This window comes from Osmerus mordax, chromosome 17 (genome assembly GCF_038355195.1).
Source record: "Osmerus mordax isolate fOsmMor3 chromosome 17, fOsmMor3.pri, whole genome shotgun sequence".
Lineage (NCBI taxonomy): Eukaryota > Metazoa > Chordata > Actinopteri > Osmeriformes > Osmeridae > Osmerus > Osmerus mordax.
The window spans coordinates 8,059,550-8,196,811 of record NC_090066.1 but is presented as its reverse complement, the minus strand read 5'-3'; the positions used below and the strand labels follow the sequence as shown (position 1 = coordinate 8,196,811).

General features: G+C 46.0%; 15 protein-coding genes, 1 non-coding gene and 1 pseudogene across 26 annotated transcripts; 7 read left to right on the top strand and 10 right to left on the bottom strand.

Annotated features, from left to right (window-relative positions):
* Positions 1-17,882: 17,882 nt before the first annotated feature.
* Positions 17,883-32,491, bottom strand: msrb3 (methionine sulfoxide reductase B3). 4 transcript variants are annotated; one of them, XM_067254408.1, is made up of 7 exons: positions 32,369-32,491; positions 28,041-28,269; positions 25,451-25,559; positions 24,401-24,478; positions 23,625-23,653; positions 19,072-19,169; positions 17,883-18,949 (listed from the first exon to the last, which is right to left on the bottom strand). In XM_067254408.1, exons 2-7 carry the CDS (start codon positions 28,114-28,116, stop codon positions 18,761-18,763), a joined length of 579 nt encoding a protein of 192 aa, XP_067110509.1. In that variant the 5' UTR covers positions 28,117-28,269; positions 32,369-32,491; the 3' UTR covers positions 17,883-18,760. The 4 variants fall into 4 exon arrangements, with proteins under 4 accessions (XP_067110509.1, XP_067110510.1, XP_067110508.1 ...); XM_067254409.1 differs by lacking the exon at positions 32,369-32,491 and adding an exon at positions 28,438-28,573; XM_067254407.1 differs by lacking the exon at positions 28,041-28,269 and having other exon boundaries at positions 32,369-32,490.
* Positions 32,492-32,901: 410 nt separating this feature from the next.
* On the bottom strand, positions 32,902-42,560 carry lemd3 (LEM domain containing 3). Its single transcript, XM_067254659.1, has 13 exons — positions 41,095-42,560; positions 39,086-39,126; positions 38,756-38,825; positions 38,428-38,504; positions 38,128-38,207; positions 37,864-38,009; positions 37,528-37,629; positions 37,304-37,406; positions 36,830-37,002; positions 36,570-36,651; positions 36,350-36,455; positions 35,928-36,006; positions 32,902-35,687 (listed from the first exon to the last, which is right to left on the bottom strand). Exons 1-13 carry the CDS (start codon positions 42,557-42,559, stop codon positions 35,530-35,532), a joined length of 2,682 nt encoding a protein of 893 aa, XP_067110760.1. The 5' UTR covers position 42,560; the 3' UTR covers positions 32,902-35,529.
* Positions 42,561-43,915: 1,355 nt separating this feature from the next.
* On the top strand, positions 43,916-53,496 carry wif1 (wnt inhibitory factor 1). Its single transcript, XM_067254802.1, has 10 exons — positions 43,916-44,061; positions 44,246-44,385; positions 46,751-46,859; positions 46,993-47,133; positions 49,319-49,414; positions 50,293-50,388; positions 50,674-50,769; positions 52,175-52,270; positions 52,489-52,584; positions 53,356-53,496. The coding sequence occupies exons 1-10, from the start codon at positions 43,920-43,922 to the stop codon at positions 53,484-53,486; spliced, it is 1,143 nt and encodes a 380-aa protein (XP_067110903.1). The 5' UTR covers positions 43,916-43,919; the 3' UTR covers positions 53,487-53,496.
* Positions 53,497-61,713: 8,217 nt separating this feature from the next.
* tmbim4 (transmembrane BAX inhibitor motif containing 4) lies at positions 61,714-64,329 on the bottom strand. Its single transcript, XM_067254564.1, has 7 exons — positions 64,130-64,329; positions 63,716-63,824; positions 63,492-63,597; positions 63,335-63,368; positions 63,043-63,160; positions 62,842-62,887; positions 61,714-62,677 (listed from the first exon to the last, which is right to left on the bottom strand). The coding sequence occupies exons 1-7, from the start codon at positions 64,218-64,220 to the stop codon at positions 62,471-62,473; spliced, it is 711 nt and encodes a 236-aa protein (XP_067110665.1). The 5' UTR covers positions 64,221-64,329; the 3' UTR covers positions 61,714-62,470.
* An 807-nt stretch (positions 64,330-65,136) lies between these two features.
* Positions 65,137-67,051, top strand: LOC136959973 (beta-2-microglobulin-like). Its single transcript, XM_067254222.1, has 4 exons — positions 65,137-65,296; positions 65,944-66,216; positions 66,447-66,490; positions 66,597-67,051. The coding sequence occupies exons 1-3, from the start codon at positions 65,233-65,235 to the stop codon at positions 66,458-66,460; spliced, it is 351 nt and encodes a 116-aa protein (XP_067110323.1). The 5' UTR covers positions 65,137-65,232; the 3' UTR covers positions 66,461-66,490; positions 66,597-67,051.
* Positions 67,052-67,865: 814 nt separating this feature from the next.
* On the top strand, positions 67,866-68,524 carry LOC136960495 (beta-2-microglobulin-like; annotated as a pseudogene).
* An 866-nt stretch (positions 68,525-69,390) lies between these two features.
* On the bottom strand, positions 69,391-70,255 carry LOC136960494 (serine protease FAM111A-like). The gene is made up of 2 exons (XM_067255005.1): positions 69,521-70,255; positions 69,391-69,414 (listed from the first exon to the last, which is right to left on the bottom strand). The coding sequence occupies exons 1-2, from the start codon at positions 70,253-70,255 to the stop codon at positions 69,391-69,393; spliced, it is 759 nt and encodes a 252-aa protein (XP_067111106.1).
* A 1,142-nt stretch (positions 70,256-71,397) lies between these two features.
* irak3 (interleukin-1 receptor-associated kinase 3) lies at positions 71,398-74,989 on the top strand. Of its 2 annotated transcripts, none has more exons than XM_067254749.1 (12): positions 71,398-71,563; positions 71,707-71,886; positions 72,141-72,211; positions 72,344-72,398; positions 72,767-72,912; positions 73,023-73,087; positions 73,194-73,308; positions 73,454-73,572; positions 73,761-73,959; positions 74,050-74,112; positions 74,237-74,404; positions 74,509-74,989. In XM_067254749.1, exons 1-12 carry the CDS (start codon positions 71,446-71,448, stop codon positions 74,947-74,949), a joined length of 1,740 nt encoding a protein of 579 aa, XP_067110850.1. In that variant the 5' UTR covers positions 71,398-71,445; the 3' UTR covers positions 74,950-74,989. The 2 variants fall into 2 exon arrangements, with proteins under 2 accessions (XP_067110850.1, XP_067110849.1); XM_067254748.1 differs by having other exon boundaries at positions 71,412-71,563; positions 72,761-72,912.
* Positions 74,990-76,518: 1,529 nt separating this feature from the next.
* Positions 76,519-83,230, top strand: helb (helicase (DNA) B). Its single transcript, XM_067254373.1, has 13 exons — positions 76,519-76,866; positions 76,997-77,356; positions 77,574-77,842; positions 77,991-79,010; positions 79,150-79,327; positions 79,516-79,657; positions 80,491-80,624; positions 80,748-80,832; positions 80,973-81,032; positions 81,124-81,343; positions 81,496-81,651; positions 81,802-82,428; positions 82,545-83,230. The coding sequence occupies exons 1-13, from the start codon at positions 76,659-76,661 to the stop codon at positions 82,644-82,646; spliced, it is 3,561 nt and encodes a 1,186-aa protein (XP_067110474.1). The 5' UTR covers positions 76,519-76,658; the 3' UTR covers positions 82,647-83,230.
* Positions 83,231-83,328: 98 nt separating this feature from the next.
* On the bottom strand, positions 83,329-84,887 carry asb13a.1 (ankyrin repeat and SOCS box containing 13a, tandem duplicate 1). Of its 3 annotated transcripts, none has more exons than XM_067254376.1 (6): positions 84,767-84,887; positions 84,421-84,608; positions 84,183-84,339; positions 83,952-84,086; positions 83,689-83,880; positions 83,329-83,572 (listed from the first exon to the last, which is right to left on the bottom strand). In XM_067254376.1, exons 1-6 carry the CDS (start codon positions 84,810-84,812, stop codon positions 83,424-83,426), a joined length of 867 nt encoding a protein of 288 aa, XP_067110477.1. In that variant the 5' UTR covers positions 84,813-84,887; the 3' UTR covers positions 83,329-83,423. The 3 variants fall into 3 exon arrangements, with proteins under 3 accessions (XP_067110477.1, XP_067110478.1, XP_067110476.1); XM_067254377.1 differs by having other exon boundaries at positions 83,329-83,547; XM_067254375.1 differs by having other exon boundaries at positions 83,329-83,547; positions 83,952-84,339.
* A 1,244-nt stretch (positions 84,888-86,131) lies between these two features.
* Positions 86,132-93,067, bottom strand: gdi2 (GDP dissociation inhibitor 2). The gene is made up of 11 exons (XM_067254670.1): positions 92,939-93,067; positions 88,970-89,077; positions 88,599-88,698; positions 88,176-88,310; positions 87,814-88,012; positions 87,528-87,659; positions 87,299-87,398; positions 87,021-87,192; positions 86,757-86,901; positions 86,594-86,648; positions 86,132-86,446 (listed from the first exon to the last, which is right to left on the bottom strand). The coding sequence occupies exons 1-11, from the start codon at positions 92,981-92,983 to the stop codon at positions 86,291-86,293; spliced, it is 1,347 nt and encodes a 448-aa protein (XP_067110771.1). The 5' UTR covers positions 92,984-93,067; the 3' UTR covers positions 86,132-86,290.
* A 432-nt stretch (positions 93,068-93,499) lies between these two features.
* Positions 93,500-95,662, bottom strand: ankrd16 (ankyrin repeat domain 16). Its single transcript, XM_067254638.1, has 7 exons — positions 95,233-95,662; positions 94,686-94,906; positions 94,522-94,564; positions 94,295-94,403; positions 93,985-94,146; positions 93,805-93,883; positions 93,500-93,718 (listed from the first exon to the last, which is right to left on the bottom strand). Exons 1-7 carry the CDS (start codon positions 95,568-95,570, stop codon positions 93,570-93,572), a joined length of 1,101 nt encoding a protein of 366 aa, XP_067110739.1. The 5' UTR covers positions 95,571-95,662; the 3' UTR covers positions 93,500-93,569.
* Positions 95,040-95,127, bottom strand: trnay-gua (transfer RNA tyrosine (anticodon GUA)). Its single transcript is given in 2 exon segments — positions 95,040-95,075; positions 95,091-95,127. It is a non-coding gene; the product is annotated as a tRNA-Tyr (tRNA).
* Positions 95,663-96,825: 1,163 nt separating the features above from the next.
* glt8d2 (glycosyltransferase 8 domain containing 2) lies at positions 96,826-102,023 on the top strand. Of its 4 annotated transcripts, none has more exons than XM_067254495.1 (10): positions 96,826-96,954; positions 98,248-98,290; positions 99,485-99,577; positions 99,804-100,008; positions 100,155-100,272; positions 100,457-100,541; positions 100,673-100,785; positions 101,001-101,167; positions 101,254-101,366; positions 101,488-102,023. In XM_067254495.1, exons 2-10 carry the CDS (start codon positions 98,272-98,274, stop codon positions 101,655-101,657), a joined length of 1,083 nt encoding a protein of 360 aa, XP_067110596.1. In that variant the 5' UTR covers positions 96,826-96,954; positions 98,248-98,271; the 3' UTR covers positions 101,658-102,023. The 4 variants fall into 4 exon arrangements, with proteins under 4 accessions (XP_067110596.1, XP_067110595.1, XP_067110597.1 ...); XM_067254494.1 differs by having other exon boundaries at positions 100,989-101,167; XM_067254496.1 differs by lacking the exons at positions 96,826-96,954; positions 98,248-98,290 and adding an exon at positions 98,596-98,647 and having other exon boundaries at positions 100,989-101,167.
* A 413-nt stretch (positions 102,024-102,436) lies between these two features.
* hsp90b1 (heat shock protein 90, beta (grp94), member 1) lies at positions 102,437-108,807 on the bottom strand. Its single transcript, XM_067254033.1, has 18 exons — positions 108,686-108,807; positions 107,741-107,843; positions 107,175-107,316; positions 106,819-106,935; positions 106,185-106,516; positions 105,751-105,862; positions 105,512-105,625; positions 105,303-105,419; positions 105,055-105,192; positions 104,855-104,932; positions 104,702-104,767; positions 104,242-104,511; positions 103,790-104,035; positions 103,407-103,543; positions 103,240-103,318; positions 102,976-103,131; positions 102,575-102,679; positions 102,437-102,483 (listed from the first exon to the last, which is right to left on the bottom strand). The coding sequence occupies exons 1-18, from the start codon at positions 108,732-108,734 to the stop codon at positions 102,457-102,459; spliced, it is 2,388 nt and encodes a 795-aa protein (XP_067110134.1). The 5' UTR covers positions 108,735-108,807; the 3' UTR covers positions 102,437-102,456.
* An 842-nt stretch (positions 108,808-109,649) lies between these two features.
* On the top strand, positions 109,650-115,706 carry ttc41 (tetratricopeptide repeat domain 41). The gene is given in 16 exon segments (XM_067255004.1): positions 109,650-110,644; positions 110,740-110,957; positions 111,168-111,331; positions 111,505-111,976; positions 112,138-112,368; positions 112,519-112,708; positions 112,840-113,033; positions 113,117-113,188; positions 113,302-113,432; positions 113,656-113,839; positions 114,023-114,173; positions 114,341-114,493; positions 114,619-114,758; positions 114,891-115,017; positions 115,117-115,603; positions 115,605-115,706. Coding segments are annotated over 16 exon segments (4,011 nt in total).
* Positions 115,707-120,893: 5,187 nt separating this feature from the next.
* adm2a (adrenomedullin 2a) lies at positions 120,894-131,945 on the bottom strand. Of its 2 annotated transcripts, none has more exons than XM_067255012.1 (3): positions 131,851-131,945; positions 131,278-131,419; positions 120,894-124,347 (listed from the first exon to the last, which is right to left on the bottom strand). In XM_067255012.1, the coding sequence occupies exons 2-3, from the start codon at positions 131,367-131,369 to the stop codon at positions 123,909-123,911; spliced, it is 531 nt and encodes a 176-aa protein (XP_067111113.1). In that variant the 5' UTR covers positions 131,370-131,419; positions 131,851-131,945; the 3' UTR covers positions 120,894-123,908. The 2 variants fall into 2 exon arrangements, with proteins under 2 accessions (XP_067111113.1, XP_067111112.1); XM_067255011.1 differs by having other exon boundaries at positions 131,278-131,500; positions 131,851-131,931.
* Between the last annotated feature and the right edge of the window lie 5,317 nt (positions 131,946-137,262).

Genomic DNA, 137,262 nt, shown 5'->3' with positions numbered 1-137,262 from the left:
GTTACTTGTACCAAAATGTAATCTCCTGCACCTTCTAGTATAGATCACAGTCTGGGTCTTGCACACCGGACGTCCTGGTGCGGATCACGAGAGGGGGGATCCTCTGTTGTAATGCAAGGATCGGCTTTTCTCAAAGTAAATTGAGGAAATTAGTGATGCTCAGAAATGAAAAGGGGGGAAAAAAGGAAGAAACGGTGATGTTTGACTGTAGGCTATTAAGAGATGCACTGTTGTCCTCTTTAGTTTTGGTTCAGAAAAATGCCTCCTCTGTCGAAGTGGGTGGGGGTGGCTTTAGTGGTCAAATAAGCCAGTGATCAATTGGAAATTCGGTGTTGTCGGTACAAATGAGCAGGACACCATTGAAGAGAACAGTGACAGTGCACTGTCAAATCCACGCGCCGCGATTGACTGACAAATCGCAAGGACTACGTTTCCCGATTAAGCTATACCCGGGCACGATTTTTTCACGGCTAAAACACGGTGTGCATTATAAATGCATCTCTACAGCCCACACGAAACCAGTCTACTCTGAATGAGGATGAGGTAAAAAAAAAAAAAATCACCTCTCCCGTGGGTGGATAACACAAGGGTGGGGGGTGGGGGGGGGGAGCAAGACAGAAAAAAACTGGACCGCCGCCAGAGAAAACATGAGAAATTCTGCGGCGCTAAGAGGAGAGACCACATTGAGACAAACTCACGTGTCCAGCACCATTCATGTTACTGGCTACAATCCAGTGACTTTAAAGAGACAGAGTGGAAAGCGCGCATTTCATAATAGACTGCAGGAGAATGCGCCCACAATTGTGATTTGAGCTCGTAATTTATTGAGTTTATGAACTATAATAATATTTTGGTAGGATTTTGCACTGCAGGGTTTGATTTATCTAATTATGTAATGATGGCAAGTTAGAATGTTTTGGAATTCATATGCAGAATCATACAATTATAATTGTATAACCTATATATATAATAGGCCTATAATTTCTTATATATATATAACAAATTCTACTATTCGAGGCTATCACATAGCCTTCACAGGTTATACTTTTAGACCGAGATAGTAGATATATTATGGGAAGATATAGCCTAACAAAATACTTTTCGAGATTTATTTTATCAAAGCATAATCAAGTTATATAGGCTAACATATGCAATGCATTCTTTTTTTTCAGTAGAGTAGGCCCTAACCCTATCTTTCAAAACGCATATAGACTACACATTATGCGTTTTGTATGTAACAGTAAGAAATCCACCTAAAGTGTTGTCTCATGCAGTTGGTTTTCTCTCCCCCACGAGAAGAGCCGGGTTTACTGTGGCTGTGCCTATGTGTGTGCTCGCAGACCGACCTCCAACAGCCGCGCGTCTTTGAAGTATTCCGCCCATCGACGTGGAGTGAGATCAATTACACAAGAACAACAGTGACAAAGAATAAACTGCTTTACGTGGAGGCCCTTTCCCACGATCTGGCCAAGCCCGCTCAACAACAGGGAATGACAAGTCCTCCCCTACCCTCTCTCCTGAATACAATTGTGCTGAGCTTTTAAAAGCAGAGAGCGGTAGATGGAGCATCTTAACCCACACTTTTAAAATTGGACTTGAAGTGACATTTTTGCATCATTATTTACGGTATTCTTTTAATGAATCAAACATCCTATTTATTAGCTTAACGACTGACAGCAAAAACGGTAGATTATACTATATTTTTCAACTTGGTTCGAAGTTCTGCGCTTTTTTTTGTGAAAGAAAGTGATTAATTTGTCGTTGGTATTCAGTTCATTCATAAAAAACAGTCTTCAGACCCCCAAAGAAGGTGGACCAGAAAGGAATTTCGCCGTTTTCTTCCCTAGACCACTCCCCCGTAGACAGAGTGGCGTCAGGACCGCAAGCGTATGAAACGAATACAATCAATAGCCACAGCCACAAATTACAGCAGAAAGTATTAAACCAAGATCGATTACGTAAAAAGCACAATTTTGAAATGAAGTGCACATATCGACATTTGAAAATATTTTATTGGTGCACACTACACAATAGATCTGGGCAAATTAACTTTTATTACCTTTACTAAAAGCATGAAGCTATTTTGTGTGTGTGCCTGCGTGTGTGTTTTGGGGGGGGGGGGGGTTGGAAACCGTGGCTTGTCTCTTTAAGCGTGGATGTCTACAGGTAGCAGCTTTACCCGTGTTAGTTTATTTTTGTATGTTATGAATAGTTGGGGTATGCAGCGCAGCCGTAGTTCTCGCAGGATTCTATCTAAATCCATGGAGATGTAAAGAATGGAGGAAACCATGCGCTCATTGGTTTCTAATACATGCATTTCTAAAGACATTCTTCGGTTGAAAGCAGATTAGCTTTTTGTATTGTAAGAGGCATCGCTTTGGGCGAAACTAGTGGGAGAACTTGTCAATTGCGGCACACTCGAAGATTTGAAACCAGCCGCAGCCCCTTGCCACCCGATGTCAATTTTAACCGTTTCACCCCCAGCAATCGTGCCTCCTGGGCTGAGTCAAAGCAGCAGCACATATGTGATGCATTTATGGTGGAGGGCGGTGAGGGGCCTACTGCCACACTTTAGACTGTTCAAGAATGTCCAACTCGAGTCTCTCAACTCTGTGGGGTAATGATCCATAGGCTCTTACTCTGGTCACATGCAATAGAGACGTCTCACAAAGCATAAGCCTGTTTACGTATATGGCAACGTTACAAAACGTCTTCACTTCTTTGCACCCAGTCAGTTGATCCCTCTCCCACGCAAACACACACCCACACCCACCATTCGATCCAGGTCACAGCTCTGCGGCTAGGCAAGGTTACTGCACTGCTTTCTCTCAAGCGCCGAGCCTGTGCACTGTAGCTAGCTCATCCCATTCCTCCGAGAGGAAATGAACAAATTAAATATAGAAGCAGGGAGGGGAAGAAAAAAAAGAATTCATCCAGATGTCAGGCCGCCCAGTGCCATGTGATGCGAGGGGGCCGCAAGAGGCTGTGTGGCCCACACACTAGGCCAACGTCTAGGGTCCGATGACTCAAGGCTTATGGGGGGCCATGCAGAGGTCATGAGGAGTGAGTGGGGATCAGAGGTGACTCTGGCAGACGGACGGTCCTCCGCTGACGCCTCCTTCTCCTCTCTGTCACTTTGCAGGTGGATATTTGGGTGGTCTGAGTTCGAGTTCACAGGGATAAACATACGCACACACACACACACACAGTCGTGGATATGATACAGTGCACACGCACACGTACGCGACATGTGACGCAAATGCACACACATACAGTACATTCCCCTCCGCACATATTCACGCACACACGGTACATGCACTCACACAAACACACACACCCACCCCAAGGGTGAATATGACTCCTGTGAACCACAGGGTCCTCTGGTCTATTAATAGCCTCCCAGGTCTCGTATTGCAGAAGGAGCTGTGAAAGCGAGGTGGCTGCTCCAACTGTGAAGGGGACCTGTTGAGTTCGCTCGGTAACTCTGGACGCGGTCAGAAAGGGTCAGCGACTGCAGTATGTGTCACCTCACGTTGGCCTACCACCGTGGAGTCATTCCAAGGTGTTACTCGGGGAGATCAGGTTGTCCAACTCACCTACTCTTGAGGTCAGCCGGGAAGAATCTGGCCAGGCCCCCGTCCAGCCCTGCTGATACCTCAGTGGAGAAGCAGGACTCAAAGGAGTTCGTGGAAGTGACATGTGTTATCCGAAACCCCCCCCCTCCCCTTCAACATTCATGAGCCAGCATATCTAATAGCCATAAAACTGCGAGCAATTGACAGGGATAAGCTCCGGAGATAACTCAATCATGAGCAAACCCTCTTTCCCTGTCTCACCAAGGGGTGGGGGGGGGGGCTGCTCTAATGTAGAAGATATATTTCTCAGTCACCCCCCCCCCCCCCCCCCCCCTCCACACACATACAGGCCTCCTCACCCAAACAGGTGAAGGCAGCTCCTATTCCCAGGACCCTGATGACCTGGCCCTGGCCAGCTTGAGTCTTCTCTGGGCTCTGTTTGTCCACAAACACAGGCCCCCAAAGTGCCGTCTGGGCCGACTGTGTGGTCTAGCCAGCCTGGGCAGCCTTGTGTAAGCTCACCTACCTCCTGGCAGGTAAAGGTGATCTGCTATCACTGCCAAGAAGCAACCATCAATCTAGTCTGTCCTCTGTTCCCCCATCTGTTTGTGTGTTTGTGTGTGTGTGTGTGTGTGATTCTGTGGTCGCCCTGTGTGTGTGTGAATATGTGTGTGTTTGTGTGTGTTCAGAGGCTTCTATCCGCCTTCTCGTGCTGTTGGTTTATGGTTTGTTACACTGATCCTATCATCATTCCTACAAACAGAGCACTGAGCCTCACTTACACGTTGAATAACTCCTCTTAAGGAACATCTTTCTGCCATTCTATTTCCATGTGGTCTCCCATTAGAATTAATTTACCCTCCGCCCTAGTCCCCTTCATTGCTCCCATGTTAGTCTAATTTGGCTTCATAAAAACAGTCTGTTGTCTGATGGCGGTGACCTGACCCTGGCTAATAGATCTCTAACCTCTGACCCCCTAAAGGAAAGGTCATTTGTGAAGCTTTGTTTGGTAAAGAGCTCCGTAGGACTCATAAGTCATGTTAGGTAAAGGAACAGAGGGTCATTTGTTTATCTGTCTGTTGTACAAAACGAACAGTTGGATTTGAACACATTCAGGCACGTTCAATGCATGTCGCTCTCGTGTCTGGGATGGAAACATGCTTCGAACTGTTTTGTGGTTGTTCCGTTTCTTTTCTTAAAGCCCCCGAAAATGTAAAGATCAGCCTGGTGGTTCCCTCCTTCAGCCGGTGTTGGGAGCGTGCACGAGGAGTATGGCTGTCATATCTCAGTGTGTTTACTTCCTGTGGGTGAGGTATTCAGGAAACCACTAGCAGAAAAAACCCACTGACCTTTGAACTCCCGCAGTTGCCGAGCCCCGATGGGGCCGCGGCGGAATTCGGTCGCCACACCCTGCAGGGTCAAGGGGTCGCAGAACAACATGGAAGCTTCTCACACCGGGTCCGCGCTACTCGCCCATAGTGACTCTGTCTTTAATCTCTCGTTAAATAGCATGCAAATGTGTTGTTACGGACATCCCTGAAATGGTGTTCGAGTTTTGGAGAAATATCGAAATATCGGGAATTTTGATTTTTTTTGTCGTGGTTTCATATTCCGCACGGAAGCCATTTTGAGATGCTTCTACGCAACATTAAAAACCGAAACAGAGAAAACCGAACTCAAAGCCTGAACACGAAAACCTGCTAAAGACGTGTGAAAGTTCAGGTCTTTTTTTTTCTGAATGCCACCCCTCATCAAGAGGGCCGAACGCAGCCAGGCTGCTGGCAGGGAGAAGGCTCCACCTGCTGGTGCTCTGAAGTGTCTGGCCCTGCTGTCCTCCTCACCCCCCCCCCACCCCCCCCACCCCACCCCACCACCCCCCCCTGCCCAGAGCTCCTCACAGCACACCACGGATGGAGCTTCGGAGATGGAACCGTTTGGTCAACAAGGACCCCCCTCTTCCATGAAGGCTTTCGGTCCTGGGTGTATAGGACTTGATAGGTGCTAGGAGCCATTTATGAAGCAGATTATCGGTGGTATTTTGGAAAGGTGTTGGGTGGCTTGTACAGGGTGAAGAGTTAAACTGTCCAGGATAAACAAGTCTATATAAAGCAGTGCTGTATTTTCGAGAGGCATACAGATCCCTTGTCTGATACTTTGCTGTCACATTCCGCTCTTCTGGACAAGTTTTTTTCTTCCCCTTTTCTCCCAGGGAATAGAATTTACCACCATGCAAACCAGGAACAGCTGGTGTTTTTGGACCTCGTTTTTTTCTTCCTCCCCCCACCCGGTTTGTTTTGTTCAAAGTCTACATCCTAGAAACCTCTCGAGGAAACTTTTAAGGAGCACCTCCCTGCTTCTCCTGTCTCCTTTTTTTTCTTTTTTCTCTTCTTTTTTTTCTTTCTCTCAGGCGGAAAAAGGGGGTCTCGGAACCATCCGGAGGTTCTGCTTACTCTGAGGGGGAGAGCCGAGAGGGGACCTGACAGCAGCAGCTGCTGTCAGGCCGGCTTGTGCGGCGTTCACTTCAAAGCCGACAGCCTAGGTGTCTTTCTCTCACATGGCCCGGGCCTGTCTCCACGAGCGGATGTTTAAATTTGCGCTAATCCGCATTAAGAGCGCCCGGGTCAGTGGTATCACTCTGGTACCGTTTTCCTTTTTTTTTTCTTCTTTCTTTTTTTTGGACTGCACCCTACAAGCTTCCATGTTGACCATGCAGCGCAACCACCGAGCAGTAGCAGTCGAATGGCTCTGTTTTGTTTGTGAAATTCAACAGTGACAATTCACAGCAAAGTAAAGTGTTTATTAATGGTGTGTCTGTGTGACAATCATTTGCGGACGGTTTCAATGAATCAATCATGTTGAAAAAGGATAATTGTCAAGATAGTCTGTTTATTTCTGCTGCCATCTATAGATTTAAAGTGGTCTTCCGTTTTCCGACACTCAATGCCACAGAAACACATAAAGTTAGTGAATAGACTGAGTTATGGAGAGTACAAAATGGCTGGTCTTGTTTTGGCTGGGTCCAGAGTGGCAGGGTGCAATAAACCGCACGTTTGTGAGTTTTTCCTCGAAGGCGAATGTTTTTCCAAGAGAGGAAACCTTTCCCGGGCTGAGACGTTGAGATGCACACAAGCACTCACTATTTCTCACTTGCTCACACATGCACACACTCACACGCGTGTGTGTACTCCCACACGTCTCACGTAGTTTGTCTGTACATGCATGCGCTCGGTTGCTCTCTCACAGACACACATGCCTACAGCTCTCTCTCTGTCTCTCTCTCTCTCCCTCACACACACCGCCTCAGTTTTCCCACAGAGAGGTCCGCTCTGTTCTTCAATTAACTCTTGCTCATTGACAAACTTATGGAACCTCTGCCTCTCAGACAGGAAGTCTTCAAAAGAGACTGAACGACTCACTGCACATTCCTGACCACCCTAAAAACATCCAGCCTGCTGCTGGCTGTGAGAGGCTGATCTGTGCTCCAACAGAGTCCACCCTGACCTGGCTCGCTGACAGAGAGAAGTGCACCTCCTCCCAGCCAAACATTCCCCCTTCTCAAAACAGACTGTTTATTTATGCTAGCCTAAATGATGAATTTCCTATTTTGCTGGAGGTGTCAATTTGTTAAACACGTTATTTACGGCGTTGGGTCTCAGACGTTGGCTCGGAAAAAAATAACATTTTCATTGTAGTTTTGTAGCATAAAAACCATAGAGGTTATCCGTGGCAATCCAGTATATCACATTAAGTTCAACATCAATAAACACTCTTATGAATCAAAAATAGAAAGGAAAGCATCTCTATTAATAGTAATGTAACATCTAGTATGTTATAATAGATTTGAACCCAGACGTTAAATCATCAGTAGACAGGTAGCTTACTGGGATGAACTCCCCTGTATCCGGTGAACTCTGAATCATTAGTCAGGAGGAGGTCAGAATTGTTCATCGGAGATGACCTCTGCCAGAGGCAGTATGGGAAGACGAGCCACCTGTCCCCTCACCGAGCCGCTCGCCTCTCCCCGTCTCTATCAGCGCCTCTCCCAAGCGTCGCCTGTTTACCCCAGGACAACACCCCCTGATTGGCTCGCTAACTAAGAAATCAATAAAGCTTTGATGCTGCTGTTTGTCCAGCCTGACAGCCTAATGGAGAGAGGTGCGCTCAGCTGTGTGTGGAGCTGATAACGCTTCCTGGTTGTCCTTCAGCCCCGGGGGCCGGCGCCGCGGGTGGCGGGACTGTGTGTGGTGGGGCGCCTGTTGTTGCCAAGGTTCCCGGGCTATCCGAGGAGCTTGGCCGGTTTCACAGGGGATTAACCTGAGCGCTGGGGTCAAGGGGCTGACCCCGAACACACACTTCTGAGGGGGATGAAGCATATGGTGTTTCCGTTTCTCCAAGAGGATTTTATTTGATTATGGCTGCAGTCTGTGACATCACCTCCGGCCAGGTTGTCACTGCACATAGACATGGAATAGTTAAATAAGCAGTAAATAAACAAGAAGTCACAATACCATTAAGATATTTACTCATGATGGAGAGTAATGGGGGACTGCTTTTACTGTATATTAAGTTGTGGAAGGCCCTACTGCTGTGGGCCTCTGTTTGGTAAAAGGTGCGGATGGGGTTGGGAGGAGGTGAGTCATTATGCAATGTGTGTGTGTGTGTGTGTGGTGGGGGCAGGGGGCGTAGGTAGGGGGGTCGACAGGGGGGGAGGGAATGTGTGGAATGTAGGAGGGGGAAGACTAGAGGAGGGTCTCGTTTGTTTCAACGGGGTCACTACCTGTCCTGCATCATCACTCACTCCCGACCCCAGAGCCTAGACAATCCATGACCTCCTCTCCTTGTTTACCTCACCCCCTTCCTCCCTCAACCCCCCTCCCACCCTCCCCCCCTCCCAACCTCCTCGCACTTGAAGCTATCTCTCAGCACCGAAGACATGACTGATAGACCCTGCGTTCAGAGGAGACACGACTTCAAAAATGAATGGCTTCACGTCTGTTCTGTTGTGTTCCGTCTTCAGGAAAAATAGACAGGAGCGACGTTGTGACAGGTGATTGGTCAGTGATGGTTGTTTAGTCCATGAATGACAATTTCCGTGCTTAACCCTTTGCTGATTGTCACTGAAACCCATATCTCAGCACTTACGTGGCCTGTGTTTGAGGCACCCTCGCATGGCAACACTTTACATCCAGGTGCTTGTAATTATTAATAACTTAATGGGTTAATACTTAATAGGTTGATAGGTTAAAAGGCCTTAGTACATTTGTAAGTAACTAAAATTAACTAGCATCTTATAAAGGCCTAAATACCTTAACATTTATCTCATCTTACGACTTTAAAATTACTTTACCCACCAGTAGACCTGATACACCTGCACACCAGTACATCAACACGCCACCCTCTGTTCAGAAACCCCCCCCCCCACACAGGGGGTTTCAGGCCATCATTGGCTGTCTCTAAGCAACTGCCCACGCCACGCAACATTTGGGCACGTTGGACGTCCGGTCTATTTGCATATCCACTTCATCGCTGGGAAGGGAGGCGGATGGAGAAGGAGGGGGGGAGCGGGGTTGGCTCTTTATTTGTGGGGGATCAAATAGAAACAGCTGCCTAATCTCCCAGCCCAAACGTCCAATCGTGGGCGTTCGCCAGCTGTCCGTTCGCCACCGGCCCGCGCGCAAACAGAGGTGGTAAAACAATGCCAAGGGCTGACAGCAGCACCTGCGGAGGGGGGGGGGGGAAGGAAAAGGGCGTGTGTGTGTGTGATAGTTGCGTTATCTTAACTAATAGGGCACCCCCCCTCCTCCCTGGTGCTTTGTGTGGAGAGAAGGTGGAAGGGGGTAGTGGGGATGGTATCCTCCCAGCCCTCTCTTGATCCTCTGGGCTGATTGGAGAAGCTGGCTGGAGGATCCGAGAGGTTTAGCACCAGGGAAAACCCTTAAGATGGGAATGCTTGAGCAGGTGAACAAACACAGGAACGTGGGACTGGGACCTTAAACCCACACTGCAGCAGTAATTATTCGTCGGAGGTCACCGTTCCATAAGCCGTATGAGCGCGGCGTTCGTAACTGTCTCTGACTTCAGCCGCTTTAGTTGCCAGGATGTAGGCTATACGCTCCAGTTCTGGCATCATGTCTCGCGTTCGCGAAAGACTCACACACAAGCAAACCCCACATGAATTCAACAAAGGTCAATGGGGAATAGGAGGTTTTTGGTTTAGCTGGGTTTGGGTTTTCCCCTTCTTCCCCCCCCCCCCCCACTCCCCCCCCCCCCCCCCCCCCCCCCCCCCAAAAAAAAGTGTCTCAGGTCTTTTCCCCCACACGGTGACTCCCCCCTTTTTATATTTTGAGTCTCCGCCGCGCGTTCGACGGATGCATCCCCCCATATATATTTATTTTAACATGGGATATATATTATATCATCCCGTGTCGCCGCATCGGCACCCCTGGCAGCGAGCGGTTGTTTACAACGCGGCACTCAGGGACCCCTGGAAGAATGCGCTTTCTGTGGCCGCGCCGGGATTTGTTTTGAGGGGAAGCCGGGGGGGGGGGGGGGGAGTCTGGAGGACTAAAGTGGAAGCAGGAGAGTAGCAGCGACATCCTAAAGACTTGGCACTCCCTCGGCCCAGCATCACCACCCATGGAGCCTGGCTGCAACGGAGGGGCGAGGGTGTGGGGGGGGAGGGGGGGAGGGTGGTAATAGGGGAGAGAGGGGGGTTGTGGGGGGGGGGGTGAAGGATGGAGGCAGAGAAAGGAAGTAGATCACTGTTTACCCAAGCTCTCCATGGCAACTCTGTTACACAACTGCCCTCCCGCCCCCTCCCCCGCTCGTGTCCCCGACACAACCGACCGCGGTCGGGAGCCATTTTTCAGCCGTAACGTGTGTTTTCGTGTCTGGCCCTCCGCCCTCCCCCCTCTCCCTCCGCCACCCCCCCCCCCCCCTCCTCCCCTCTGCGTCCGTTAGATCCCTTTGTGTTCTGTTCCTCGTAGTGTCGTTTGATTCTTATGTAAGCGTAATGAATCGGCCCAGGCGCGCGGCCCCGGGGCTGTTGCTGGCTTGGCGTGCGTGTTGGGGCCCGGCGCCAGATCACACACGTCGCCTCTGTAAACCGCGCCTCCCAAACGGCGAGGTGTGGTCCCTGTGGATCCTCGTCATGACAATGTCCTCGTGGTGAAGTAGGGGCTGAAGATGAGGAAAAAAACATGGACGTGTGTGTTCATGCTCCCCTACGGTTAGACATGATAATGACTTGTATGAACACGTCCCTTCTGGGGTATTCACGGTAAGGCGTGATCGGCTGTTTGAGGGCGCACGTGGCCCTCATCCCTGCTTCACTGAGCGTGTTGTTTGGTGAGTCCTCAACGCACTAGCTATACCTCTCCAGACACCTAACAGCCAGTGCTTCGCAGCCAGTTCAATGTTCTCTTCCACGCACCTGACCAGACCGACAAAGTCCCTTGACCAACGCGCCGTAGAGGTGTTTACAGCACAGCCTAAATGTTATTGTATCGAAGCCCTTCCAGACTCGATCACTCCCGAGAGACCGCGCGTTACTTCCAGGAGATACCGGTCCGCACGTGGGGGGGGGGTCTCCCTTGCACCTTTGAACCGTGTGTCTGTCATCCCCCCAGGTTCCCCCTCAGTCAGAACAGAAACCTCGGCTCCTCGGTGGGCTGTTATGCAAATGGCCAGGCCACTGCTTTCGCCGCTGGTTCTATAAATAACTCGCTGATATCTCCTTTTCCTCCGAGGGCCTGGAAAGGGAAGGGGCCCACTCATAACCTTGATCTAGTCTTTTCCTCCAGATGTGAGTCCTGGAGGCCAGACTACAAAGGCATAGACTGGGTCTGTCTTTGTGGGTTTCGTTTTTTCTTTTTTTTTCTTCTTTTTCTACAGCCCCGCTTTGCGGACGTGTCCTCGTCGAAACGGATCGTCGTTCCGTCGGCCTGTTCTCAGAACGCGGCGTGTCGGGGTGCAAACATGAGTCGCCTGGGAGGGCTCTCTCGCTCCCTTTCTCCTCTCGTCCTCCCTCCCCCTCTCTCTCTCTCTCTCTCCGTTTCTCTCTCTGTCTCCGTCTCGCTCCTTCTCGCTCTCGGTCTCTCCCTCTCTCTGTCTCTCTATCCCGAGACATAATTGATCCCAGAGCATCTTTAGCCCCCCCACCCCGCCCCACCCGAAGCCACTCAATTAATCAGGGGTAACATGGCTAGGTAACGCGTTCCATACATCCTCCGCTTTTAGGGAGAGAAAAAAAAAAAAAGTGCCTCTCACTTTTCTTCCCCCAATGTGTTTCCACTCAGCCCCCCGCCCCCCGCCCGGTGTGTCCACTGTTCCCAGTCCCGGGCTGCCGAGGAGGGACCCTGACTGCTGTTCGCCCCCGTCCTGTCCCGTCCCCCTCCCAGAATCCCCTTCTGTTTTAATGACTGCTCCTCTACAGGTGCTCTTTAGCACACCACAGCCCCTTTTTTGCAACTTGCACATGGCTGTCCATAAAACACAGTGCTTCCGTGCGACCAGCGTTTGTTGCCCATTAAAGCCCCCCCCCCCCCCCCCTCCCCCCCATCCCCTCCCTTCCTCCTTTACTCGGGTCTGTCAGGGTCAGGCACGGGTCACAGTCACCGGGCTCATTGTAGCTCTTTTTTTTCTTTCTTTATTTCCTTTTTTTGCGCCGCTCTCTGGAAACACAGACAGTCAAAACAACTGTCGAGCTCCCAAACAAACAGGCAGGAGAGGACTTTCTCCTGCGCTGGAGAGAGAGAGGTGCGAAAGACGCCCAGGCGCGTTCGATTCACGGCGCGCGCGCACGAGTCAACGCGCATCTAAACGCACGCAAATGCACATTCACACACACACGGTGGAAAGTTGATCCAACCTACGTCGCTTGCATTACCTCAAAACAAGGAACCGTTTTTTTGTACGTTTTTTTTTTTAATGTCATGGCTCTGGGAAAGAATGCCTTGTTGAGTCAACAAGCAACCAGTGTGAGGCATGGATCGCCTTCTCTCCACTTCCTGATAATAATGTGTAGAAAAACAGGCCCAGCTGTAACCTGTGGGGTTTATTTGACTTCTGCATGCCGTCGGCCAGGCGCTGATTACCTGCCAGTTGTCCAGAGCTGCCATGTATCACTGGCAAAGCCTTTTGGGTAATTCACCAACTTCCAATTAAAAAACACAACATTGGAGTAATGTGAGACAGTTTGCTTAGAAAGTGAGCAGCTTAGACAAATTGCACCTTACAGTGGAAGCTTGGTGGGGAAAAAAGCCAGGACTAGCAACTGACTTGATTAAAAATCCTAGGGAACTGGAGAGGACCGTAGGAAGGGTCGCGGGCTGTGTAATGTAACACACGTCCTCTGCCCCACATGCTTGTGTTTACCTACTGTAGGTCACCCACTGTCTCGCTCCTCACACCGCATGGGCTGCGCTCCCAAAATGGCCACCGTGTCAGCGACATGGACGTGAATATCTCTCCTTGGTAGAGGAGAGAGCGGTGATTGCTCGGATGGAGGGCTCTGTCTGTCTGGCAGATTAAAGACAGGGTTGCTGTGGATGCCGACGTCTCTCAGAAGGTTCCCATTTGGAAGTAATCAGCCAGGAGTGGGAGGAAAGAGCCTTGGTCCTGGGTGGGTGTGTGTGTGGGGGGTGGGGTGGGGGGGGGGTGGGACTGGATTTAGAATGAGGACTAGACCTGGTTCATGGACTGGGACTGGAGGCAATTGGGACTGTGGCCAGGGCCGAGGCTAGGGTTGAGGCTGGGGCCGAGGCTAGGGTTGAGGCTGGGGTCGAGGCTAGGGTTGAGGCTGGAGCTGCTTGTGTGCTGTGCCGGCCTCCTGTCCCATGCTCCCCAGCGCTGCAGGCCTCTCGCCGTGATACACAGCTCCGCTCAGCCCCCTTCATGTGGTTTCTGTCAAATTGCATCATTTGGAGTGGGGCCACAGGCGAGCTTTGTCCACCTCCCCACCCCTCTCCCTCCCTCCCCAGCCCTCTCCCTCCCCACCCCTCTCCCTCCCCACCTCCCTTTTCACTCTCTCTCCCGCTCGCCAAAAAAAAGAAAATACTTGGCAAAAGTTTACAGACCGAAATGAGATCACCGCCTTCCCTTCCAGCGGAGGAGTCCAATCGCATCCGTCATCCCAGGCCGGGACGCAGCACTGGGCCGGCCTGGTCTGGAAGCCTCCCAGGCTGCAAAGAATCTGGGGTATCCTAACAAGAATGGCCAGGGCGTCTCGATGTTGATAGCTCTTTGAAGCTGGAACAAAAGATGGATGTTTTTTCGAAAATGACGCGAAACATGAAGTCGGAATAAAAACAACTCCTTTAGCGAATAAGAGAAGACCTCTGTGAGGAGGAAGAGGAGGAGATCAGTTGGCCTAGGCAGTAGGACGGCGGTGTGCGACGGGCACAGACTAGCCTTGTTAATGGGCTGGGACGAGCACGGCGATGGAAGCTGTGCCCCGCAGCCTGCCCCTCCGACACGAAACAAACCGTCCTCTGTGCCACCACTGTCGACAGTATGTTTGTCTGCCCAACACCCCAGCAAGAAGTTGTGTACTGTACAGTACAGAAGAGGATAGACCTCTAGCCTGTCACAGCTAGCAAGCCAAGACTGGAGAGCCCCATTGTCTGAGTCGAAGGTTTTCTTGTCACTAAATCCATGCACTCATTAACTAGCTTAAGGCACTGTGCCACCATTCCGACTCATTAGAGACACTCTCTGTAGTTAATGTTAAACCACAGAGAGGAGGTGCTGGCAGACCTGAACACACAAGACACACACACATATGCCACACAAACACAAACACGCACACACAGACACACCCCATGCACACATACAGGAACCCGCAAACACACTCGCAAACAATCCCACAAACACAAGCTCTCTCTCTGGCACGCACGGTCGCACGTGAGGATAGGTGAAAGAGAGTGCAGTGCTACGAGGGGCTGCGGCGCCGGGCCCCGGGGCTGTTAGGAAGGTGTTTATGTGTAGGGGGCAGCAGGCCTGGGCGGAGCAAGGGAGGGGGGGGACTTCCCAGGGCTGGGGGCTCTGGATGGTCTCGCTGCTCCTGCTGCTGGGTTCTGGTTCTGCGGCTTTGTTTGCCTTTGCGCTTCCTCTGCGCAGGGACTAATGGAGCCCGCTGTCTTAACATGTGAGCGGGAGACAGCACAGCAGAGGCAACCCCCCCCCCCATACCGCCTCCCACCTCCCCGGAGAGAGGAACGAGGTGGGCTTCTCGGAGTGGCAGGGAATGGGCTCTGAATCCGTCGGCCGAGTTGACCAACGAGGCCAAAGGCACGGCACCGTTTTTGTTCGAGTTAAGAGTGCACGGTTCCCCGCGCGCGAGCACTCTTCGTTCTAATAATAGCCCCGTGTTTGTATCGCCGAGGACAACGGTGGAGCGAAAGGAAAAGGGACTCCGAGGCAGGAGGGCCTGAACTCCTTTTTGGAATGAACGCATCGTTTCCTTTGACTGATGCCATGCAACGGGGGTTTGTTTGACCCGGGTGTGGGGGGTTTGGGGGGTGGGGGGGTGGTTACATACTGTTCTAAGTTTGGGATTGAGAAACTCCAGCTGCCCTCCGCCCCTCTCCCTTCGCCTCTCCCTCCATCCCTACATCCTCCTCTTTCCCCCTCACCCTTCTATCCTCCGTTCCTCCCTCCCTCCCTTCGCCTGCTCTCTAAGACTGTCCCACAGTCTAAACACACCTGACTTGTAAATATTCTTTATTGCATCCGTAACGTAAACGCTCCCAGCGCGGGACGACTTTTCCCACACTCTGCCCCAGGCCCCAGGCTCCAGCCCTGCGACTCTAAACAAGCCGGGGGTCCTGCGAGACACAGGCATCTGACTGACGTCACCCTGGGTGGAGGGTGGGTGGAGGGGTGGGGTGGGGGGGTGGGAGGGAGGGAGGGAGGGCGGGTGGAGGGGTGGGGTGGGGGGGTGGGTGGGAGGGAGGGAGGGCGGGTGGGGGTCTTACACAGGACTCAAAGGGCCCACCGCCACCCACACACCAGAAGCCCGGTCCTCGACACCATGGTCCCTGGTCTAAATCGGGGGTATCATGACATCATGGGTCCAATCGTAGGCCTGTGTTGCCTGGCCAGACAAAACACTCCCTCCACTACAGGACTGTAAATGCCCCTTAGGAGCTTGTGGGTTCAGAGGACCCAGATGGGCTGGTGGAAGGGGGGGGGCCAGCGCACGGGGAGATGTGCTGTGGGGGCGGGGGGCATGTGAAGAGGTCATGCAGCCCTGGTTAGTTTGATAACGAAGGACCACCTGCGGTTGTCTCATTAGGCTGTTTGAGAACAGTGTACTGTATATTGTGTCAAATTCAGAGATGGGGTTCAAGTTGCAAAGTTGTTTGTTTTCAGTCTTGCTGTTGTTGGGTCAGTGGTCTCTGACTGTTGTGACCTCAGAGCAGTAAGTTATTATATCCTAAGTCTTTTTTTGTGCTTAGGTTTCTTTGTTTGAGAGAGTGTCTTCAAGGAGCAGCTATCCTTCTGACCTCAGATAACCTGTTATCTTCTCCCAGCATTCGATAACATTTGCCTGACACATTTCAAGTGACCCCAAAACAAACATTGACTTTTCATTCATGAAATGGAAACCCTTCACTCACTTCAAAAGGAAAGTGGGTCAACAGATAAATATTGTCTCAGTGCTCTGCTTGGCTGCACTTGGACGAAGGCCACATTCAGGCCTTGGTCAATCAACAATCAAATTAGACCACATTCCACTTCAGGGGCACCTCACACAGCTGAGCTGGCGTGAGAGCCTGCCGAACACACTTTCCTGACACTGACGACAAAAAGAGTACAAGAAATATGATCGATCGAAAATAAATAATTCAGGAGGAGAGACCGTTCTGGAAGGCTCACATATCTTGTCACAGTTTCTCTTTTGTGGACCTCTTTTTGACAGACTTGTGTTGTAGTGACAGACTTGTGTTGTAGTCACACGGTTTGCGGTTGAGAGACCACAAACCGTGTGTTCCGTAACGGACAGACATAATGTAAAGTCGTAACTAACTGTCGACGCAGTTCAACGTCAACCAACGCTGGTTGGTTACGTCACGTAAAAATCGCTGTTTGTTTTGCCTCCAAAATTGTGTGAAGGGGATTTATCAAACCAGACTTAGTTGGAACAAAGCAGCATTCCGAGACTGTTTCCCTGGGGATCCTGTTCAACGCAACCCCCCCACCCCACAACCACAACCACTGGCTCCACAACCAGGTCCCAAGTTCTCGCTGCAGCGCCTCCTGGGTTGGAAGATAGCAGGCCGCATTCCTCCCCAGAGCAAGCGGCTCAGCCCAGGCGCATGCTCCACATTCGCCTGCTGTGGAAAACCTAAACACATAAACACCATTTGAGGTGAGAGTTACTCGTCCCCACGCACGCAGTGTCCTCAGGTCGTGGCCATGGAGAGGGGAGGCACTTTCCCAGGGTTTGTGTGTGTGTGTGTGTGTGTGTGCGTGTGTGTTGTGTGTGCTCTGCTATGCCTGGCTTCACAACAGGGACTGGAGGAAAGACACGACAGGGCATTAAATGCCTGCAGTTAAAACAAACTATCATCAACACGGCTCCCAGGTGCTCAAATCACTGCCTGAAACAATTCATCTCCTCCATTTAATCACCACCTCCCATTTCTCAACTCACAGACAAGGCACCCCTATACCGCCACCAGCAGTCACTCTCGCAATCGAGCTCCATCTCGATTTAGGCTGGTTCTCAGGCATGTCACATGACAAATCGCCTCCTTCTGGTTTGGAATCTGCGCAGGGTTGGCATGTGTATTTTCTCACCCTGGAGCAGGGCTCTGACACCGTGCCACCATTCCTTTTGGCATGCCAAGTCTTCGCCCAGTCAGAGTGAGTGTGTGGCGAGGTCATCCTCAAGCCGGTGGGGGGGGGGGGGGGGGGGGGGGGAGTAGGTTGTTGAGGAACACTGTGTCCTGTGCTGGGTACGCGTCACAGCAATCTCCATGAGATGGTCTGTGGACTGTAGCCTCAGAGCTTGTCAGCTGACCTCGGTGTGATTTGGTTCTAAAGACGCTGGATCTTTAGAGCGGTGCAGTAGTTTAGGGGGTACCAGAGATGTACAGTGTGTGGCACTTACCTTTGTTAATCCAACAAAATGGAGGACATGTGGTCCAGCTGGTTAATTGACCCCCCCCCCCCCAGAAATCACAGTGTGCGGGAACAAACCAGCCCCAAACGATTTCTGACTAGAAATCGGACGAGAACAGGGTGCATGTCGTTTTAAATCACTATCACGCCTCGAAAAGAAAACCCCAAACGAAAAAAAGGTGTTTTCACGTTTTTATTCAACAAATCTCCGACATCCCTTGTCAACGCATTCGGTGAAGGAAAACCCCGAGAAAATACTCAACTCAACGCAGTGAACACCGAAAGGTACAGAGTGGGAAACGCACCCTTAAAAGCCAGGCTACGTTTTGTGTTCAGACTAAACATTTGTCATCTGTTCCGTTTTATGTGAAAGAATGCTTTGTTCTCCGCTTGATGCTTATTTTACAACTCACAGGAGCACTTGCATAGCGCTTTGCCTTAAACCCTCCACCTCTCCGGATCAAATATCACTTCAAAAATAACACATTGCTCACAGAAAGTACACGTGTATAATTCACTTCCAAGTAAAGGGCTTTCGGTACACTCGGAGGCAAAAAATAAGACAGCACATGGACGTGTATTATCAAAACCTTTCTTCTACGTTTCTAGGACAATGTGAGCTATGTGAGGCCAAGTTTTTAGACCTCAGACTAGAGTTCAAACCTGGGGAATTAAGGCAGGCGGTTGTTTCTTGGTGTCTGGGCAGCTTTTGGCTATGGTAACACAATGGGTCCTTGAGTGGACGATTTGAGCCTGTGTTATTTCAGATTGTGGAGTTCTCTGACTGATATATTATGGTTGGGAAGTATTTGGTCTGTGTCTGGGGTGGAGTAGAGTCTAGGGTCCTGCTCCTGTGACTTCTTTAAAGGGGCCCCTCCCATTCTCAAGTTGAACACAGATCTGACATCATTTGATAGGTGAAAGTACAGTAGCGAATTTGTTGGTTTCAACTATTACTCTTTCTGGCAAATCACAATTTTTTTCGATTTGAAGTCCTGAGTTTCGATATGGAGTGGCCGTGTTTGGGTTCCTGGTGTCTGTCCAAGCTCCCGCCTGTCTCAAAGCTCTGGTTTCCCCCCCGTGGGAGGGCCCCCAGCAGCCCCGGCCCCCTCCCCATCAGCGGGGGGGCTGGAGGCGCTGACAGCGTCCTTCTTGGACTGGAAGGCCAGCGAGGCGGAGTTGATGCAGTAGCGTTTCCCCGTCGGCCGGGGGCCGTCGTCAAACAGGTGTCCCAGGTGCGCGCCGCACTGCGACACAAAAGGAGGGTTAACCCCAACTGGCAACCCAGGTCCAAGCCTTACACCCATTCGGCATTGCCTTTGGGGCTTCAGTGGGTGAGAGGAGTGAGAAGGGAGGAAATACAGCTCACCTGGCTGCAGGTGGTCTCCACCCTGTGCATCCCATAAGAGAAGTCATCCGTCACGGCGACAGACTCCTCTTTGATCAGGTCGAAGAAGGAAGGCCAACCTGGAAGGTTGAGAAGACACTGGATAAAATACCGGTATTTACATTACCTTTAGTACTCTAATACTAGTTAGCCCTGGTGTCAAAACAGGTAAAAAGGGGGTGGGGCTGTGTGGAGGGGAGGAGCCTGTGTTCAAAGAGGTGGACAGGGTCGACGTAGTCTGCTGTGCTGCATGTCTCCAACTTGGGATGCTCGGCCTATCCAGCTGGACGCCTGTGCTGCTCTGAGGAAATGTGTGTTCGGTCTATTTTTAGAGCGTCTGCTGTGACTGATTATATCTTTGTATTGCACGATCCGATGGCGCTCGACTTGTATGCATTTCAGTTGGAATGCTGAAAGTCTTTGTCTGTATGAGATTGGGTGGGCGTGGCGCGTGCGCGTGTATGAGTGAGAAGGAGAGAGAGAGAGAAAGAGAGAGACAGAGGGAGGAGAAGAGAGAGAGGCCAGAGAGAAAGAGAGGATTCCCCCACCATTCCTTGGCTTCATCCCCAATTCCTCAGCAGCCGCCAGTCTGCGGGACAAGTTTCTCTTTATCTCAGGCTGCCAAGCCTGGCCCGAGCGTTTATTTTTATAGTTCCTTCCAGCTAGACGCTCAGTTTCACCCCCCTCAGACTTCCCTTTCATTTCTTAAGGAGACCCCAGCCTACCTCATAATTGAGGAGTGGTGTAGAACAGGCAGACTATTAAACAGAAAACACAGTTCAATGAGCTGGGAATCTGAGGATGTTTAGTAAGCTGTGTTTGTCGGGTCGAGAGGAGAGTGCCCCCTGTTGAATTTGAATATCGATGGCCTTTCATACTGAGTCTTAAAAGGTATTTGAATTGACATTTATAGTTCAGTGGTAAAGCATTTGACTGCTGATCAAGAGATCACAGGTTTGAAATCCCCCTGTATATCGCTTTGGATAAAAGTGATACTTTACTCATACTATTATATTATATAGACTATTATCCTTATGTATTGTGACGCACAGCAACATTACAACACAGCAAAATAGCAACATTGTTAATGTTATTTCAGATAGACTAAGAAAAAGAGAATGCATCCTGTCGAGACGGAATGGTACAGGATGTCGTTTGCAAACTGCAAAAGCAGAATATAAAATAAATACTTGGAAATGTAAAATGTAATCTATTGGATTAGCTATATTACTATCACTCGCTGTTTCGGTCTCTGTCTCGGTCTCTCTCTCTCTCTCTCTCTCTCTCTCTCTCTCTCTCTCTCTCTCTCTCTCTCCCTCTCTCCCTCTCTCACCCTCTCTCTCTCCCCCTTGCTCCCCCTCTCTCTCCCCCCCTCTCTCTTTCTCCTTCTCCCCCTCTCTTTCTCTCTCCCTCTCTCACCCTCTCTCTCTCCCCTCTCTCTCTCACTCTCACTCCCTCTCTCACCCTCTCTCTCTATCTCTCTCCCTCTCCCCCCTTGCTCCCCCTCTCTCTCCCCCCCTCTCTCTCTCTCCCCCCCCTCTCTCTCTCTCCCCCCCTCTCTCTCTCTCCCTCTATCTGCTTTTCCATGAGCTGTTCATGTGGAGGCTTTCTGTCCCATAAAAGCGCTGAGGCCCCGCTGTCCCTCCATGGGTGGTCCTGTGAAGGGCTCCCTAGGTAGGTCGGGGGCCTGTCTCGCTCTGTCACAGGAAAAGAGGTATCACTCTGCCCGCAGCCAACCACTGGCCGAGGCTCCCGCTCTCCTTTCCACTGCAGACGGCCTTTAAAAGGAGCCATCACGTGCAGACAGCCCCCCAGCCCCCAGGCCCCCCCAGCCCCCAGGCCCCCCAGCCCCAAGGCCCCCCAGCCCCCAGGCCCCCCAGCCCCTCCATTATTGAGTTATTGAAGACAGAAAAAGTCCACAGTACGAAAGGCTCTCGATTCCGTCCTGTGGCACATGGATAGACAACACTAGTGCGAGGCACAAGGCGACAAATGTAACATACATTATATTCTCGGCCGTCGAAAAGGCTTAGAGCCTTACGCTCATCTTAACCCGAGACAGAGAGGTTCAACTGAGCGCAAGACGAACCCGAAAAGACACCCCCTCCTCCGATGCTTCTCTCTGCTAGCTTCATTTGAAACCCAAGCGATACGTCCAATGATTTGTAAATCAGACGGGGGAGGAGGAGGAGGAGGGGGAGGGGATAAACAACCACACAGACAGTTTACACCCCTTTCTTTCATCCTGAACGTTTACCCAGAGTTCAATAACCACCAGCACGTTACCGGTTCATTGCTAAATAACACCATACTAGCAACTCTAGGGGCGTCAGGTGGCTGAGCGGTGAGGGAAGCGGGCTAGTAATCTGAAGGTTGCCAGTTCGATTCCCGGCCGTGTCAAATGACGTTGTGTCCTTGGGCAAGGCACTTCACCCTACTTTCCTCGGGGGAATGTCCCTGTACTGTAAGTCGCTCTGGATAAGAGCGTCTGCTAAAAAAAATGACTAAAAATGACCTAAACTCCTTTTCCCCTCCACAACACAGACATGAGACCCGGATGGACCATGTGTAGAATATCAACTCAGGCACAAAGGCTGCATATGAAGATGCTATCGGATGATAGCATCTTCAGATAGTGGATGAGGGCCAGATCAGGGGAGAGGGGGAAGTTATGTAGCAGGTCTGGGCTGAGGAAGGCCCACTGTGGGGAGATCCTATCTGTGGTCAAACAGAAGCTCTGGAGGCTGGACCTCCAGTCCCCTGTGGTAGACCAAGCATAACACAGCTCCCCCCCTCCCCCTTCCCCACCTCAACCTCCCCCCTCCCTCCCTCTCTTCCTCCACCTCCCCCTCCCAAACATACCCCCAAACTCCCCCTTACCAAACCTACCTCCACCCCTCCCGACCCCCACCTTTCCCCTCCAAACCCACCTCCCCCCTCCCAACCCACTCCCCACCAACAACAAAAAAACTCTGATTGCTCCCTCTCTGGCCCTCCATCCCAGCTTGGAAGAGGACGGTTGGCTTCAACTACAAAGCCCTGAGAATCCACTCAAACACAGGAAACTCTCTCGGGGGAATAGAAGAATCCTATGACTCAGACCAGGAGAATCCCAGTGGATGGTTACCACAGTGATCTGATGGTGCTTTATCGCCAGGCCAGTGCCCCTGTGAGCACAGCAGTGTTGGGGGAGATCTAACAAAACAGGAAGTTGAGTATATATGAGCCCTGGTTGTGGCGTGAGGCAGCAGGCAGCAAACTGGACTGGACTTCCCAGCCTCCATCTGGTGCCTGGACCTGACTGGAGTTGGAGGGTGAGGACAAAAGTGCTGTCTGACAACAGTCAGATCAAGGTCCAGATGTTCTGATTGGGTTTGTAAAAAATAACAATAAAAAAAGATTTGAGGCTGCAAATACTCTTCTGTTCTTGATGACTACTTTTATCGATGGGAGATGAACACATCTCTAAAAATACAATTACCATGAAAAAAAATGGGCCGTGGCGTCAGGGTTGAGTCAACGTGCCTCCCCCCTCTAGTCTTCCTCATGACCTTCCTCACTGGACACACTCCCATGTCACACTGGACACACTCCCATGTCACACTGCACACACTCCCATGTCACACTGTACACACTCCCATGTCACACTGCACACACTCCCATGTCACACTGCACACACTCCCATGTCACACTGCACACACTCCCATGTCACACTGGACACACTCCCATGTCACACTGGACACACTCCCATGTCACACTGCACACACTCCCATGTCACACTGGACAGTGAAAGACAAGTGTAGAGAGCTGAGGAGGATCACTGAGACCAGATCAGTTTTACCTTGAATACAGTATGCTCACTTTTTTATGGAACCACCCTGACCATAAAGTTTACATTCATCATATTTCTCCAGTGACATCATCGTCCAACGTTACATTAAAGTATGCCCTAATTGCCCCAAAAGACAAGTAGTGTCCAAACCCCCTTGCAATTAAAAAGAAACTGAATTCCTAAGGATTAGACGTGACAGAACCCACATGTTTACTGGCAATAAATTCATCACAGAATCCCAGATAGCGTTCATTAAAACGACTTTGAGGAAATATTTTAATCTCCTTAAGTCGTCCAGTTATTTTACATGGGGGGGGGGGGGGGTGTAATTCACTAAGATGAATGGCCCCAAAGCCCTCTCTGGACCTGTTTCTTAGAAGCTATTAGACAGATGATGGTGAGCACACTCATGGAGGTGTAGGTCAAGCTCTGGATTCCTTGGTGTGAGAGAGAACAGATAAAGAAGCTTGCAAGAACTCTGCTCTCTAATTTTCAGCTCATGTTGATGTCTGACCTTGCTTGGGAGCTTCGCACTGCACCGTGTGGCGTTGTGCGGAACAGGCAGTGTTGCCTTTATAGGAGCGTTATGGGTGTGTGTTGAACGGTCAGGCTCAAAGCGCTGTGTTGCCTTGACGTTGGACGTTCTGCGGTTCTCAATGTGTGTGAGATGATCTCACTGTGTAAAAATCTTTTTTAAACATACCTGACCCGGAGTCAAATTTCTTGTCTGACCTGCAAAAGAGAGAAAAGATATGATTTGCTGAAAAATGTAATCGTTATCATGCGTTTTTTGTATTTTATTTTAAAGGTTTGTAAAAAGCAGGCTGTATCAGTGAGTGTTACAAGTCTCCTCTCACAAGTCTTTAAAACACCCGCTTTACAGCAAGAGCCCCCCCCTCCCACCCACGCTTTCTCTACCAGTACACAATAAGCAGGCACTCTGTGTCCTCTGAGAGCGTAATAAGGGGGGCTTCCCCCCCTCGCTTGTGGGAACATTGTGCCTGAGATACCGACTAACTCTCGGCTGTAAATTCAGCCTCCTTTGAAGCTCTCCACCGAGCTGTGGGAAAATGGCGACCTGGTAATCGCTGCCAAGACGAGTCTGACGTGCTGTCAGGTAGCATTAAACTTAGCGGGTGTCTGTCAGGCGGGCCGCGGTCGGGCCGGGCCGCGCCGCGTGGAGACCTCTCTTGAACCAATTAGAGAGAGAGAGAGAGAGGGGGGGGGACAGTGGCTCGGACTGAACAAGCTGGGGCTACTCTGGTAGCCATGTGCATGTCTGCATACACACACACACACACTCTCACATACACACACGTTTGCACACACACACTCACATACACACGCACACTCACATACACACACTCACACACAGGTAGGCAGGTGGGGTGGAGGGATACTTGGTTGCGTACGTGCGCGTGATTAGTGACGACGTCGCCCCGAAGCGCAGCCGCACAAGCACGGCGGATCTGAACTTACGTGAACAGAGGTGCGCCGCACACGACGCAGGCGTAGGTGCCCTCCTCCTTGTTGTCGGTCAGCTCTCCTCTGAAGGCGCTGGGGAGAGAGAGGGCCGGACAGTTTACCTCTCGCCTCCGAACCACAGGTCACAACCACCTGGAGATTCATGACGCATGTGTTCGTGAGACAGCTGCTCACGGTTGCGTCACAGCGACGAGAGGAAGTACGGAACTGCATCGGTTACAGACAGGTACGCCTGGAGCTTTGCATAGGTTGTGTGTCTAAAAGTACAGTTTGGCCGCCGGGGATGAATATGGGCCGCTTTTAGCTTCTGGGCAAAACAGTCAGGGTTGAGGCCGAGGCCGAGCCTGGAGCCACAGTGCCTTGTGCTGGCCAGAGAAGGGAACACCTTGGGCTCCTCAGCTTCACTACTCCCTCTCTGAGGGCCTTGTGGCTGAGCCTGAACCACGACACAGGGATGGTTTTGCGGGGCATTTTTAACATTCCTCTCGCAAATGAGACGATAAATACTTTCCCCACGTGTGTCCCGCCGAGGAGGAGACGAAGGAGACGGAAGAGACGGAGGAGACGAAGGAGACGGAGGTGACGGAGGGATCGACAAAGTCAAGGACTTCCTTCCTATTTTCGGCAAATTCTTTTCTTTGTGGGGGGGTGGGGGGAGAGGGGGTGATTGTGCGGACACTGGCTGCCCCACGGCCATGACCAGGCCTCGAGAATAGGTCATGCTGGCTTTATGATCAGTCTGACAGTGGAATGTGTGCGTCAAGAAAAAAGAATTTAGCCTCGCACATGGAGCAGACTCAGAGGCCAGCTAGCACGGTGCACTGGGGAGGAACAAGGAAGAACGTCTCAACTTCCAAATAATGTCCAATCGAGAAATCCTCCAAAAGTCACAGCTATTCAGCTACACACACATGATGTAACGGGCTGTTTACAATTTTTTATTCTATGCCAGTTGCCATGTGTGAAAAAACTTTATTTAACTTGTTTTTTCAATCTTCATCTAAGGGGACACCCATGTGTGTGTGTGTGTCCTGCTGCCTCTACCTCTCAGTGCCTTTCTCCTGAGTGACGTGGAACTGCACAGGCGTCAGGCGTTTCCTCAGGTCCTCCTGAGAGAACGACACTGGCCAGGTCTTCTTGGTACGGCATGTTCCTGCAGGAGAGGGAGGGAGGGAGGGGGGGAAGGAGGAGGGCAATTCAGTGTTTCAGCCCCACTGCTCTGACTGGGAGCAGGAGGGGGTGGTAGGGGGGGGGGGAAGGGGGTAGAGAGGAGGGGCGCATGGTTTCCCCCTCCTGTCCCACCAACACCCACCCCTGTAACGGGGAGTTTACCCCACACAGCAAAAGCCAGTCACCCACTCAGGCTCATCAGCAACAAGCACTCGGCTAGTACATGTGGATGGGCTTGACTACATCTGGTGTCTCTGTGTATGCAGGGAGGTCGATTTGTGCTACAGCCAAAGCATGTCACTGGGCAGACTACAAATCACCTTCCTATAGGATATCTGTGTAATAACATACCAACCACGATTCAAGTTCCTATAGGCTTTTTGTGTAACGACATACTCTCCACGGTATTTTTAACCCCTTTCCTAACCAGGTAGCCTGCTTAAAAGGAGTTCTTGTGGGATGGTTATGTACAGGGATGGTTATGGCAAATACTAAATAAGTAACAGAACAAATATTTGTAAATGTCAGTGTTCGATGTTTTAAAATGTTTTCCCGCACGTCGCTTTCCACAGTTCCATAGTTTGATTGATTTTCTCTTCCAGAGACTAACAGACCTAATAAAGGATACCCATCAATGTCATAGACAGTAAGGTCTTCATTAAAATGACTAACCTAGCTCCTTATAGACATGTAGGCCTATTAAAGGATATCTACACGCCAGGTGGAAGTATTTTTGTTCCTAATATAGAATATACAGACATAGTACGGCAGCCAATTGTGAAGGCAGCATGGGGGGGGGGGGGGGGGGGGCTGGATTGGGCCAATTCCATCTGTATGCCATTTACCTAAGGGGACACGACTGCAGGCTTAAATTACAGGGAATTGGATTGCAATTTCCTAGCATTGTACACTTTCGCCTTCACTTTCCCTCTCTGCTGTCCTCCATTGATCGCTCAGGCTTTCTTCATCAAGGAAATCACGGATGAGACAATATTTCGGTACTGACTCTGCGGCCATATTGTTTTTTTTTTTTGTGTTTTTTTCACAGGACGGGACTTTCCCCAGCGCGGACCCTGCCGTTGAGGTCGTTGGCTGGGTTTAGGGTAAGACGGGGGTGGGGGCTCTCTCTTCTCATGTCGACTATGTGGAGAATTCTACCCCCCTCCCTCCCGAAAAAGATTGAAACCATGTGAATGGAGTAAATAATGGGAACTTTAAAGGGCTCACCGGTGAATGGACTCCATTGATGCCCTAGCTCTGTCCCCTGGGTAGAACGTTACTTTTGACACACGAGGGTCTGGAATGGGAGGGGTAGGGGGGAGTTGACTTGTTCAAGACATGTGTGTGTGTGTGTGTGTTGGGGGGGGGGGGTCAATGGAATGAAGCTGGGTTACAGACCTAGCTTCATGTTCAACTGGCCTGATACACTCTCAGATTCTCTTAATTCTCTTACATTTCAGAAGAGAGCGCCGAAATAAACTTCCCCTTTGACTTTGGAGAACTCCTGAAGCAGTGTTTCGCAGAGATGCTTCTGGAATGTGCCCTGTGCCGTACTCTGCAAATGATGTGGCTTTGGTGCACTCAGGGGTCACCCTCCAAATTAACACCATTTTTTTCCGACATCCTGGATTTTCAACCTCAAGTGTAAATATTGTTTCCTAATTGTAAGCAAGGTTTGTTCTTCGCTACCCCCTTTTGCTTATTTGAACTTGTCAAACGTATGGATTTCCTTCCTTGACCCTGGCTTTCTCCTCCCCCTTGCTTTAAAGCCGTTCTCCCGCCCCAATCAGCTATTCTTCAGAGACATACCGAGTCGAGGCATTTCATCGATGACTGCGAACATAACATAAAGCGTTAAAGCACATCAAGCTCATTAAAAGAACCGACTGAGAATGGCAGGGAACGGATTCATCCAAATGAGCCTCTGAAAGGTCCGCTGTTTCTATGCCAGAGGGCCGTAACCACTACACATGACCGTTAGCAGCAGTGAAGCAGTGACTGGGGATGTGTAGCTTTCTGGACATCTATGTCTCGGGATCCAAACTCTTCTCGTTAAGAGTGAACAGTTCGATTAAATCAGTGTTAAGGAACACACACGGTGCATGCAAGCTTGAAGAGAGGCAGGCAGTGAGCTACTGGTTAATTTCATGAGCAACTGAAAGAGCAGTCCAGGCTGGAAACACAGAGAAAGCACAGTAGAATAGGTGAGACGGCTTCCCCTCCACAGAAAAACACACTTTACACCCAACACATTTCTCATCTTTCACGTTTTTGTTTTTTGTTTTTTGTCACCTCAGACCACTCAGTTGTGAGTGTGTTTTTCTGCCATAGACAACATCACACGCACAACTCCCTTCGTGAACCAACACACAGACACACACGCGGCGGCAGCAGTGTGTTAGGAAGAGGCAGAAGAGGGGCTCAGAGCAAGGGGCACAGCAGGCACACACAGCACCCAGTCCACCTGAGGGGAGGCCGCAGGGCCGCAGAGCCACAGGCTGGCTCTTGGATATCAGGTGCAGCAGGTTAAACCCAGACATGGCTGCTGACGCTGTCACCGGTGACGATGAGGACGATGAGGACGACGGCGATGCTGGAGAGGGAAGGAGAGAGAGGGGGACAGAGGACAGAGAAGTGCGCCCCGGGACGGCCCCCGCTACAACACTTCCAGGGAGGGGCTACGCTGGCTCAGACTGAAAGGGGGGGGGGGGGGCAGGTCGAGGAAGAGAAACAACCACAACATGGATCAAACATGTTACAAGGTTAGAAGACACAGACACACACAGTACAGGTGACACCTCTGGCCCGGGGTCTGAAACCGGTCTGTTATGCAGGGACAGTGTTGACGATGGTTATCTTACAAGAGGAGAAAATCGACGGGCCAAAAAAACGTCGAGTCACGAAGGACAGGAGAGGAGACTTGACTTGTAACCTTGTTCCAGAATGTGAAGGAAAGCTATATTTTGTTTTTCAGACAACGATCAGGAGAGACACTGAAAAGGGACGAGGGAAAGGTTAACTCTGCGTTTGGATTTCGGAGACAAATATTCCAAGATGATTCCAAGAAGTGCAGTGTTTTGCGCGTGGCTGTCTTTGTACCGTGTGCACGTCGCAGCCAATCACAGCCAACCTGAGGTGAGTGAACGATACCGCGATTGAAACATCCAGACATGATCCAGCCAGCCATGGTCATGACTTGACCCAAGCTGAAAGGCTTTGGCGTAAGACCGACACTACTGGCCCCTTTTTCACAACAGTGGCTGTAGCACAGATACCTGGGTGCGATAGGAGCTACACTACCCCAACTACCCCCCTCCCACCCCTGCCCTGCCCTCCCTCGCCCCCGGATGAAACCCATCAGTCTAGGGAGGTCTGAGGGAGGGTTAGCTTAGCTTAAAAGTGATTCACTTACACATTGGCTCCCAGAATCTCCTCAACGTTATTAGGTTATGTCAGTCTGATATAAATCAATACACCCAAACATCAACAGACCTCCTTAATCTGACCTCCGCTCCTGGAACGGCGTCTCAGAGGCTACTGAAAGCATCGCTATACTAGAATGATGCCCCCCCCCCTCCCCCCCCTACCACTAGTCCTGCTGGGTGGGTCTGGCAGTGGGAGGTGGTGGTTACTCTACCTAGCAGCGTGGCGGGCAGAGTGAGGCGCGGGGCCGCAGCCATGGGGGGGCTCCTGCCCTGCCTGAGGGCCAGGCGAAGAGCCGCGCAGCCCGCACGTCTGAGCAGGACAGCCATGGCACACACTCACTCAGGCACAGAGAGAGAGAGACAGAGAGAGAGAGAGACAGAGAGACAGAGAGACAGAGAGAGAGAGAGAGAGAGAGAGAGAGAGAGAGAGAGAGAGAGAGAGAGAGAGACAGAGAGACAGAGAGACAGAGAGAGAGAGAGAGAGAGAGAGAGAGAGAGAGAGAGAGAGAGAGAGAGAGAGAGAGAGAGAGAGAGAGAGAGAGAGATAGAGAGATAGATAGATAGATAGATAGATAGGGAAGGATTGGGCTAGGAGAGACAGAGAGTGGAGGAAGGGAGCATCAGTCTGTGGTGTGTGTGTGTGTGTGTGTGTGTGGATGCTAGTGCAAGCTGCACGTGTGAGACAACTGGTGAGAAACGGAGCAAGTGTGTGTGAGAAAGTGTGAGTGTTTTGGTGTGGATTTGAGGTCACTGTGGATTTAGGACGGCTACAGAGCGGTCTGTGCTGACAGAAGGAAGTTGAGAGTATGGTGTGAGCCCCATCTAGAGGGGAATCTGGTGATATCGGCAAGTCGTGTTTCAGGGCTGTGAAAGAGAGAGAGGGGGGGGGGAGAAAGAAAGAAAAGGAGAAACTAAGACAGAAAGAGACAGTGAAAACAGAAAGAAAGAAAGAAAGAAAGAAAGAGAAAGAAAAGGAGGGAGGAATAGAACTGCAGAGAGGTTAGTACAAGTAGCCATGAAATATTTTGGATTAAAAAAAATATTAATGCCTGTTGTATTATTATTTTATTATTTTGCAATAGAACTCGAAATTGTAATTATGCACTATGCTGTTCTTGCTGCCCTCATTATATATAATATAATCCAAATACATTATCTAAGCGATCCATTAGTGTAGCTAACCTCACATTGCTCTCCTGAATTAGCCAATTCAACTGTATGAACGTTAAGCAGATTGCAGTTCCAAAACCAAACACAGGGTGGCACACCAAAGGGATCTAATTTCAGACTCCAACCAGCGAGGAGAAGAATCCATGTTAAGGGCCACTGGGTCAAAAAAGAAAATGAGCGAATAGTATAGTCATGTCACAATAACCAAAAAGGGTTCTGACTATTTTTTTAAATAAATGAACAAAAAAGGACTCCTCATTTTTATACTATATACAGTATGTATCTCAAAGTTGATGCTTCCCCTAGTTGGTCTGGTTGGATTAGACCAACCAGACCAGGCCAGAACAGCTTCTACTAAGTAATACTGCAACCTCCAGGCTTCCAGACCAGCCCTATCAATCTATGCAGTTGATCCAGCCAGTTGGGTCACATTCTTTGCTCATTGACCTATGGGGGTAATATTAATATGTATGCTGCAGATAAGGCTCGGCCAATATTTACTCTTCTGGGTCTGAGGACACACAATTTATCAGCTCACACAGGGAACATAATACATAGCACATAATACCGCAAGAGAGGGTGAGCAATATTGGTCTTTCAGGGTAAAACACATGAATGCACTATCAACCCTGTTAGGTATATTGGGATTTGTCGTTTTTAAAGCCACAATAGTGTGCATGAAGTTGCATATAGCCCATATTTCTCACTAGAATTCAAACTACACTTATTGATGAAATGAGTGCTCTTTTTTTAGCCTGCTGGGAAAAGTATGCTTTGTCTATGTAAGTGAATGTGTGATCAACAAGTTTAGCATGCTGACTGCTTCAGACCTTATATAGTCATGATCCTGACTGCTCTAAAGTGGCTCTGACTAAGAATAAACGGAAGAAAAAAAAACTATAGACAGATACCCAAGCAAAACGTCTAGTTTTTCTCATTCAATACATACTAGAATTCTACTATACTACCAGATACTGATGATAGGGGTTCTGGTAATAGAAATTCTAGAATGAGTTGATTGATAGCAAGCCTTTCCAAAAAGAGATCAAACTCAAATGTATATGGATGAGCTGCAGTTAAGCATGCCACAAGCTATTTAGCATGGCAAAGGACTTAAGTATTTTGATGCAGTGTCAGCATTTGAGCTTGGCACAGCAGGCAGTGCCTATTGTGCAAAGTTGCCTTTGTCAAAGACACAATGAACAATAACTGCTCTAAGAGTGGCTAACCAGAAGCCTCTTAACGGTCACTATAGGATGAGCTGTCACTCAATGGCTGAGACTAATAACCACCATAGCCTGCCACACTTCAGTATGTGTGCATGTGTCCGTGGGTGTGTGTGTGTGTGTGTGTGTGTGTGTGTGTGTGTGTGTGTGTGTGTGTGTGTGTGTGTGTGTGTGTGTGTGTGTGTGTGTGTGTGTGTGTGTGTGCGTGTGTGTGCATGCAACTAAATGTCATGGGTGCAATATGATAATATTTTACAATCCAAGAACACTTCATTAGTAAAGTTAACAGTTGATGGTTTAGAGTGGTTAGTGGATATGGGGTTAAAAGTGAACAGCTGAAAGGAGTGGTTGCTCAAGTTAAATTTTCTCTCTTGGGTTGTGGTATGTAGCTATTAATCATATTTGTATTAATGTTGCACATTTTAAAGTTATGTACACTATTGGCCCTATCGTTTTTTTCAAGGTAGCGTATAAAAAGCTTGGTCATGGTCTGATGCATTGACATGTATATTGTATTCCTGATTGTATTTATGATAATGATATTACCAAATTTGAGACAAAACAATACATATATAACGTCCAAGCTATGTAGCACAGCACTTCACTATAGGCCGTGATGGTACTGGCTTTATTGTCTCTGGTGACACAGACGTGTAAGTTGCAACAGTGTATCAAATGACAGGATACCGCTTCCAGTGACAATATTCGACAGTAACCCACCTAGCGGTCTCAAAGACAGTCAGTAACAGTAACACATTGAATTGGCTATAAGGAACGCATGTCATTGAATACCATTGACTGAAACCATTTATCGCACATGACAATGACATGTTTGTTTGCCATTGATGGTGGTTGTTGAACACCCTCGGACTGCTACGGAAAGCCCTGGCAACATCACCGTTCACCATTTTCTATCCTAAACAGATATCCTTATAGCAAAAATTTGTATAAATTGCGCTCTATTGGCCTACCTGTAAAAAGCAGCAGCGGTATGGTAACGTAGATAAAAAAATTACAAACGGACAGGCAGTCAGTCCCGTGTCGGCGCATTTACTGACAACACAAGCGAGCTCAGCGCTGAACTGTGTGTGTACTTCTTAGGTAATGACGAGTGCATTATGGGAGATTCCGCTGCCCAAACAATCTCCAAATATGAGCAAGATGCGAGTCGGGTTTCTGTCTCATTCTGTCGGACCATGCCGCCAACTAATCTTTAAAACTGGCCACTATTTACACGTGCATATGCATTTTATAATGTTGCAGATGTGAATATTATAGCAAATGTAGACCTGTCTGTCATGCGACTGAGCCTACTGGCAGTGTATTTAATCGTGCGTCACTTGGAACGAGTCCAAAGTTAGCCTACTCACGGACAAACGGACATTTGTAAATAATTTCCTGTCATCTCGTTCTTTTTTTGTTAACCGATTTAATTACATATTATGCTCGGGATATTTCTTATTGTCGACGCATGTACGGCATAAATGGACAAGACACGATTAAAAACCCCTAATAAACCTTTAATTAGAGCCGTTCTTACAAGACAATGTGACAAATTACATTAAAACATCTGGACTTTTTAAATGTCTGGATTATTGTACACCTTCCCCTCTGGCTTGCAGGTAAGGGATATTGGTCAATCGAAACAATACAATGCAATGGAAATTAAGCTGCATATAATAGTACATGTTACAGTTATAAATGTACAGTGTTTACATAAAATACACCAGAAAAAAAGAAAACATCAAGGATGCAGCTGAAGTTCAAGCGCCACCTTGGAGAAGTGCCACCACACCAAACTAACATTTACATTCACCCTCTTTACAGTCATCATAAGAAAAAAAAACCTGCAGGTGCACCAACATCAGGCTGTAAACATACAAAAATAGAAAGATTACCATGATGCACTCAAGTTACAGCAAAAACAACTGGCTTAATTCGCAAAGTGTTCTCTTTATTTTTTCATTTTTATTTATATATATTTTTTCCATATCAGCTCTGTGCAGTGGGTACAATCGTTTAAAGTGAAAATGAGGTTGCTCATAGATAGGGAGGAAAACACTTGTCTTTAATGTAAACACATAGAATATCTATAAACGATAATAACCAAGTCCAACAACAATTATCGTAAAACGTCAGGGAGGAACATTTGAGAGGACAAAGAGAAAATTCATGTCTGGAACAATTTCTTGGACAGGCCTTCCTAGACCTTTAAACGATTGTACCTGTTCAAACACTTTTATAAACCCCTTACATTCTTCAGTAATGCAGTGCCAGTCATTAAAAAGCACAAAGTTAAGGCACAATTAGGTTATCCGCTGCAGAGTATGCACCAGGTTAATAACGTTTTAAATGTGCATCAATTGTACAACCTCTTGCTGCAAATACTGCAACCCACAATCCACTACACTGCATTAAAAAAGGAAAAATATATAACTAAATGGTGGCAATCCTTTGATCTTTAAAATTTTATGAATACATACGGCCTACCACAAACAGCTAACTCACAAGCAATCACACAGGGGGTTGGAATACTCGGGAGTTAAACAATAAAAATATGCAAATCAGATTATTCATTCTAACACCATTCCCCGTTACATCTAAAACAATTGGCTGCGTTCTGTCTATCAATCAATCTGGGGAAAACAATAACATTACAATAGGTCTAGAATGATAAACATGGCTGAATACACAATCAAGAACCGGTATTAACAAATTCAATTTTGAAGCATGGCAGGAACATGTCTGTCTCAAGTGAAATAATCATGGAATTTGAGCAGGACAAAAGAAAAGCAGAACTGTATGGGATCCTATGGAACTTCTGATCATGTGCTCTACTGACAAAGACAACTGTAGGGTAATGCACTGAGAAAGTCCCTCACCCTCTCCCATGTATCTGCAAGGCCCATGAGCCACTGTGATCCAATAAACCTTCTGGAATTTTCTGTATTAGTTTAAGTGTGTCAGAAAGTCCCAACAAAAGGTCTGTGTAGCTGGAAGAGAATGAACCGGTATAATGATCAGCCTATAATCCAAAACGTTGTTGGAAACGGTAAGAAAAATACATGGCGATACATTTGGAATATCATTTGAAGGGATAGATTCAAATTATTGTTGAGTTGGGAGGGGAAGGTATATTAGGTGGAATAAAATGAAGAAGCAAGCCAAGGATAATACGTCTGACTGCACACCTACGATATTGACCCCTACTATGTGAAGCATTAACTTTGAAACACAGCCCTGGGAAGCCTGACAATGCCCAAAAGTCAAGGGTGTAAAACTACCACTGTGTATCCAAAGACGTCATCCATATTTTACCGATGTTTTTAACCTAAGTTCTGAGTATTGGCAGGAAAACAAGAGCTTATGATTTACTTTTAATACAGATAATTCAATGAAGCCACCGCCACCATTCACATAATATTTACAGCACCCCATCTACGCGTTTGTGCCTTCCTTCCTTGCTTGACAAAAAAAATATATACTACAAAAAAAAAAAAAACATTGGGATCGCCTCAAACATCTTCAGGAAATAAACATCCACGTTATATGTTATAATTCAAAGCTTGAATAGAGGCTGTTGAAACAGCACATGCATTTATTCCATGTCTACCCCAACTAAACTCCTCACATGGGACCAGTTTTGTAAAAAGAGGATGGGAAGGAGAGAGAAAAAAAAGGGTCTCTTTCATGTACATCTTTTTAAATATGCCATCAGGAATCGTCTGGTTTCATCCTTAACATTTGTAATACAAAAATAGAAAGAAATAATAAGTGTCCACTGCAGCACCCACGGGGAAAAAGCCGTCTTTCTCATGCAAAAGCTCCGTCTAGCTCCGTTCTTGCAAGTTCACCATTTTCAAACCCCTCTTTACAAAAAAAACTCCAATGCCGCCCCCCCCCCCCTCCTTGTGGACGCACATGGGAGTGAAAGGCTCAAAGTCAGTCAGTCGCCTTGTATGGGACCTTTCGCCCCCAGTCATCTCCAGCTTAGCAGTTTGGTCAAGAGTCCTGCACTGCGAGGTTCCTAGTGTCACGATGGAGGGGAGGGGGAGGGGGTGTGAGGACAGGGAGCAGAGGTTAGGGGCTTGGAGGTGGCGCAGGAGGGGGAGAGGTGCGGGGCGGGTCGCTCTCAGGAGAAGCCCAGGGCTGAGCCGGTACGGTGACGCAGGCGGGACATGGTGTTCATGTGTGTGCTGGAGGGCTTCAGAGGCGTGTTGCAGCCCTGGGCCTGGGGGAAACGCTGGTGGTAGCGGTCCAGGCGGAGGTACTTCACCGTCACTAGTTTACCTGAGAGAGAGAGAGAGATGATACCTATGAACGAATACTAACATATCAAACGGATAGCATCAACTTAAATCAATTCTTTTACAAATACATATTTTCTTGGTGCAAAGGCAATGTTTTATTTCCCGCTGAAATGAAAGTCAATACTTAAACAACAGTGTAAGGACAAATACAAAAGCTGCCTTGGTCAGATGGTGCACGGCATCGCCGTGTGATTGAAAGTCTAATTGAAGTCTAATTTACCGTCAAACCACGAGCCGTGCAGCGCCTTGAAGGCCTTCCCTGAGTGCTCTGCCGAGAGACACTTGACGTAGACGCAGCCCTGTGAGGAGCAGAGGAAAGGTTAGAATGGAGCCTTGATGCAACCTTGATGCCTTACCGCTGGGGGCGAATCTCTTGGTGTGATGTTCAAGCCACATCAGAGACGCGTGGTGGAAGTGTTGTTGGCAGAGAGACATTGAAAGGCTTTGAGAAACCTGCTAAAACCTGACTTCCAAAAGTAGTTCCATCCTAGTTGCGCAAGACGTCCTTGATGCAAGTTTTGGATTGTAAATCAACCGTCATAAGAGAAAACCAGTTGAAAAGAAAATCACCGGCTTTACAGAAGTCAAACATGGGAGGTTTTTATGGGGTGAGAAACCGAGAGACTTATATGTGACACCCACCTCGCGCGAGTTTTTGTCGACAGCGATGTGGACGATGCCATCGTTGTCACTGCACTTCTCCAGGATGGCTTCGTGGATGGCCAGATGCCAGTTTTCTCCAACCTCCCTAGACACACACACACACACAGGTCATGGGTTGGGTCTTTGTGATGGAGTCATTGAGAATGTCCTTATTCACGCAAACAAACCCCCCCCCCCCCCGCTCAGGAGCAATACTCACATGACTGGATCGAACATGTTTCTGATCTTCAGACACGGTGTTAGGCTGTTGGGTGGAGAGTTCCCTTTGTCAAGCGGAAAGGCTGAAGGAGTGGAAAGGGATCGATTAGGAATGATAGATACTGGCACAATGTCGTTTCTTATTCTTAAAGTATAAAGTGAATCCTCCAATTCAATAATCCACTTCCACAAATCAAAGCTTCAAGGCAAGAAAATGGGGGTACTTTATGTGATCGCGCGTTCACACAGGGTGAAGGGTACCTTTGCCTTGCCACACTTTGTGGTGCACAAGAGACTTGTCCAAGCTCGAGGGCTGGATCCACCGCCACACCAGGAAGTCCGCTCCCCCGATCCTCTGGGACTCTGTCCGGATCCGCGATTCGTTGGCGGAAATAAACTTCACGGCCTTGTCCCAAACCCTCTTCATTCTCATCCTGTGACGTCACAGAAAAAAACGACGTGTACTTTTGTCATGTCTGTAGTTTCCGTCGTGAAAAGGGACTGTACGTCGCAGCGTTACTGCACATTTACATTTATTCATTTAGCAGACGCTCTTATCCAGAGCGACTTCCAGTACGTACAGGGACATTCCCCCGAGGCAAGTAGGGTGAAGTGCCTTGCCCAAGGAAACAACATCATTTTGCACGGCGGGGAATTGAACCGGCAACCTTCTGATTACTAACCCGATTCCCTCACCGCTCAGCCACCTGACTCTGCACAGATCCACCTACTGACCTTTCTGGGGGCGGCACCAGGGAGTCTCGGACGTGAGGGATGGGAAGGTAGGGCTGCAGGTCTTTGTTCTCCTGGCACGCCTCGTTGTGGCTACTCAACACATCTACGCATGCAGACAAGCGAAAACGCAACAATGAGATAACGGGCCCGGGCACAAATTGTGTGCTCCTTCGTGTAGATATTCTGAGAGAAAAAGTGAAGTGGTAGACAGGGAGGCTCTGTACCGATGATTCTGTCCACGAGGCCGTGCATCTGTCTGGTCTCCTCCTCCTCTCGCCTCCAGCGGTATTTCATGTAGTACACCAGACCCCACACGAGCCCAATTACTAGACAGACAGAGAGGCAAGAAAGACCAGAAGCAGAGGGGGGAGGGGGGGGGGGGGGTTGAGGGTTAACTAGGTAGACAAGCTATTTGCTTTCAGTTGTGTTTCACCAGCTAAGGCACAATCACTCGAAACATGTCTTCCAAGAGACTTTCAAAACTCATTTCAAAACTCATTTGACACCGACGTGCTTCTTTTACAGGAGGGAGAGCGGGGGGGGGGGGCAAGGTCTCTGACCTGCTAGGACAAAGAGGACCCGGTAGATGACGGTGAAGAACGCCCGTCGGAAACGGCAGAGGAAGGACATCTTGGGGTGGGTGGACTCCAGGCTGGAGATCTCAGACACGTCGGTCACAGCCTCCTCTGGACTCGCCCCAATCAGCCTGATGTTAGGACACAAAACATAGAAAAGGTGCGTCACGTGGGTTTGTAGAAGGTATAACGAATGGCTTTGGCTAGGAGGTAAATGTAGACGAAATGCAGTCAGAAAATCCTAAATACCGTATCCCGACATCCTCCTTTGTTCGGATAATCCATTCAAGCGAACTGAGGACCATGTTTTTGTAGTCCTCTTTTTGAGCCTGAAATCGAAAGGGAAGATGAACACCCGTACGGAAATGCAAACTTTGGGTTCCAACAAGGGGGGCTGTGACCTAACCCATGCTTCGTTCACATGAGAAAGCTTCTGTGGTGCGTTTCAATTATTTAAACTGTAGTTTTGGTTGACAGCACCAGAACAAGGGTTGCGTGAGTGAAGCACTGATTTAGTTGGAAATGTACAAATAAAATAAATAAACGCACCCAAAGATATTTGGACGCCTCGTCTATCGTCAGGCTCCGGTTGGTCTGGTCTTCTGGGTCTCTACAATCATGTTCACCTGTGGGAATCAGACCATCGTGTCAAATCAAATTCAAAGTCGGAGAAAAATCTCAAATGCGCTCCGTGACAATTCACAACCGAACAACATTTTCAATCCTACATCACCGAATGCTCGGGGAATTACTTCCCTGGGAAAGACCTCCTGAATGTGATGATTAAAAACACATGCATCGTTTCCCTACAATCCATCACAACTCAGTCAAAGCGCACGCGCGCTGGAGCAAAATGGCCTCTAGGTAGCACTCGTACCTGCGATGTGGGCCAGGTGGTCATGGAGGGTGAGCAGGAGCTCTAGAATGAGGTCCTTCTCCGTCTCGGTCTGTTAGGAGAAATCAGTTGTTGAAGTTAGCACACTGACAAACAGCGATACGTGATACTAAATGTCCGCGGCCATGCTGCGGCAGAGTCGTGACTGAGTTCTTTTACACAGCAGGTGAACTTGCTATACATCACAAAAGCGTTGCACTGGAATGTTATTTTCCAGATGATAGTAGCCTTAAGCAAACAGGCTACTATAACGAGGTCATCTAGCCACAAAAAAGGCAAGAAAATGGCTATAGAAAAGCATAGTATACTTACATAAGAACTGTCAAAGAAACTGCCAAATGGGTGGTTCTTAACTGCAAAGGAAGACACAGAATATAGCAATTTGAGACAATGGCACATTTAAATAGTCAAAAACATAAGTCAAATGGAGGGCTTTCACAACACTGTCTAGTCTGAAGGTGGGTGTGTGTGTGTGTGTGTGTGTGTTTGTGTGTGAAAGGGGAGGAAGGGGCAGACTACAGCGCATCGAGTATCGCCTCACACTTGAGTCACTGTCTGAACATGGAGCAGCCCTCTCCACATCTGGAAGGCTGCCCAGGATTAGCCTGAGCTGTGGTGGGGAGCGTGACCCGTTACAGCCACATCATGGAGGTGGCTGGATGCATTCGTGTAACAAACAACAGAATGTGACATTTGTTTCATGCATGAGCAGAAAGCGAAATGCATCATCACTTCTCGTGAACCGGGCCCAGAGCTACACATTTCTAATTGGGATCTACACACCAAAGGTTCAATGTGTTGCAGTACCATTTGCATTGTTTTGCATTAATTTGCACAGCAGTGGCTTTTGATGATGATTTGCATTGCTTAAAATACACTTATCAGCAGACTATCACCAGCCAGCATAAGTGAAGAGCTTCTATTTATTTGCCTTTGGGATAGGCATAAGATGCTCTGACCCAGTGTCTGTGGGCAACGCTCAGACTCTAGTCAGTGTGTGTGTGTGTGTGTGTGTGTGTGTGTGTGTGTGTGTGTGTGTGTGTGTGTGTGTGTGTTTGTGTGTGTGTGTGTGTGTGTGTGTGTGTGTGGTTGCCAGTCATGCAGACAGCCACGGGTATGGCTGGCTGGTCAGTCCAGGCGGCTCCGCGTGTCCCCAGAACACCAAACAATTAGGACGGTTTAGCTTGTCTGTGACCTAGATGTCTGCCACGCGCTCTTTAGTCCAGGCTCTTTTCCTGGGAATGTCAGGCACGCCATTGATAGTCATTTCATTATTCGGAGTTTCCCCTCTCAACATTGTCTTGCTATGTATTTCTTCCCTACTTGCAGCTTTAGTGTGTGCCCTACATCTGGACCCCATGTTAGCCTAGCACGCAGACTCCCCACCCCATCCACTCTCGCTCTCCTTCACAACAGTGTCAAAAAAAAAAAGGGATTCTTAAATATTTCATGTTTCATGAGAATTCCACAGCACCGGTGAAATCATGGGGTTTGACAACGCTTGTGTGTGTGTGTGTGGGGGGGGGGGGCTAACAGAAACCATTAACAAGGTGCCACCTGCACATGCCCCAGTTAAAGGACCTTTAACTGGGCTTCAACTGATCCGAGGTTGGTAGGCCATACGTCGAGGGACTCATGAGAACTCAGCTTCACCTTTAATACCTGCTAATTTGTCTGACACGCTAGTTTTCATGCTTACAAAGAGTGCAAATCTCATTAGTAAGGCATGGCTTAATGATGTAGTACTAGGAGCCTGGGGTGATGGGGGAATCACACCATAGGAAGTGAGCCCAGCAGTGTTGATGAGTGCTAGGGCTTTGGGGGGTACTCCTTATTTTGACATGCAAATACAGCTATCTGCTTCTTGCTACCAAGTGTCACATTGGTTAAAGTGAAGAGCAACTTCCTGGACACCCTTGAAGGGTGTGAACTTTGAGAGTGACACCTCACTAGGTTAGGGTAAGCTTAGGCTGTATAAAAAAAAGTCTTGTTCGATCGGCATAGTGGGGATGATATATAAACTGGAATGGGACGTAGGTCCACAAACCATTGTTTTCTGTAACCCTGCTGATATCTCCACAAATAGCATAGACTTAAATGTAGCCAGATGGAAGCAATAGACGACCCACTCTCTTAGTAACAGACAGACTGGCCTAGTTTCAAAACATTTTACCATGAAAACCAAGTTCCAAAATCAAACTCCATTGTACTACCCCTTCTCATGCAACCCCAAACAGTAATCCCCACATCCCAACACTGGTCATTTTAGAAAATATGGATTTGACAAAAAGACAAACATAGAGAATATCTAATGTACTTACTAACAACATCGACGTCGGATGCTCCAGAACCTCGCATTCTCAAGTACATGAGGCCCAGCAGTAAGAAGAACAGGCAGGCCGCCGTCAACAGGAACATGGACAGGTAGTGTGCGCTGAACCCACCGGTGGAGGACACCTCTTCCCTTTTAAACTGCTGTAGAAGCTCGTCTTCTGGAACCGTAAGCTTCTGCTTAAGCATGGCATGGCTGTAGCCATGGTTGGTTCCTGTGTGGTTCGAATGGTTGGGCCGGTAGGTCGCAGACAGGGTGTTACTTGGAAACCTTGGTCTCAGTCCAATGCTGAATCGGCTGCTACTTGTGGCGCCGTCCCCGCTGTCGACGTGGTTTTTGTTGTACGCCGAGGGGCTGTTGTTGCCGCTTTCTCCCATGACAGCCGACACGTAGATGGACCTCCTGGGGTAACTGCGACTCAGCAGGCCGCCACTGAGAGCCGATTCGCCGGGGCCTCTCTTCTTTCCGTCTTCTTCTTCCTCCTCCCCCCGGTCTCCCACCATGTCTAGACTCCTAGCGCCAGGCGTGTCATTTACTCTGATTGCGCCTCCCGTCTTTTCCTGGCCGCTCTCCGACCCCCTGGCACTTCTAAAGGGAGACGAGGCCGATTTTGAGAGACTCCGTCTGGAGTTCAGACGGCGTTCGCGTTGACGGTCAAACGCTGATATGCCCTCTTCTTCCTCCTCCTCGTCCGAATCAGAGTAATCCCCGACTAGCTTACTAGTATTCAAGTAGGACGCCCTGCTACCATTGAGAGACCGAGAGTCCCTCTCATTCTTCCCCTCATAATCGTCCTCCTCCTCCGGCTCCTCGTAACCACTCCCCTCCGCCTTTGCTGAACGCGAAACCTCGAGGCTCGATTTTCCTCTTTCTACCCACCCAACAGTCCCAGACCCGCTCCTTCTACTCTCCGGTGGTCCAGGAAAAGAATGGTTGCTGTTACTCACGTACACTCTTTGACTCTTTTGAGCGGTGATGGGTGTTCCTGTAGGCCTGATCTGCGGTTGTTGTTGATACCCGGAGCCACGGTCTCTCCTGCCGCTGTGGTTCAGGCCTCTTTTTTTCGGTGGTAGCTCAGCATCCGATTCGTCCGAGCTAAAGCCCAGAACGAACTTCCCTGTTCCACCGGCACGCTTCTCGTTCAGGGCCGGACGACCGCCGGGGCTCTTGCTAGGGCTCAGGTGCGTGACGTCATTGCTGGCTGGCCTGGCTCCGAATCCCGAAGCTCCCGCCGCTGTGTTACTGCTGTTGCCTCCGCCACTACTGTTGTTGTTGATGCTACCGCTGTTGCGCGTTTTTCCCGATCGAGATCCTCGCTGTTGCTGCTCTTCGCGCAGTTTCTTCAATTTCTTTAAATATACGGGGCGTGTGTTTTCGGTAACCGGGCCTGGGGTGAATCCAAAGCGCTTTAACTCAGAGAAAAGCTCCTCATCCGTTAGCTGTGCTGCCGCCATCTTTGCTCGAAACTCTCACAGAAAGCTGTGACGGAAGTGATGTAAAAGTAGCAGACAGACTGCAAACTAGTAAAAAAAAAAGAAAAGCTTGTCTGCTGATGAAGCGAACAGTCTGTAGGGGGCAGACTGTATTTACCTGCCTTCAATGGTTATCAATCTACGTCCAAAAGCCGTATCCACATAATACACGAATATGTTTATAGTGTAAAATTTCTGTTGCCATTCATAAATGTTTTGGAATGTTTACTTTTGAATTCTAAACATGGTTTGGAGAATGGAGTCATTATATTCTTGTATTTCATTGTTTTTCATTCTATTGCCCTATTTGTTTACCGAATCAAATATTTCCCAAGTAAATCGAGGTAATTGTGGAGCTAAATCTCATTAAATAAAGTCTCAAATATCAAAATCTAACATTCGGGCTCACGTTTAAACAATTGTATGGTATTAAACATTTTGATACTATTTCACTTCATTTTCGTTTTATCATGTATTGAGCTTTTTGTTTGCATTGTAGGCCTATCTGTATATTGCATTCTTATTCAAAAAATAATTCTTAATCCATTTAATCTTCTCTGAGAAATTAGATGAAAATGAATGCATATTCTCTAGTTTCCCCATAGGCTACCAGTGGACTCTACAGACATCGTTTTCAAATGGTCTGCCACATAATAGTAATACACCTTTCAACCGCACATGTGACTTCCAGCAAAGTTTATCTTTGAAAGCCTATGAACCTTATGAGACAGACCCATTGACAGCAGACCACACAGGAGGATGATTCGTCTTTCCTTCCCCCAGGCCCCAGCCGACCCCATCCCCCTCTCCACTCATCCCGTCTCCTCTCCCCTTCACATTCTACCGTTTTGAATTGAACAATTGCATTAGATGGTCTCTATTGTTTCGATAGGGAGGCTTCAGATTTGTCTGATAGTCGCTATGTAATTAGGACGTGTTTTTCATCACGTTTTCCTCTTTGATAAAGCCTAAAGTGATATTTACCTGGTTTCCATAAGGGTAACATTTCACCAAAGTGACTGTGTTGCAGTTTTAGTGCACAGTAGACTACTAACTAGTTAATATAAGCTTTTGCTTGTTTGATAAATCAAACTTTTTTTTTACCATGAGACAATGAGTGGTGTAGACTTGTCAAGATCGTGTTTCTTTCTCACTCTGCCACCCAGTGGTCATAACCCCTCCCTGCACTGCCGGTGTGTACAAGTACCTTGTGACGAGGCACAGGCTCTTCAGTCTATCAATTAAGAAGGCTGCTGAGTACAGTGCACACCACAGAACTTCATAGGCTACGAAGGAGCGAGGGACACTCTTCTTTTCGATATTGGTTGTGAAGCTGCTCAGAATGGTGACTGTGACACCTGCTTTTCTCTCCCCCATCAAAACCTGTTTTGTTTTACTTTTGGGTGGTTTGATTGCCAAAGCTGCACAAGATCAAGGAAGTTTGTACATGTGGATTGATGCCAACCAAGCCAGGATCCTAATTGGTAAATAGTGTACTTTTGCAATTAACAAATATAAGAGAATATCAGTGCCAGAAATTGCATATAAGTTACTTTTCATTTGCGCACTCATAAAAGTGGGCGATAACTTTAGATTTGACTAAGTTTGAAGCATTGTGCAATACAATCATATTCGTCTAAGATCGTTTAGAAACACATTTTTTCACAGGGTTTGAAGAAGATATTTTGATCGTGTCCGAGGGGAAAATGGCCCCATTCACACACGACTTCAGAAAGGCACAGCAACGAATGCCCGCAATACCTGTCAATATCCACCACGTGAACTTCACCTGGCAAGCTACGGAGCAGGTAGGATAGTCTGGTAGCTTGTAATATTTCGATGTGTGCTAGACTATTTTGTAACGTAAAATAGCAACTCAAGTGGTAGCCTATATCGGGGCACTGTTCTTACGAAAACGACGAATTTGTTGTTTATTATGTATATTATGTTAATTAACCTACTTATAACAATATGTATTGAAATATTGAATGAAATGTCTGACTGAGACTGTAGGCTATACTGCATGAGCTAATAAATATATTTCGTAAGGTATTTAGGGTTCCATATTACTTCACCCAGAATGTGGAACATTTATTGATTAAAAATTGCTCACTTTTGCTTGAAAGTGATCATAATCAAGTTTAAAGCTATTGTTTTGGTCATGATACGCGAACAGTAGTAGAACAGACTTTTTTTTTAGACGACCAGAAGTATCCTTCTTAATATTCAAATTCCCATTGCGGTATTTTACATCTTGGTGTCGTAGACCTGCCCCCACGGATCAAAGCGCAAAGCTGCCGCAAGGCCGCCTCTTCAGGCATGTGCCAAACATCTGGCCCATCTGCGCATTGAAAACATTGGTCAAATTCTCAGACGCGTGCCAGAACGCGCGCTTTATTGGAGGGGGAAAGTTCCATTTGCGATAGCTGTCTGTATGGTGTTATTGCTTGTTCAAAATAATCGTTATGAGTAACAGGTCTGACATTCACAGTAGCAAAAAGATCTGAAACTCACATCATGCAGACATCACATTTCCAGATTTCTCAGGCTGAATAACTGGAAAGTAGCCTAACTCATTGACGCAACCCTTATCACCTGCCAAACTAAAAATTACAACTTGCTAAAATGGCAAGACATAATAAAAGGTTTGGATAAATTCAGTACAGCACATGATATTACAGAAGAAAATTTTGAGATATGCAAATCATTAGCTTAACCTTGCACTTCTAGAGATGCATTTAAGGAAAGTATTTGCAAATGGTACACAGGGGACATGTATACCTTCCTCCATGCTCCTCTGCCACATGAGGGGGCTCTTTATGGAATCCCAGGGGCCACGTGCAACATTGTAAACAGGTCAGAGATGCATGACCTCACATCTCACTGGGAGGTCATGCAGCCCCTTTCACTCATTATCAAAATGGCTTCTTCTCCACAGCTTGACAAACAGACACACACACACCATGTATCGGCATGCGAGGAACAGTGATATTTGATGGTGATGAGGATATAGTGGAGGTAAATTGAGGTCCTGTAAGAAGTAGAATAATCTAGCATGACGTTAAAAGGACAAGGAAAGCCCTTATGCGGAGACTTTAGGAAAGTAGGCATTCATTGACGTGCTTAAATTTATTTCCAGGCACTTTAATGAGTTGTTTCCCATGAGATCATCTCAGGGTGTCACTGCCACAAATTACAGATGAGATTGCATTTGACAAATTACAGATGAGGCAACATATTTGTATCCCATTTCCTGATGCTTCGAAGCTGGGACTAACTAATGGTCTGTCCACACACACACACACACACACATACTGAGATCAGAATCCGCAAATGGCATGTCGGGCGGCGAATGAGAGACAGAGAGAGAGAGAGAGAGAGAGAGGGCCCTTCTCTTTCCTGGGCTCTGTTACCCCCACACTTCAAAGGCAGCCGCCAAGGCTTAAGAACAAAGGCCGGTGGCATAAAAGGCTGGCCGCGAGAGTTATCTGTGTTGGTTATTACCATTCAGCTGCAGGATTAGGTGGGTTCTCCACACGGCTTGTGTACTTTTCCCTTCATCAAACGGCCATGCTCTTACATTGGGAAATAATGCGCAGAGAGGAAAATCGCTGCCTCTCCTTTTTTTGGGGGCGCTTTCATCTCTTTCTCAGGCCTTTTTGTTTGTGTTGTGCCATGCTGCCTCTATCATCTGACAAGTGTGTAACTTTCAAAGGGGAAAGACATTATTGAAGGTGAGGAGCCACATGACTGTGAAGGGGAACACACTTGTTCTGTCACACCGCTGGGCCTACCGACACACATACCCACACTCAGAAACACCTCGCACCAACGCTAGCCCTCCTGTCCATTCACTTGGGCTGGATTGTTGTTGTGATTTAAGTAGCATGACCAAATTTACAGCCTTACCTCCAGTGTTTTTGGCCCATGATAAAGGCCCACAGTGGAAGTTTGGCCCACAACCACAGCTTCAGGAAGATCAGTAGATTTTATGCAGTGTTTTATGGTTGGGGTTTTTCCTAGGGTTGAGTTGTGATGCCCAGCAGTGCTGGGTTCACTGGATCGGGGCCATAGACGTTTTGAAAAGCGTCTCAACGGCCATTCTTTGAGATCGGTTCTTGGAAGGTTCTGTTCTGACACCTGTGACATCTCCTCTCCTGGGGCGCGTTGCAGGCCGAGTACTTCTACGAGTTCCAGACCCTGCGCTCCTTGGACAAAGACATCATGGACAACCCCACCGTCAACGTTCCTCTGCTGGGCTCGGTGCCACGGAAGCCCTCAGGTGAGCAGTGGACAGTGTCTGTTCAGACACAGCGGGGATCCTTACTTTAGGTCCAGTGGCTTTCCCTGCACGGATGAACTACAGAGTAGAATATGATGTGACACTGCATTTTGTGTGTGTGTGTATCTTCCAGTGGTGCAGGTTGGTTTCCCCTGCCTTGGCGACCAGGACGGCGTAGCAGCCTTCGAGGTGACCATCCTGGTCATGGACGCGGGCGGGAACACCATCCTGAGAACACCGCACAACGCCATATTCTTCAAAACCTGCCAAAGAGGTAAGAGACAGGAAAGAAAACGGAAAGAAAGAGAAGTGAGCAACACCGAAACGACCATCACCAGCACATGCACCCATGTGTTCATACGATCTCCTCTGGCTAAGAAGCTCACTTCTATGATACCTGCTATGAGAGGGAATCCCACAATGCAGCATTCAATGAAAACCAGTCTTCGCCTGCGTCCATTTAGCCGTGGTGGCGGGAGCAGAGGAGCAGGATGTATGTCACAGATACATGGATGGGAGAGCACATGTGCCCAGACTACGAGGTCAGGCCCCCATCACTGGAGGGAAGAGTAATTGGATCTGATCCGGAGGTCCATCTGTGCCTCGCTGCTGCTGCTGTTGCTGGTGATGGAATGTACCAGCGGAGCAGGCCCCGCGGGCTCTGCTCCTGGTCAAAGCGGGGCTAATCTCCACTGAAAACGGGGGCAGGGCTAATCTCCATTGAAGACGGGGGGCGGGGCTAATCTCCACCGAAGCCGAGGGCGGGGCTAATATCCATTGAAGACGGGGGGCGGGGCTAATCTCCACTGAAGCCGGGGGGGCGGGGCTAATCTCCATTGAAGGGGGCACTGGGGCTGCTTTGTGACCGAGGGGAGAGAGTGACGCGACCTGCCAATCAGTGACCAGCACAAAGGCCATAGTTGGGCTGTGATGTCATGCAAATGCAACCAGCTGCAGCCATGGGAAGAGCTGGACTCTGCATGAACCTTGCCTGGTTACACACAGGCTCACACACACACACACACAGACACACTCGCACATTTACCACAACTATTTACTGTATGTAAATAGATAGCTGGATCTCTACAGAGAGAGAGAGACGTATGCACTGTGTGTAGTGCACACAAACCCTTTTCCACCTCTCTCTCTCTCACACACACACACACGTACACACACACACACACACACACAAAGCCTGACCCCGGCATGTGCGCATCAGAGACCCACGGATGCTTCCGGCCCCCAATGCTTTCAACACAGGAAGCAGGTTCTCAGGCACAGCATATCTCAGTGACAGCTGTCCAACGCCTCACAAACTCTGACTTGAGGGCAGCAACAGTAGCAGGGAATAATACTAGCTAGGGGGGCACTCGATATCGGTTACAGGAAGCACAGTAACGACCAGACTTCCGAGAGTGGCAGTAAAGCTACATGATCTTCTCCATAGAATGTGGTGTCGCTTTACGAAACCTGAACGTTTAGCGATTGTATACCAAACAAAAGTCGCAATGCGTTCTTTATCTTGCGTGCACCTTTATGGTAATGAGGGAATGGACCATAAGACAGGATCATGATTTGATCATTTTTTTAAGTTAGGTGAACAATTGTCAAGCTTGCCTGCTTAGAGGTAATGGTATCACAATGTCCAACGTAATCCTGAGCAAACTCAAACCAGAACCCCTCTCCAGACATTGGTTGTCTCATAAGCAAACAAGACAGGCGCTTTGCCTGATAACACATTTTATTTCCTTTATGGAAACGCCAAAGGCAACTGGTCATCTCTTGCAAATCCGTTGGACAGCACTCTTGTTGGTCGACGCAGAGGAAATTGCCGGAAAAACAAAGTCTGTAGCCGTCTTCGACGTTGTCTCCGAACAGGAGTAAGGCTTTTATTGTGACTATAAGCCACATGGCCTTTGGAGACAGTATTTAGAAGAAAGGATTCCTCACACGGTGATGGGTCTTCGATCCAGAAAGGCTGCAAAGTGTTTGACAGGGCTGTTGACATTATGTGCCCACCTCAAAGACTTCCCTCAAAATTGTTTGTGAAAAGCTGGTATTCACTGCCTTGAACCTACCCTGTTATGGCTCTCAGTGCCATTTTATTGGAATGTCTGTGTGCACATGAAGTGGTCTTTGGAAACAGCAGGCTATGGATGGTGTAAAGAGGGAGGGAGCATGGAAGACTTTATACATGCCTGATTTTTCTTTCTCTCTCTCTCCCTCTTTCTCTCTGTCTCTCTCTCTCTCTCCCTCTCTCTCTCTGTCTCTCTCTGTCTCTCTCTCTCTCCCTCTTTCTCTCTGTCTCTCTCTCCCTCTCTCTCTCTGTCTCTCTCTGTCTCTCTCTCTCCCTCTTTCTCTCTGTCTCTCCCTCTCTCTCTCTGTCTCTCTCTCTCCCTCTTTCTCTCTGTCTCTCTCTCTCTCTCCCTCTCTCTCTCTGTCTCTTTCTCTCTCCAAAGCTAAGTGTCCCGGGGGGTGTCGCAATGGAGGCTTCTGCAACGAGAGGCAGGTGTGTGAGTGCCAGGATGGTTTCTACGGCCCACACTGTGAGAAAGGTACTATCATACCAAAATAATACCAGACAAAACCCGCATGAAATGTTGGTTACCAAAGCCATGGTGTGTGAATACCCAAAAGTCTGTTCTTACTTAGTCTTTAAAGAGCACCCCCACATCGACCGTACATTGATTGTTTCAACAAAAAGAAAAGTATCATTTTAAAGCGGTGTATAGTATGACACGAGACCTTAAACAATGCAATACCCACAATGCATTTGAAAGTATTAGTGGATGTGCAAAGGTTATGCTGTTATGGTTTCACTTTGCCTTAAGGCAGCGGGTAAAAAAAAAAAAAAAAAAAAAGATGATGATGAAAATTACATAGCACTGTGAGTCTGGTACATGTAGACTACTTAAATAAAGGGCAAATGTATTTTAGAGGTTTTCTTTTTTCCAGACTGAAAAAAGAATAATGACCGACCAGGTTGGGTGGCACAAGCATATGTTTTTAATCTATTTGCAGCGTTAAAGAACGGGTTTCGACAGCTATCCAGGCAGAGCTGGAAAAACACTTTGGGCTGTCTCATACCTCTGTACTGCAGTATGCGAGACACCTAGATCAGAACGCCACTGGTTGGGTTCCCTTCTTTGTAGTCGTGTGTGACATTGTGTGTGTGTGACGAGCTCTGCATGGCAGCAAGGGTTGGCGTACAGTCACTCGGGTGTGATCACAACGCCATGAAGTTCAGCACCTGGAGTTGTACGTGCTCATTCTCACAAGCACAGTTCAAATGGACAACATCGAAACGAAGCTTTAGTTGTTTACACAGTTTAGGGGGGGAAATGCTTCAGTGTTTAACCTTTCGATGACTTGTCTGCTTGCTTTTGACTTCCTTTTCCTTTCTTGCCTTCCATCTCTCTCTCTCTCCCCCCAGCTCTGTGCTCCCCAAGGTGTCTGAACGGTGGCCTGTGTATGAGTCCGGGGGTGTGTATCTGCCCCCCTGGTTACTACGGAGACAGCTGTGACAAAGGTACAGTCTCACCTGGGCTAGTAATCCGAAGGTTGCTGGTTTGATTCCCGGCTGTGCCAAATGACGTTGTGTCCTTGGGAAAGGCACTTCACCCTACTTGCCTCGGGGGAAATGTCCCTGTACTTACTGCAAGTCGCTCTGGATAAGAGCGTCTGCTAAATGACTACATGTAAATGATCAGACCAATCGAATTCACTCTCTCTCTCTCTCTCTCTGCAACATACATGACACGATGAAGGTACGTCATGCAGATAAAACGGTTTGTACCCCTTGACCCCTTCACAGCCAACTGCAGCACCACGTGTTTAAACGGAGGGACCTGCTTCCACCCAGGGAAATGCATCTGCCCCGCCGGCTACGAGGGAACGCGCTGTGAGCTCAGTGAGTGCCTCCTTTCGCCTTTTCTCCCCATCCCTCCATCGCTCCCTCTCGGTGTCCCCTCTTCTGTACAGTCTGAGAGAAGCGCTCCTCTCATATTGCCACCTAGATGTGATGGTGACATCACCTCCTCCCCCCCCTCCCCCCCCCCCCCCCAAAAAAAAAAAAACACACATCCCAAATGAAGCCTGAAGTGTGCTGTCACTCTGATGGCAACTGAGGGGGAGCCCTGTGCAGGGTAAACAAGTGATGTCATGAGATTCTAACGCCGCTGTGGGCAGAGGAAGAAGCTGCCTCACCCAGCACCAACTGCTGTTTACGCAAAGTAACGGTTAACAACACACTCCCATGCCAGTGTCACCGACAGGGCTCCACGTGTTCTGTTTTGGGGTCGTGCTTGACGTTAATGGCTTTCGTTTTTAGACCATTCTGGTTACGTGGTTATGATGTCACTACGGGGATGTGAGTTATGACCTTGTACGTGTATGCAAGTGAGTCAGTAACCAACCCAGTCTATTCATTAAGTTCCTTCCAGCTTGTATCCTGGTGTGTCATAAAGTGCCACAGCTCAAAGGGGATCTAAACGGCATCTCTTTTTTTTCTGTCTCTCTTGTGATGCATCGCTTGTTCAAAGTTGCACCCCACAATGTAAAGCTCCACATCTGATATTTGATCATACAGCCATATCAAAAAAGCGCTTTTCAAAAATAAAGCCCGGACGTAAGTGATATCGCATGAAGCCTCTGTGAAGTTGAAACGTGCTTTGAAAGGGGAAAAAAGAGGAGCAGTTATGGGCTTTGTGAAGTTGCTCTTTTTGTGAAGTAGCTTTCCTCCATTGTCCCTTTCCACGGATATGAATTTCATTGATACGTCGGAGAACAAAAGCCCTGTTGAAATTCAGTAGGGTGTTGATCAAATATGCAGGTAGAACACAATCTCTTAGATCAATCCACTCACGCCAGGCCTCTGCTTTTGAAAGGTGTCGAATTTCCTTTTTACACCTCCGCTGTCATTTCCTTAGTCCGTTTTTTAAATCCGTTGTCTGGGGCCCCCTGGAGACCCTGGAGTCGACGGTGATGTAATTGCTAGTTTGACGCAACGACCCACAAAGTGCTCCAAAAGACACCCCCGTTCGACATGTCAACCGTCTCATGCCTTCCACACCCAAGATAATGGATTTCTGCCACTTGACAGTCACGGCGTCACGTTGGGATCGGTGTTGTATTGAAATGGGATCCCTCTCTTGGTATCTTGGAAGGGGAACAGTCGGGAGTGGTTTTTAAGGACGGCGTTGGTGCAGAAGGGTCAGTTGGGACCTGGAGCCTGGAAGTGAACAGGTCTGCTGGGACCTTTTTGGAACAGGTCAAGTTAGTCCAAAAATCCTTGCGTCCTGTCGCCATGTCTCCAGGTAAATGTCGCCAATCCTGCAGAAACGGAGGGAAGTGCACCGGGAGAAACAAATGCAAATGCAGCAAGGGCTTCCATGGCGATCTGTGCTCCAAGGGTAAGCCTGCCACGGCCTGTTGGTTATCACTACGTCAGTAGGGTGGGGCTCTTATACAGTACATTTACAGTAGTCGTATGTCATGGAGGCATGTTGGAAGTGCACACAGTTTAGGCAATTGGAGAATACTAATTTCATTGTGCGTGTTTGTGTGGCATGCATGTGCTACTCTGTGTGTGTGTTTATATGGATTTGCGTGTGTGTGTGTGTTGGTGCAGCTGTGTGCGAGCCCAGCTGCGGTACACACGGGACCTGTGTGGAGCCCAACAAGTGTCAGTGCAAGGATGGCTGGCACGGACGCCACTGCAACAAGAGTGAGTTTGAAACACGATCGCACCACAAAGCCCCCCTCCGATACCCTCCACCCCCTCAGCCCCTTTACACACACACACACACACACACACACACACACACACACACACACACACACACCAAGCCCCACCCGCACTAAACCACCAAAGCCTTTTCCCAAGCCTGGCCTGTTAGCTGCCACCTGTAAGTTGATGAGCACATGTAATCCACTGTAACACAACACCCCCAGAAAGCTGGTTCCGGCTTCTGGAGACACCAATGAATAGATGCCAGCATGGTTAGCTTCACATCCTCCCTGCTCTGCGCTTCGGGCCTTATTCTGTGGAAAACATCAAACCGCACAATTAGGAAATGACTGACTGGGCTAGAGTGGGATGTATTTGAGGGAAACGAATAGCCCACTTATTCACCGTTTGTTTGGTTTTCATGTCATTAGCGGTCATTAGTGTTTCATTTGCGTTCAAAGCACAACAGGGTATTGTAAACAAGGGTAGGGAAAACAGGACTGGGATTGAGTCCTTGCCTCAGTCCTCTCAGTGTAGGACAACATTTTAAAAGATTTTGAATTTGAATATGTATCCATTCCCTCGGCTTCCTTCTCTTCTCTTCTTTCTTTCTGTCTCTCTCTCTGTCTCTCTCTCTGTCTCTCTCTCTCTCTGTCTCTCTCTCTGTCTCTCTCTCTGTCTCTCTCTCTGTCTCTCTCTCTCTGTCTCTCTCTCTGTCTCTCTCTCTGTCTCTCTCTCTGTCTCTCTCTCTCTGTCTCTCTATTTCAGGGTCCCGAGGGGCTGCCGCAAACGGTCATCAACTTTCAGGCCCTAAACACAAGCAGCAGGGGTCGTCTGCCAAGGAGGCGAAGGACGTGGTGGAGTCCAGCCGCCCAGCCGAGACCAACTATGTGGTGTGAGTGGGGGCCCCCCCACCCTCCCCCGCCCCCACTCACCCACCCACACCCCTCTGTGGTAGCATATCTAACATTTGGGGTTTAGACCCAACCACCACTACTATCTGGCTACTTACCCAGTCTACCACAACCCTCACCCCCCCCACCTCCCCAACTACCCTCTCCTGGGCCAGAATACATTAGGCCAGCTGCTCCCAGCCTCGCTCCATCACACAACACTCTCCTGCTCCATTCTCCGTCTTCTGGGAGTTCTTTGGTTGGGCTTTTCTGTTTGTTTTTATTTCCGCTTTTATTTCACCTGGCCATCCTTCAAAAGAGTTCCTTTCAGATGCCTCATTGTCTGTGAAGGAAGTCTGTGTGGGTGTTGTCAGTCCGTGTCAATACAGCGTCTATTCACCTTGAGGAGGCGCAGTCCTGAATACCTGAGAGGGGTGACTCACACTCGAGTTATTGTTCTGTGATGGCGGATGATCCGCGGTGTCTGCTCTGCGCGCTGCCCTCAAGCCCTCCGTGCCCTGAACGGAGGCGGGTGTGCCTGTCAGGGAAGGGCACACGGCACACATTCCACCATCTTGGAAACCAGTTTGTCTTTTTCTGTCGGTGTGTATTCGCTGTCCATGATCGTAGACGGTCGAGTTTATCCTTAGATTTCCAAACGATAGGTCGGTTGAAAGACGCTCTTAGGGGGATTCTTTGCTATTCGTTCTGTCACATCAGTCAGCTGGGAGAAGTGAGAGAAGTGGGGTAGAAAGCCAAAGAAAGTCATTATATCCATATGAAAACATCCTGCCAAATAAATCACACCCTAAATAGCTAGAGTTACAGTATAGCCATTGAGAACACAGACATGGAGACGAGAAGAAGGACACGTCCGGGGTGTAAGTCCATGACAGATTTCCTTATGTGACTGATGCTTTGCTGTTCAAATCCGATGGACAGAGGAAAGAAATACTGTGTCTCACAGTTAGGCATCGATCGACTTGGTCCTTAACCATTCCACTTGATAGCTATGTTGACCCCGTTCAGGTTTTTCATTCCTCGATGAAAATGTATCCCAAAAGCATAATGTACCAGCTGATTTTTACACTAGCTTAACCACATTTTCTGTGAACCACTTTTTTTTGTTTGAATATTTATCTTGTAGTTTGGTATTAATAATATGATAAACTTGGGATCGACAACAAATATTTTGTCTCTCATTTAAACAATCTCGTAGCGTTTTGGATATTGTTTGTAACATTATAACACAGCACATGAACTGCATAATATATCGTCAACTGAAAGTAATCGACAATTTCCATGTATGTAATGTATTATTAAAATAAATGACTGTAAATGCCAGATTTGTTTTGATAGTCAATGAATAAACAAATATGAAATCGTTTTACACATTTAGTGCTGATTGCGATGACAATCTTAGAATGGACACATGAGCAAAGTCCATAGAATTAGAGCCCATAGTGATTGATACATTGTCACTGTAAAAGTCTGTTTTAAATGGTAATATTCAGACAGATTAACAAAACATGTAAATGTAGTTCACCATGTATGGAATATTATTCCTCTGTGTGTAGAGGACAAACAAACCATTACAGGAACTCCAAGCTGAGTAAGAAGGGGTAAATCCCCATTCCTCAAAGTCTACATGTGGTTTTGGGCTCAGTCTCAGTCCTATTAACCCAAACCACATTTCCAGGGAGGGGATGCCTATCTTGAGGAGAATGGGCGATGCTAGTCGGATATTGGTTCAAGGCGAGGGATTATGGCACAGCGGAAAGACTTGATCCTTTCACTCTCCTCGTGACATGACATGTTTCCTCGTTCTGACGTGGATCATGATTGGGCCAATGACATCACACTGTAGGATTTAAAAAGATCAACAATATTGACACTGTCAACAATCAGAGCATCTTTTTTTATCAGAGATTGTGAACCTCTTTGAAAACCCTGAGGCCAGTCTCCAGGATATAGATGAAGTCCTTGACTAAACAACGTATATGTCCAAACTGGGTGCCAAGAAGCCCAGGACTACATCTGTGTCTCGTAAACTGGCCATGAACAAAGAATACATGCATTTGCTGTGTGCATTACACATGATTTCACTGTAAAACCAAACAAAAGGGCTTCAAGCCATTTTCATATTCCCAGGTTACAGCCCCTTGGTATTGTCTCCACCGTGCCAATCCCACATTAAAACCCACAGCACATTCATGTCCTCTACCCCCCTCAACGCTGGCTTCATCATTTCCTCCTGTGGGCGAGGAGGTGTGGTAAGCAGCGTTGAAAAGGGGGGCTCGTGTTTTACGACCCCGGTGCTCCTGGTGAAGGGGGGTGGGGGGGGGGGGGTGACTGCAGCAGGTCCTGGAAACGTCCTGCTCTCTCACCAGAGCCCAGACTCTCAGATGTCAACACGCCAAGCTGGCACGTCCACGGCACCCTGAAACACACGCACAGGAATCTGTGGGTGTGCGTGTCCACTTCCCGTCATGTGATCTTGATTGCTAGTGCTAAGAACTGAGAAATAATGCAAACAAAGGCCTTCACCGTGGTGGCAAGGAGGCCCTGTTTTAATTTGGCTGTTGAGTTCCAAAAAACAGGGATGTTGTTTCAGGATTCCTAGAGGCCATTCGAGGAAACTGGGATCTCAGAATCAGATGTACATTATTTTTGTCAGCCTGACTTAATTATTTTAACAACATGATGCACACTGAGATTTGTGATCCTGGAGAAAAGTTATTCCAGAACAACAAAAGTACGCTCAAAATATCACATACCTTTCATGAATAATGTGATAACCACTCACAAAATGGTTTGCTTTTTTGGGCTTTGTTGTTCCCACTCATATAAAAAGTGTAATGCAAAATAGAGCATGATTAATAATTGTCTATACTAGACTTGAATTGCACGGTACTGTAGAACAGCCTTTTAACGAAGGGTCTTTGGGAAGTCATCGAAGAGGAATTTTGGAGTTGAGCTAACAACTCTATAAAGTTAACGGTTGAACCCACCTGCTGTTACTAATGAGATGATTCTCTGTTCTCCTGGCAGGCTGGATAGCCCTCTGCTTCCAGAGCCTGACTGGTGCTGGCTGGCCAATCCTGGGCCTGTCTCTTCCCTGTCTTCCAATAGTGGGTCCAGGCTGGATGAAAGCCCCTCCCCAAGGCCGTTCCATAGCGACAGGTTCACATGGCTCCTGCTGACCGGGTGAACTGTCAACTTGCAATGGACAGTTGGGGGGCAGAGTGGACCACTGTCATAAGTGAAGGGTTATGAATGAGAAGGAGGGTTTGATCTACATTTTGCTCCCACCCCGCAAACTCTAACTTCCACGGTTTGGAAGTTGCAGCACCATTGGTGTACCTTTCATTTTGAACACCTTCCCAAGTGTTGAAAACACACAGATGTTGCATGCTCTAGGTGTCTAGATCTAGTCTTTGATGGAGGGCAGAACGACCTAGCGTCGGGGTGTGTCTGCACATGAGGGAAAGCCGGGGGGGTAGCAACACAGAGCCAGACACCGATTTGATTGCTCCCATTATAGCAATTAACCTCAGCTTGACTCCAGGGCTGCCCAATCAGCCATGTTTCCACAGGACACACACATACACATATCAACACACACGCATACAGGCACACACACACACACATACATTCATACACACATATACGGTGGGCAGGGAAGACAGGCGAAAATAAACAGCCATGCAGGGTGCTTATTTTTACTGCTGCGCAGCACGTAAACGAGACCACCTCCTTCCCTTCTTCCCCGTGTGCGGCGGCATCCCTCGGCCTCCTCGGGTCACTCTTCACGGAGGAATAAAACAATAACAAAACAGACCCAGGAATCTCAAATATGTGCTGGCAAAAAATGGGATGGCGGCGGTGACCAAGGAAACGGCCTGCAGCCCTCTGTCCGGTGTTTTTTCCCCTTGTCATTCCTGGGACGATGTTTTCATAACCCCCCATCTGGTCTCTGGTCTGAGGAGAGCCCCAGGGAGTGAAAGACAACCTGTGTGTGAGACTGTCCAAGTCCTACAGAGCTGTAGGTCAGTAGCTTTACAGCTGGAGGGTAGCAGCGTAAAACCTCTGTGGGCTAGTAGCTTATGAACTCTATAGCTGTAGATTAGCAGTCCAGCCCAATATCTATGAGTGTGTATGTTTTCTGCCAGACATCAGCAGCTGAAGGCTGGCTGCTCTAGATCCTTATGGTACTGCTGAAAAGGCTAAATGCAACGCAAGACTTCTTAGGACTTTGGGGCACTTATGTTATTCCATTCTATTCTATTGCACTTCCAAACTGGCACAACGTTTCGTTTTCTTCAGCTTGTGATCTGCTAGACATTTCCGTGTTATCACTGATGGCTCCTCTGAGTCTGAATCAGTCAATTGAGACTAAAGGAATCTTCCAAGTGATTAGTAAGAGGTTGTGGTTACATGTTTACCTTAAAGGGAAGCTACATAGATGCAGACAGGAAAACAACACAATATAAAGAAGCATGGAATGTTGGTTCTCTCTCCTGATGGCCATACATTACCTACTTATCAAAGAGACAGCAAATAGGGACTATCATTTTGTGGTCTTGTGGTTGTTGAAATTGCTTATGAATAAGCCAACAAGGACACCATTTAAAAAGCCATTAGCCAATCCTGGTGCCAGACACCCTGGCTTGTTTTTGTCTTGGCCTCTCTGCGATGCTCGGCGGCAGGCGGAGCTGGTTGGTATTGGGTCTCGTGGCTCGCGGGGCCACAGGGGAGGAGTAATCCATTGTTGGAACAACAACGTTTCTGCTCCTGTAATCAAAGGGTGAGGAGGGTCCAGCCAAAGCTGGAGAGAGGGCTCCAGGAGTCAGCCTCAGAGAAGGAAGCCCAGCCCCTGTACCAGCTTGGTTAATCCCCACCCACCCCACCAACAAAAGCCTTTGGGCTCACCATGCCCAGTGTAGCCATACCGCCGGCCCGGTTACATCACAATAGGGGCGTGAGGAGGGGTGAGCCAGCCGGCACCAAAACACAACATCAAAGCTGGAACGGGTTGGAACGCAACATGTCCCGTCCTATACGTGGGCATGTTGCGGAAAAATATAGAGGGACTTGTGATGGATGTGGAGTGATGGCGATGGGCTGAGCTGTGAGCATGGGTGGAGTTGAGACAAGCGGCAATTGTTGGCTGCACTGCACTGGAAGCAAGAATATGGAGCCTTTCTTTTTGCTGACGACAGAGGCTCTGTGCTCTGCAAGCAGTGGAAGACCTGAAGGTCTAACCCTTCTCTAAAGGCTTAGGTAGCAAAACACAACTTCCCCATGCTGTGTTTGGAACAATATGACATGCTCAATCCACAATAGAGTCATATTAAACTTTTTGGAGAAAATTAATCTACCTCCTGGTCTCCTGTAGTTAATAATGTGAACAAACGGTGGGTGTGTTTATGGGCATGTGCGTGTGGCTGGGCTTTTATCGCTGCTAATGATCTTTGCAGTGGTTAAGCGAGTCTGCTCATAGTCTGCAAGAAACATAGCACCTTGTAGAAATGCTTAGCATTATAGCTTCAGTTTGGTAGTGGTGGTGGTGGCGGTGTGAGTGTGTGTTTACATCTACAATGTCTGTGGATTAGTGAACACCCACTCCTCACTCCAAACACACACACACCTCTCATCCCTCAGAAGAAACCTGGTCTAGAAGGTGCCAAACCAACATCAGAGAACCCAAAACCTCCCACGGTACGCCCCGAAAAGCTGCCAACCGACATCAGAGAGGATCCCCGCTGGGCCATCACACACAACGGAAAATATGTCGAAGATAAAGGCTCTGCAAATTAAAAAGGGAATAAAAAGGCGAAGGGGAGGGATAAACGACTTATGAAAAGAACAACATGAAAGTGTTCTTATGTTTGAGTGGGCCCAGCCAGTTAACTGAGTAGACATTGGAGAGGGCCTGATATGATTCAAGTCTCTTGGCCTCCCGAACCCAAGGCTGGGGTTGGGCTTGACTATGGTCAAGTCTCAATCCAGTGAAATGGGCCTCATCTACAGTAAAATAATATATTAATAAAATGAAGCAGTGAGAATATTGGCTCATCAGTTCAATGTTTCTTATATAAACAAAGTGTTTTTGGATCTTGATAGATAAGTGATGGATTCATAGATTAGTGCGTATTGTTTTGAGTGAAACAACCTTCTAAAAGACACTCAATAAATAAATGAAAGCCTTTCATTTATTTTTTAATGATAGAACCAGTAAAATCACAATAACAAAATGAGGCTTGATTTAAATGATTTGTTTATGATCATTTCCATTACTTGAAATGTAAAATTGTTTTGTACAGCCACTGCTTTGGATTGCTCTCTCAACCACACAGGGGCTGCGGTTTCTCAAGAAACAAAAAGCACAGACTTCAAAGGCTTGCTGTCACCACCCAAGAATCTCCCAGTGTCCTCCACAAGAATACCAACCACACTGGAATTTTAAGTGGATTTCACCATTTTTTGTCTGTCCATGGTGGGGGGAAGTTGTGGGATACCAAACGTCTGTTCTATCTTGGGTAGGGTAGGTCTATGCACATGTAGAGAGCCTATAGGCAAGCATACTGGCATTGTGAAGCCACCCTCCCCCCACCCTCCCCAGCAAGCCTAAACCCTGACACGTGAATTAAAGATGCTCCAACTCACAGGACTAAAGACCACCAGGCTACCTACTTTTATCTCTTATGATAACACTTTTTAGTATACGATATTCTCTAAGAAAACTAAGCTCTTAGAAAATGTACTTTCACTCATATCGGATCTATCACTTGCTTCCATTTACATTTATTAATTTGAGGGACGTATTTTCAATCATCATTGAAAATATACTGCATTTTCAAGGAATACCCTACTCTATTAAAGAAATGGAGAGGTAATTTTATTATGGAGGATATTTCCCTCAATTCAAAAGAAGCTCACAGCATACAAGCAAAATCTCATGCAAGGCTGTTTTATAATAGGCTAGCATAGGCAAATATTGGAGGCATGTAAATGGTCATGCCTCCAATATTTTCGAAAATTATTATTTTACCCTTTTGTCAATGATAGTGATGTGATGTCTGAACAACGTGTACCCCACATCTGGCCGCCAGAAAATTGCAGGTTAAAGTTGCTTCAACATTAAACAACACCGCCCTCGTGTGAAACCTTTTTCAATAGCATCTTCGTGAGTTCGTGTCACTCGCGTCATCATGGCAGAGCAGGAAGTTAACCAAAATGAATTCGAGTTAAAATCTCTGAATTCTGATATTCCAACCTTTGTTGGATTCATCAATAAATCACGCAATGATGCCAGAGCCTGGTGGCTGGACTTTGATGGGGTTCCAGTGTTGTATGGAGACATACGACCGGGTGCGTTATTAAGGATGGACACTTTTCTCAGTGAGTAGCTTCGAGTTCAAACTTGTTTAACACGTCTTTCTATCAGAGGTTATAGTTTATTGGCCTATAAATCGTCAGGTATGTTCGCCTAAGAGTTTTTTCGTTTGTCATCAACAGCACATCCTTGGGTTTTCAGGGACACTCGCAATGGTGCAAAACTTTTGACGAATTTAAAAGAGGTTCACATGCCAACTCCCGCAGAATATGATGAACATGGCGACCCTGCTTTTCTAAGCGTGATCATAACCAACCCAGGTGAGATTATCAACCTCACAGCATGGGTATAGTCACTAATATATTTCCACAGATAAGGTCATCGAGGATGGATCAACAATTTTCCACTTACCAGACATAATTGTTATTCCATCCTATCAACCGAAGTATGTAATACTGTGGAAACCCCCTAGTGTTGACAAAACACACACACAGCCTAATACTTGTCATCCCCATGCTTTCATTTTCAAAAACCTGCTCACGTGACATCCAGGAATTCTAAATGTATTGTTTTGTGTGTTCTGTCCTAGTTTACTCTCTTCTGGATTCCTGCTTGATGTTGATCAGAAGCCTGGTGAGATATGAACACTACCATAGACTGGACATTCCTGCAGCATTGAAACAGGAGCTCCGAAGACATCCAGATATAGTCAATGATCTCAGGCTGCTTCATTCCACCAGAACATCAGAAAGATGAACATATAAATGGATCATGAGCTGGTTGGTCAGTGGTTCATATGCAGTCACTACCTGTACATCATAACTAAGTTTGGCCATTAGAAAGTGGGTATCCTACTTTTATATAGAAAGGATACATACATAATAATGCAACTCATTACATTTAACATTAATTTAATCAACAGCAAACATGTTAATGATTGACATATATTTTACAGACATGCAACTATGCTACATGTCACATTACAACTGTATTGCACTTGCGGTCTTGTTAATAAATTAATCAGAGAAGCTAAACAGAAACAAGAAAAATCCCTTTGTAAATTATTTACATTAAGCTGTATCTCAACATAAACAACTAATTTAATCCTTGAGATTCCTTCCGGCTATAAATTCGTGTTACTATACACAGTAAACACTTAAATATCTTTACATCAATCTTCTTATAACATTATGTGGTCCCAAATGATGCTCTGTGGTTATATTCAAAATCATTTGAATAGTACCTCACACGTTTTCCCTGTGTACTGGTACTATTTAGGTCCTGCAATACTCATTACTCGTCAACATCTCCTAAACATCTTGTGCCTGACAGACTTTTGTGTATAAAGTCATTCAGAAAAAATACCAGCATGACAAGAGTCAAGCTAAGGTTGAAAAACTCATGTGATTAGATTAATTTAGTTCATCTCCAGTTACCAACGTGAAACAATATATCACATTCAAAATAATAAAACAGGAAAAAAAAAAAAGGAATAAACTATTTCAGTTTCACAATCCCATGATTGAAAACAGCCTGGTGTTAATGTATTATAAGGTTAAACGTGGACCAAAATGACAGCATTTATCGAGGACATATCTGACCGATTCCCTCGTAATAACTCCCTCACACCAGCAGAGGGCCCTGTGCAGCCTCAGTTCTTCTTCATGGAGTCCAGGATCCGCAGGATGTGCAGGAAGAGGTTGACGATGTCCAGGTAGAGGTTGATGGAGGCCAGGATGTGCTCCTCGGGGGACAGCTGGTGCATCAGGAGATGTGTGTCATAGATGATGAAGCCGCAGAACAGCAGAGCCCCGGCGCCGGCAAACACCAGCTCCGTGGTGTCGTTGTTGAAGAAGAGCTGACGATGGAGGGAGAGGAGTGGACCACATCCAGTGACAGTTAGATAGAAGACAAGTCCTACGTTAACTCATGATCAATCTAGCTGGTTCACAACAGACCTTGACCCAGAGTAATGACAATGTTAGAAAAGTTTCAAAGACATGGTAAAGGGGATAAACTCACCCTCATAAAACTGGCAATGATCAGAATCCACAGGCAGGCAAACAATCTGAAACAAAATGTTTGGTTCACCCTTAGCAAATCTCAGAAAGAAAGTAAGTCTACATAAGTAGACAGAATTGTTATCAGGTCATGGTTTTCCCATAGGATGTTAACATGGTTAGTTGCAACTTCTCTAACTATCTGGTTAGAGAAGAACCATACCCAGCTCCCAGTTTGCTGAAGTCCCTCTTAGACTGGAAGGTGTATGCAGTCAGTCCCAGGAATACAGCAGTGGTGAGGAAGAAGGCCTGGAGCACTATGGCATACTCATAGAAGGTCACTGTAGGGGAAAAGTACATATCCCATAAGCAATTCATTAGGTTACCAGTGTTCACACAGAGAGGATTCCTTCAAGAGGGGCATCAAGTTCTGACTCCAGTCATATGACTTAGTTGGCACAGATTTTGGAATGTGGTGGTAATGTGTTCTGTTTACAGATTCAAAAACAACTCACCAGCCGTTGCAACAGAGATTGCTTCCAACAAAGTCTAAAAAAGAAACCTTGTTTAAACTTTTGCTTTCAGTATAGCATGCACGTTATTACCTTAGGAATAAGATGGAGTAATGTGTGGCTAGTACGGCATTGGATTTAATCTTGAAAATACACTTACAAATGTGAATAACAGGTAAAGGTTGACTGGGTGCTTGTGTCGGTACACCGCCAAGGCCACGAGCAGAACTAGAGAGCCGATTGCTGATACCAACACCACCGCGGGACTGAGGGGGCACAGTCCATACATTAGACAAATAGGCCACAACCCTTTAAACCGTACATGTTTGTCAACCGTTTCCTATTCAGAGTTTCTGTATGATTCTGTGTCTAGTAAAAGCTTACCTTGCATGGACGAAATCCTTGATGGTGTCACAGAACATAAAGAGGGCAGATGTTGCAGTGGTCAGAATGATCTGCAGAGACAGGATGCTGTACACCTTGCGCAAAAAATCTGTACAAAGAAATAATTATGAGTTTTAGGTAGCTAATATGGTGTAGGTAGATCTAGGCCATCACGGTCACAGCAAACGTCGATACGTCATGACAGATATAGCTACTGACTTAACCAACATTATTTTGTATGACAGTAACCAAAACACAGGAAAGAAATTGTATGACTTGTGTTTCTATTCATTCTACAATCGAGATTTTGTTAACATTGCTATATTGTGCTAGGCTAGCACCTACGTACCCAGCTATCTAGGTAGATAGCTGCTAACGTGTTAGAGCTAGCCAAAATAAAAATACTCCGTTTACCCATTCGGATTTGCACACTTGCTGTTGCAACGTTTGTGCCATAGTTGAAATCATCTTCAATTGAAGATCTGGGGTATTTTTCAGTAGTCATCTTGTACTCGGAACAATAAGGAATCTATTCCAGATGATGGAGACGTTATATAGTTTAATGATATCTGTTTTGGGCCTTGCACGTCTGTTTCCGCAAACGTCTGTAGAGCAAAAAGTAGGCTGTTCCGTCGCTACGGTAGTGATTCGTTTAGGGTGGTGTTCAGGAGCGTCAACGTCAACGAAAGCGTGATCAACAGTGTCTTTCATTTAGCATGTCTGTCTTTATGTTATAAAGGATTTGTATTTAATGTTATTCATTCTTATACAATAGGCTACATATAAAGTGCACGAGTCACAATCAGATACATTTGGAATATTGGTATCGCTAGATAGCGATAGTCTCAATCATGAGGCTAGGCTACTACTAGTAAATTCGTAGGCTATTTATGTTTCCAAATTATGTCATATTACTCCTCATTCAGGGATTTTCAGTAGGCTAAGGGCGTTTATTCATTAACAGGCTAGCCTACATAAAATTCCCTGCAACTCAACTAAAAATAAAGATTCCACTTCATATTATGCTAGTGGTCTGTCATCTCTTGCCTGTCAATTGAATGGCTAGATTCGAATGTAACAATGAAGCTATTAAAATTAGTTCCCTTTCTTGTAGAAACATGAATATGCCCAGGCCATGTCGCGTCACATTGACCCTGTAAATTTAGGGTAAACTGGCCTAATCTTAGTAATTTATACTATAACATGTTCTGCAATTTAAAAAAGTGAAACTGTAACCAACATTTTGGATTATTGCCATAGTCACAGGTTGTGTCTGTTCATCACCTGAGGAAGTTTAGGGATTTTCCAAAGCATATTTATCCTCCTGTTTCATCAACCTGTACATATCCTTTCTACCTAACAACAGTTTTTGATTGGCTATTAAAAAGGTGAAGGGGCGGTGTTACATTGTGTACTTTAGTCGGTCCTCGGTTAGTTTCACTTTATTGTTGCTGGAACATACACAGTGACAGTTGTTTTAACAAGCTGATCAAACAGTTGAATAAATTCGACCAAAAATGAAGGCATTTTTTTCCTTCGCGGTCATCTTTCTAATCTATAGCACCGTGGAGTCCAAAGAATGTAAGTAATCTAGCAGTGTTAGACTTCAATGTAGGCTTTTTTTGGTCGACTTAAAATAGCCTTAAGGATTTGTGTAGGCCTAGTTTAAATTGCAATTAACTATTGTATTGTATATTTTAAAATATAATGAAGTGCTTTACAGCAGGCTACCTTTGATAATGAGACCTATTACAACGATGCCTACCCCTGAACCAACTATCACGGAAGTGATTTTAATGTCGACAGGTAGCCTATAGCTCTATACGTAATAGTCATGATTATATTAATAATTTAACAAAGCTTGTTGAGCAATATAAATAGATTTAGGCTATATTGTTATAAATCAGTAACAATATAAACTATGTTGGTCTAATTGAATATAGCCTTTCGAATTGATTGCATATGGCCACTTCTACATAGGCAAAATGTTGTTTTACTTTAGCCAGCCAAAACTCATTGTATGGTTTTTGATGTTTATTAACATCATGCAATGTCTTACTTTTTGTATTGGCTGCTTGGAAGTCCCCTTACAGTTTAACTTTCGATTTCATAGAATTGGTCGTTGCAATGATCGCGCCATTTTAAAATGGTGTCTCGCTCTGTGTTACTGCGAAGAGAAGTAACATCCGTCAAATAATATTTTTTTTGTCTCTTTCCTCTTTCCTCAGCTCCACCAAAGGTTCAGGTGTATGGCCACAACCCTGGCAAATATGGGGCACCAAACACTCTGATCTGTCATGTGAGTGGCTTCCACCCCCCTGACATCAGCATCCAGCTCATGAAGAATGGGATGGAGATCCCTAATGCCAAGCAGACTGACCTGGCCTTCGAGAAGGGATGGAAGTTCCACCTGACCAAGAGTGTGGACTTCACACCTCAAGAGGAGGACAAGTTCACGTGCCGAGTGCGCCACCTGACCAAGGAAACAGAGTATATGTGGGGTAAGTAATTTTAGATGACACTAATCTCATAGTCTAGCATAACTTTAAAATCACTAATTTACCTTAGCCTTGTTATTATGGAAAAATGTAATTATTACTGTAAATAGTTATATTATTTGGTAAACTTGTGTTACTTGGATTGCATTATATTACATACATGAGCATGTCACTGACCACTGACCTGGCGTAGCCTATATTTTCAAAAATAAAAGTATATTCTTGTTTTTCAGACCCAGATATGTAACTTGGTGGAGCCAACAGGCATGACTTCCTGGTATGTTTTCCACTTAAGTTGTTTGTACACTTGGTATAAAATATACAATTTATTTTGGTGCATGAATATACATAAAAAGTAACTTATGTATCTTTTTTCCCCTCAGGGTTCTTTTTCAGCATAATTGGGGGCAACATAATCCACATGACTTAATACGGAACTGAAATGATTTTATTCCACTATTCAACATGAGCTTTCATTCTAGTTTTCTGTCTCTGTTTTTCAAGGACATTCAGTACTTCCAATAACATTATGGTAATATGAAAGGTTTAGAGGGGGATTTCTTGTATGTTTTGCGGTGTTCTAGTATAATTTTCATTTTACCATTAAATAAGAGCTGCAAACACTCAATGTAAATTACCAGATATCACAATAAACAGATCATTGAGAGCAATTGAAAATCTGTATATATATATATTTTCTTTTTGTGTTTTTGTAACCTGAAGAGGTAAATTTTTTAATGAGCAGGTGTATTTGATCACTGTAGGAACCCATTTAAGGGCTGTTGTCTTAAGACATGACATACTTTGTGTTTTCTATTGAATAAACCTCTCAACCAATGGTGGTGTTATGATTGACATCATTTTGTAGAGGAACCTTATTTTCTGAACTAAAGCCTATATCATGTGTATAATCAAATAACAATAGGAGCTGTTGTAATGAGTTACTCAGTTATGTTCCAACTCCAATTTCGTATTTGTGTGTGTGTAGGCATTCTGAAGATTTTCAGACACCATCCCCTTTCCACATTTCCACTTTTTAAAATGCTAACAATTGCCATCATTCTACACCCATCCTACCATTATGAAAACATGTTTTTTGAAATATTAGCAAATATCTGTTTCCAGTATCTTTATTTAGTAGGCTACTACCAAGAGGTACTTCAGCAGCAATTACATCTTCTGAGTTCTCCTGGGTATGCCACAATCAGCTGTGCAAACCTGGATTTGAGCAGTTTCTCCATTCCTTGCAGATCCTCTAAGAACAAAATGGACGAGGAATTCAAATTTAGCCTAATCGGAACAGATAAACTTTGATTAGATTTTTAAGGGTATACATACTTTACATGGGCTGTATACCTTAATCAATATTCGTTAATCAAACGTTTTTTCTTTTGAAAACAAATGTGGAATGTAAAGGACGTAGGTGTCCGTAGGTGTCTCTGTGCCAGAGAGGAATCCTACTAGAAAAATGGTAAGCACAGTCCTGCATAGCAAGCGATTTTCATTGGCTATCATTTTTATGGGGAGGTGTTGTACGTCTGTACTTTCGATTTCAACCAACATATATTTTGCGACGTCGGTTTGTAATTTGTTTGTCGTCAAAACATTGTTTATCCACACTTTTTGGAAACGTTTGGACTTCTACTAGAACGATGAAGACTTGTGTTATGTTCTGTGTTTTCTTGTGCGTCGTGGGAGCCGGCTTCGCCAAGGAATGTTAATAAGTTATGGATCTGTTAAATTAATAAGTTAATAAAATATGGTTCTCACAAGTTCCTCCAAAAGCCTATTTTTTGTGGTCTCACTGTCAAACTTTGTTGCCCTATGTTTAGGGTTAGTTGAGTTGTGATAGACTGAGTGCATCTGTTCACACTGATTTCAATAGCAGATATATTTTTATAATGTCCATGTATCAATCTTAATATTTTTATGAAAACATGTTATAAGTTGTGATTTACCACCACTGGCACGTCATCGGGCCTGTGGTCATCGTGGCCTCGAGGGGTGTGGCCCCCGCTGCGGCAGGCATCCCTTATTTTTCTGTATTGAAGGTGGCAACCCTACTCTGATCTGTCATGCGAGTGGCTTCCACCCCTCCAGACATCAGTATCGATCTACTGAAGAACGGGGTGGTGATGCCTGATGCCCGTCAGACAGATCTGGCTTTGAGCAGGGCTGGCAGTTCCACCTGACCAAAAGTGTGGCATTCACACCCCAGAGTGATGAGTACTACTGCAAGGTCACCCACAAGATGAAGTCCAAGACGTACACCTGGAGTAAGTTCTCTCTGGATGTGCTTGTGAGTGACTAAATGGAAATCTGATAACATTTGTATTCATTGAGATGTCTTCTTCCACACAGACTCAGATATGTAGGTGTGTGGTCTTCATAATTCCAGGTGTGTATTTAATCATTACTTTAATTATTGAAACGTTTCAGCTGCATGTCAAATTGTTAATGCTGTATAATGTTACACATTTTAACCACAGTGTTATGAGAATATATTATGCAGGAGGTGAATTGATTATCTTTTTGTCTTTGTTCATCTAAGGATCCATCTTGGCAGGGGGGATTCTAGACCATTTCAACTGGAGGGGCCAAGCTAGGGCCAGTTGTACTGCTAGAGGGGACAGGTACATTAAACATTATTGTTGTCATGTAGTTTTCTTCACTGTATTGCAGGCATTAACAGGCAAAATATTTGATTATATTATAATGACTCAGACTCTACATTTAGGGGGGACACAATGGGGTCCAAGCTTGCTTTCACAGGGTACTGCCCCTGCATTGTGGACAACCTGTGCTCTGTCTGTCATCTTCTGCACCAATGTAATATTGTCTATGGCTATAAATAAATAACGGTAATTTAACTAAGTTAATGTTGGACTCATTTATATTCAATGTATAATGTATATGTAAACACATGTTATGTGCTTAAGTAGATGGGAAGAAAAAAAACAAGATGGTACATGTGTGGTCTTTATTTTAAAATAGATCCAAAGTACATATCACCTGTATAGGCCGTTCTACAATTCTTTTAACCGTTTGACTAGAGTTATGTGATATACATTGCTGTGGAAAAATACATCATCAGATGCTTTTCAAGCTCTTGGCTCAAAGTGTGCTTTAGGTCAGTGAATTCTTTAGGACAGTGTGTGTTGCGTTCTTCCCTTTCTATCACTGTTTTCCAGAGTTGTAAGGCTGATAATGTGACGTAAGAGGGTGGATAGTTGCCTATAAAATTGATACAGTCTTCAATGGGTTGTAACAGAAATTTGCATGTCGTAGCTTGTTTTATGAACTTTGCCAAAATCTCTCCTTTGTTTCCTTCTGTCATTTTTAACAGGAAGTTTTCCAGTATGGTTCTGAGAGGGATGGCATACTCAATATAACTCTTATCTTTTGCATATGGCAACCCACCCGTATGAATGCCAATGACCTGGCAAAGGTCATCAAAGACTGGAGAACCAGAGGCTCCATGAAATAAACAGGTGTGATAGGTCACAATATTGTTCTTTTGAGACACAATACTGTCTGCATCATTCTTCTGCGCATCATTCATCAGAAAATAAGTATCGATTAATTTCCCTTTTTTTTTTATCAAAGTCTCTTCTCTTTTCTCATACCCAATGATTATGGTAGAATCCATCGTCTTCACTTTTCCATCTGGGTGTCCGATGATACAAACACCACCACTGTTGGGCTGAGGGCCATAATGGCAGAGAAGTCCATTGACATTAAAGTTGTGATCCTCAAGTTCAAGGATAACAAAGTCAATGCGTCGTTTACGATAATCGAAGCCACACTGAAGGTTAATAATAACTGGCTTAATCTTTAAGGGAACATGGTCTGTGCCTGTATTCTCATTTTCAAATATGGCCGTCACTTCACAGTGAAGTATTTGGTCATCAGTGTGCCATGTCTTATCGTTTTCAAGCAGGTGGGCATTTGTAATAATATAGCCATCAAACAGCAGAAACCCAGTGCCTTGTTTGGCAGCATTGATCTTACATACAGAGCCAGATAATTTAAACAGTTTCATTAGTCTATGGCATTCAAAAATGTCACTGCTGTCTTTTGTAAATTCACAACATATATGATTTAGCAGACTTGGGTAGGTTTTCTTTTTGTACCTTTTCATCATCTGTTCGACCAACTCCTCAAATTGGTTTTGTAGAATGATCAAAGTTTCAATGATCAAAGCTTGAAAAGTCAGCCTAGGTAGGCTACTACAGTATAGTAGCTAGTACAGTAGCTATCAGTAGCGTTGCTAATCTAGCGTCACTTGCGCTTAGTTTACCTTTTTAGTGGAGTTAATAACTTTCCAAAATAAACGATCAACTCCACAATAAGTCTAGCAGTAATATATACGGGTCCAAATATATTTTCAGGTTAGACGAGATAATCACAATTTGAATCGAAACTCAAGGCGTTAATTTAGGCTACGTCTGATCGGAAGAGTGGAACGTAATGGCAGGAGAGAAAACTAAACTCTAGATATGGATTTTCATGAGCGCGCGCTGTCAACTCACATTAATACGTCACATATGTATGACGAACATGCAAATACGATACCTATGGTATTTGCATGTTATGATTATTCCAGAGAATAGGGCATACTCGAATTAGCCGTACCACTTTTGTCTCAAGATAACTTGACATCAGCCTCACTACATATAGCCTATATTTGATGTCAGATTTGATTAATCAAATTAATAAAAGGCAGTATATCGGTTCTGTTCTATATATGTGAATCTGTTCATCATACTTGTTTTTTGTGTGTGTAAAGTCCAAATTCTTATGAAAAGGCATCTTTTTATGATTTTTCTAAATTACTAGGCTATATTTTTTATTTATTCATTGTCTGACTCTGATTCTGCTGCCCCCTGTCAAAAGACCTAGCCTACAACTTTCTCCGTGAATCGATTACAGTGCAATAGGCCAATTGTAAATAAATGTAGACACTACAAAGCTGCCAAACATAAATGGATGAAACTGACAATTAGTAAAGATAATTTTTTGGAAAGGGTTGATCTTATCTCACTAATCCTAAAAAGGTGCTATTTTTGTTTTCAATACGATGCAACGTAACTGGCTACTCGCAAGCCTACATCTCCGCCTACTGATTACGCATAGTGGCGGAGGAGGACCCCGGGTATTTCCACTATTCAGCAATAGGTTGTACTACCACAGGACTTTGCTTCAAAATGTAACTAGACAAACTTTACATGCATGTTCAAAGAGAAGATGGATAACGCTACCTTTTTGTACGACGTTCCCCCGGCTCTTATCGAAACATTTTGTAAGATAATCGACAGTGGAGATGACAGTCTTGGATGGCGTGGTTTAGGTAAGAAACAAAAAAAAACATTATTTGGGGTTACCCAAACATGCGATTACAATCAAGGAAACGTTTGTGTAAACCATCCGGCCCACTTTAAAACACATTTCTGTAGATATAAGAAACCTAATAACTTGATATCTACAATACAGCTGCACATATTGTACCAAGTTGGCTAGATGTTCGTCGCGCAGAAAGGATTGAGGCTACGGGAAAGAGCCCTACGCGTGAACTTATCTGGGCTTGGGCTCAACAGAATACTACCGTGGCGGATCTTCAGCGTGTGCTGTTGCAAATGGGACACCTAAGAGCTCTGCAGCTTTTTCAGCCTGGTGAGACTACATTGTAGCCTTACCATTATCATTCCGTTTCTTATTGAATCAGGCCATTCTGTTAGGAATTGTGTCTAGTTCAGTTAGTACTTAGTAGTTAGGACGCATGTACGATGTTCCTTTTCACTACATCAAGTTCCTCTTATTGTGCGTGAACTAGCTAGTGTCAACAAACAGTTGCTGTGGTTAAAATGGTTGCTGCCATAGGGTTAGTTTATTTTTTGAAAGGGTGACTGATTTAAATATATTTTCAGACTCAAAGTACTCATCTTACAGTGATGGACGAAACGCAACAGACCCACAATCATCATCTGAGATGCCTATGGTAACAAACTAAGCTAACACCACATTACTGTAGTGTTGAAATGGATCCGGCCAATGACAGACATGTGGATTGTAATGATCCTATTTCTGTTCATTAATTCGAATCGAATTATTTTTTGCTTCTTTTGTCCAGCCACAAGCAACAGACAGTGTATATACCAAACCTGGAACTCATGTGCCAATTGGAGGTATGTTAAAGTTGTGTGTTTTTATTTTTGTTAATATAGTATAATATAATGTGTTCATTGATTTAGACCAGCTTTTTACACCATGAGATGGTTTCAATCTGACTCTTCACACCTCACACATGTTACATCCTGCAGTTAACTTGGGCTATATCTGAGGAAATATCCACAATCACTTTTACTCACTAGGTTTTGTATCAGAAAGTGTGGGGATCATTTTAATCACATGAATTCACTCAACTTTCTCTTGAGTGGTTTGTAGGGACAATGAGGATGTGGGACTTTATATGAATTGAGTACAAATCATACAAATCATACATAACTTCACTGTGTTTGTTGAATGTGTTTTGTCTTCGACTCCTAAGCTACAGAAGGTAGGCATGTGATCACTTACTCAGATGTGGTAGAGGGGACCAGAAACTTTCACCACGACATGAAGATAGCAGAGGGCAACTTTTCAGAAATATACAGAGCAGTAAAGGGAAATGAAACCTTTGCAGTCAAGCTCTTTAAACAGGTAAAAAAAACATCTCCTCAAATGCAGAAGTATGAAACCAAGCTTGTTTACTAAGGTGTGGTTTAAATTGGCTCAAATTTGTGTTCCTTTTTTTTCAAATCCTAACCCAGACACAGAAGGCCTCATGGAGGGATCTGTGGGACTCGTTCAGAAAAGAGATGGAGGTCCACCACCTGTATGTTGCAAAAATATATTTCCTTGTAAACAGATCTACGGGTATGTTTTTCTTATCTGCAATCCACACGGTTATGAGTTTCATAAACTGAATGTCTTCCTTTAAGCTACCAGCATCCCAACATCTTAGAGTTGTTGGCTTGCTTCTCTGAAGGGGACAAGTACTGTCTGGTCTACCCCTACCTCCCAAACAGATCACTCTCTATTAGACTACATGACCTGGTGAGTTCAACATCAGCATCACTTATCAATCATTCATGAAAGAAAAACACACGGCCAAATGGGCTACAGTGTAAAGGGAACGCTGTTTTGAATGTACATCTGTGTTTCATGATGTGTGGTGTCCCCCTTTGTTGTGTCCCCACAGAGCATTGAGCCTCCTCTGTTTTGGCCGGAACGTCTGGACATCATCAAAGGAACGGCGAAGGCTGTGCACTATCTGCACACAGCACAGCCTTGCACTGTCATCTGTGGGAACATCACTAGGTAGGCTTAGCCCTTCAGCATCTCCCCCTTAGGTGAATGGAAGATGATTGTTGTCATAAAGGGTCAACCTAATAGTCAACCTGTCACTGTTATAGCACTGACATTTTATATTTGCGCTGAATAGGACTAACACAAAGTCCTATTATGTTTTCAGACCTAGTTCTTAAGAGTTTTGTCTCTCCCCACAGTGCAAACATCCTGCTGGATGAAGGTCTGCGACCCAAGCTGTCCGATTTTACAACGGCTCGCCTCCGACCACACTCCGTCAATCAGGGCTGCACCATCACCATGGAGATGAGTTCCCACAGCAACTTAGGATACCTGCCTGAGGAGTACATACGTGACGGCAAGCTGTCCGTCAGTCTGGACGTTTACAGCTTTGGAATAGTGAGTTGGAGTCATTTAACGACTGCATTCTTTTTCTGATTCAAGAGGTTTTGGGAAAATAAAGTCTTATGAATATTATTTGTCCCTTAGGTCATCATGGAAACAATTACAGGACTCAAGGCTATACAGGAGTCTCCTAAACAGACCCTGCTGGTAAGAGACGTAACGCATTACACGTTTTTGTTGTCACTAACTCAGCAGTGTGATATATTCAACTACGAAAAAATTCAATGGAACACCTGGGCTGTTGTCAATTTTTTCTCAATCTCTTTTTCAGAGAGACGTCCTGAGTGGGGAGATGGAGGACAGTGGGAGTGTGGATTCGTGTCTGCAGCACCTGGACCAGAGGGCTGGCCCCTGGCCCCACGCAGTCTCCCTCTGTTTGATGCGCCTAGCCCTGGAGTGCACCTGCAGCCGACCCCGCAGCAGACCCAAAATGACGGCGGTGTGTTAGCCTGGGAATACGGGAACCAACTAGTCAGCAAACATGCTCTCTTAAAGCTCACACCAAGTAAGCAGGGATTGATTTTGCCCTGCATTTGTCCCCAGGTTTTAGAGGTGTTGAGCCAGCTTCTTCCCCTCCCATGCCCCCCTGAAGACCAGCCTCACACCCTAGACGGGAGTGCGTCTGGGCTGCCGGAACATGACTCTTGTCCCAGTGTGCCCGTGGAAGATGACGAGCAGCACAGCTACGCTGCAGCCATCCCACAGCCTGCTCCAGACGCAGACGACCCCAGTCCCAAGTCCCGGCCTTGTGAGTGTAGCCAATCAGAGGTGACCTATATAAACAGCGGCGAGAAATCTGGCAGTATCTCTTCAAGCGATCAGTCACAAGGGGAAGCAGTGATTCCTCCGACTCAGAGCCTGCAGAGAGGGCCAGAGCCAGTGGACCTGTACCGTAGCTGGCCCGTGCAGTGCTGCTGCTCCTCCGAGGTAGAGGGGTTGAGCTGCGAAGACTGCAGGGCCAACGGGTTCACTTCCTGCCACTGAGACGTACTTCACGGCAATCATTAAATGTCGTTTTGAAACCCCCTAGTTTTGTTTTTGAACGTATGATCAAAAAAAACACACACAAAAAAGCACATTTTATGAATTCTGAAGGGCATTTTAACTTTTGTTCTTCCTCACTAAGCAAATACAAAGTTGTTATATTATGTAACCACGATTATCCGTTTGGAGTGCCTCTGTTTTAAGTGGCACGAGCTGCTCAGGGAGTTGTAAAAAAAATTAATCACAGAGGAACTGAGGACCAGGATTTACGTGTACATCAGAGGCCGGTTCTAAACCAAGAAGTTCCCCTCTATGTCACCATGGTGATTCATGAGCAAAACAGGAAGTGTGATCTCATCTTAGAATTTTTATTTTATTGCGTACACTGAATGTCACAGTAATTAAGGGTGGGTGTTACAGCAAAGACAATTGCAGACAGCTTTGAAATGGGTACAAAGAAGAATAGAGAGACATATCTTGATTTTAGGAGTCAATCCTGTTGACCCAATGAACTGACACTCAAAAACAGACTTAGTATTGGTAATATCAAAACTACCAATCTGCCCACCCATAGTAGAAATCACGGATGACTTTGAAATTAAGCTTCATTAACATGCAAATGTTTGTTCTTTATTTGTTACTTAATCACTTTTTTATGCTGTCCATGATTGTGATTTTAGATAGTTGTGTTTTTTAGATTGTAGTATGAACAAAGCTGAAATGTATAACATTTATATGTGATAGGCCCTATTTATATTTGGATAAATCAGTCCCTGTGAAAAAATTTAAGTCTGCCTCTGCACCATATACTGTATTAAATCAACCTTTTCATATCACCGTGGCTGTGAACCATGCCTGGCTTGTCTAATGATGCATCAATCAGTGTATATACTGCCGACTTGATGGCCTTGATTGTGGGGTTGAGGTGTGGAATAGGGCTGATATAGGGTGTTTAGGACTGAATGCAACATTTGGGTTAGGGGAATGCATGGTACAGGATTGTGTGATGCTAAGTGGTGGAGTAGACCTTGGAGCATGTGTTGATGTATTGTGATATGATATAGACAGGGAAGGTTATATGAGAGGTTTTACATTTTACATTTAGTCATTTAGCAGACGCTCTTATCCAGAGCGACTTACAGTAAGTACAGGGACATTCTCCCCGAGGCAAGTAGGGTGAAGTGCCTTGCCCAAGGACACAACGTCATCTGGCACGGCCAGGAATCGAACTGGCAACCTTCTGATTACAAGCCCGCTTCCCTAACCGCTCAGCCACCTGACTCCCAGGTCAGAGAGGTTGGATGGAGATGGAAACTTAGTGAGAGGAGGGAAGGGTGTGAAGGGTATTGGCTTTCTTAAGGAAGTGGTCTGTTGTGGAGGAGATAGGGCAGGCCGTACATGTCTCCAGCACAGTAGGTGGCGGTGTAGGCGTCTCCCAGTGAGATGCAATCTCTATTATGGCTATGCCAGAGAATGTCTAAAAGGGACAGCCCTAACCCGTAGACAGGCTCTGGCTATGCCTGGAACCGAACCCAAATAAGAAAAAACAGACTAAGACATGGCTGGTTTGCAGGGGGCGACAGTGTTGTATCTGTTCGCTTTGTGTGGAAAGAAGAAGAAACACTTCCTTTTATATTTTCGAATATGTTTGCGTCAATTACAGACCGCGCAAAGTTAGCTAGTTGCAGGTACAATACAATATAGATAACATGTGTAGTTTAGGAACTCCTTTGGGAGTTGTCAACTTGAAAGGTTACATTTTACCCGAAAAGAAAGTTGTAAGGGCAGGAGATGCAGATTCTGATTCTGGTGAAGATGAGGAAGAAAAGCAGCCAGAATTCCTGGATATGAAAGAAATGCTCAACGTTAGTTCTGGAGGACACATGTTCAATTCATCTATACCTGCAAAGACGGAAGGTTAGTATTGTAATTTATCACCCCAGTTTCCCTTAGCCTTGGGCTGCCTCTTCAAATAAAAACGGTTTGATTAGCTACATCGTATTGCGAACACTACGTGATCCCTGTTTTGTTCATATCTTTGCTCCAGTTGAATTCCAGGACCTACAGTCTGTAAATAAATTAAGAGTAGAGGGATGTTTCGCCCTGAGGGACCCTTGGTGGGAGATCACATGCACGGCACAACAACGCAGAAAAAAGATGGTCTTGAAGGGTAACCCCAGCTACAAGTTGCGCACTGATCTGAACAGAGAAGAAGAGAAATCGATATTGTCTCTTTTCATGACTGCCTGTGACATAACGGCAGAGTTTGTTAACCAGTTCTTTCAGTGGCTCCCCAGTGAAAAAAACATCGGATTCCCTAACCTCCTGGAGGTCCTGACTGAGTTTGAGAATGACGAGATAAACAGAGCAGTGGCGCAGCAGATTAAAAACTTGGTCATCAACTCAGGTGTGTGTATAGGAGCCATGCACCCATTCCATTTTATGTCCACCTAAACATAACCTTAGTTGGTAACCTAACATGAACTATACCTCTTTTTAGAGTACCATTCTGTTACCATTACCTTACTCTCCCTTCGGTCTCCACAAAACCAGGATAACATCCAGAACCCAGGTGTTTAGTGATATTGAGGGCTCAAACAGTGATGCTCAGCTTGTGTTCTCAGTTGCAGGGAAGCGAGTGCAGGCGGCAGCCCTGTATCCTCTAGTCATGCAGTACCTGCCCTCACTGCTCCCAGGACATTTCACTGACCTGCTAGGCAAGGGCAAGGGGAATGAAAGGCAACCTACCACCCAGATGACACAAGCCCCACAGGTAGCAGAAGAGGAGGAGGACGAAGAGGAGGAGGAAGGGGAGGAGGAAGTGGACCTCAGTTTACTGGCCAAACTGGAAGAGATGATAAAAACTGATGTTTGGAAGTTGGGCTTCAGCTATGTAAGACTGCACTGTGTGAACTTAATGCATGCCGGTCTCTCACAGTTCATCTGTATTCAAACTAAGGCATGCTGGGAAATCAACAAACGTATAGTGTTAAACCTGAAAGTTTCACTGTTTTTAATCCTCACTTCCCTTTCCTACGCAGGTCATGTCTAAAGAGTTGAAGCTGATCCGTTGTGAGGCTCAGCTCAGGGCCTTCGATGAATGCCGGCTGCTCTGGCAGATCCCCGACCTGCAGCGCAACGCCCTTCGTGTCTACGACTATCTGAAGAGTTACTGCTACAGAACAGGAAGCACCTACATGGACATCAAGCCCCTGTGCCAGGACCTGCGTCAAAAGGTCGGCCTGGCTGATGAAGAAGGGGTGTGGAACGCCGTACACTTCCTGAAGGAGCAGGGGGTGCTCAAGTCTGACCGCCAGAAGGTGGCGATCAGGAACCTGTTCTCCTACGAGAAGGGCATCAACGACTGCCTTGGCGCCCTGGTGGAGGGCGAGCCCTGGCGCATCCCGTTGGACGTTAGGAGGGTGCTGCGCGCCGCTGCAGAGGAGAGGAAGAGGAAGGGAGGTGCGGGGGATGCGGTGGGTTCTGGTGGTGGAGAGGAATCGGGCGCAGAGCCAGCTGCGACAGAAAAACGGAACTTGACTGAAATTGACAGAGTGGCTGTTGCTGCTGCCTCTGCACACTCCACTGCCAAAGTTGAATGTTCTGCAGGTACAGAAACCGACTTTTTACCCATGGCCCACATCAAACAGGACCCCGACGCCGACCAGAACCAGGCCGCCGTGGAGCTCGACCCAGACCAGGTGCGGGCGGCCGAGATGATCTGTGCCAACCCCGTGACGATCATCAGCGGGAAGGGCGGTTGCGGCAAGACCACGGTGGTCAGCCTGGTGTTCAAGGCTGCCATGCAGCAGCAGCAGAGCCACGAGAGGGAGGAGGTGGAAAGGGCCTGCGCAGACTACGAGAACGACGACCAGGGCTCGGAGAGCTGGCAGGATCTGGGGCCCGGCCTCCTGGGGCCCCAGGAGGCGCAGGTGAAGGAGGAGGCTGCTGACGGATCGTCCATACAGGCTAAAGACGAGGTCCTGCTCACCGCTCCCACGGGCAGAGCTGCCGCCATGTTGACCAAGAAAACCTGCTTCACCGCCTTCACCCTGCATCAGGTGAGGAGGGCAGAGGTGTCGAGAAGGGACACTGAACCCATATAGTTGTCTGTTTAGAGAGTGTATTCGCTGTTAAGGGAGTGTATTTACTTGCTCCATGTGCCCCGTTATGACTGTTAAGAGTTCCGCGTCTTCACAGGTGATGTGGAGTTTCATGAAAGCGAAGAAGGATGAGAGCGGGCAGCCCGAAAACTGGAAGTTTGCATCGGTGCGTGTCCTGGTGGTGGACGAGGGCAGCCTGGTGTGTGTGATGCTGCTCCACTCCATTCTCACCATGCTGACCAAACACGCCAGGCTCAGGAAGTTCATCCTCCTGGGTGAGCTCAAACATCAAATACCTCTCTTTCTCAGGACCAGGTTTATCTTCATTTTCCGTTTATCTCTTTCCCTCTCTTTGTGTTGCTCTCACTCAACTTCTCCACTTTCACGTTCTCTCCTTTTCTCTCGATCCCCCCCTCTCTCCCCATGGCCCATCCTGTCCTATGTGGCACTTCATGGTGTGCAGGGGATGTGAGGCAGCTTCCCAGCATCATGCCGGGGAACACTCTCCACGACCTGTTCCACAGTCTGACGCTGGCCAAGTATGCGATAGAGATGAGGACCAATCACAGGGCTGAGTCTGAGCTCATTGTCAAAAACTCTGGACGGTAAACATTGTTTAACGTGATTTCGTTGTTGATATACTAGTATAATCCACATGATTTCATGAAAAGTGAAATCTCATTTTCTCACTCGTGAAAGCTGTTTAAAAAGTCAGTAGTGTTTTTGTAGGGTTTTTCTAAGGATTTTAGTCAAAAATAGTCAGACATAATATCTTTCTAAGTCAAGGTGGCTTGATGGTTTATTCAGCAATGCAGCACGTGGTACAGTAAGACACAAAAAGCACTTGCACACAAGACACAACCCATTATATAGCCTGATATGAGGAAAATCTCCCGCCCTGCAACATGTTGTTTCTAGATGTTTCTTCCCACGTTGGCCAAGGCCAACCTGTCTTCAATAAAGCCAACATGCGTGCGCACTCACTGTCTCTAATGTCCACTCAATACCTCTCTCTAGGTTCCCTTTTCTTCCCAACGCCAAGTTCACCCCCTTTTACTCAGCCAATGTGCATCCCCCTCAATGAGACCGACATGTGTGCCTCTCCTTACCCCTCAGCTTGACCTGCCACTCTTAGCCCTAACGTCTTCCCATGAGTGAACACAAATCCCAGAATCAGTCGTAACCCAAACACGAGGCCTTCAAGTAGGAGTGTTCCCTTGGCAACTTCCCTCTTCCCTGTCCTAGGGAGCCATGCGTTATGATTCTTGGAATCATAACAATAACACAGCCCAAACCTAGGCCTTCTTCCTCACCACTGAATACCCCACATGCCTGCCTACCTGTAATCAATAATCAACCCTATAATCAATAAACCACGGCATTTTCAAAGCTGGACCTGAGCAGGACCCGTTTGAACTAGGCTTCTTCTGCGTTGCAGAATCTCAGACATGGGCATGAGAGGTTTCTTTCGTCCTTTGGACTTTGATGCCACTGTGGACCTGAGTGAGCCCTGCACCATGCCCTCGGCGGACAAGAGCTTCATCCTCATTCTTCTACCCAATGATCCTGATGGTGAGCAGGGAGTCGGGGGAAACACAGTACCTCATAAACATATGGTGTCAATTCATCTTTAGTATGTCACATGCAGGCAAATATACGTGGTGTATCAAGACTTGATTCAGAATGCTGTTTCAGAGCTGCCCAATACCATCAAACGGCTGCTGGCAGAAGCTCCCGGGCTGCAGGTTCATGAGACGTCTCAGTTCATCGCTTTTAGAAGGTACCAGAACCTTGCAGATTATCACGGGTTGCATTGAACTACAGAAAGACAAGGGACAATGCACTGCCTCTTGTTTTTTAAACCACTTTCATTGCTGGACATTTCTGGTCCTCAATGTGTACCAATACCTTCTGTTGTAGGAAGGAGTGCGCCATGATCAATGATCTTTGCTGTAAGCACTACTGCGACCACCTCACCAAGTAAGTAAACTGCTACTGCATGTGTTACCATTCTGCTACTGTACCATGATGGCATTAGCAACACAAGACCAGAGCCATTCCCCATCAACAGAAACCACAAGAACAGAGTGGTGTTTCAACCCGGGGATAAAGTCTGCTGCACCAAGAACGGCTACGTCAACAACGAGGATGAAGAGGCCCAAGCCGGAGCAGAGAGAGAGAGCTGGCCCAGCAGCACTGCGATGAACGCGGACGGAGGGGACGAGGAGCAGAAACGGGCGGACAAGAACAAGCTGCGCCTCTGCAACGGAGAGATATTCTTCATCGAGCAGGTGGGGGGAAGGAGGGAAGCGTGCACCAACACAAACACACGTCGGGCTTCTCCCGTCACGCACTTGAACTCAACCGATAACGGACGGAGGGCGGTACTCCAGCTGGCCCGAGGCGATGATTGTTCCCCTTGTTCCTTCACTGCGATTGGCAGGACGTCACTAAGGAGGAGGTCGGCAGGCGCCGCAGGAAGACGCGCTACCTGACCTTGAGGGATTGTGACGACCGGGTTGTGACCGCGTCCTACAGAGAGCTGCAGAAAGAGTGCAGGCTGCAGCACGCCTGGGCTAGAACCATACACACCTTCCAGGTTCCCCCCCCTCTCTCCGACACACACCACACACACACACACAGATCCTAGACGATCGCTTTCTTGTGACAAAGCAGTCCATACACCAGCTGAATCACTTGTGGTCGAAAATGTTTCTTTTTTTTTGCCCTTCCCTCTCCCCCATCTTAGGGCTCGGAAACAGAGACCGTTGTGTATGTGCTGGGAGACGGCAAAGCTCAGACCTGGAAGCACGTGTACACAGCGGTGACCAGGGGACAGAAGCGGGTGTATGTTGTGGCTCACAAGGGAGGCATACAGTTTGCCATCAAAGCCCCGGTCATCCAACGCAACACAAGGCTTCAGGGGCTGGTCAAGGAGCTACTGGCGGGACAGACCCTTCCCAGTCAACCCGGGTCCAGCCATCCCCAGCCAGGCACACCGGCCCCTGGCTTTGGGCCTACACAGTCCACCCCTCGGTCCTCACAAAAGCCCATTTCCTCCAGAGCACTTTTCGTCCAGTCTACACCTGTCATATCCAAAAGCCTTTCGCGGGATGGTGAATCGGTTGCAGTTAAGAAAGAGGAAGCTTCAGACATGTGTCTTCGAGATGACATGATTTTTACCGAGACGTACTCCTGGTCATCTATGAACAGCTCTGACGACCACTCTGGGGAGTTAAACGCTGATGACATCACATCAGAGGCTAACTGTGCTAGAAATGATGGCCACGTTGGCACTGCTCTGACTCGAGGTTCGCCTTGCAGCAAAAGGATTCTCAGCCCACTAGACAGCTGCACCCCTAGGAAACAACTCAAGGTGAGTTTAGTAACACACTGATATACTGGCAGAAGTTACCAGAAGGAATGACCCAGTTCAACTCTTTGGGTTGGGTGTTGTTGATGACCAGTCCTGTTGCTTTGTCACCATTTTAGGCAGAGCCAATGGAGTCGCCACTTGGCTGTTCCAGCCTGCAGGAGCTCACCCTCCACACACCTAAGGGGAAGAGGCTGTTCCAAGATCCTCCCTCTGATTGAGTGCACATTGAAAGATTTTTATTCAGAAGGAACATGTTTGAATATCCATGTGACTGGCCTTCTCGTATGAGTTTAATAGGCTTTTTGAGGGGAGAAATATGAACTAAAAAAAGTTTGTGCCTTTAATTTAACCAAAAATGTATATATGCCTTTTATATTCATGCCAAATGTAACACTCATGGTTACATGTACATTTTAAATAACAAATGCTGCAAGCTAACAGTTAAAAGAAAGATCATTTTTAATTAATGGGTTAAAAAACATGGTTTAATGAAGCATAATCAATGGAATCACTTTCAAGCAAATGTAGTTTGCTGAACCATAATCCCTATAGTCTATGTATCACATACTGCACTGTATTAATGAATTGTGTTTTTCTTTAAGATTTTTGTAATAGAATATCTATTTAATTTGGCCTTAAATCATTTTATGGTGAAAGTGTGATTTAGCTCAGTATGCCAGAAGAGGTACAATGATAATTACTGTTTGACAACATGCATTTCGGTTAACAAAAATGTATTTACTTAGTCCTTTCCTACATTAAACATCCTACACGTCCAAACAATACAGTTGGTATTTTCCAAACTCCCACCTTGTGTTTACACTATGTCAACTTTGAAAACACTTGAGCCAGTGTTTGGGATGATTAGCAATTCAGGAGTAGCTTTGCACACATCTCATCTCTCACACACTGACTTCCTTTTATTTTAAGACATAGACATGTTTCTCCCTGAGGATTGTCCATAGAGGTGCATGACTGGAGTCTAACATTATAACTCATAGAGAAGGTAGCTTCTGATGAGGTGACATATGTCCAGTTGACCTACGACCTCCTGAGCCCTGGTGCCCATCTTGGACCGTAAAACGATTCTGGAAAGCTGCTGTAGACTTAGGGGCGTACCTGCAGTCAGAGGACAGACGTGCCCCTGGCTCATAGCAACCAAACCCAGGGCATCAATGCTCAGTATTACCATGACTTGCTATGTGGTATTTATTCTTGGTGGTGCTGGTCGAATTGTTTAAATGGAGGAGTGTGACTTACTTTCATAAAACTTGAAGCAGACTTCAGAGGGAGACCCAGGCTCGGTGTAGTCTATAGGTTTTTGTTCTTGGTTATCTCTGGCGTACACTTTGCCCCCAAACTGCACCAGCAGCTCGATCATGTCCACCATCTCCACTCGGGCTGCGTGGTGGAGGGCCGTCTCATGGAACTTGGTTGCGTTCACCTTGGCGCCTTGGTAAGAAAAAAACGTGCTTGAGACAGTCATATTTTGTCCTCCTACAGTTACTCACTGTCACCCTTACCTGCATTGAGCAGGACCTGGGCACAGTCCACATGTCCCTTAGCACATGCAGTGTGAAGAGGGTTCCCAAAGTGGATATCATAAGCTTCCAGCAGGGCTCCATTGGTTATGAGTAGTCTCACCAAGTCTGCATTACCTGAACATAAAAAAAGATACTTTTTTCCCCCTTTCTTTACATTCTTATTCTTACAATCTGAGCTGTAGGTTCCGTTTCTGCACTGTGCTGGATTACCACGGATGCAAGCCTCGTGTAGAGGGGAGGCTGTCAGAGCTGTGAGGGAAGGGTTGACTTTGGCTCCATGGTCAAGCAGCATCTTTGCACACTCCATATTTCCTGCAGCGCAGGCATTACAGAGAGGTGTGCTTCCATGGATGGTCCTCACGTCCACCTGGGATAGAGGAGAAGGGCTGAAAAGTGTTGGTCAGAAAGAGATGGATGACTTTTAATTGGCTGTTCTCAGTTCTCTCACCTGAGCACCTGCGTTAAGCAGTAGACGAGCACAGTTAGGCTGTCCTTGAATGCAGGCGTCGTGGAGTGGAGTGATGTTATCCACTGTCACCGTGTTTACACACTCTCCACTGTCTATTAGCTGCTTCAGTTGCAGGGCCCTGCCGAGTGACGCGGCCTCATGCAACGCTGTTCGGTCAGCCCAAAACCCTTATGTAAAAAAAAAATAATTGCACAAACGTGTGTGTAATGAACTCCATCATACGGTGTGCATTGTCATTGTTTTAGACCAAAACCAAACGAATGTATCAGCTATCAGTCATCTAATTTACAAATCAGACGTAGCCTACATTTCACATCTCACTTACCAATATCGCCAAAAAATGTTCGACGAGCCGCTGTTAAATCCGTCATTTTAGAGGAAGAGCCTTGGGTAACTCGACAAATAAACGACACGCGGCAGAACACAGTAAGTGTGCTACCTGTATTTATAGAAACACGGGTCCATGTGAGAACTGTTATGATACGGGGAAGTCTGGGAGCAAGTGAGGGGATTGTGGGGGTTGTAGTTCAACATGATACAGCTGCTGCGAATTAAGGGTATTGGATACGAGCGATTGTCAATGAGTAACTCATGCACTGTGCAAAGGTCGTTGTGACAGGCAGGTTATTGCAATGTCGACATAATAAAACAGACAATGAAGAAGTTTGAACAACGAACAAAGCATAACCACAACAGTATTATTTTCAAATGATTGCATTAAGGTAAATCCAACAGAACTCCACAGCCCAGCCAAACAATTGTGTATTTTTTCACAACTTTATTTACTTTGCAGTACAGAAATCATTTGGGCCCAATATGTTTCATAATCTTTTAAAACAATGGTGACATTATTACACGGCCCTTGTCATATCAATACTGCCATAGTAGACATTTGGTCCTTCTAAAGCAATTACAGTCAACGTTATCACATATTCCCCAACCTGCTTTGCACAGCTTGGATCTTTTCATCTTTAAGTAAAAGGAAATATGTCTCCTCTGATACATTGTAGTTACTCAAGCTGCTGCAAACAGGAACAGGAAGTTTGCTTTTTTTGCTGGACTACACTCGCCTAGTGGCTTGGCTTAAGAATAGCATAATGCCTTGCCCAGGACTGGGCTAAGATTGGAGATGAGAGACAATACAAAAATACAACAAAATAGTCCCCCATGACCACCAGGCATCCCAGATACTGTTATTCATTTAAGCTGGTTACTGAAGTATTAACTCCTCACACAGTTTGTTGGTGTTTGCGGAGTAAGTGTGCTATGCTAGCTTGGTAGGAATAACTGCTGGAGTACAAATGGAAGAAGCCAAGCCACTCCCCTACTTCCTCCCAAAAAAACAACCACACTCGTTTAGACGATAACAAGACACAACTGTTCATATTCCACAGCTCCCAAACACTTATGCTTTTACATGGTAACTCTTTCAGCACATTAACACAAATAGATTTTTTTTAACCCACAACTAAAATTACAAATCTGTGGTGATGTTTTGTATGTGACTGATCAATTGATTTGGCATCTTTGGACTATGTATCCCTCGCCTAGCCGAGGCGGACTGTGGTTACATGATGAGTAAAAATTAAGGGTATTAACCAGTATTCAGTGCAATATTTGTCTGAACGTGGTTATAAAAAGCATAACTTCCACCCTGTCCCCTTTCCAGCAATGCTATAATATAACTCTATATCATGAACTTCCTTGATGGGCAAAACATATACTTGTATCATCCGACAGCCCATCTTTGACTTTTTTTTCTTTTTTTTTCTCTTTTTTTTTTTTCCTTTAAGATTTTCGTTGTCAGCGACATTAATTGATATTCAGGAGTGTGGCAGACTCGTTTTCTCTACTGGTCAGCAGCGTCGCCGAAGATGTCGTTCTTCTTGCGCTCCATCTCGGCAAAGTCAAAGTCTGTCCCCGTCATCCGCTTGTAGATGTCCTTGATGTCGTCGCAGGTGGTCTCAAAGTGAGTTGTTGCGTCATAGGTACGGGAGATGAAAATCTGTGATAAAAAAATAAAAAAATACACTTGTTTAAAATGGGTTTAAACTGAATGGGGGGGGGGGGGGGAGTGAGGGATGCAAGAGGAATGTTTTGCTACGGTTGAAGAACCTGTACACAAAACCTCCAAAAGGTTATGGACCCCTACCTGGCTGTCAGCCCCGGGATCAGTTGGTGCGTACTGATCGCTGATACTCACAAACCTACATGGATATTAAACGCAGGGTTAAACACACCGGCATAGATGGCATCTCTGGACAGCTGACAATCATGAGCACAAAGCACCCACATGGGACTCATACGGTACGTACTTCTGCTCGACAGGCTCCAGCAGGTCCAGGGCTGGTTTGATCTCCTTCTCGGGGTCGTCGGTCTCCACCGTGGTGCTCACGATGGCCACGTACTTGCCCTGGGCGGCCACGTTGTGTGCGAAGGAGACCATGCACACGTAGATGTCTGCGGTGAGAGAGAAACAACCCCGTTTGAGTCGACGACTTAGGGCGAATCCTCTGATCCGCTTTCCATCAGCGCGCTGTATGTGGGGCCATCGTGCCTCGATGACATTGCTGACTCACCGTGCTTCCTGTTGACCTGGTTCTGGGGGATGATGATCTGACAGGAGTTGGCATCGCTGGTGTTCTTGATGGGGTGGTTCATGATGCAGATGACCCGCATCACCTGACCCACCTTGGTGGCGCGGTCCATGATGTAGCTGGGGTCACAGATCAGCTGCTTGCAGCGTGCGATCTGGGAGACAGATTTGACACGTCAGAGCTTAAGTCTCCACCGGAGGCTGTTGCTACACAAGCGGTCGCCTTCCATCCAGTCGTCAGATGTGCGAGTTGGCCCTTACCTCTCCCTCAGACTTGACTCCCACCACCTTCCCGTTCTCCATGACGATCTCCTCGATGGGCTTGTTCAGCATGTAGGTCCCTCCGTAGATGGCACTTAATCTGAGAGGAAACAGGGGGATTGAAGTTGCAAACTCAAAAGCTCAACACTCCCATAGCGAGTGGACATTCACAACCCTCTATGAGCTCTGTTGGTAATGACACCAGCAGGTTGAGAGGAGGAGGTGTTACCTGGCAAACCCTTGAGGCAGTTCTCCCAGGCCGTAGAGGGGGTAAAGGTAGGGGCTCTTGCCATATCTGGCCAGGGACTCGCTGTATAGCTTGATCCGGTTTATCGCGTCCATGCAGGGCTGGTCCAGGTATCTGAGTGGGTAAGGAAGAGAAAGCACAATTACTCATGATCCCAGACAGTGTCCAACAAGGCGGTCATAGTACTATTTAGAGATATTTCAGGGCATCAAACTGGTTTGGGATTAAACCATCTTTCTGTGATGCTCTGGTGCTCCTGGGTACTCACTCGTCTGTGCGGTAGAGGGCGAGAGAGTGGCCGGTGAAGTCGATGACGTCCTGTCCCAGGTCGAACTTCTTGAACACGTCTCTCATTGTTGTCTTTTTGGGGTCCACGCCCTCCATGGTCTTGGGGTCGTTCTCGTCAAAGTTGGCGACGAACACCAGGAACTTCCGGAAGCGTCGTTTCTCAAACAGCCCCATCAGACCTTCGAGGGAGAACAGTCATCGAAAACGACTGCGTTTACAAATCGAGTACATTTTGGCTACAGCAAATGTTGTTGTGACAACATGACACAGGTGAAAGTGGAGAAGAAAAACTACAAAACCCAGCACCCCCCCCCCCCTTCCCACAGTGCCCCCTGGACTCACTGGATGCCAGAGCCTCAGTCTCGGTGGAGGGGACTTTGTAGATGCTTCCCTTCTTGTAGACAAAGCTGCCCTCAATCACCTTGAAGTCCAGGTAGCGTGTGACCTGTGTGATCAGCAGCATGCGGACCAGCTGGCCTGAACAGGTTAAAGACCGGAGGCGTTAACAAACACTCACCGTTTCAACACCTTCTGTTTAATTTCTAATCATTTGTCCTCTCCTGAAAACATCAAATACATCTGGTGGAGCATTGGGCCTCTTGTTTGAATGGCAATCACAGCTAAAAGCACAGTAAGAAATTACACTCTGACCCCGCCAGGCACTGAATATATATCCTCTCATATATCCTCTGAGAGTCAACATAAGTGATGAGTCTCAAGAAGAGTACGGGGAGGTGGGAGTGATTCGTGGTAGCATGTTTTTACCGTTGGCCATGAGGAACTTGGGGATGAGGTCAACATTCCAGTCACGGCCTTTCCCCATGGAGTCTGGCGGGCTCCCTGGAATGCTGAAGCGCTTGTAGAGCTACGAGCAAAACCATCGACGTTGTTGTTCATACACAACTACTTGCCAAGCAGCGCACATAATGGAAGTCACACAGACAATTAATTGATCATGTGCTCTGGTCAACTGGGAAGGATATTAGGACTGAGTTGGCCCTGATGATAGCCTCTGTGTGTTAGACATTTCTAGAAAAAGACATTAGAGGAATGTAGCAGATCTAACAGGATGTGCCAACTGCCAGTTAAGTGTAGCAATTCTTGGCTGAGGCAGGGCAGGTCAGATGTTGACTTACGTCCTCCAGGGGCGTGATGGAGGCGCTCTCGGCCCCGTAGTAGGAGTTACGGTCCATGTGCAGAACCTTCTTCCCCTTCACTGACATGATCCCCGACAGGATGCATTCCTATTGGACGACAGACATTTTGAGCGGCACAAACTAAAAACAACGTCAAAACAATCGAGTTATCAAAGCTGTAGTTGTATCAAAGGACAAAGGGACTTGGCCAATAAAGGTCTTGTGCTAGTTACAAACTGCACTAAATGCCATTTGACACAGGCCAGTTTAAAATCACAGTGCAAACCATTAAGGCTTTGTCACCCTTGTGGTTTGAGTCATGAATGTGGTCCCTGTCTGGCTAGGCTCTGTCTTTTCATGTTTTGATCTGATAACTGACTGTGGTTGGTGTGGGCCTCAACCAGCCCTGTTAAAACTTGGCCAGGGCTCTAGAATTACAGCAAACAAAGTGTAGAGGATAGAGGAAAACAATACATGGTTTTTGAGATTCACTGGACTTATGCGGTTGCAGCCAGTGACCCAGCATAGCCAGAAATGTCTGCTGGTCACATTTAAGGAGGTGCACAGGTGGGAGTTACAGTTCATTATTACAAGACTTCCGGGCTGGTTAATATTTCCACTAGGGAAGAACTCCAAAAAGTAGAAGAGAGGACACCATTTAGCATTCTCTGTCTGTCTACTAGGGGAGAAACAGCCTTTTTACAGTAAGTGCAACCACAAACTACAGAGACAGACACAGAGAGACAGAGACAGAGACAGAGAGAGAGAGAGAGAGAGAGTAGGCTAGCTACAAGCATCCAGCTGAAATCACGCTCCATTAGAAGGAGGGAATTTAGATGAGAAGGTCTGCCCCATCATCACATTGCTGTCATGTCTCCCAGTAGTGCTGAGGTAGGGTTAGAGTTCTTCTGTCATGGCAGCAGGTTTCAGTGAAGAGTACGACCTGGTGCTTGAAAAGGAAAACGTGCACGTAGGCTAAGTGACTCTGGAATTTCAACTGACCAAAGGCCCTAATACGATTACGCCAGTCGGTTTGTAGGAGCAGCAAAAAAAAAAAAAAAAAAAAACACGGCTGGCTACATCATGTGATTCTGTGGACTTTATTCAGAAAACATTTAGTGGAAAGTGCCAGAAAGATTGAGCTACAGTCGTAGTATGACCATGACATCACCAATTCCAAAGCAGCCCTGACAACAAAATGGATATGTGTTCCTTGTTCTACGAACTTTCCAAGTTCAATGCAGTAATGAGATCTGAATAATATTGTCATAAAAGGAAAGGGTTGGCAGGAAAGTATCTTGTGCAAATGGGGACAAACAAGGCCAAAGGCCCAACTAAGGATGACATCATATAGCCCAAATAATGTGGCACTATACACGCTTCATTGAATTTGGAGTTAAGAAAAAAACACTTGTGTTAGCTTGTAAGGCTAATAGTGCTTTTAACAATACTCTCTGATTCTATAGGCCACGCTACTGTATTTCCGTGCAATAAGGTTCACGCAACACATATTGTGCTCTCAACAGTGCAGGGTAAGTGCCAGTGGCTCGTTATGGTTTGAGGGACCATTAAAAACACATTGGAGATCAATTATGGGTGTGCATAATTGTTGGGAAGACTTAATTGTGATTCGTCATCATTAGTCCATTCGAGTGGCATGGGACCGAAGCTGCCTTGCTGGTGCTTACATACAGTAAATATGGGCTCTGAAATACTGAGGCAGGCACTGCACAGTCACCACACTGTCAGTCATGCAGCCTATGTCCCGAGGGAGGACAACGTACTAATTCAGAAGTCAGACACTCCAGTCGATAAAATACTCAATACAAGCCTAAATGAGGGTAAAAAAAAATGTCATAGTTCAACCTTTAAAACCAGGGTTATATAAAAGCAGGTGGGTTTATGATGAGGGACTGACTGGTGTGTGTGTGTTTGATGCCTACTTTGAGCACTGAGTTGTGTTGGGCGACTGAAGTTCAAAAGGCTGTGTCACATGAAAGCCCTCACGTAGGTATGGAAAGACTGACTGTGCCATCTTGGCAGTTTCCAAAACTCTTTCATGAGTTAGGCTGTGATTTTCAAAGCTCTGGTTGGTACCACACTGTCTGACAGGGGCTCTGCATTGGGAGAGAGGATGTTGAATCACCATCTGCTTGACAGTGAGGAGGACTACTTGGATAACACCATTTAGATTTGCGTGAAAGTTGACTGAAGCAACATGAATGCTTTTTCTTCCCACAATCTTAGTCTAGGCCAGATGGGCATTACCTTCCTCCCCAGCCACCTGCTCTATTAGTCCTGTCCATCCCCAAATGCTGATTAACCAGGCCTGTCTATTATGTCTAACTTAACATATGTGATGTATCCAATTTTTTGGACAACAATTTGTCTGAATTTTACTGAACTACCATATTGATATAGAGGAACTGAAAGTAGTCAATGTCTTCACCACACCCATTTGCACACAACACATGAGTTACCCACCCTTAACCCAGCCCCTTTCTGCTTAGCTGCCAACCCCCCGAGATTTGACTCGAGCTAAACAACTCAAACCTTCCTGACCGTCATATCCTGCTGGAAGTGGACAGCACAAAACATTATGGCCACAAAAGACTGATTTTCTACTTTTACTGGCAGAAATGTGGAACTACCTTGCTCAGTATCCCTTAATGTGACACACGTCGTTGACGTTCGAGCACCAGTGTTTGAGGCCTACTAGGCTAGTTGCAGTTTATTTTGTGTCGCTTTTTCAACATTAAAAAAACTTGAACTTTTTAACCTGGCCTAATTTTTAGCTCTAGTAATTTTTAGCTCTGATGCCTTGGCATAAAGTGAGATCTAAACAATGTAGAACCAATGAACTATGTTCAGTAGCTAGGGCTAGCCACCTAATTCCGTCACGAGTTGTTCCTGTCATGCTGTCTTCACTAAGTGCAACAGTTTTACGAGTTAAGCTCGTAAAACAATACAAGCTACCAATAAGTCACTTAGGAATATAAATTCAAATAGGGTTAAATATAAAAGATAGTCAAAAGTCACAATGAAATAGCCTCCTTCAATCTGCCAATGCATGTGATGGTACTTGAAATTCACTCAGTTGAACGTGCGCAGACAGCAATCTACGCGGATATTGCGAATCTCTTCCTTGCAACCTAGCTACGGCAGATTTATTTATGAATTACGGAAATGCAATTATCTACGAGATCAATAAGCTAAATGTAAACAAGATTGTAAGTAGTCAGCAAAATAAAGTCGGCAAACAAACCAAGCTGCCATTTCTTACAGTACTTCCAGTTTGCCAACTTGATCGGGTGAATAAGAATCTCCACACCCCATGCCTGTGTGTGGGCTGAGGCTGTTTATCAACGTTCGCTTGCTACTGTAGCTAGACAAAAAAAAAGAACAGAAACAAATCCCTAATAGTGTAAAATGCTATCATAAAGTGTCAACTACTTAGCTACCAAAACCCATTGACAACAGGTGTACAGCTGGTAGTCTACTTCAACATTAGGAACGTGTAACTGGCCAAATGACACGTTAGCATTATTTCTCGAATGAACAAAGCTTGTACTAGCACTGGCCCCGAGCTAGAGTGACAAGTAGACCTAGCTTGCAATATTACTAGCTAGCTAACTGGTATCGTTTTTTTATTAGTGATACAACCTGTTTGTCAACAATGTTTGTACCTCGGATATATTATAAGCAAAGCTCATTCGATAGACCGTTGTCTAAGATATCTCGCTAGCTACGTTGTATGACAATCAGGTTTACAGTTAGCAGTGTGTTATAGGCCCCGCCTGAATGTTGCCAAAAAGCCTTTTAGATTCTAGCATAGCAATTAGCTTGCTAGCATAGCTAGCTCGCAACTGTCCAGCTCAAGACAAGTCAAGTGAGCTGCACCCAACTTGCATTGGAATAGGTTGTTAATCTCATAAATGAAGGTAAATGGTAGCATTTCTTCGTCCTCACCGTCAGTCCAGTCCCCAGAACGATAACGTCGTATTCTTCATTCATTTTTCAAAGTCTTAGCTCCTCTTTTCCTGAATATCGGCTGAAGAAAATGGAGATCAGCAAAGCTAGAAATGAAAGGGGCTGCGGTTCAACGTCAAGCGGTTCCTCCTCCCGCGACATGGGAGGAGTTACGTTCTGGACATAATGGGGAGCTGGAAGTACTGAATGTTTATTTAGTGACATTATTACTAACATTATTATTACCACAGTTGTCTTTAGAATACAGAACTGTGTACTGCTCTTATAGTGTCGCATTTTCATACGCACTTGTCCAGAGTTACCATAGCTACCCGAAGTCTTGCCTGAATGACAGCCTTAAAATATCATTTACAAACAGCAAAGGGTAGGTGATTGTGTCAAAAAGGTAAAGCAAGTTTTACAGATGAGAACTGTAAGGTCCACGTGTCACAGTGAAAATGTATATTTTACCAGGCCTTTAATTAACTAAAACATGCATCATATCAATCTAAATCACATAATAATATCAATGTAATGTTTGTTCAATAAATATTTGTTTATTTATTATAACATTTATTCATAACTATCACATGTATTTCTATGTCAATGTCTTCATTTTGATTTGTTAGCTTCATTTACACTCAAAAACATTGAGCACTTCTATCTTCTTGGCATGCTCTTTAGCCATGGTGCCTGATATATCCTCTGTGTCTGCAAGTCCCAGCTGGAGTAGAGTCCTGACTGTGTCTGCATGCTGTCCAATACACGCCATGTGAAGAGCTAGGAGATGGACAGCCATTACCAACAACATATTTTTCAAGGTTTCTTTCCTGTCAGCAAAGTGGGGTATGTCACCTGCTCCTTACCGGTTCTTCCCTTCTTGTCCCTCACATGAAGGTCTGCACCTAATGTTAGAAGGGTTTTTATAGTGCTTGTGTGACCTTCCTGCCAAAGAAAAAGAAAAAGGTTTGGATACACAATTATCTAATTCTGATTTGGTGTTATTCATATTATGAACTAGGCTTGAACTGTGTGGACCAGCTCACCTTGGCCGCATAATGCAGAGCAGTGAGTTGCATGTCAGTGGCAGTCTGGTTCACGTCCACGCCGAGGTCCTTCACTAGGAACACCAGCGCCTCCTCCTGGGCAGTGACAGCAACTTGGTGCACTGACTGAGCCCCAAGGATATCTGTGGCCATGGGGGAGGACTACACACACACACACACACACACACACACACACACACACACACACACACACACACACACACACACACACACACACACACACACAGCAATGTTAGATCAATTTTTTATAGCTCTATTATAGTTCTTCATTGAGTCTTCAGCAGTGCACCTTGTGCTCTTTCAGCAGTAGTTTGGCTACAGATATGTGTCCATTCCTCACTGCATCCATGAAGGGGGTGACTCCACAGCTGTCCCGAGTGTCTGGGTTATACCCACACCTGCCACAGAAGGAAAGTGACAGCACTGTAGCTCTATGTAGTATGTAGACTCATTGGTAAAGCCAATAGATATAAAACGTGTTTTGTTAATATCTAGAACAAACACAAGCATACATACCTCTGTAACAAGATGCCGACAACCTCTTCACAGCCGTGCATAGCTACACAAAAAGCAACCAAAAGAACTGTGAGAAGTGTGATGGGTTCCCATGCATACCGATCCAGACCTTGGTCAGGTAGCATATAGGCCTCCCCGACAATACATTAAGCTTTATACATCACCTGCAGTGTGCAAGGGAGTCCTCAGGATCTTGCTCTCTGTCCTCCAGACTTCAGGGCTTACTAGAAGTAGATGTTGTATGACTATGGGATCTCCCTCTCTGCAGGCTATATGGAAGGAGTTCCACCCATCCTTGTTCTTAAGTGTGGGGTCTGCTCCATGGGAGAGCAACTCCTGAATGATTCCCAGGTTCTGGTGTGTGCAGGCCATCATTAGAGGAGTCCTGCCATATTATGGTACAGCTGAGTTATATTCTGTCATTTTTCCACATAACTATAATTTGAGAATATTGTAATTCATAAATATATCATAACGTGAAAAGGTAAGACGTCACACGAAAATAAAATAAAAAGCACTCCTTCGAGCCGGATTTGAACCAGCGACCTAAGGATATCAGCACTTTGCCTCTACAGTCCTCCGCTCTACCAACTGAGCTATCGAAGGGAGATACCAACTAGCGGTAAAATATTGGTATTTCAAAGTATTTACAGTATACATTTAGGTTTATTATGTCTGATATTGTAATATTTGTAAATCTCTAAGACTTACCAATCAGCCTTTTTCAAGCAGTCTACTTTTGCACACTCCTTGATCAAAAAACTGACACATTCCTTATGTCCCATTGAAGCAGCTTCATGCAGACCTCTCTTGTAGTCGTTATTATACAGTTCAATATCCATCCCTATGTCCTTTATTAAAAACTTTAAAACGGCCAAGTGGCCGTGGCGGGCAGCATAATGCAACAACGTATCACCCGATCTCCCAAAATGTTTCTTGTTGACAATACGTGCAATTTTGCTGTTGACGCCAAGTTCTTTTTCGAGAGCGCACAATTTACCATCCTGGGTAAGTTTTATTAAATGTTTTAAAGCGTGCTCCTCGTCCATTGCACAAGTTCAACAAAAGAAAGTCAAATTTTTGCCAAGTCTACGTATATAGCAAGACGTTCACCGAGTTGCACTCATAGACCTAAAATCGGCACTGCTAAATGCAGGTTTGGTCAAGTATAATGATGGCCAAACAATGACCTACACATGAAATCAGCCTGCTTTACACGACTTGTCCCAATCTCAAAAAAATAGTTATTTCTCTACAGATATTCACACCTAGTATCACAAAATTGCTCTATCATGATCATTTATAATCTTTATTGATGCAACCTCTCAAGGCATATGAAACGCAGTGATTGAGTTTGATTGTCCCACACCAGATGCATCTTACTGGTAAACAGTTGTCTGAAATCACTTGGAGATGATAATAAAGTTGATTTCTGTCAACTTGCTGTCAATTGCTTGTGCTTGGGAAAACTAGTTTGTATCTGTCTCTTGACTAGGTACAAATGTATGTTACAGAGTTGGTAAAAGCCACAAAAGACTACTAGCTGTATGAGAGTATGGCCCCCTGTCTACCTTCTACAGTACATTTTTATTTTCCTGGTATTTAAATGTCCTTGTAAGGCTACTGCACCTTGACTACTTCAGATATAATCTAATCAACAAACGTTATCAGTAAAACAAGAAGCTTAAACAAACAATTTATTGTAGTGTGTAGTGGTTAGGCTATATGCCAACCATATTGCACCTTGGCTTCCAGCAAAACATTTGTTTTACTTTGGCCACAGATAAAAAGGACTGTAATTTTTACCAGACAGTGCAATAATATCATTCTTAGTTTTATAAACGCATGTTGGCTCCTGCAAAATAGTATGGATGTAGGCCAATATTCAGGTATTTTTGGCTTACTTTTTTAGATAGCCTATGCTATCTATTGAGACATTTTGAATATTTCTCTGGGATAAAAGGCATATGACGTGGGTATTGGAAAAAAATCAAGAAGACATTTTAATAAAAACTTGACGGTGACTGAACATAATGAGGTCGATGACTTCATGAAACGTGTAGCGTCATTCCTATTATTTAATTATAAAGAAACGTCTTAACTTAATGAATGACAAATTAAAATGTAAAAGTTAGGTACACCAACATGATGTAACTCATCCCGTAGTCTAATTAATGTCATTATGGATGTATCCAAAGGCTTTCTCTTCAATCTATCTTCAATCAATGGAAAGCCAAAGCCATTTGTGCTTCCAGGGGTGAACAAGATTAGGTCTTGATTTACATCTGGAAGGAACTTCCTGAAAAGGAAGAAAAGAAAAAGGTTTGCGGTTGGTGAGGGTGTGTGAGACTCACTCCGCAGCGTTTATTAAAGAACATGCGCGGGGAATGGATGGTCGTTATGCGGTGTGGATAATTACAGACACTTCTTCTGGTAAGCAGTACTTTTACTTTATAATACTTTAGAGAGTTGCTTTTCTTTATAGCCCGTGCCTGAAGCCCATACAAAACAAGAGACACACCCCTTTTTAATTCATTGTATTAATCGTTTTCCATAAAATATTATAATTATCTTCAACGATAAATAGTTGACTAATCGATGGATACAGTTGTGGTTAGATAATTTATTTCGGTCTTCAAACTCTATTATAGTTACATAAGTGTAGAAGAACTATATGTTCCAGTGCAGAAACCCCTGTGGTCCCCCATAGGAAACTCGCCTATCTCGTCATCGGGCTATTGTACACCTTTTCTATTACTGCAGGCTTTAGAATCTGAATAAGAATACATAAGTCAGTTAATGATTTTTGACAGTTCGTCAGTAATGTGATTAAGCTCACTGCCATTGTTTACAAATGGTGCACATTTCAAAACTCAGCATTAGAGGAAACAACAGGGGAGGTAAATGCATCTCCAAATGGTTGTGATCTTTCAAGAACATTGCAACATTGCTCTATTATTTTCTCCAGGGCTGATGACACGTTAGAATTGCTGGAGGATACAGTTTTTCAAAATATCTAGAACAAAAGAACATCATTATATTCAAGAACAATAACCTAACATCTTCATTATTTGCTGTTATGACTGTGATTTTCTATCATAAAGCTATGAAGTTAATAGGGACACATTAATGTTACATTAAATACTCGATGAACATGATGTTCCTTTTTGTGTTTACGTCTGAAATTGAATCACTGTAAGACGGTTTATTGAAAAATGCCACCAGGAAGGAAGTGCCCCAGGGATTTGTGAAACTACAACCATATGCCTCTCAATGATCTTAATCGCAATGACCAATTACAAATACACAAAAAGGTTGCACCAAATATCATGTTTTAGCATGCTCTGGGATGCACAAACCAATAAGCTATGAATGCGAATACCAAAAATCCACCAATGCCATGGTAGGTATGTTAGACTTCCTGACTTCAGCAGATGTGATGGGGACTTTGTGTCTTTCTCTGAGAGGACAGCCAGATACCCTGGAGCACATCTGGATCCTGCTCAGGGAGGGATTTATAGTTGTATATCCCCTTTGGTTGGATCCTCAGCTAGGCCTCAGTGCCAATGCCAAACCATGCAGTATCTTCACTTCTCCTGGTTGTTTATCTGACTGCTGTTTTGTTTCTCAGTCCATTTGAGCTGGGCCTCTCTTAAGGTCATCTGCTTCTTTGTCTGATTGTTTTTCTGTACATGTTGCCTGTCAAATCTCATTCTCTGTTTGCAGATGCTGCTTGACGAAGAATGAGAAATGGCTCTTTTGAGGAAAAGTGAGTGGCGTTATGATTACTCCTAGCTGGTCCTGATACTGTTTTTTTAAAATGAATCTTAACATTCTCTTTGGATTGAGCAATTCCTACTTGTCGAACAAGTCTCACTGCGTGCCAGTCTTTAAACACTCACACAATAAAACAGTGTTTTGTTAATAATTGAGTTTGCCTAACTTTAACATTGTGTTTGGAGCTGGGCTCAATGCAGTCTTTGTATGGCACGAGCCCTCCAGAGTGTTCCCCAGCAGAGCTGGATTGCATCCAACACCATAAATTATGTGACGTTGCGCATGTGAATGTGCACGTTTGGGTATGTGTGTCTGTCTACCAATCCTGACTTTTCACAGCGCTGATGAGGTAAGCAGGGTGTAGGGCTAGGAATCCAATTTCACTCTCCCACACTCTACTCTTCACTTTCAACTATTACAAAAACATTTATGAACGTTTGGATATGAAGCTGTTTAAGACCACTCCAAAAAAAAAGTCATTTCAATGAGGTGAAAACCTAACATTGGTTATCTGCGGGTTGTTATAGGAACTTTTTAGAGAGGTCACATCATTTTGGGGGGAATGTGCCAGTCTGATGATTGATGACTCAGCTTAACTGCTGCTGCCGACACATGGTTAGGGTCTGTGTGCTGATGAGCAGAATGCCAGGGATGGGAGGGGCTGCCTGGGCTATTATTTTGGATTGGTCATGGTACCTGGAGGAGGGGTCATAAAAGATGAGAGAACTTTGATTGGGTGCAGATGACAAGGCTTTCTTTCATCCCTTCCTCAAGGTAATCAGTTGATTGAAAAGGACGTGACAGCATTATGGGGCAAAGCAGGTTTAAGAAGAGGAGGGGAGAACTGATTAATTGGCCTATCCAAGAATGTGTTTAAACTAATTCAAGTTTTGAAGTCAGTGCAATTGCATTTAAAAGAAGAGCAGCAGGAAACATAATGGAGAGAGAGAGAGGGGAGGACATGCAGGAAATGACACAGGTTGAATTAAAACCCAGGCCCCAGTGACAATGTGTGTGACATTTTCTCCTTGAAAGATATTACACAGTGTTAGCTGTGTTGCTAAAATGTACTTTTGTTATAGGGAAGCACTCTGCAAAGTATCACAAACTGTGCAAGATATTCACATACAGTGTTAGAGAAGTGTACCTTTCTGAATGTTGCCTTTGTCTTTCTGCTTTGTTCCAGTCAACCGCATCCTCCTCACGCTGCTGGTTCTGATGGTGTGTCTCATCCTCCACAGTAAGCTGTTCAGAGCATCACATCGGCCTAAGCACACAGGTATGTCAATGCCCCTCTGGTGAGAACAGGTGAGAACAGGCCTCACTGCAACAAGACGCTCACCTGAGGGCGTCAGTGCAAACCAAGACTATCTGGATTAGACCTTGAAGTTTAAGCTATCCGTGACTAAAGGCATTGCCTTTAATACTGTTACATTTCATATTTTCAATTTGATAATACATTTGAAGTGGTTGTTCATGTCCAAACCAGTACTATGTGCATCTAGGATCCTTTACAGAAATTAAAAGGGATCCTGGACATGAACCTGATATTGCACTGGAGAAGCCCTCAAACATCATACCAGTGGTCATCTGTGCATCTGAGGAGCGCATAGGGGGAACCATGGCAACCATCAACAGTATCCATAGCAACACGGACGCCAGCGTGTTATTCTATATTGTCACTCTTCGTGAGGCTGTGAAGCTTACACGGTTTGTTGCGTCCACAAAATTCTTCCCTCCATCCTTTTTATCTTTTGCAGCAATCCAAGTTCTGAGTTAAAGTCAAAGTTATACACTTCACACACTTGGTCTGGTGAACATCCTAGCCTTTGGTTGTCTTTGTGTGTGTCCCATAGACAGTACATAGAGAAGACCAAGCTGAAGGGAATCAAGTATAAAATTCTGGAGTTCAACCCTATGGTACTGAAAGGAAAGGTGAAACCAGACTCCTCCCGGCCTGACTTGTTGCATCCAGTGAGTATGTGCTGTACTACACGCACACACGCCCTACACACACACACACACACACACACACACACACACACACACACACACACACACACACACACACCCTACACACACACCCAGCATGTGCACACACCTAACTGCTATGTGGACATCCTGGATTGAAGTAACCTCTCTGTCAATTTATTTGCAGCTTAACTTTGTGCGCTTTTACCTACCCATGCTTGATATCAACCATAAAAGAATCATCTACCTGGATGATGACGTAATCGTACAAGGTGTGAATCCTTCATGTGTGAAGTAGAAAGGGCGGGGGGAAATAAAAGAGCCAAGTAATAAACCTCGTTGGTCCTGAGCTTTTTATCTTCTTTTTTTTCTTACGACTATTGCCTCGCTTCGTCGGGTCCAGGTGACATCCAGGAGCTGTACCGAACCAAGCTGGCGCCAGGCCATGCTGCTGCCTTCGCCACAGACTGTGACCTGCCCTCCACACACGAGGTTGTGCGCAGTGTGGGCATGCAGGTGAGTGGATGCATGTGTTGGCCTGAGCACATGAAGAGACTGCTTGTGGCTGCTAGAGGGCAGTATTTACTCAGGAGGACTTTGATCAGCTGCTGTCTGTTTGAACTACGGGAAGCCACCTGACAGTTGCTTATCAAGAGTCTTTGCTTTGCTGCATGCATCTTACGGTGTAATAATTGAAACGCGATCCTTTCTCATTTGAGCCTGTCTCCCAGACTACATACATGGGATTTCTGGACTACAGAAAACAGGTGGTGAGAGATCTGGGAATCAATCCAAGTGATTGCTCCTTCAACCCCGGAGTGTTTGTTGCTGACATGGCGGAATGGAAGAAGCAGAAAATCACCAAACAGCTGGAGAAATGGATGCAGGAGAACTTCAAGTGAGTTGCGTGTTCCATTCGACGCTATTCTTGGAACTGAAATGATGATACCACCTTCTTTTCTTTTGGTTCCCTTCTTCCTCTAGGGAGAACCTCTACAGCAGTGCCATGGCAGGGGGCGTGGCCACTCCGCCCATGTTGATTGTGTTCCATGACAAGTACACGACCATAGACCCACTGTGGCACGTCAGACACCTGGGTGAGGCTGCCGGCACATCTGCACCATCTCACACAGGTCTCCAGACCCCCCAACAAAATGAACTACAGGTTTGGCGAGAAAAACAAGTTCCTCTAAACTCGAGGGTTTCTCATTCATACAGGCTGGAGTCCTGACGCCAGATATTCGGAGACCTTCCTCCAAGAGGCGCACTTGCTGCATTGGAATGGCCGCTTCAAACCTTGGGACTATCCCTGCGTCCACCTGGACCTGTGGGAAAAGTGGTTCATCCCTGACCCCAATGGCAGGTTCTCTTTGATCCGGCCCAAGTGACACACCATGGCTGTAGACTGTACCACATTAGGACCAGGCGTTTGTGAAGTGTCTGGCTTTCCAGGACCTGCTGAGCGGTGTCAGGAGGCTGTGTAAGGACAGTAGCTGATAATGTGGTGTCCTCGTGAAACCAAATGTTTGCTGTTTGAATACTGTTTGATAAGAATCTTGTTGTATTCTTCATCTTTTTTTTTGTCGATCAAAACAGTATTATCATTCTCTACGAAATGCAATGCCTACTCTTGGCTAGTATTGAAATGAATAGTAAGATGCCATTGATGTGTGTATTGTTGTTTTTCGTTGCACAATCCATAATTGTGTTCAATGTATTACCCTTTAAGGATCTGTTTTGAATAAAATGTTGAATTCAACTCCTAAAAGAAGACCAAAAGTTCCTTTTCCGGAAACATTTAATTGTTCTCGTGACAGGAAGTCAACACTCCATAACCGGTCAGTTAAATATTAACAATTTACAGTCATGAGCAACAAGTAAAATGTCTCATTCAAAACGCTATATCCTGCTTGACAAAAATACAAACTCAATGAACATTTTTGAATTACATGATGTACAATTATCTATGACAAAGATATTCTTCTTTACTAGGAAGATCTTAAAAGTCTATGAGTCTGTGGACCAAACGTCTTCCTGACATATAGCGTTTTGGCATGAAACACCAACTGAAAACACAAGAAGTCCCTTAAAAAACCTGTCCATCCTAGCCCCCCCATCAGTAGCAGAGAGATGGACATCTACTCAAATATATGCCCCCCATCCCTCCCCCGTCTTCCCCTTGCTGCCTCATAGCTCGATTTTAGTTCTGGCACCCTGTAATGACAAGAAGAGAGGGACAAACATGAGTTCATCATCCTCCATTTCACAATCCCTCGTTCCTAAGACACTCCCTTTCCCAGCTCACCGTATCCTCCTCTTCCTCCTCCTCCTCTGCTTGAAGTTCCTCTGCATCCTCAGCCTCCTCTTCCTCCACCTGCTCCTCAGGTTCCTCCTCAGGTTCCTCCTCAACCTGAGGAGAGACGTCAAAAACAAAACACTTCAGGGTCTCCCAATCCCAAATCCTGCTCTCCAAACTATGCACTACAGTCTCTTAATCACTGCTCGTGATTGTATGTGGTGTACGTAAGCACATTCGACTTTAGACTTTAATTGTATAGACGTTTTTACGAAGGGCTTCACAGTGGCCCACAGGACAACAACAACAATCAACCTGAAGCCTCAGAGAAGACCAGGAAAAACTCAGCGAGACATGCCCTTCTCCAGAGACAGTTGGTAATGCCACTACGGTGTAGACAGGAGACATACCTGTTCGTTGAGGTCGACGTTCATGCTGAGCCTGAGCATGTGCTCTATCCTGTCTCCGTAGGCCTTGGTGTCGGCCAGCTGGTAGCCGGAGCGCAGGGTGGCCGTCTCAAACAGCACCATGGCCAGGTCTGAGGCCGTCTGGTCCTCCGCATCGCTCTGTGGTAGCCAGGCGGAAGAGGAGTCGGTAAACGACACAGGACGTACGACGCTGGATGTCTGTCACCAAGTCAGCCATCTTGTTCAAGGCTTTTACATTAAACTTACATTGACTCTTTTCAGCATTTCCTTGATGAGTGGGTGTTTGGGATTGATCTCTAGTGTTTTCTTTTGGCTGGCATAGTAACTGGAAAACAACAATGAAACTGTATTAATACAGGGTCATGTCCATGTCCTCAGAGATTTGAGGGCATTATTTTCCAACCAACTCTTACTTTGTGGAGATGTCCTTTCCTGTCTGGTAGGCCTGGGCCTTCATGAGCCTCTCCATGTTTCCTGACCAGCCGTACTGGCTGGCTACCAGGGCACAGGGGGACTTGGTCAGTCTCTGGGAAAGCACAGCCTTCTCAATCTTTGGAAAAAAACATGCAAAAAAAAAAGAAAAGTGTTAACTTTTTGTAAATACAACAAAGATTTTTGTATATTCAATGGGACTAACTATAACAAGTCAAGCAACATGTCGTAACAATTTCTTTGTACAGGATGACCTTGTGACACACTGTGCACAGGATAGATAAATTACTTCAGAGTTTGACTTAAAAGGTTGTGTTGGTCCTTGAGCTTTTTCAAATTGGACCCTGATGTTTGCTAGACTGACCCTGTCTTTCAGGGCCTTTTCCTTCATCCAGGTGGTGAGGGGTTCGTACTCTTTCTCCACTGCCTCCCTCTTCTCCTTGGCCTTGTCGCCCTCGTCGAACGTCACGCCCTCCTTGGCCACGTTCTGGAAGCGCTTGCCGTCGAACTCGGGCAGAGCCTGGACACAGTACTCGTCCACGGGCTCGGTCAGGTAGACCACCTCGTAGCCCTTCTTCAGCAGATTCTCCACAAACGGAGAGGCCTCGGCCTGAGAGAGGAGGACGGCAGGGAGAGTCAGGCTCAGATTACAACACAGACAAAAAAAAAAGGGTCACCCTGGTTCGGATGCCAAACCAGATTTTAGATGTAAAGTATTCTACGAATGTTAGTCAAGGTTTGTATGTATGAACAGGTATCCTTCCTTGAGAATGTCCCTGAACAATGCCCACTGCGCTGATGTTCCACAACTCTCACCTCCTTCCGGCTGGTCCCAGCCATGAAGTAGATCTTGTCCTGCTTCTCCTTCATGCGCTCCACGTACTGCTCCAGGCTGGCCAGCACAGTGTCGCTGTTGGACGTCTGGAAGCGCAGCAGCTTGGCCAGACGGGTCCTGTTGGAGTGGTCCTCGATCACCCCCAGCTTGATGTTGGTGCCGAACTCCTTCCAGAACTTGTCGTTGTACTCCTCCTCGGCGATCTTCTTGATCATGTCCAGGGTCTTGCGCACCAGCTTTTTACGGATGACCTGGTCGGAGAGACGTGAGTTCGGTGAGCGGTCTGCTTGGTTTGACACAGGGAGTACTGGACCGTGGATGGTTTCTCGACCACTGGGCACCTGTGACACCCTTTGTGACGCAGCTTGAAAAAGGGTCTACCCAGGTAAAAGTTGGATTCGATTTTTGGATCTCGCGAAGTGCGGCAGGAGCAGGTCTCACCTTCAGCAGTTTGTGCTGCTGGAGATTCTCTCTGGAGACGTTCAGAGGCAGGTCATCGGAGTCGACCTGAGGAGACGCAAACAGGAGTTACACGCCGTCAACCTTCAAGGGGGCAACGTGTTGGAGGTGTGGATCTGCCCTGATAATACTCACCACGCCCTTCACAAAGTTCAAGTACTTGGGCATCATGTCATGGAAATCATCGGTGATGAAGACTCTACGCACAAACAGCTGCGAACGAGTGAGAGAGAGATGCTGATCGATCGGATGGGAATACAAACAGGACTCGTACAGTGCTGCGGGTAAGACGAGTCTAAAAACCCAGGTGCCCCGCAGGCTACTAGCAACCATACCTTAATGAAGTCGTTCTTCTTGGACCCATACTCGTCGAAAAGACCACGAGGGGCTGTGGAGGGCACAAAGAGGATGGACTTGAAGGTGACCTCGCCCTCTGCAGTGAAGTGGATGTGGGCGATGGGGTCCTCCGTCTCCTGCAAGGACGCAGAACGACCATGATGAGCGGACGCGGCTGGAACACCCAGAGGAGTCGAGCCTTCTAGATGTTTCGAGGAACCTGGTTGGTTCCAGCAGGGGGTCTCACCTTGGAGAAGCTCTTGTAGAAGGCCTTGTACTCGTCCTCCTCCACCTCCTTAGCCGGCCTCTGCCAGATAGGCTTGATGTCGTTCATCAGCTCCCAATCCCACACCGTCTTCTCCACCTAGAGAAAAAAAAGAGAGAACACCAGGCTGCATGGCGGACTTTTCTCCCGGGTAGGTTTTTGCGGTTCAAAAGATGCTCGCGATGCTTTACCTTCTTGGTCTTTGGCTTGTCCTCCTCCTCCTCCTCCTCCACCTCAGCTTCAGCCTCATCCTTCTTCTCTGCCTCAGCCTCGTCCTCATCCAGAGGCTCCTCCACAGTCTCGGTCTGGGCAAGAACAGAGAGAGGCGTCAGGTTTACTGTGCCCAGGCTGCATTCAAATCCCCTTCATGTTCCCCTAGCCAAGTATTGTCCACGGGAGACGTAGAGCACGCAAGGCACAGTGGACTGACCTTGCTGCTCCACACGTAGATAGGGAAGTTGATGAACTGGGAGTATTTGGTTACAAGGTTCTTGATGGTCTGAAGCTCCAGGTAGTCTGACGCTTCCTCCTTCATCACCAAGCTGGGAAAGAGAAGTGCATCTCAGGTTAGGGATCAAGCCGGCTGTGCCATACAGCTGTCTGTTCAACCACCGTCACACTCCTGTTTGCATCACATGAGGGAGACAAATACATCAGGCTTCTCAAACTCCAGTTTGAACTGTAAGACAGGCTTGAATCTGACAGACAAGTATGGTCATAAATATAGTGTAACATAAAGATATCTGTCTGGCCAACCAAAGCAACACTCCCAAATCAGATTCTGCCAACGCTCCCATGAAAGATAAACATCATATTTTGTTATATTGGTTTGAGATGTTGCCAAGTGTTGCCATGCCTACTCACGTGATAGTGGTGCCCCTGCCCAGCGTGTCCCCACGGGGGTCCTCGATGACGGAGAACTCGTTGGAGTCCGACTCCCAGATGTGCTGGGTGCCGTTGTTGTGCTTGGTCGTTACGATGACCTTGTCAGCCACCAGGAAGGCGGAGTAAAAGCCCACACCGAACTGGCCAATCAGCTCAGAGGTGGACTGGCCCTCCCCCTGCATCTCCGTCATCTTGTTGAGGAACTCACTGGTGCCAGACTTGGCGATGGTGCCCAAGTTCTTCACCAGGTCCTCCTTGGTCATGCCGATGCCCGTGTCTGTGATGTGGAGCATGTTCTTCTCCTTGTCGGACTGTGTTGGAGGAAAGGGTGACATGTTGTATGTTATAGTCTACATAGCCATTTGTATCTGTGGGGAAAATAGCTAGGTAATTAGAAACATGTTACAATTCCCTTTGTGGGTTTACTCAAACAAACAAGTCAAGTGTTTAAAGTCATGTACTGGAGGTGTGTATTTGCAATGCAAACCCATGTAAATACAGATGTGGCGGACATGTTAACCACACGGTCTGAGGTATCACTTCTGACAGCTTAGTGTTGAGTAAGAACCTGTTTGGGTGGGTCCCAGCATAACCCAAAGGATAAGTTACCCACCTTGATTTTCACCGTCAGCTCTTCGTTACCGCTGAGTGCATCCTCATTGGTCAGGGACAGCAACCGGATCTTATCCAGGGCATCCGAAGCGTTGGAGATCAGTTCTCTAAGGAAGATCTGCAAAAAGACACCAAAAGAAGCGTTAGCCTTAACATTCTCAGTTGACTGTTACGTCATTCAAATGCATCAACAACAAAATGACCAAATCAAACCACGGGACTACACAGAATGACTTAGTACCATACATTACTCAAATCAATAAAACAAACAAACAAGCATGTATAGACAGACTGACAGATGAAGGAGAATAACTCCTGTGTTGTTTGATGGTAGACATTGAGAAAGCAGACACGAACCTCTTTGTTCTTGTAGAGGGAGTTGATGATGAGCTTCATCATCCTGTTCACTTCAGCCTTGAACACGTGCTTTTCCGATTTCTCACGGATTTCCTTGATCTGAGCTGCGTTCAAGCCATCAAGCTGGATGGCCTCCTCTTCCCTGGATAAGGAGCCAAAAGGGAAATCACAAACAGGCACGAACTAGTAATAACAACTCTGGTTTTCCCCAAAGGGAGGATCAATTAGGCACCATCCTGATATGGCAAGCTCAGATCCTGTTTTGTAGCAGGGCTTGTGTCTAGAAAGAAGTCATTGGGGAAAACTGTGAAGCCAGCTGTGTGTGCCAGCAAAGACGGCACTAGTAGCCGTTTCTCCAAGCAACAGATGAGGAGCTGGTGCACTTACGAAAAATAATGCTTAGAGTGTCAATCCAGAAGGGACAAATATTTTTTCACTCAACTTTTGTTGAGAGTTGGGTGCCCTTGAGGTTGACTTTGAACAGAAACAGCCAGAGGGGGAGGGGATAGGGGGGTAGTGTCAAGATTTATTACACAAGTATCAGAGGTATAACAAGACTGACTAACCTCTGGACAACCTCATCATCTGTCCGTGATCCATCTCTGCTTTTGCCCAGGTCTTCCTCCACTGTGCCATCAATGTCAACATCATCTTCTGCCCTGACTGATGCTGCAGAGCAAAACAATACATTATGGAATCAACAATACTTTTATTTATTGTAATTATACAAAACCCTGCTATCTATCTACAGAATGACTTCAAAGTAAATCCGCTTTATTGGTTTGTTGGTTAATTGCAGGGCTACACCTGACCTTGCATTTTACTCCACCTAATTTAAAAGCCACTTTCATTTGTGTTGCATGAAATATACTTGATCATAAAGAACCACTATAGTCAGTCTACTAATCGTTTAACCCCAGAAGACCTTCCCTAGTACAAGGCAATCATTCTTACAATTAATCAGATAATTTAGTGGCAAATTGATACCAGAGAGTTAACCTTCATGGCTGATAATGTGCACATTCCATTTTCACCTTCTTATCTTATAGTAGGCTACCGGCTAAAGAGATTGCACTGCATAAACCAAACAATGAAAAATTATTATTTCGCACTTTCCAGTGGCCTACGGTAGCTTACTTTACCAAGGCTGAAATACGCTGTAGTTTAAGATACAATGTGGCAGCTGAGAAGTGTCAAGTGAAGCTGTTTCAATTAAGACTTGTTTCATATCTGATGTCTCTAATAACCTCACAAATTAGAGGGCAGATGCCAGTTAAAATACATAGGTACATAATGCAATGTTGCTCCAAGTACAGCATACTGTAATAAATGTTGCTTATTGATAATTACCTACGTTTGCTCAGAGTATTTCATCCCCGACATGCATTTTTATAATGTGCTATAGCCTATAGAAATACATTTCGCTTAAATCAAAATGCATGCAATAAAGTTATAGCTAATTTATCAAAACATTTGTGAAATTTCGCATTCCGTGAAGCTGGACTACTTACTGAACGTTAGCAGAGCACAAATAAAGCCTAGAATCCAAATTCGTTTCATTTTTATAGAGAATTGAATCTGTAGGATGTTTCGGTTTTGTCCCGTTTAACACACCAACGACCCGGTAAGCAGTTGAACTGCTGGGTGACGGGAAAAGGTGACTGTCTTTATCACGTACCATTTACGTTGGAGGCGGATTCCTGTTGGGAGCCTATCTCTGTTCCCCACGCACAACTCTAGACCAATAGCAGATATGCTCGCAGCCACGAACATCCAATCGCAACATTACATGTCCAATTTTACTCGTCCAAAGCGTGTCTAGTCACCATTGGCCGAAGAATACGACGAACAGTGATGAAATGTCATCGTGTAATTGAAGCGTTTTGTTACAATATTTGCATTGCCCGACTTGTGTCTACGGTGAATGGAAACATGTATAAAGTGACTTTATAAATAAAGCATTCAAATTATGGCTGTTGTATTCAAATACCGGGGAACGCTCTAGGTTGAGCCATGCGTTGACCTTAACAACCACTGTTACTATGGTGTGCAAGGCACAGATTGTTTGTGTCAGCTAGTTTTTAACATCAGTGATACAGCGTCAATTGCAGTTTTAGTGTAGGAGAAATGTAGGTTGGTCTCAAAAACAACATAATATTTATTTAGACTTACATTGTTGACAGATTGTTTACCAGATCGTCATCATCACATTTGTGAGTTATGCCAAACAAGCAGTCCTGTCACTACAGGACACACCGTCTGAGGTATGTCTATCTGCTTTTGTTTTAGTTTGTTTGTTTGAGTGTGTGTGTGTGTGTGACTGTGTGTGTAACTCTCCAACAGAAACAAGAGAAAAAGAAATGGAAATGCATTAACACACGTCCAGTAAATGGTTATTTAATGATGCTTCAACAATCATTCATAGTTTTACCAAGGGCTTTTTAGGACAGCTGGTGAGAGTTCCAGAGGCTTGAGATGAACCCTCAGAAGGGAGGTGTCAGGGGAGGATCATACCCCAAAGCCCCACCATGCACAGCCCCTCTGAAGCCTGTGCTGTGCTCCGTCCCAGGAGACCTCCAGCAGGAGGTGCTCTACTTGAAAAACAAGGTGTTCCCCCAGCTTAATGCCCTTTGCCAGGCCAGAGGCACATGCTTCACTCCTGTGGATGTTCAATGGGATAATGATCAGGCCAACCGCAGGTCCTACGACCCTGCCATCCATAGGCCTCCCCTCTCCTCCCAGCAGCTGAAGGTCAGCCTGGACATCATCACACACTCCTCCTCCTTCATCTGTCTCCTGGGCCATAAATATGGGCCCTCCAAGCTAGAGGACTCCCCCCCGCTTCCAGACCCTGGCCCTGCACGAGAGGTCCTCTCTGGGCTGGATCGGAACCTGTGTGTGGCTGCGGAGGGAGGCTATCCCTGGATCCTCACAGGAAAGAACCCGACCAGCTCGGTGACAGAGCTGCAAGTCACCCAGGCGGCCCTAATGGGAGACCAAAGACGATGTTTCTTCTACTTCAGGGACTACTCTGTCCTGGGGGAGATGTACGAGGAGAAGGACGAGCGAGATGAACACAGGAGGTCTTTGCTGAGTGCATTCTCCGAGAAGAGAGAACATGAGAGGTGCAGGGTCCGAGCCCTGAAGAACAGCATCGTGGCCAGCCTCCATCCGGTGAGGTTCTTCCAGACGCCGGAGGAGCTGGGGGTCCTGGTGATGAGGGACTGGAAGGGCCTGATAGAGCAGCTCTGTGGGGCCCTGCTGGATCAGTCTCCGGCTTTAGGCCACCGGGACTCCTTGGAGAGGTATTACCAGGAAGGATTCATCCATTATCTGTGTCACTGGTTTGTTCCCTCCAGCCAGACTACGGCAGTGTTAGAGGCACTCAACACATTCACTCACGGTCTCACCCGAGACACATCTCAGAGTGACAGACTTCTACCAAGGAAGTCAGCACTCCAAACAACAACGTGAGAATTCCAATCTTAGAAAAAATTGAATGAGTCAAAAGCTATGGTTGTGATGGTTTTCCTAACATGACCTCTTGACTTCTTCACTGGCTCAGTCATCCTAACAGCTGGGATTCCGAGAGATCCATGGTCCTCCTCTGTGGTGAGAGGGGTTGTGGGAAGACTTCACTGGTTGCGTGGTGGATCCAGGAGCTCCGAAAGACCCACCCTGGGATCCCGGTGATCCCTTACTTTTGTGGAATCAGCAACTCCAGTGTGGATATTGGATCTGTGCTAAGGCAGTTCACTGTGGCTCTACACCAGGCCTGTTACGGTAAACAGAAGGGTAACCTTTCCCTCTGTCTCAGGTTATATGAGTTCATCTTCCACAAGCGAACCATAATCGACGTTAAAGTGTCGGCTACCCTGATTCTTGTACGAAAAAATAGCCCTTTTTTTGCTCTGCCTTATGCAGCACAAATAAAAATGCAGTGTGTTTGACCTCATTCTTACAACTACCTTTGTGTTTTCGTGCTGTGTGTAGGGAGCCAGCCTGAATGGAATGAAGGGTTGTCAGACCGGGTCAGGCCCAGACCTCTCCATGTTGTGGTCCAGGCTTTCGTTGCTGCTGCTGCCCTGCGACCCTGCATTCTGGTTCTGGATGGACTCGACCGTCTGACTGGAACCCTGGGCCTGTCAATGCAGGAGGTACTGCAGTGCTCCAGTTTATTAATGACAGAAATATAATGGATAGCACATATCTGCCTTTTTAGCTTTTGTTGAAGATAATGTTGAAGATGATGTGTCTTAGTGGAAATATAAATGTCAGTGATTTGCGGTTCAGTACTGTTTCTTCATCTCAATGAATGCATTTGTTCCAGGTTAAAGAGTTGAGCTGGCTCCCAAGCCCTCTGCCCCCCCAGTGTAAGCTAGTCCTCACCACCACTTCCACAGACCTCACCTACAAGAGCCTGACCCTGCGCCCCGACGTCCACACCCTGACCTGCCCCGGCCTGTCTGACCCAGGGGCCCGACGCCGCCTGCTCCTCCACCACCTCCCCCTGCCCAGCCTAGCGCCCCCTGGCCCCCTGCTACAGGACCTCCTGAGGGGGAGGCTAGGCTGCCTACCCCTGTACCTGGCTCTGGTGGCTGGAGAGCTGCAGACCTGTGGTGTTCTGAGGGGAGCTCGGGAGGTGGAGGGGCTGATGGAGGGCTATACAGAAGTGGACTCAGTGGCCGAGCTGTGGGTGAGGGTGGTCCAGCGCTGGTCACGTGACTACGGGGATGGGGTGTATGAAGGAACACCGAGCATGGCCGAACAGACTAAACCTCTTGTTCTAGTCTCTGAAACAGGTAGTAGCATCTTCTGTAGGTTGGTACATGGCAAGGACAGATGAGTCCAAGTGTGCCCAGGTATCAAAATATGTGACCTCTTGTGCCCAGGTCCAGCAAGGACAGATAGCTGTATGATTAGGGATACTTTTGAACCGATTCCCTTTTCCCTGTCTCTCCAGATCTGAGGGGCTGGCTGTGGGACTCTCTCTGCCTGGTCCACCTCTCCCGCTCTGGCCTGACAGAGGGGCAGATCTGGGCCTTGCTGGAGGTTCTGGGTCACAAGGTGCCAGAGCCTCTGGAGTGGGCCCGCTTTCGTTCAGCTACCATGCTGTGGATTCAGGAAAAACCCAGCGGGGCACTGAGTTTCACACACCAGTCACTGACCCAGGCCATGGACCTCCTGCTGATGAGTGAGCAAACAGCTAGAGGCCTGTGGTTGATATTTGGACGATTCAGCGATTTAGGTGGCATTACCTCAGTTAAAGCTGAAATAGTCTCCCTTAATAGAGAACCTTTTTGATTTGTTCCCCTTCAGTTTATCTCTGTGTTTTGTTATGCAGAGATCCCCCATAGGAGAGGCCCCGGGGGGTCGACCAGAACCAGGAGGGCCTACCAGCTCACCCTGGCCCAGTACTTCCAGGGGCAGAGCAGGGAGACAGGCAGCTGGGGGAAGGTGTTAGAAGAGGTCCCCTGGCTCCTGGAGCAACGTGAGGCCTGGGGACAGCTGCATGCCTTCCTCACAGACCCCGAGTAGGAACATGGACACACACTAAAAGACACAGAACACAGTAGACACACACAACCTAGACCCACGCTGGGTCCGGATAGAGAACTGTAGTTGAGTCTGTCCAGTACTAACATCATGTATTTTCTTTCTCCAGGACTGTAGAACAACTGTCCTCAAGCTGGAGCCAGTGTCCTCAGCTGAGGATAGACATAGCCAGGTCCTGGACCATCTTGACCCTCAAAGGTTACGACCCCTGCACTTCATATCAGAGACTGTTGGGAAATGAAGTCCGCGGTCCTCCCTCTGGTTTAATAGATCCATGGGGGCCCTCACCTGGGACGTGTACAGGTAGCTTCACCATAACGTATGAAGTTCCACTGACTTTTATTGTTAACTTCTAAAATATGTGAAGTTTCGTTTTCCCCCTGTAAATGCCGATTCAGTGCCGAGAGAAACAGCAGGCACCAATGCCTTCGTCACCGAGACACAAAACCTAGACAAAGGTCAATATCGATCAGTGATAAAACAAATAATCCCCATGACCTTACCTGGTGTGATTCCGTCTCATTACAAATAAGTGACACGTGGTGATCTTTAATCCGCGTTCTCCCAGCAGACGCGGTCTGGGTGTGTGAGTCACCAGTGAGGGCGAGAGTGGCGGTGTTTGTGTCTGAGCTGCTGCTCTGCCTGAGCAGGGAGCAGCAAGCAGAATGTCTCCTGCTGCAGGCCCTGGACACTCTCACACAGGTAAGACTGTCTCGCTGCGAACCAACACGATGGGATTGGACCGGATTTGACCCTTGACATACCCTACCGTGTTGAATGAAATGAACCCATGTGTTTTGGTTGAGTAATCCCATTGCTTTCAAACGTAAAAGTATCGTGGTGCATCGTTTGTGGATCGAGCATCACTTTTCTAAAGCCAGTTTGATCCTTCACACTTGGCTCCTCCTCTACCGTGCTCTCCCAGGCTGGAGAGGAGGACACAGAGAGAGCGGGGCTGCTGTTGGACGTGCAGCACACCTTGGCTGAGCTGTGCGTGGCCACGGGCCGGGCCGGACAGGCCGTGACACACTTTACCTCGGCTCTGAGGACCGTCCAGACCATCGCCACCGGCTGCTCTCAGGAACCCGAGGGCCAGCTCGTCAGGATAGGTTACTGTCTAGACCCAGACACGGCGAGCTATGCTCGCGTCCGTCCCAAAATACAAGCACGACGCTCTGGGGACAGTTGTCCCTCTCCAGTTCACTTCTGCATCACACTGACCAGATATCCATTGCAGGACATGGGTGTAAACGCCCGTGAGGACGTGTGTGTTTGATTGACTCTCCCCACAGGTCAGCTGCTCTGTACGCTCTGCCAGCTGATGTTTGCTGAGGGTTGTGTGGAAGAGGCCTCCCGGATTCTGAGTGACATCATCAGCCTAGGTCATCACATGGTTCACCCGTGCGCTAAGGCTACTGTTTCTATGCTCCAGGCGTCGCACAGGTGTGTAGACTGCACTAATTATCCACCTACTGTTGACGACACCACCATGAACTGGAAATGTTCAGATGAACTCGAGAGATTTATGTGTGTGGACGTTTCTTTGTTGTTACTCAAGTGTTGTTGTAAATGAAGGTCGTGCCATGCAATTGTGGCGAATCACCCAACAGGATAAGCCTGGATCATCGAAATGCATGTGAGGCTGAGAGCCTTCTCCAAGCAGCCCTGGAGATCAGGAGGAGCTGGTATGGTGGGGAGCACCCTCTAGTGGTGGAGGTGGAGGAACGCCTGGCAGATGTCTGGGCAGCAAGCTACAACACCGGGTCAGAAGACCAGTCTCGCACTGTCTGTTGCTTCTCTCTGTTGATCGTGCTCACTGGTTTAACTGCTGTGCATTGATTCCCTCCACCTCCTCTTCACACTGTGCAAACACTGTGGAAATATTTAGATTGAAGTGGACCGAGGCGTTGCGGTTGTATCGACACGCAGTGCGTGTGAGAGGCCAGGAAGTGAGGCCCCCTCGCCCCCTCGACGCACCACTTGGTCAGGCTAAGGGATGCAGTCTGGCCCTCACCTTGATCAAACTTGGTAACTGACGTGTTCAAGTTTCAGGCGCCTCAAACTTTCCCACTCGAGGTATTCGTGTTTACTGATGTGTGTGTTAATGTGTGTGTGTGTTAATGGGCGTGTGTGTGTGTTAATGTGTGTGTCCTGTAACAGGCAGGATGCTTGGGCAGAGCTCCAGTAAGACAGAGAGGAGTGAGGCCGAGGACCTGTTCCAGACAGCCCTGGACCTGAGCCTCTGCTCTCTGGGCCCTGAACACACGCTCACCAAAGACATACAACAGTAAGCAAGAACACACCTAAATGTGTCTCTGCATTTCCAGTCTTTCCGGAATTGTTTGTGTGAATCTTGCATCAGTTCATGCCTCAAAAATCCTCCTAGGATTTGGACCGGAGCGTTCAGGCAGACTGTGGCTTCCTGTGACCCCATGTCCAGACCTCCGTCACACAAGAGGCTGAGTGGAAGCCGACCCTTCACAGCCAGCACAGTGTCCCACAGGGGCGCATCACACACCCCTCTCGCCCCCTCCAGGACCAGACCCCAGTCAGGCTGGAGTGTCACTCAATCAAACCAAGACCCAGAATCAGTAAAGAACCAGAATCAGAGAGCAGGGTTGAGCCAACTGGCCCCCTGGTCAGCTGTCCAGACCACTGTATTTGGCCCAAAGAGTGACATCAGCAACTTAACACCCAGGCCCAAAACTGCGCCAAGTTCTAGCTCACGTTCTGCTGACAGAACCAGGGTTCCACAGCGGGCAGGCTGGTGCCACCTGCCAGGGCGGTACCTACTGGAGGACCAGATGGTGACTGCTCTCAGCACACAGATTGGTCCTCCAGTATTGAGGCACAGATATGCCCCAATGCTCAGAAAGACAGATTGTGGCCCTACCCCTCTGCGGGTCACGGAAGATAAAAGACCAAATCAGTTTATTTTCGGAGGGAAGTTTAGTTTTTGAATATTTATTGACATAGTGATGTGTATACATAACAATTCTTATTAAATTCATATTTTTATGTATTAATGACTAGCTGGTTCTATGAAATTCAGTGAATCACATTCCACAATTAGAAGTATCACTTGACTCTTGTAGTTTTGATGTTGGCCAGAAGAGGGCACCGTGAGCACCTGTGAGACAAGGTGAAGTGTGTGTAGTCTCAGAGGATCTGAATGAAAGGGTTGCTTGAGCAACAGCCTACTGTATGTTCCATTTGCTGTGACGTGAGGTGTGTTTCTGTTTAAGCTGGTTTGGATCACCATGTGGGGTAATATCGAGTTAAGGTCATATGTTCTTGTCTGTGTGTGTGTGTGTGTGTGTGTGTGTGTGTCTGTACTGTGCATGGCTCTTGCACCACTTTCTCTTATTGTATAAATTATTATTTTTGTTTCAATCAAGCTGACTCATTGTGTCATGGTTAGGGTAAACCATTTGTGATTGAATTGTTTTTAAAGAAATATGCCATCATGTAACCCCAGCACTGTAAATCCTGTATGGACAAAAATTATGTTTCTCCTTGTCTTCATGTCAAACAGTATAGTGGGACAGAATAAGGATCTACTGTGTCATTTGTGCATGCTCTATTGTGATGATAAATTCAAATACACAGTGAAATACATAGTGTTTAATCAGAATCGTGGTGTGTTAAGATCTTGCCTTGAATTGCAGAATAACCATGAGTGAACCAGAGTGAGATAATAAATTGGGGGGAGGGGGGGTAGTCTATGTGTGAGACTGCACGTATACTAACCTCTGCTCTGGAGAAAAGGGTTGGGGGGGAAGGACTTGGCAGACCTGAGAGAGAATGTGTTGTGTCGTAAAGTTGTGTCAACGTGTACAGGATGAAACAGAGGAGGCTGTATCGTTTGGGTACAGATACAGAATCCATTTTGCGACGTGTAAAATGTGTGTGTGTGTGTGATGTCACGTCCCAGTCTTCTGTGGTTGCTGAGCCTCTTGTGAGCAAGTGTGAGGATGACTCTGCCGACCAGTTAAGTGCTTCTCCATACCTCTTCCTTTTCCTTTTCATTCCTCGGGCTAAAATAAATGTATCCTGCAGACAGTAATAGATCATGACACTCTCTCTCGTCCACACATACTTCAACTTCAAAATAGAACTGTGGTGGGAATTGCACTTTAGTTCCATTTGAAGTTAATATGAGCCAGAAGATATGTATATTTATCCTCATTCAAGATATCTAAAACCCAAAAGTGAACTGCCAGTCACTGCTGTCTTTGAAGAACCCCCCCCAAAAGTTCAAGAATTCTTCTCCTGAGGCAGCTGACTCGCTCTCTTTGGGTTTTCACCTGCTTTCTTTCCAAACTGCTATTATGTGTTAGGTAATATTAGCCCGTCAATGTTTCAAATACGACACTCCAGAGCTGGCCCATTCATTTCCATTGACACCAAGCGATTACCGTCAATCATGGTGTGGAATCTGTTACAGGAGCTGGTGATACGGGGGGAGTTGTCCTCAGGCTAAACTGAGTGTGGCCATCCTGAGTGTATATGTGGGTTTCACAGAATGTAGAAGTAAGACACGCTTCAAAATTCCCCATGTACCCATGATGTGCATTACACAGAAATTATGACAACTGACAATATTTGATTCAAGTGGTTACTTTTACAGTAACATGACTTCAGTGTCATTGATGGGGCTATCAAGACTCACGATCAGAGAACTCCATGGTTACACAAAAGCTCGTTTCCCAACCCTTCTCCTTTTTTGGTCATGTAAGGCTTTGAAACACCAGACCAACATATAAAGGACCCAGGCCTGTTCTGTACTATCATACTCAAACTCCCACTACCCAAATGCATCCTCTAAATTGCCAGTTAAAACAAAATGTCATCTGATTTTCCAGAGTCCCCCTGACTTCAGGTCTCTCACAATTGTTTCCACTCTTAAATCCCGGGATTTAAGTGTGATTACAGGAGCCAAGTAATGTTATACTAAGGGCTTACAGTGGGCAGAATCCATCTACCACCGGTGATTGCTTACTATAACAGTCGTAGCATATAGCTTCAAAGCTTCCCTTTATTATTCTGTCAAATTATGTGTGACAACATGGATCTTGGTGTGTGCGTGTGGTAGGTGTTTCTTGTTCCTCCTCTCCTTTAACCAGTGAAAGAGCCTGTGTGCACATCTCTAATGTATACAAACTGAGTACCACTGGACAGCTGTGTGAGGGAAATGATATTGTGCTTGTAAATCTCTTGCTTTCATTTGCTCTCTCTTACTCCCTTTCTCTTTCACTCTCACGTGTTCTCTCGAAATGAGTCACAGATTCTCCCGCCAGCTCATAGTTGCCTTGCCGAGTCTTGTTTCTTATTCCCTTATCCACCCAGTCGGGGAGAGACCGCCAGAGTGGTGGACGTGATTCCAGACAGGTACTCCATCCTTCTGGACCCAAGACCAACCACCAATCACGGGGCAGAAACACTAACAAAGCTTCATAGGAACTACAGTGTTGCGCTGAGAAACGAACCCCTATCTGTGCCCTTGAGACTTATCTCTCGTTCCCTGGTTATCTGTCGTGTCATGCACATTCAGAGCTTCTTCCCAAGTCAGGAAACCAAGCTCCTCTAGGATGATGACCTATTACAATGCTGCCTATGTGTGGTACTCTCTCTTACAAGTCACTGTTACCCAGCACAGACAGAGATTGTCATTAATAACAACAGTGACGTAATCGTCGACTGAACCCCCTCGACCCCAAACAAGCCACTTTGTCACTTTGAATGGGTGATTTCACGGAAGAGACCAAAGTGATTCTGAGTGGCCTGGTGACAGTCATGTGATTAATCCTTGGTAGCATGGGGAAGGTTACAGGAACAAGCTCAAGCAGCGCTCCTATGGTCATCCCAACCAGTTTTGGTATCGAAAAGAAGTTATCCGGTTGTGTCTCTGTGGCACAGTGTTGGTGCGTGTGTGCTGAACATGATGTGTATGGACGGTGCTGTGCCGGGTCTGTGTGTGTCAGTGTGTTGGTGTGTGTTGTTGTCATGTCCTTAGAATCTAACTCTGGATGGAAAAGCTGGAGAATGACCCTCCTCCAACCGGCATGGGAATACCCCCTGCTGAAAACCTACCACCTAAACACACCATATAACTATCAAACTTCAGTGAAACGAATAGAAGAAGATGTCATTAGCCTCTAAGGATGGCACGCCATGGCGTGTTGGAATGTAAATGTTATGACAGTGGGCGGGGGTCAATGTTGAGACAGGAGTGCCTGGTCAGGTACGTGAGGTGAGGTGTCTGTCTTCTGTCACACGCATGCATGCATGCGCGCACACACACCCACACACACTTCCACCTCCATCCCGATGGATCAAACATATCTCATCTCAATCGTTCCCACCCGCCCTCCACATTCCTGGCGGCCTCTCCTTCCTCCCTCCATCGTTAATCTCTCTCCGCTCCTCTCCCTCACACTCAGCTCCTGCTCTGTCTATGAACGTCTTCCTCTTCCCATCTCTCTCGCGTGACTTCCCTCGCCCCACTTCTCCAGGTCTCTCTCTCATTTATCTCTCTCTTTTTCTTTTATTTATCTGTCTCTCTCTCTCTTTTATTTACCTCTTTCTTTTTCTTTTCGACCCTCGTGTTCTCCGTCTCCTCGTCTCTGGTTGGGGTGGAGGCGTAGCTGGTCTACACAGAGTACACACTGTCCCATGTTCAGGAGTGGAATCCCTTCACGGGGGTTACAGCCCCTGATGCTCACCAGATCTGGTCCGTCAGTAGTGTGAGATCCCATTCAGTATTCGAAAATACGTTTGCTTCAGGAGTTTGACCAACATTTCCTGCATAGTCAATGCGGTGTACAGGTAGTTTTGCAAAAAACAAGTTCAAAGACAACATTTGTCATTTGACAGTTTCTCAGCCGATTTATCTGGGATTGCAAGGAGATGAAGCCCAAATCTAACACCACGTCCCTGTAAATGAATGGTCTGTTTTTCTGTTTGAAGTGGTTAGATTCAGGTCACTGCACAGAGGTGGATCTACCAGTTCTGGAAACGTCTGGTGAGTAATACAATATCAGTCAATGTGTAATTTGAAATGATGTAACCCTGCTACATGGTTGCAGAACATGCACCTCGCACACTCTCCTCAAGTCATATGCCAGACCTGGATCAGTTACCGAGATATTTAAAACTTAAACGTAAACCAATTCAAGCACACACGAGTATTCAGTTGTATTTGCAAATAGTAATTGAGCCAGTCTGGAAGGTTACACCAGTCTTGTGATGTGGTCCCATGCATGCAGGCTCCCGTGATGCCTGATACACAGCTCAGTTTAAGCTGACATAGGTCATCTACGTCTGGACAGCTGGTGACATAACTGGCACTCTGGGCTCTTGGATACGATGTCACACACACACACACAATCGGGTGACCTCACACCACACTGCAGGGGGTCGGCACTCTGGTTCAGGACGACCGAGGACAGATCAGATGAATGATAAACCACAGGGATGTTTGCTTTAGTGCTACACCTGCAGCACAGTCAGGCGATCTGCCCAATCTCGTCCTCGCGTTCCCTCCACCTCTCCACCAGACCATCCTCCTCTTCCTCCTCTCCCCTTCCACTCTTGTTCCACCTGTTCTGTCCGCCAACCAGCTCTCACTGGCGTGGTAGGGGAGGGTTCGGTAAGTGCCCCCTCCCAGCCAATCAGTAAGCCGAGTGCTACTTTCCATCATGATGTGGAGTTCGGATCATGTGCCATTCAAAAGTTTCCATACTTTCTCTTCGTTATATTCAGTTCACACTTCGTTGATGTAAGACTATCAATGATTTACCAGCAGAGAGCCAAGAGTATTGGATCAGTGCATTTTGGTCAAGGCCATTGAAATGCGGGCATTTCCTCCGTGATTGCACCACTGCCTAGCTTGGACATTAATTTTTTCAGTGTGTAAGTGTAAACCTTCAGTAACACAGTTGGAGTGTATAGTTCTGGTGTCTTTTTTGGAGTGGAATCTGCTCAGTACTTTCAGGTGCTGTGTAGCGTTCCATAGTATTTGATGTTTGGTAACTATCATATTTTCAAGTAGCCAATTTGAAAAAGCTATTGTATAAAACACACATGCATACTCACATACACACAGACAAGTACACACCCTGATATGTGCACACAAATCTGATTCCCACACCATACATCATCTCACTACAGTGGAATTCTTTATTTTTCACAGAATGAGGGACATACTCTGACAGTAAGATTTAACTAACCTTTTCCACCATTAAGGCCACCTTACAAAAGTGTGGAAAATACGAGATAAATAGAGTCTTTGGTGACACACAGATATGAACATACAAAGATAACTTAAATACATAACTTTTTTTAAATAGTATGACTAAGACATATATATATATACACATACACAAGTGTTCATAATAGTCAGTCATGCTCTCACCCCCATGGAGTGTGCCACTACATCTTCACAAAATACATTTGTACAGATCCTTAACAAATGCAATACATACATTACAATTCTCATCTTCCGTGCACACATTTTATTACAAAGATTGAAAATTCAAGTTGCGAGGAACTAAAAACATGTAAAGTGCTCTGCTGTAACCCTAACCTATATATGACATGTTTACGTTTCATAGGGACAACACAAATTAAGAGTGAGTGACAGCAAACTGGATGATCCTGAAAAGGATGACTACCTCACAAATACCTACAAACATACACACTCACATACACACACACACGTGAACACACTTCTGTGTGAATGGGTTTACTGGACACACAAGGGGAGGTAGAAGTGGCCAGACTGCCACCACTCAGCAGATCCTACGTAGTTGACCCAGACAAACACAGCGCTAAGCTGCATAAAAGTGCTCCTGATCTGCCCGTTGACGCAACGTTACGCCTAACCACGTCACAAAAGCACACAAAGGCAAACAGTGTTTTCTGAGCAAATTGAAACGTCTACAACAAAGGTCAAACACAGAAGTTTGGGTCCTGATAGACACTGTTCATGTCGGGCCGAGCAGGAACACGTGCGCGCGGCCTCACACTCGTGATGCGTGTGACAATACTGGAGTAGAAAGTAGAGAGATTCACCCAAAGTTCTCAGCATTTGAAAAGCTTTTTAATGATCCGTCACGAGACATTGATTAGCTCCATTACAGCAGAGAGAATGGCATGTGTGCCTCAGCAAGCCTTTGAACAGATTAGCCTTCAGGTCAAGAAACGACTGAATTATGACCTGCGACCTCCTGTCACCATCATCATTAGAGAGAGAGAGAGAGAGAGAGAGAGAGAGAGAGAGAGAGAGAGAGAGAGAGGGAAAGAAAGAGAGAGAGAGATTAAATGAGACTATGTTGAAATCAAACTAAATTAAAAGAAATGGTCGTAAAAATGACCAGTATTGATTAAAATAATTCAGTCCAAAGGCACAAAGCCAGAAAAGACGGACTGGTGAGGAGAGAAAAACATGACAGCTTGATGTCGATCACTCAAATTGAATTTGATTTTGGCAAGCAATGGCAGGTTTTTGCTGTCAACATTTTTGCTGTCAAAACGACTTCAAAAATGCACACGTGATCATTTAATGAGGAATATAAAAGTGACTTTATGTATTGACCTGTATTCTAACTGCAATATGAAAGATCACATTCAGTAAATCAGGATTATATGTTAGGGGTTTGGAAAGCTCATAAAAACTTGAAGTGTAAAGGATTATTGAAATCCTTTCAACTTGAGTCTTTGTTGGACCACACAACGTTGAAATCATAAAAGGGGTTGATCCAGCCATGGCCATTTTGTAAGTTATATTTCGAGACTGTCAAATAACGTGTTTGTGACGAAATTGTGGGACGTTGACTGAATGCAGCTTGTTTTTGTTATTCTTAGAGATGGAGTCCACCCACCATTTCACCTCTCTCGGGGCAAATTTTATGGCATGTACGGTATTTAGCGAACAAATTTAAAATCTGGCACTCCTGCCCCTACATTTTGGTCTCCATAGTCTCTCATTATGAACCTCGCTAAACATCACTAACAATGGGCATACCAACACTAACAATGTTGGTAAGCCAGTTGTCCTTCAATGGACTTCGGGTATCCAAATTTTCCAGAATTATGTTACACCAAAGTCAGAATGCTGTCGGTGGCAGGGTTAGGTTGAGGTTGGCCAGATTTACGATGGCTTTTGGTCCCCTATTGACTGGTCAAGGCAGAGTGTGTTTATAAATCACATCAAACAAGGCCCTGAGTGAGTGTGTGAAAATGCCCTTTAACTAAAGTCATGGCTTACAGGGAGAACTTATGAATCACGTGAAGGGGGATAATATTTTAAAGACCGCTTGACTGTGGTTGGGGGGGGACAGGTACTAATCTACCTGCCTCTGCTACATGATGTTTGGACTAGCACCTCATTGAAATGACACCATAATGACTCATTCATAATCACACAAAGACCCCTTGAACCTTCTGTGTTCAGGTGAGGGTGAGGGGAAGGATTGTGGCTGTGTGGTCTATAATGGTAGCTGGTGGTCTGGATATCAGTGGCCAGTCCAGTGTCAAATATGGTCCCTAATATGGGAGGGTGGGGGGTTGGTGTCAGAAGGATAAGAGGTAAAAGGGTTCATTTGGTTGTTTCGTCAGATCTTTGGGTAACAAATCGCTTCTGACAAGGATCAGATCCCGACACAGGTTCAAATCCACATTAGGGGCTTAAGTGTTTGATCAATGGGCAGGAGGCTAACTGCTGCTGGGAAGGTGCAGGGGCAAGTGTCTGCTGGTGTTGAAGCGAGAGGCCGGCCCTGAGTGGACAGGTCTTTATCCTTCCATGAACAGGATTAAACTTATTGACGAGTCAGGAGGGAGAGAGAGAGGGACAGGCTTTGATGAGCCCCTAGTGTCCTTCAGAGGTTCTGGAGACTTGGCATGGTTTCCCAAGCTGGTGAGAGGAGTCCTGTTTGTGTTGGGTTTCAGTCTTGTTAGTGGGTTGTAATCCTCCTTGTTAGACGGCATAGTGATGTCTTAGTACAGGAGCAGTAAGGCATGGAAATGGTTGTTTGAAAAAAAGAAGAAGCTGCAACAAGTTTGTTGGTGACAAAGTATGGACTACAACAAACTGTGATGCAAATACTACTGAAAGGAAAAGGTAAATATCTAGAAAGATGAACTTGCTGGGGTGTTTGGAGAGACTTTGTCTGCAGCTCATCCGTAACTATGTGGACTCCGGGGGTTAATGGGGGAGGAGTCTTCTCGCCCGCTCTGGCCAATCAGCTGGTAGAGCCGGTGGCTAAGGTTCTGTACCTGGCAGGTTCCCAGGACACACCCCACTCGCATCAGCTGGGCGTGGTGGTGGTGACCCCCTTTTGAACCCTGGTGGGCGTGACGACGACCTCTTGACGGCCTCCGCTGGGTCTCCAAGCCTGTGGCGCCACGCGCCCACGCCAACGCCCGAACTTGCACGGCCTCTTTCATATCGCTGGACGATGGTGTGTCTCTGAGGAAACCTGGCAGCCATCTTGTGGAGTCGTGGACGGTTGGTGGAGGGCTGGAGTCTGAAGGGGTGGGCGGGTCGGTATCTAACTCCGGGGTGAAGATCTGGTCCTCCTCTCTCAGGGCATGGAGCTTTTTGAGAAGGTCCAACCTGAAGACATAAAGAAATAAAAGGTCACATCTATGCAATAGTAAAAAGCCACATGTAGCTATGTTAACTCAAGTCAATACTGGCTGTTGAATTAGTGAACTTAGATTCAACTTGGCCTCATTGTACATGACTGAAACTCATTAGCAGCATTGACGACAGTGAGCCATACCCAACATGATGAGAATGTCCACATTTGGTGTTTTGGTCTTAATACACTGAAAAGGTTAATGGGCTTTTATAGCTCTTTACCCACCCTCGTATACATATTAGCAGCTAGCAATTTATTACATTTTATAATCCACTCCCTCAACATCACTTTATCTGTCTACTCTATATGTCCACTTGGTCCTGAGCAAACACTGTCGAGAGTCCCATGTCATACTCCAGAGAGGGCCAGATGGAGTCCTAGGGTTCACCTTCCCCAAGAGAAGAAGATGTTTCTGGGACAGGTCGTTCAGCAAACACTGCTCACATAGACTGTGGCTTGAGTGCCAACAAGAAAAAGGCCTGGCCATCTGCTCACTGTTTGACAACGGCACCCACATCTTAAACCTGACCATGGTGTTCATCTCTGAGCTGTCACAGGCTTGTTTGCTGAGAGAGCTTTGACTCGGGTCGGTTCTCTGAAGGTTGGTGTATAATGGGACCGACTCACACACCAGATTTGCCATTTTAAGCAGGTAGAGGACTCTACGCAAGTGAACTCAAACGTATAAAATGGCGGAGACTCTAGGCTTGTAAACAAAATGACACGAGAAGGTCATTGTAAATGAGGAAGGCCTACAAACAGTGAGAAAGAAAAAAAGATTGACAGATTGCTATTTTCTAAGAAAACCCTTTTTCCACAGCATCAGGTTTCCATATGCTCTTGAGGAGAAGTAGTAATCATAGCTAGCATAATTACTAAAAGCTTTTCCCTCGTGAAATGCTGACTTGTCATTTCATCACAGACGCCCAAGTTTGTACTGAAACCCAGAGAATGGAACGAGAGAAACAACAGGGCTCTAGGAAAACAAAGCTATCCTCTTACAGTAAGGGTGAGAAATTGCCATTTCAACGAACAAAGCTCTCTACACAATGTGGACCAAAGATTTCCCAGCCTTAACTCTCATGCTCCTTGCCACTCTCCCTACCCTTTTGTTATGCACTGGGTGAACCCTGGTTTTGCCCACCAGGGGAGGCCGGATAATGCTTGGGCAAAGGCGGAGAGAGCCATTTCCAGCACCACCTCATTATGCCAGTCATACGTCTCTGACCCGTGGCACAGCCAAGTCACTCCCGCCTGCTGTGCCAGGCAGAGACTTAGTTTGACTGTGTGGAAAATTTTATAAATTCAAGGCTTGGCTAAGTGTGGTTGTAGAAGACAGAGTTCTGTTGAATTCGATTGAGGCAAAGAATGGGGCTTGCGCATGAACAGTAAACTTGTTTCTTTAAAATAATAAGCTTCCCAGTTCATCTGTTTACACGTTAGTCTGTCCTGTTCACATAGAGACTGAAATGTAATCTGCTGCACTACATCGTTTTCCTCTGTGATTAAAGCCGAGAAGAAACCTGATTCTCACACAAGAATGTGGAAATGTAATCCGTCGGCAGAAGAGTGAATAGAGTGAATAAAGTAAATTAAATGAACACAAAACGGTTTGATTAGCTACAGTGCTCGCTGAGTTGGGGCTCCTTGTTTCTCAGGACAGAAACAGGTCCAACACAGTCTGGGAAACGACACACGATGCCCATGTGATGGGATTGAGACTTTGGAGCGTGCAGAGGGGGGATTTGGAGGGTGGCTAACGTGAACATGAACCTTACAACCCTCCCCCAACACAACCTTCCGGAAGTTAGTCTGGACTTTTGGTATTCAGCTGTACGTTCTCCTGAACCTCAGATGCTAGCTGGACGCTTCGCTAGTCAGGTCGCTGGTTGTCTGGGCTGGCGATTTGCCACAAAGACCCTGTGACAACATTACAAAACAGCATACTTGGAGAATCAGTGACTGGAGGTGGAGGGGAAAGGGTGTTTATTCTTTAAAAAAAAAAGTGTTTTATCCCATAACGTGCACTTCAAACCTCCTTTATCCCCCTCTTTCCACTTCACTACATATCTGACCTACATATTCCTCCACTCCAAATGTCCTTGGGCCTTTACATAACTTATTTGTTGAGGTTTTACAGGCAAATATTAACAGGTCGGTTTTATTTTCCACTGCTCAGGGCTAATTTGCACCAGAGAGGCAGAGTTCTGAAGTGGAAGGTATAAGTGTGAGTCACCCTTGTAGCCGCCCAGAGCTGTCTGCTCGTCCACCCTGGAGCTCAGAGCCTCACTGACTGGCCTCACTGCAACACCAGGGGCCGGGAGAGGCACCAGGTATGTCTGGTCCAGTCTCACAGACTCTCTTGGCGATGCAGAAACTAATCCTCCCCCGAATTGACAGTAATTGAGAGCTTTGTGATTGGCAAAGGATCAAAGATAGTACGGCTTCTTTTTCTTAAATCGTTCCCTTCAGCTCAGTTTGTTTTTAATGCCCTGCCTGATCCATAGAAGATTATCAATTTTTTTCTCCTTGATAACTAAGTAACTCCACTTCTTTAGTGGGAGTCTACTTTTCATCCGAGGGTATTAGGCTAAAAGTCATTTAGACTTGGGAAAGGTTGTGGGGGGGTTTAGAGGTTGATAACAGGGTAAGCTCGTTTGGGCAACAGTTCGCTGTTATTGACAGTAATTACAGATCTCTGGTTTTGGTTACGGATATGAGACTCTCCATGAGAACCAGAGTGCTACCCAGGCCCAGCTCTGCCCCAAGAAGGCCTTGTCTGAGAGGGTTAAGCGTCCACAGCAGCAGCCTGGATACATGATTACACAGAGCGCTAGAGCTTACCACAAACTGCCCTAATGAGCAGAAAACATGGCACATTCATCTATAATCCTCATCACTTAACAGTGGGAAGATTGTTGTCAGATTGTCAGCAATTTATTTCAGGAGGAAACATTTTTGGTACCCGCTTTCAAGGTGTTGTGTTTTCATGGCCCCTTTTGGTTTGTTGACGATAAGTAATACTTTTGTGCAGATTAAGTGGTGCGACTAGGCACTTTCCTCCGAGGACTGGGTGAAAGAGTACACTCATAAAGACATCCTGTGACAATACAAGCTCAAGCAGGGCAGATTACTTACTATGCCTACAAAAGTACTAAATAACATGCTTAAACATTAAAAACTTTATATTTTCCTTTACCACTCCTCCTGTGTTTTGAGAACCTGTGCTGCTGTGCCTTCTCTATAAGCTGCTCCCACTGTAGTCTGTAGGTTCAGACATGTTCCACAGCTCCTTGTCTTTGGCTAGGTTTGCTGTGTGGAGCGGAGACATATTCTTTATGGATGTGGAAGATGGAATTCAGGTCTTAGCCTCTAATCCACAGAGGAATTCTCTTCCTGGAGAGTCAGGTCTCCAACTCCTGCTACAGGTCTGGTCACCACCACCACGGCAAGGGTGATGGCAGTGTTTGTTTAGTACATGGATATCTGGCCAGTCCAGTTCAGCCCAGATCTGTTTGTACGGTGCTGGCCTCACACCAAAGAAGGCACACACCTCCAGACAGCTAACCCCAGAACAGATGGTCTCTCTGAAGGTGATTTACAGAGAACACCTGGGTTGTATCAGGCTCTAAGTACAAAAGTGCCTTTCGTAAAAAAAGGCACTTTTGCATGTTTCAATTATTATAGTTTGTTTATTCATTATGAAAGGTATTTAATGTACTGAAAGTTGTGTTTGTGATATTCTTCATTAGGGTGTAAGCAATGAGATGCCTGCTGTGATAGGAAGTCTGTGTCACATGAAGTCTGTATCACATGTCAACAACATCTGATATGTTTCTCAGCAGACAGCATCAGTTTGTACTCCAGAATAAATATTGTGTTTGACCTCTATGGCTGATGGGACTGCCCCCTATGATGCAGACAGCGGGAGTTAATGATTCAGGGGGATTGATGGGAAAAACATGGATTTGTTTTGTTCAAGTAAGATCCTCCGAAAATTCCCTCTCCTAGTACACATCACATGTTCACAGACAAACACATGCACACAAACAGAGCATACAGACTATTGTGTCAGTGTTATCAGTCATGCTGTGTCATTGAACCCTGTTCTAACAGTGGGGAGGCCGGGTCAGAGCAGAAACCTCTTTAGCCGCTAATCAGCTAGCATGCCTTGCTCAGAGCATCCTGCCACTCACTGCAGGAGTCTGTCCTACACAGCTTTGTTTCACTTGTTTGGCTTTGCCCCCTAACTTTCTCTTTTAAGTGTGTGTTTGTTTGTGATTTTGTCTCCATTTTTAAGAGTGATCTCGACAGTTTCTGTGGTCGTGTGTGGGATATTCCCTTGTCTGTGTCAGGATGTGGAGGTAGAGTGTGGCTAAGGAGCAGCAGAGGGATGGCAACCTGCAGTAAGGTCGTCTTTCTGAAGAGTAGCGATGTGACCCGTGTTTTTATCAGGCTGTCACGGTGGGACGGTTAGAACAGGATGTCCGGTACCGATGAAAAGCAAAAGTGCAGTGAATAAAAAAAATTGTTCAAACGTGTAAGATAAAATAGATTAAAAAAGGCCAGAAGGGAAGGGGAATGAGAAAAGAAAGAGAATTGAAAAAGAGGCTGTGGTGAAGTTGCAAGGATAAAGGAGGAATGTGGAATGAGGGAGAGTGGAAGAAGAGGATGGAGGTCAAGGAGTGATGCTATAAATGCCCCACTCAATATTGAGGGAACATCTTGGCGAGATGTCAAGGAGCGATAACCCTTCACACAGCCTGAACAGGACAACTAGTCTTCCTCTTTTGGAACTGTTTGTATCTTTAGGGACTGACTCTTAATAACCGCAGAATTGAGTTAAACATACAGACAGAAAGTTCCGCCTTCAAAACCATGACCATAAAACGTAGTTCTCTGAATTCTCCCTTTGCTGTTTTCAGTAGGAGATAAATAAGGAGGAATACGTTTGTTGACCGCAATTTAGAGGCAGAAATAAGATATCAGTGTTGAGGGCCAGACACAGATTACCTTGTTTTCAGTAGCAGAAGCTGAAAGAACACACATTCACAAGTGGACAGTAGGCATACAGACATACAACAAGCCTCCGAACTCACATACAGTACATGTAATGACACCCCCCCTTCACACACACACACACACACACAGACGCACACACACACATTTGACAGTGGCTGTGTGAGGGCCCCCATTGCTATTGTAACAACCTCTTCTGTGAGAGCAGAGGCACCTCAGATGGATATGGCTGGCTAGCACAACTTGACCCTGTCAACACCACTAATGAAAACCACAGACAACGGCTCCACTTCACTCTTTCACTAAATCACCTCTTTCATTAACTATATAAACCACTTTGGGTGTCAACATAAAGCATACCCCTGGATGAATCTGGACTAGGTTCTCACCATAATTGTGTCTGTACAATTTTTTTCCATTACAACTTCCATGTAAACAGAGTAAATTGATTCGATGTCCATCTGTACGTGACTAAAGGCTGTAATCTGCCAAGCACCAAAAGGGGGCATGCACACACTAGCACACCTTCGCTCTCATCCCTGCCAAACTCTGAGGGCTGAGGGTGAAAACACTTACTGTTGATTCAAGCTGTGCTGGTATGTGAGCCACAAAGGTAAATGGTTAAAGGTTTGTGTGTGTGTGCGTGTGTGTGTGTGCGTGTGCGAGAGATTGTGTGTGTGTGGGGGTATTTTTATGTGTCCGTCTGTCATTCCAAGATGTAAAAATAAACAGATAGGGTGGAAATTACAACTGCCACTCAATACAGTAAAAAATCCAATTCTGGAATGTATGAGTTTTCAATACCATGCAAGTATGAATTGTTTTTTCCCCATTTGAAGTCTAGTTCAATTTTAGCCATTTGAAATCTTACCAGAAAAACTCAAACATAACAGGCTAAAGAAAAATACATTTTCTTTTACATTTAGCTTAAACCAAATCAGATCATAAGAACTACGGAACTATACTACAAGTATGAGTTTGAATGCGAGTGTTCTTGGCTTGCCTTGGTTAGCCTTGATATTGCAGTCGGACGCAAGCGGCTTTCACGTCATCTACTTTAACAAACTGTATGATAAATATCCAATTACGTCGCATTATTACATTTGACGAGGTGATTTACAAACACCTTAAACAAATGCGTTTTGCTTAATAGCGTCGGTCCTGAGTCGCCATGGTGTCAGCTAACCTCAGACAGTACACCCCTAACACCCATTGTATTCAAAAAGATGACACGATTAATTGTCTTTAGTCTCATTCATTGATATCATGGATTTAAATTCTACTTCTTATCAAACTCATTAGATCAAAAGCGAAAGCGTAGTGCACTCAAATGCAGTAATTTGTGGAAATGTTATTCACGGTAAACCACACTAACCGGCATTCTCTCCCAAAAAGTTATTGAAATAGTTTTGAAACAAGAACAGATTGTTATTTTGAATGGAATTTGGACACAGCTCATTGTGCATTCACATACATTCTTTTTTTTTTCAGAGATTGCGGCATTGCGCACCTGCTTTTCGCAATTCACACTGGCATAAAGTTCACTGTCAGAATAGTCTACGTTCATTGTGTCACGTCTGTTTGATTTTGACCTCGCCGACTATCTCCCCGACACAACACTCTGACTGAACGAAAACACCTACATTTACGCACAGTCCTCGACTGAATATAATCATGAGTTCAACTAGTTTGTCGCCAGACAGACTGCATGGTTCTATATGTGCAAAATCAATCATTTTACATGGGCTATATATAGCACCATGTATGTACCCTTATGGTAGCCTATTTATAACCTGTCAATTTATGCTTGTGAACTAGTTCCAATCAAAGCCTGCATCATTCATTATTAAAACATTATGAGACATGCAATTTGTTTCTCTTACCTGTTCCTCTCTAGATGGTCCACAGGGAGAGCGAGGAGCTGGAGCGATAGCAGGCTGATGCAATACACAGTGAGCGGGAGAAGCGACCGCATCGCGGGGCCAGTTCTCACACCCCTTTGGAAGGAGGGGACAAGCAAACCACCTGGACGAAGTTCAAATCCCAAGAGAAAGAATATTTCAGGACTTTTCGCTGACACTAATGTTCAAGCAAAATTCGCAAGACCTGAAAGCGACAAAAGAAAATGTTTTCATTAATAAAGTTAAGATTTAAAAAAAATCGTGTTGTTCCTCTGCAAAAAGTTCTGAGTCTAATTCGTTTTTCACTCATTTAGTCACTCGTTCACATTTTAGAGTAATTTCTATTTAAAATTTAAATGATGTGTTATTTATAATAACGATAATAAAACACCCAGAAAAGACACTGCTCTCAGAAATCCACTTTAATTTCCAACTTTTTCTAATACATGAGAGGCTATTATTAATATTCATATAATTACAGTGGTATTCCTCCTTAGACAACTCAAAATCATACAAAGTATATTGCCTACAGTATAAAGGTAGCTTAATTCTTACCTGTAAGAAGAATTGTAATCGAGTTTCTGAATGTTATTTGAATATTTTCCCACGGCTCTAAACGTGTTGGTTAAGATCTAGTTCTCAGTCTGAACTCTGAAGCTGTGCGCGAGATGACATTTGTAGTTAAATATCTTGTGGGCGGGGCAATTTCAGAAGCATCAATGACACACCCCTGGCTATACAGGTAGCTATCATGCGTGAATATATTTGACACAGGAAAATTGTCAAATGACTGTTACTGTTGGCATTGATTAAGACGACAGTGTTATAAACATAATTGACTGATTGCTTTGCATCAGCTTGTTTACTTTAAACTCAACCCCACATCGTCTGGGTAGTAGTTGGATATACAGTAATTGAGGTTCAGGAGGAGAAGACCACACCAGCCCCCATTAGACATCACATGACTTTATGCTCATCAGCTAATCACAACAAACACCTGAGACCAGCCAACAGGTGATCAGAAATACATCCATGGTGTGCTCATCACTCACATATCCCCCCCACACACTCTATCCAGGGGTCTGCCAAGTTCAGAGAAGCTCAGTAAAGTCTGCAGGATTCATCTGCCATTTCCAGTCTTCTGCCTGCATCATTCATTCACTCAAATAGTTGTTCTTACTCAATAACAATTATTAATTGTTACTCCTTCTAATAATGCATACACACTTGATTTCAGAGCAACATACAGAGGGGATCTGAACCTGCAACCCCTTGCTCTGCAGTCAAATACTTTACCACTGAGCTATAATTGTCCCTGATCTAGTAAATCTTTGAAATGTATTCAGTTGTTGCTCCTGTGGTTTTTGAACTCATTAACGCTCCTCTAACTAGAGTGCTAACAAAAATGCTTTTCATAAAGTACTTAATGTCTTCCAGCCACTCTCCAACCCCTGCTCTTATCTTTCACTGTGGCATGAGGGTGTCTGAGCCCAAGAGATAGTAAAGATACAGGCTTTCTAAGATCCCCACCAATTTTGGCTGGACACACCCATACCGCCTCATTGGTGTACCTAATGTAACATCTTGTTAAATGGACTAATGCGACATGTGTCTCTTCTCATTTGTCCAAATATTATGATAGATTTCCAAGAAGGAAATGCGTTACAAAGCTATTGCTGTTATAATTTGAGCTGTTAAGTCTCACGTGAGTTCAATTATGTATTATATAGATTATTTCTGTTCTCATAAACTTGAGGAATGTGAACTGTAAATGTTTAACTTTTTTATGAAAGCACAATGTATCCGTCTTTATGTTTGGGTGTGGGATGCTTGTTAGAACAACTCTATTATACGTATTGTACTTGCATAGACCTGTATAACTGTTGATGATTCAGATACAACACATGCCACTTAAATCCCTTCTTAGGAGTGTATGTGGGCGGTTTTGTTTAGTCTCCGAGCTCACTATATGCAGAAACTCTATCCTTGTTTTACATGTTTAATGAATTAGGCCCGGCTGCGCATACCTTATCTGATCTACACTAAACAGAACACGTATGACTTATTCAAAACGGATTTCTCAGAAAACTGACATGCTAAACAGGTTGAGGAGTTTCTTTCCTGTTGAAGATGTGACTGTTAGTCATCCATGCAAGTGTCCTACAATACTTTGATCCTATGGGATATATGGAAAGTTGCAAAAGGGAATTTAACTCTGACATGGACTTTGCCTTGTTTGAATTTGTATCAAAATGGGTTTTCCACCCCTTAATCTGTGGTTTAATGGAAAGTTCATTCTGATGTAACAGCCTGCATTGATTGCATGTTTTTCTGCCTGTTTTTGGAAAGTGGGAGTGTCTCACCATTGAAGCTTTCAAACTGCTCCATAGCTACTCACCTGACAGTGTTGTACCACACAGGTAGCAGGTAAAAGCAGTCTAATCCAGACTGGTCACAAATAAAAAAATCCCACTTCTAGTCTTTTACTTGCCTTCTTTCAAGGAGAGGCCACTTACCAGTAAACCAACTCATGTTGTTCAGTCATGTGTCTTTTGTCCAGATCATCCATGTAATTCATGGCCAACCTGTCCGCTCTGTGCAGGAGTACAAGAGAGTCTTTCTCTTGTAATAAAGCTGGAGATGATCGTGAGTTCATTCTCTGTAATTATCTCCAAGTTCTGTACATACTCACTGGAAAAATGAGTGGCTGAAGCAGGTCAATCACTGATACTGACCCATTTACATAACAGTTGGCATGGACAGAGGCTGTGCGCCGGTTTTGATCTCTCAATCATGCACTGGCTTTACTTGGCAATTAGTGCACTTGAGTAAGTTCTCTGTGCAGCCGGTAAATGCGGCACAGACCGTGCTTAAAGTGTCTCCAACTTTACTCCCTGGCTTTGAAATAGACTAAAAGGTTTGGGGACATGGCCAAGCGATCAAAGGAAACGGATCTTTGGTCGTGTTCCCTCTTGTCCCGCTTGACGTGAAGATTTATATTTGGCGAGATTGGGTCACATAATGTTTCATGGGTTGCATAAACACTCAGCAATTGTAAACATAGTAATTTTCATGGGAGGACTAAACCAAGGCCCCCCAAAGTGAAGTAAAACATTCTACTGTACATGCTTTAATATGTGTTGACCTCTGGACCATTATTAATTTTGTGCACACAAAGATCAAACCATTTGTCTTTTTATGATTAGGAGCAGGAAGCAAAACAGAAACAAAGCTGTTTGGTGTTTAAATGTCCTTAGCATTTCTCTCAAAGTAGGTGGCTTATATTACGAAACCAGTCATGTGGATTCAAGTGGGGAAAGAGAAAATCCCTATATGCAAACACACACCACCACTTAAATCAAACAAAATGTGTATTTTTTTTCTAATCACGGTTCAGTTTAATCCCTCAGTTATAGTGCATCCTTTTCTCTGTGAGTTATCGTGCACTGCACCTCAGTCTAGCGGTTCTCTTACGGCTGCTGCCCCCTAGTGATGCTCACCAACTGGATGATCTACATCAGAGAGTGCACGGATCTACACAGAGCTACACAGTGGAGCCGGGCCAAACAGCTTTCACCCCCAGTGGGGGAAAGCATGGATTCTGTTCCCAAAAATAATAAACATGATTGGTCCGAATTTTAAAACACAGAAACAAACATCATCAAATGAGGGGTTTATCTTATAAATGTGGCCTTCTTAATTGAGTCACCATTAAATCCCTGTGAAAAATCAATTCGGAGACGTGGTTATTTCCCAGTGTTTTCAGGGTCCCCTGTGTGTTCACATTGGCTCCTCACCACGTTTGTTTATGCATCTTATTTTGGGACGGTGAACAACCAGGACGTTTGTTTGAACGGCTTGTTCATGTTTCCTAACCTCACTGGCCAGTATAGTCTCTGTTTGACGTCTCACAGTCAAGTTTGTTTGTATGGCTCTTGTTACCAGTGGAGAGAGGGAAGGGTTGCATCCTGGGTATAAGGGGGGGCAAGGCTTTGCCAGCGTGCCCATTTGGTTGGCCAATGAGGGATCTTCTTTTTGTTGGGGAAAGATGATAGCATAGCGCATTGGTTACTAGGTGGGACAGTAGAGACAGACAATAGTTGTGCGTCCAGGACTAACTCCACCTGACTGTGCCTTTTCTTACTCTGGGAGTGGTTGAACATGAGATCACACCATCCAACAAATAAGAAATGTTTGATGGTAGAATCATTATGTAAAGGGAACACAACAGTAAGACTGTTGTACTCTGTTCACAAAGGCAAAATTTACTTATTAATTCATTTAGATACTCTCCTGAAAACGACCCCAACTGTTTACAGGGGATCATCTTGACTGGGTCAAGAGCTTCCGGCAATGCAAACTAGACAATAATCCTACAGAAACATCCAGACTGTCTTTTTATAAGACCTTAAGACCTGCTGGGGAGTGAACTGAATGGAAGTAGATTGTGTGATGGAGACTGTGTAATGGGGTCGAGAGATCACTGACACCCCTTCCCGTCCTGATGTTTCTTCTTTGTGTGTTATGAGTAAAAACACAAATAGTAACAGAGGAGGAAGACAGAGTTTACTGGAGACAAAACCCTTTGCTACATTCCCAGCCTTGTGTGGGTATTAGGTGTGGCCCAATAATTCGGCTAACCTGTGAGTCCATTTGATCGTTTTAATCCAGAGTGGTAAGGACTAGACCTGACAAAGCAGGCTTACCCATTCAGTCACTTTTTGGGGTCGCTAACGGTATATGCCTCTCATTTGATTACAATAGGACCCCTCTCTCTGAATATTGTCTGGCTGATTTACATCCTTTCCTCATCACAAGGCATTGTGAGCACTTCAATGAACCGAGGATTTACACATACATGAAAATTCGTATGCATTATAGACCCAGTTCCGTTTTTTATTTAGTGTCTGTCTGCCTTTTTTATTACACATTTTAAGGAAGTGAAACTATTTTATGGTCTCAGTTCTTGTCGTCAAAAGGTTTTTTCATTACAAACTTCAGAATAAAAGCAATTATACCCCAATTGTCACCCAAAGACAAGCTATGATTTGCAAGAGGCCTTTCACCCACTTCCTGTCTGTTGGTTTGTCGTCAGGAAGTCATATGACTTGCATCCGCCCTACAGTTCTGCTCTTTGCGCACTGAATGGGCTGTATGTGGTGTTAGGGAGAATCAGTGACAGAACATGACCTTGCCTTCCCTCTCTGCTTTCCTCTTTCTTGGTAATTTGTCTTCTCTTCCTCTCTCTCTCTCTTTCTCTCTCTCTCTTTCTCTCTCTCTCTCTCTCTCTCTCTCTCTCTCTCTCTCTCTCTCTCTCTTTCTTTCTCTCTCTCTCTCTCTCTCTCTCTCTCTCTCTCTCTCTCTCTCTCTCTCTCTCTCTCTTTCTCTCTCTCTCTCTCTCTCTCTCTCTCTCTCTTTCTCTCTCTCTCTCTTGTTACTGATGGTCTCTGTGACCCCGAAATAAAACTCAAGATGAGTTACCTGTTTTTAGTTGAGTTACCTGAAAAAAAGTATTCATTCTTGCATCTCTACACTGTGTCAGTCCTGTCTCCATGGAGATGCGTGCACCTCACAGGTCTAGTAAGGAGGAACGTAAAGGTCATATTCGTCTTTGGAGAGGAACCTGGATGCAGTACCGAGACAGCTCGGCTGTTAGTAAGAAGAACTACATTACCATCACCACTGTATGAACCAGGACACGGCTAGAATTCTGATCAGTGTTTCCATTGTAAATCATTAAGGTTTATGGTCATCTCAGGCCTCTCACTGTCTTGTATACCTTGGATTAAGCCCTCCTTGTTGCAGTGGTACTGGGGGAGATCAGGCAACATCTCTGCTACTTGTTCCTCTTGTCCACTAGCAGTCCAAGGTCATGGCAAACATGTAAAAAATGCAGTAAGAATTCAAATGACCCCCGCAGGAAGGGGGTCACCAGCTACCAATGAAAATAGTGTCGGCCCACTGACG

Coding starts and splice junctions, on each gene's coding strand:
- tmbim4 (XM_067254564.1), bottom strand. CDS start 64,220: ATGACTACTGAAAAATACCCCAGATCTTCAATTGAAGATGATTTCAAC. Junction 63,825..64,129: donor AAGTGTGCAAATCCGAATGG/GTAAACGGAGTA, acceptor TTCTTTGTACAG/ATTTTTTGCGCAAGGTGTAC. Junction 63,598..63,715: donor AAGGATTTCGTCCATGCAAG/GTAAGCTTTTAC, acceptor GTGCCCCCTCAG/TCCCGCGGTGGTGTTGGTAT.
- adm2a (XM_067255012.1), bottom strand. CDS start 131,369: ATGCGGTCGCTTCTCCCGCTCACTGTGTATTGCATCAGCCTGCTATCG. Junction 124,348..131,277: donor GACCATCTAGAGAGGAACAG/GTAAGAGAAACA, acceptor TTATGTCTTCAG/GTTGGACCTTCTCAAAAAGC.
- lemd3 (XM_067254659.1), bottom strand. CDS start 42,559: ATGGCGGCAGCACAGCTAACGGATGAGGAGCTTTTCTCTGAGTTAAAG. Junction 39,127..41,094: donor ATCCGACGTCGATGTTGTTA/GTAAGTACATTA, acceptor CTTCCTTTGCAG/TTAAGAACCACCCATTTGGC. Junction 35,688..35,927: donor GCACGGCTCGTGGTTTGACG/GTAAATTAGACT, acceptor TCTCTCTCTCAG/GTAAACTAGTGACGGTGAAG.
- glt8d2 (XM_067254493.1), top strand. CDS start 99,454: ATGTTGCCTTTGTCTTTCTGCTTTGTTCCAGTCAACCGCATCCTCCTC. Junction 100,009..100,154: donor GAGGCTGTGAAGCTTACACG/GTTTGTTGCGTC, acceptor TGTGTCCCATAG/ACAGTACATAGAGAAGACCA. Junction 100,786..100,988: donor TGCGCAGTGTGGGCATGCAG/GTGAGTGGATGC, acceptor TTCTCATTTGAG/CCTGTCTCCCAGACTACATA.
- LOC136960494 (XM_067255005.1), bottom strand. CDS start 70,255: ATGAAACTGTTTAAATTATCTGGCTCTGTATGTAAGATCAATGCTGCC. Junction 69,415..69,520: donor GAAACAAAGGAGAGATTTTG/GCAAAGTTCATA, acceptor TCACATTATCAG/CCTTACAACTCTGGAAAACA.
- LOC136959973 (XM_067254222.1), top strand. CDS start 65,233: ATGAAGGCATTTTTTTCCTTCGCGGTCATCTTTCTAATCTATAGCACC. Junction 65,297..65,943: donor CACCGTGGAGTCCAAAGAAT/GTAAGTAATCTA, acceptor CTCTTTCCTCAG/CTCCACCAAAGGTTCAGGTG.
- gdi2 (XM_067254670.1), bottom strand. CDS start 92,983: ATGAATGAAGAATACGACGTTATCGTTCTGGGGACTGGACTGACG. Junction 88,699..88,969: donor CCATCACGCCCCTGGAGGAC/GTAAGTCAACAT, acceptor TTTTGCTCGTAG/CTCTACAAGCGCTTCAGCAT. Junction 86,902..87,020: donor CCAGGTCAACAGGAAGCACG/GTGAGTCAGCAA, acceptor CTCTCACCGCAG/ACATCTACGTGTGCATGGTC.
- hsp90b1 (XM_067254033.1), bottom strand. CDS start 108,734: ATGAAACGAATTTGGATTCTAGGCTTTATTTGTGCTCTGCTAACGTTC. Junction 107,844..108,685: donor TTGTGCTCTGCTAACGTTCA/GTAAGTAGTCCA, acceptor TTTGCTCTGCAG/CATCAGTCAGGGCAGAAGAT. Junction 104,036..104,241: donor CTGGGACCAGCCGGAAGGAG/GTGAGAGTTGTG, acceptor CTCCTCTCTCAG/GCCGAGGCCTCTCCGTTTGT.
- asb13a.1 (XM_067254375.1), bottom strand. CDS start 84,812: ATGACGGATTTAACAGCGGCTCGTCGAACATTTTTTGGCGATATTG. Junction 84,609..84,766: donor AACATTTTTTGGCGATATTG/GTAAGTGAGATG, acceptor TTTTTACATAAG/GGTTTTGGGCTGACCGAACA. Junction 84,340..84,420: donor TGCTTAACGCAGGTGCTCAG/GTGAGAGAACTG, acceptor CCTCTATCCCAG/GTGGACGTGAGGACCATCCA.
- wif1 (XM_067254802.1), top strand. CDS start 43,920: ATGGTGACTGTGACACCTGCTTTTCTCTCCCCCATCAAAACCTGTTTT. Junction 47,134..49,318: donor CTTCAAAACCTGCCAAAGAG/GTAAGAGACAGG, acceptor CTCTCTCCAAAG/CTAAGTGTCCCGGGGGGTGT. Junction 50,770..52,174: donor GGGAACGCGCTGTGAGCTCA/GTGAGTGCCTCC, acceptor CCATGTCTCCAG/GTAAATGTCGCCAATCCTGC.
- ankrd16 (XM_067254638.1), bottom strand. CDS start 95,570: ATGGACGAGGAGCACGCTTTAAAACATTTAATAAAACTTACCCAGGAT. Junction 94,907..95,232: donor TGCTTGAAAAAGGCTGATTG/GTAAGTCTTAGA, acceptor ATAATATGGCAG/GACTCCTCTAATGATGGCCT. Junction 94,565..94,685: donor GACTCCCTTGCACACTGCAG/GTGATGTATAAA, acceptor CTTTTTGTGTAG/CTATGCACGGCTGTGAAGAG.
- msrb3 (XM_067254406.1), bottom strand. CDS start 29,328: ATGGCTGTCCTGCTCAGACGTGCGGGCTGCGCGGCTCTTCGCCTGGCC. Junction 23,654..24,400: donor TGCGGCGCACCTCTGTTCAC/GTAAGTTCAGAT, acceptor TCTCTTTTGCAG/GTCAGACAAGAAATTTGACT. Junction 19,170..23,624: donor GAAATTTGACTCCGGGTCAG/GTATGTTTAAAA, acceptor TCAACCTTCCAG/GTTGGCCTTCCTTCTTCGAC.
- helb (XM_067254373.1), top strand. CDS start 76,659: ATGTGTAGTTTAGGAACTCCTTTGGGAGTTGTCAACTTGAAAGGTTAC. Junction 80,833..80,972: donor CAGTTCATCGCTTTTAGAAG/GTACCAGAACCT, acceptor CTTCTGTTGTAG/GAAGGAGTGCGCCATGATCA. Junction 81,033..81,123: donor TACTGCGACCACCTCACCAA/GTAAGTAAACTG, acceptor CCCCATCAACAG/AAACCACAAGAACAGAGTGG.
- irak3 (XM_067254748.1), top strand. CDS start 71,446: ATGTTCAAAGAGAAGATGGATAACGCTACCTTTTTGTACGACGTTCCC. Junction 73,960..74,049: donor ACGTTTACAGCTTTGGAATA/GTGAGTTGGAGT, acceptor TTTGTCCCTTAG/GTCATCATGGAAACAATTAC. Junction 74,113..74,236: donor CTCCTAAACAGACCCTGCTG/GTAAGAGACGTA, acceptor TCTCTTTTTCAG/AGAGACGTCCTGAGTGGGGA.